We start from the raw sequence: 144179 nt of genomic DNA, 5'->3' as shown, positions 1-144179 counted from the left end.
ATCTGCTAGACTTTGACTTTTCAGACTCAATGGAGTAGCCAATTGAAGAAACCCTTGAGTAGAAGGAAGCCTATAATGCCATGGTTGAGGAGTTAAAGGTGGAAATGCAAAAGGAATTTGACTTCCCCCTTCCATTAGAGCTTCTAGTAGATGAAGAGAAAGTAAAACTTAAAGAGGTGGTATAGAAATTCTAGACACAAAAAGTATCCAATGTAATTGGAAAAAACCAAAATAGGAGAATCTTATGAAATATGAATGGAGTCTTTAGGCAATAAAGCAGGCATGAAATTTCGTGTTTCATTGGGCAAAGTTAATTCTGGTTGAAAATTTTATAAAACAAAATAACAGAGGTCAAAAGGGCTTTGCGGATTGATATTATTGTGTTTCATAAGTCATTGAATCGTTTCATTAAAAAAAACCTAATTGAATCATTTTCAATGCCTAAAAATAGCTCATTCAATCATTTTTTAATGCCTACAAAGAAAAAATGACAAATAGAAGTTTGTTGCCTAAGAAATGTATTGCTTTCTGAGAATGACTGGGTTTTGTTAGGAGTACACATACTCTTGCCTTGTAATGCACGAAGTTTGTGGTTGTGGAAGAGAAAAAAAAATGTGTAAAAGAAAAGTTTGCACAAACACCAACTTGAGTTTGTGTATTTATTTATCAATGGTCACCATGCTTTTACTTAGAAAGGTACCATGCACTTATTCAAAGAGGTATATTTAAAGTAAGAAAGAAGAGGCTAGAAATCCTCCTATTCACCCAAAAAATGGTGCCATAAAGATGCCATCACGTCTAGAAACATTAGCGACACGTGGCACAAGTTCCAAGGCAACAACGGTATACCCACCGTCGGGTACATGTGAAAAAAATTCCTCATTATAACTACCACACATGTGAGGAAAGATCCTTTTAAAACCAATTTTTGAACCAGAAATGTATTTTTTTGAATACTAAGCTCTTTTCCTACTTTGAATCACTAGCACCACACTCACAAGGTGACTTCATTACAGCTTAAAATTCTCCAACAGCGAGCACACAAGGTAAGATTTCATCAACCAGCATACAAGGTGCTAAAGTCTTTGCCTATAATTTATTTTGAAAAATCTTGGCTAGCTTAATAGTGATATCACTTCTCGAATTGTAACGAATTTTTCTTCAAAACTTTGTCCGAATCTATTTGAATTTTCTCCAAAAAAATTTGACATATGAAATGCGAAAAGGTATAGCTCTCTCTCTTACAGTGAATCCAATTCAAATTTCATACGTCATGTGAAGTTCAAAATTTCGGGCTATTAGTGGGATTCATGTAGGTTGCATTGGTTAATGGAGAATCAAGTTGACGAATGATAGGGAACCTATCATCTTTTTTTTTTTTTGGGGGGGGGGGGGGGGGAGGGGAGGGCTACTTCTTAAACCCCCTCCTCAACTCTTCCATCACCATCACCTAGATCACTATACAACTCGGAGTTGCCCAACTAAGTGGCCAACCACCTCTAATCAGCTATTCAAACTAGGTTGTCAAGGTTTTTGCCTTATAGGGGGTACTCTCTAATCCTTCTTCATCTTAATTCTCCATCAAATAGTACAACATACTAAATCAAACCATGATTTTGCTAACACCAATGTCATTTAAGTATCTCATGATGTGTAGCAACTATAGCATATATCAAGCTAACAATTGTGGATGCATAAGATCCTTGGCTATGTCAACATTTTGCTTGTTTGACTTGGGGCTATCCCAATTTTGAGGTTTTTTTTTGTTTCATCTGGAGGTTTTAGATGGCTAGAACTAAGGCTATTGCAAGAAAGTAGAAATTTGATCCTAGATGCCTTGCTTCAAAGATTCATTAGTCCTTTAAGCCTTCCAAACTTGCAAGGAAATCAAACCCAATGAGAAAGTTTTCACAGCATGTTAAATGCTTGAAGGAGACTAGAAGTGCAATGAAGGCTTTGGATAATGCAATTTCAAAACAACCCTTTCAAAGGCTTGTCATGGAAATTTGTGACAAGCACAGTCATGATAGTTTTAGATAGACAAGGGTAGCTCTCAATTGCATCTAGGAGGTGAAGAAGATTTTTTTATTGAGGTTTTTCAAGATTTCTATATTTGTGCTCCTCATGCACACAGGCTTATACTTATGTACAAAGACATGATAATTCTTAGGAGGTCGAGATACATGTTTTAAAACATCCTTGAACCAGTCCCCATCTTACTGATGTGAAGACTTTCAATATTTTAAATGTGCCTCCATATAGAAAAAAGAAAGTGATCCAATCGTCCTAAGGTTGAAGATATCACCCATGAAAACGAGACAAGACTACATGAGAATGAGAAAAAGGCCACAGAAGAGCAAGTAGACAAATGGAGGGAGCATAAAAGAAAGAAGGTAGAAGAAAAGGAAGCAAAATAGCTACCATCTTTTGAAGAAGAGATATCTATCTTCTTGAAAATGATGATCCTAAGGGCTTTAATGTTTGTTTCTTTTTACCTAATGATATTAACAAAAGATCTAATGTGATATTTTTTTTACTTTGATTGTGTTCAAATCCTCAAGAATAAAATTAGAGAAGTAAATGACTCTATTCTTCTTGCTAGAGTGAGATATGATATATCCTAATTTATTTTTACTCACTACATTTTTCTAGCAATAGTAGGGTTTCATATTTATGTTTTCTATCTTGATCTATCTATCTCATACTATACGAGGAGTGACCTTGATGCAAGTGCATTTGATCATTGGTTCAATCCAATTAACTTTGAAACTTTGGAGGTTCTTCTAATTTCATACAATGAAAAGTAAGTAATTTTATTTTGATACAAATGCTAGAAGATTGGTTAAATTTATTTATCTCAATGATGATAAATTTATAAAGGTAATGTGAAATATACTAAACTTTAAGATAGAGATTCATTGCAAAATAGTCCATTGATGATAATAATATAGTCAATTGTAAAAAATAATAATAAATTAAAAATATTTTATTATAAATGTATGACTTTCAAGGATTGCTATACATGTGAGCATGTTTGGTATATAAGAGTAAAGGTCATGAAGTATATAATGGTCAATTGTATACAGGAAAAGAAAACGGAAGAAAATTCCTACAAGTAGTTGATTATCACCTTGTAGAGGCCTGGTAAGTTCTTGGGGATGAGTCACCTTGGGCCTCGATGCCTTGTCTTCCTAGGGGTAGTAACTAGTAGAAAAAAAAAAGAAATAAGGAAGATTGGAGTGAAAATAAAAGTGAGCGGAAAAAAAAGATTAAGTGTCACCTCGCAAGAGCTTGGTAGGTTCTTGGGTATTGAGTCAAGACTTAAGTCCAATGCCCTATTCTTCTTGGGTCACTCTACGCTTAGCTCCCTCCTTTTTAGATGCCGGATACAACCAGCAAGAACAGACAGTAGTAGGGGCTTGGACAATGAAGGAGAGGAGGTGCATGTAATTGCAACAAATGAAGCTATGCCTTTAATACCTAAGGCAACCAAAGCATCAAAGAAAGGAAAAGGGACTCCTAGAAAGGATGTCCTCTCTTCTAAGAAAAGTTCTCAAAAAAAAAAGTAGCTTTGCCTCATTGCTTGTAAGCCTTTGTGTGTATAAGTCATGGAGATGACTGAAAAAAATTTGCTACAAAATTTGTACATGTATTTTGTATTGATAATAAAGAGATGTTTTTTTCAATATTTTTGCAATGTATATTATTCTCTCTTCTCATTGATATTTGTAAAAATATGTTATAAATGTTTATTGATTGGGAAGTGGAATAAGATATGCACCTAAGTGGATATAATATGATATAAAAACTTACTCATTTGTTATTAAGTTAGAACACAAATGAGCATGGTAGTTCAATATCTTCATTTTGTAAATCCATCCTCACTTGATATAGCGTACATGATGATCTAACCTTTACGATTTCAATAATGTCCTCATTGAACCAAACATCAACATCCACTATAGAATCTTTGCCAAAATTATCAAGATTTTGGTCTAAAGCAACCAAACTACCACCAACATAATCCCATCTACTATAATAAAAGCTAAGGATGAAATTTTGAGCAGCAACCATATATTTACAAGCTATAGAAACTTGATCTATCTTACATATAATTTTTCCTTCTATTCTAGTGTCCCATCCCTCATCAACAAATTGTATGACATGATCATATATTAGTCTCTTCACTAAAAGTATGGTCTAGTTGAGCTATTAGGTTTTAATGGTCTCTGTATCTCAGAAAATATTTTACATCTATAGCTCTCACTAGTAGCTATGGACTTAGCAAAGGCCACTCAAAGCTTTAAAAATTTAACAAAGAAATGGAAGATATTGATTCCCATTGGCTGCGTTGCATGGGGACAATATAAGAATGGTCATAAAAGAATATTCCATTCTCTGTTAGATCTATCTTTTTTCTACCTTTGACATTTATTCTCCAATTGAACCATGCATAACACCAATAATATCAACAATAGACTTGACGGTTGCCATTCCTCAAGATAAGAGGGGTAGACATTTATAAGACAAACAAACAAATGTTATAATGGAAAACATTAAATCGAGTTCAAGAAAATAAAGACTTTAAGAATCAAATTCTTGTAATTTGGTGTATGCATTGGAAGATTTGAAGTTTAGGTTCCAAATATTGCTCTCTATGCATAAACATATGTTGCACCAATTCCTCTTTTATGCTATTTGCATTTACTCCAAGCTTGAAATCTTGAATTCTACCCTTCCAAGCCAAAGATGAATGAGCTTTCATAGCTTTGTCTTTTTCTACGTTTTGCTTGCTACATGGTGATCCAATTACCTTTGCTAATGATAGTAGAAATCCATCTTCCATCTTTTTAGAATGAGTTGAATATTGATATGGATGTAATTTGGGAGCTTGGACACCTTGTTAAAGGTCATTTTCTATATCTATGAGAGAGAGAGAGAGAGAGAGAGAGAGAGAGAGAGAGAGAGAGAGAGAGAGAGAGAGAGAGAGAGAGAGAGAGAGAGAGAGAGAGAGAGAGAGAGAGAGAGAAGAGAGAGAGCACGTGAGGACTAGGTTACCACAAAGGAGGGAAAAACACGAGACGGATAAAAGAAAGGAGGGAAAAAATAAGTACCAAGCTTTTTACTAATTTTAATTTAGATTAAATCGATCATTATCATTGATAAATAAAAGTGACCAAGGGTATGTCATTAATGCAAATAATATCATAATCACAAATATAAGTGGCTAAAAATATATATTGATAATATAAATTTGTAATATTATTATATATATCTTTTTGTAAAATGATTCTTTATATTTTTAAATAGAAGTTTCGTTATACGGAGGCTTTGCTTCTATTGGTCTAGAGCACTCTCTTTATGTCCTAAAAGACATTTTCAAGACCTCAAAACTCCCTTAATGCAATGAAGGTAATAAAATACTCGACACCACCTAATGACTTGCAAGGCATGGAACCACATACATTCAAATCAAACAAGAACCACCCATGCATGTCATACCAGATTTTTTATGCATATTATGTGTCTTCTTGCCATATAATCAATTATCACACAACTCAAAACACTTATAGTCAAGGGTGAAAGATATTACAAATGAGTAAGCATATTCATTCCTTTCAAAGACATATATCCAAGGCAATGATGCCAAAGAGACACATGTGGAACTACATCCACTACTAAAACATGGTCAATTAGCCCAGATATAAGCAAGGGATAGAGAGTATTGGACTAAGCACCTTGTGCAATGATAAGATTCCTATGGGTAATGTTCCATGAGGAATCACCAAAAGAGATAACATAATCTACATCATCCAGGGTGCCAGCAGAGATAAAGCTCTTTTCGTGAGAGTCAGTACATGACGTACATCATGAAGTGTGAACATGCTACCTGAACCAAACTGTATCTAAACTTTACCAATACCAACTATCTATAATGCCAGGTCATTACCCAAATGGACAGATCTAGTCATACTATGATAGGAGTAAAATCACTCTCTATGAGGGGTCATATAAAAGAGAGCCCTTGAATCTACAACAAGCACTGAGTATATCCTAATAAGGCATTAATTAGCTATAAATTATTAAGAGAAGAAGCTGCAAGTATGAAATCATAATTAGAATTATTCTGCACAACATTAATCTCTTCAATCTCAATGCTGGACTTGCTAGAAATAATGTTGCGATCATCATTTTTGTCATGTACTTTACCCTTAGCCTTTTCCTTGAGCTTGTTATCGTACATTTTATGGCATTGTGGCCGAATACGACCTGCTTTCCCACAGTAATGACAAGTCAATGGGGGCTTATGGTCACGGGACTTATTGTGAGACTATTGACATGATTGAGAATGAGACTACTGATAGTCTCTTACATGACGATCATTATTGCTCCTACCATTATAACCTCTAATTATCAAAGCATGAGAGCTGTAGGAAGCATCAACATTCTTTATGTTACCTTCTTCATTCAAGAGTGCTTCCTCTAAATCCTACAACTTTAACCCTTCAGTAGGCATGTTTACACACATAGCAATACAAACTATATCCCATGATTCAAGTAGTGTAACTAAGAGGAATAAGGGAGGAAGATTATCCTTGAATTCAATCCCTTGCAAAGAGAAATGATTGAGAATACATGCGAAGGTCCACAAGTCACTTCAATCAATACATCTAAGAAGCAAGGCTCTGCTTGTCAATAGACATTGTGAATCTTATCCCATAATTCCCATGTGGACTGCCCAAAGACAACATTATAGAAAACCTACTTCGAGAGAGATAAAATGATCATGGACTTACATAGCTCATCCAGTTCAACCCATTTGCATTAATATAGTTGGACTTGATACTCTCATGTTTCAAAGGCTTAATTTGCATTTTCTACACTAAAACTTGTTAGATTTGGGCTTTCAATAGCTGTAGTTTGTGCCATCCAACTTGTCAATGTTAAAGACAGAAATGTCATGAGAACCACTAGCCATAATGGGACCAAGCGACTGCATAAAAGGGAAAAGTAGGTTGTTGTAATAACCTGTAAATCAACCCCAAAACCACTACTAAATCTAGTTGAAAACAAGAGGTACTACCAAAGTAATGAGTTATCCACAAACTGTAGGCAAGAAACTGTCAAATCCAAGTGATTGCCCTTAAATAGATTACATGCAACTGAAATGATGGATTGCTATAATAAATTGCAACAATATGAAACAATCAACTATAAACAACCAAGAAAAGAAAAGCCAAGAACAACCAACAAGAGATATAGAGGTCATGCACATGGAAGGTCTCAAGTAAATGAAGAGAACTACTAGATGAAAACCTATTGAGCAAGGCTCAATACATAACCCAAAAGCATAGAAATACCACGAACAACACTATGATAGACATAAGTGCTAAGTCCAAGACAAAATATCAAATCAGTCCACAATAGGGTAACTACATCCAATGAGTATTAAGAGAGCATGTATATGTCACAATGAGTCCCACTATCTCACTGTAATAAGCTCAAGCTCAACTGCATAACCAAATTCTTTGTGTAGTACATCCAAGTGTCAAGTAGCAGGTCCCACTAGAACAAAAGCCATGCTAGAGGAGCAAGCAAAGCTCAAAACCTCATGTGAGTGGCATCCATACATCCAAGCTCCGAGTAACAAACATCAAGACCATAAAACCTAATGTGGTCAGTAAAGCTCTTACTATAGGATCCAATAAGGTAAATGGCAACCAATGGCAAGTATCCAAGCTCCAAGATAGCTCAAGTGCTAGTCAAATGCAAAGCTCAATATCTGTCATAACACAACCAAGAATCTAGTATCCATATCACAATACATCTAACAAATGATCCAATGATAAGAGGCATGAAGTGTCAAATGAATGCTTGCTGTGAGAAATGATAGTCAAAGTCAATGATGGAGCTTCAATCTCAACCCAAGAGCATTCCAAAAAGCATAATCAAGTATGTGGCATCAACCATAGATATCAATGTAGCATACCGAGTAGTGGATAAGCATCAACAAGCAATAGGCATAAAGTTTCTCTAACAAAATAGAATTTAGCCCTTCTTAATATAATAGTGAAAAAATTTTGTAAAACTAAGAAAATGAGTTCTCAGATGAGTCCCAAAAGCATCCAAGACTGTCATAACATCTCTCAAGCATTGGGGTATCATATGAGCTGAGCACAATGCTAGTACTGAGGGTTAAAAGGTTGTTGATGGTTCTCGAAGTATCCCCCTAAAGGTCTCCAACAATTATAGAGAGGCATGAAGAGAGTTGAACATCAATGGTTACCTTGATGGGTTGAAACCATGGTTTCCATGAATCAAGAGATGAAGCTTTTCAAATCTAGACTAAAGTAAATTGAAAGGAAAGAGTTCCTCAATGCCGATGCAATGCCTTTGATACAAGTTGAAGGAAGTGAGCCTTGAAGTGGAAGCAAGAGTTATGGTGGAAGAAGAGAGAGAGAGAGAGAGAGAGAGAGAGAGAGAGAGAAGTGATGTGGGAACTCCAACAGTCACAATGTGTAACCGATATTCCCTTTATTCAAATGTCACTGAAAGAATAAAGAATGAAGTGATAGTGATGGGCACCCACCACTTGCAGGGCATACGTGTGTAGGTAACTAATACACGATGTGGGTATTATCAGTGTAATTGATACAAAAGCAACTAGGTACATGTGTCTTTACCCCCAACAAAGATCACAATCTTTATACCATTACATGTTTTTGTGAACTTCTTTTATGAGGAGGAAGTTCGGAAAACATCCTCAATGTTCATATATAAATCGGAGAAACACATGGACTTCTTAGGTCAAAGTTGGGATATAAAAGAAGTATGTGGGATTTTCTAAAGAACAATGGAAATCCATTATCTATTAATACATGATTGTATCACAACATTTTATTCTAACTTTCTATTACATGAGATGGCATTATGTGGATGGAAAGATTGTACTAATCGATCGAGACTTATAGAATGATACTAATAATCCTATGACAATGTTAGAGGTTTGGTTAGAGGATAAGCTCTTAATGACACTATGTGTAAGGGTAAACATCTCCTTATGCCAAGTGTGAATGAACCAGGCAAATGAGGACATAAGAATATATAATCTAAAACTGTGTTGCATTGTCTAGGATACACATTTCTTATTTAGCTAAGAATGCCAATCATGATGAAGCTTATATGTAGGTGTCCCAAAGAAAAGAGAAAAATATATGGGGATATTATCAAGAAATAAGTTTTTCTCTTGCCACAACCTATTTGATAGGAATACATATGCAATGGTTATAAAGAACAAATTGTAATACAACAATAATTCAAATTCTATTACCAATTATTGCAATTTGATTACAAGATTGTGTTTTATATACAATAGGGAAATTTTTTATTTGTATACAAAACTGTGGCATATTTACAATCTTTGCATTCTCTCTATATCTAAGCTCTCAAAACCATCAACTGTGTCCTCTACCTCATCATTCAGCTCCACATTACTCAAAAATATGATATCTGGATAGGGTTCTACCCTTTTGACTTCTTTGGGCATTGGGCAAGGTGAGGAAGGTGCAAAGATAGGTAGTATCAAAATATTTATATACACCACACAACTAATCACGTTTTCAACCATCTTTGTGTTGGGGGTAAAAGTGCATGTAGGCTATGCTTTCTTGTATTTAGTACACACACCATGACTGCACACTTGTACACTGTAGATGGCAGGTGCCCATCAATGTCACTTTATTCTTTATCCTTTCAGTGACTATTGAATAATAAGGGAAGGCCAGTCATACATTTTGACCATTGGAGTTCCCACATGATGTGTGTCTCTCTCTTGCTTCATCCGCCACCATAGCTCTTGCTTCCACATGGGCTCTACCTTTCAACTAGTATTAGAGTGGGTATTCAAGGAGCTTCTTCATCATTTACCTTAGATCGGATTCAAAGCTTTAGCTTGAGGTGTCATGGCAACCATTGTTTCTTCCTCCTAGGGTATGCATTGAGTCATCTCTTCTCATGGTTTGTTCCAGCTTGCTTGTCGGGGAGCTTCCCAAGCCTAGTTGAGCCTTGTTAAGTACTTTTATTGAGCTGAGAAGCACCGATTTTATCCATTTTGAGTGGATATAGAGTATGCTACATGAGTCATGGAGGATAGCTATGATAGCTTGATATCACTTTCATATTTTGGCCATAACTTTTGTATACGATTTCAAATTTAGGTATTCTATAGCTAGAAATGAAGAGCACAATAAGAGCTATAGATTTGAGCACTAATAAAATTGATATTGCATAGTTTTTAGTCTTTTTTGAAAACATAGAACATAATAGTCTTGGTTTGGACTGTTAGCACTTGATTGGATTATGCTCTATTGATACTTATGGGAAATGTTTACAATGCCGAAATGATACATTGATGCTTTAGAAAGGTTTTTGGATTGACTAGAGCTTGATTAGCTTAGACATTGAAGTGTTTATTGTTGTGACAACAATTTGGATAGCAAGCATAAAACAATGAGCTTCATGCCTTGAATGCCTATTATGCTTACACGATATTTCGAGTATGCCACATGTCTATGATGATATATCTAGCATTGATGTATGACCTAAGATATGGTTATGACATGCTTTGGCACTTGGATTTGACCTACATTTGATGTACTTGGGCTTTAGTCAATTGCTTTGAGATTCCATGTCTACTCACTTAGGGGTATTAAAGCTTCATTGGACACTCATGCTCTTGGATGTATTTGCGATACACTTGGGCTTCCTAGATGCTTTGATATATATATTTTGAGCTTTTCTTGCTCACTTTGCATTTTGGATTCACTTCTAGTACAAGACGCTTGTACTTACTTGGAAGAGCTTGGTTATTTGAGATAGTGGGACTCTTGGTTCATGTATATACTCTCTTGTATATTATTGGATACAATTACCTCTACTTGTGGACTGATTTGATTCTGTATGCTTTGGACACCACCATTTACCTCTATTAGTAGTTTGTCAATGATGTATATGCTTATGGGATGTATGGTTTATTGAAACTTTGAGTTCATGATAATTTTGGTACCAAGGATCTATTGTTAGTTGTTGCTAGTTCCATTATTTGTATCCCGGTTTCTACTTGGATACCCCTCATAGTGACAACTTTCTTTCTTGGTTATTTATCCATAGTTGTTGTCTTTCTTTCATCATTGTTATAATTATAGTTTTCAACATTATCTTGGAGAGTAGACGGTATACTTTGGCAGTCTATTGCTTGTAGTCTCGGTAGACAACTCTATACTTTGGTATTCCCTCTTGTTTTGGCTGAGTTTTGGGAATTGATTCATAATCATTTACAATAGTCCAATCTCTTGGATTTTGCATTGGTATACTATCATTAACAGTTGGTTCTTCAAATGATAGTGCTAAATTCAATATTGAAAAGCTTGATAGCACAAACTTCACCTTTCGAAGACTCAGATATGGTAGGTACGAGCTCAAAAGAAGTAGGACAGGTCAATGAAGACCAAGAGTTTAAAGGTAAAAAATTTAAGGAAGCTGATTTTAAATGTCACCATAAATGTGATAGGACCTAATTAGAAAACTAAAGCTATCAAGGGAAGCGGAGTTGGGACCAAGAAACTGGGAGGCTTCTCACATGGTTTTTTCGTCATTCGACCTTTAGGTATTGTTAGGTTAGAACCCAAATTCATGCCGTTTTAGGAGACCGGAATGGGATTATGCCTACCCTACAGGCAAAGAGGTTAAGCGGTGCATCCCTCTCGTTTTCCATTCTCTTTGAACCAAGTGCAGTATGGATCTACTTCGGATTGGGTATGACGTATGGTAGGATGTCCAGAATCCGATGCTAGGATGCTCAGGAAACCTTGTCTACTAGGAACCCAAATTTCAGGTCGATCCTAGTAGGTTCCGCCGTGGACGTTCCATTATGAGGCGAACTTGAAAAACCCTAGGCAACAAACCCCATGACATTCCATGGGAGTGCCGAGTGTGGCGTCCTTAGACTCGTCTCTCCATGGACAGCTAAAAGTGTCCCTGGACAGCCAATAGGCGAGCACATTACAGTTGGTTCAGAGCCAAAACTTCGTAATGATATGGGATTGATTTATGTATGGTTCGTAGGCATATCTTAAACAGAATAACCTAAATGGTATGGCTTGATTGTCAGGCACCTTCTGCACCCACAAATGCTGACATGCAAGAGAAGAAATTCCTTCTCAAGCAAATTAAGGCACCCAAATTTGATGGAGAAGGGATAGACATCGCAGTAGAGTCGAAGATATGGATTGAGTTTATGGATGATTATTTCTCTGCTTCAGGAACCACTTTCTCCAATCAAGCGATGATAGGCAAACTTAAGTTAATTGGCTAGGCTCGGATATGATGGAAGTAATGGTGCAAAGATCAAGGTGTTTCTGAAGCCATTGTCACTTCGGCTCAGCTGAAAGATGCTGTATGCAGACGATACCTTCCGTCAACTTACCAGACTTTGAGGATGAATGAATTCTTCAAGCTCAAGCAGCTGGAATTAGCCTTGGAAGCCTACCACTCAAAGTTTGTAACCCTACTAAAATACACACCACCTATGGATATTGCACAACAAGTATCCAAGTTTTGCCATGGCCTGAACACTCCTCTGAACCACCATCTTGAAGCAATGGTCCAACAGACTTTCAAGATGCGTTACTTTGAGCAAAGCCAATCATCTAAGAACTTGGATCGGGCAATTGTGACAAAGATAGTTCTCGAGATTAGGACAAGAGATGCCACACGTGTGGAGAGATAGGGCACATTCAAAGATGTCCCTACCGTCAATGCTTTCATTGCAATGAGCTAGGACACATTCAAGTAGACTACCCTAACTTAAGCCCAGAAGATATTGAACCTCCAAGAAAACGAAGCTACACAAGTCCAGTCTTTAGATATATAGGAAAATTATATGAAGAAAAATACCTAAAACCCACTAAATCCCTTTAGGATGATTAGAAACCCTAGATATCTTTCTAAAATGTAATATATTCAGTATTTAGAATACCCCAATAAATCCTATTGTTATACATGTATTTAATTTGCATAATATGAGTTGCACTGGTTTGAAGCCAAGTACTTGTCTGACTAGAGTAGCGTAGCAAAAGCGTGGTAGGTCCATAACCCACAGGTTCCCAAATGATACCCCCAATTTCTCTCGAGGTAAGGACATCTCGATTTCTCTAAGGGGAGGAGAATGTAATATTTCCACACAATTAAAAGTTAGTTGGTTAGTTTAAAAGTTAGTTAGTCAATTAATAAGTTAGTAAGATTACTAACTAAAGACTAACTAAAGTAAAAACTAACTAACATCAATAACTAACTATTTTTAAATTAAAAATATATTTAAAAGAAAAATCGAGAGTTGTAATCCGACATTTTTCTCGGATTGACAAGGACCATAGCCACCCTCCTTTACGGAAGTTACAATGTGAACAAGAGTTATGAGTCATATTAATCACTAGTATTAATGTGTATAGTATGGATGGTCGAAAAATATTAGATTTTTGGATAAAAACTAGCATATTTTAGATATTTTAGATATTATCCTAAAAAGATATGGAGATTTCTAGAACTAAATGTCATAAACAAAAAAGGCAAGTGATGTCTTAGTTAGTTTTTGAGATTTTATAAAAAGAAAAAAAAGAGAGAGATTGGTGAAATCATACGCGCCGTGATCGCAGTTTGCAAGTGTAGCAGATAGCAGTTCGAATAGGGAGAAAAAGAAGGAGTCATCTTAAAGATTTCTCACCAAGTATCTTGGCATTTTACCGCCCTTTTGGAGCCAATGGAATCATTAGATTTATGATTTGAGCATCAGATCATTGATTTTTTTCAAGAGCCCCTCCACCAAGACCTCTTTTTCTTAGCCACAACCCCTCTTCTCTAATTTGCTATAAATATGAGGTATGGGACGCACAAGGAAGGACAAGGAGACCTCAAGAGGCTGCAAGAGAGAGGTAGAAGGATACACCTCCAAGCGAGAAGGAGTTTGAGAGAGAGAGAGAGAGAGAGAGAGAGAGAGAGAGGAGTTACCTCGAGAGGCTGCAAGGGAGAGAGTTAGCTTAATTTTCCCCTATCTCAGTCTTCGACTGAGCCACCTTCTCTCATGCTCTTCCATCTCAAAATCCATTCCTCCTTACCTCTCGAACCTAATTACAGACGATGGCTCCCAAGCGAAGAATGTCGCATACGGATGGCCATTCTACAACCATTAACGAAGCTTCGAGCAACGAAGGCATCACTGGCAATCCAATTGCGGTACCGGTCATAAGTAATGTATTTTCAAATTGATAGATGCTTGCTTTGATTCTCGTATGAGATATGTTAGGCCCATACTATGATGCACGAGTATAGGTCATCGAAAATGATAAATTTCATCTCACATATTCGAAAGATGGAGCTTGCAAAGTGCATATATCAAGGGAAGTTGATTGCACCTAGTTGCATATGGCTTATTCTTTGATAGAGCAATTACAATGAAGAATCAGTCAAGGATTATGAATGGCATAATCATAAAAAGAATGGCATTAAAATTTTTACATACAAGTATTAAGTAAATTTTACATAGAATCGCTCTTTGATCCCAAGGGGGAGAGTGAATATGCAATGGAATTGTTATCGTGTCTATTCTTGTATTGTTTGGAAAAAATACAATTGGTTTTTGTTGGTTGATCGAACAACTCCCTAAATGCTTGTACATTCAACTAATTGTTGGATTGTGGTTTGGATGATTACTCCTAGTGCTTGTGATTGATGGTAAATTCATGGCAAGGGTCTGTGATGACAAATTGCCATGGGGAATAAAGGAATGCTTCTTGGAAGATGATATTAGGTTGATTGCCTTGATTGTGCTTGATTCTTAATTGGATTAATTAAGGAAGGATATTTTGTGTGGGTGGATCATCTCCAAGATCACGCCCCGTTTCAACCCGAGAGGGCACTACTCGATTCACGGGCCAAAGGTCGAGTGGTGAAAAGTCAACCACGGAAGTTCTGTCTCACTCCTAGGTCTCTTGGGGTCAGTGGAGCTCTGGACACCCCTTTCCTAGTCCGAAACAGAGTTGTAAACTTCTGTGAGCCCAACATCTAGGGTGTTGAAAGACCATATTCTAGATACTAGATGGAAATTATGGTGCCATGTGATTTGGACCGAGTACTTCTGTTGGACAAAATGGATACGTAATTCTCATGTATGGGTAGGAGACAAAGATTAGCTGGAAAATAAGTTAAGGAACTTGTCTGTCAAAAGGATTGCTTGCTTTGTATTCGTGTTTGTGCTATAAATTACACAAACGAATCATGTTTCCTAAAAGGCTTATTAAGGAAGCTGATTTTAAATGTCACCATAAATGTGATAGTACCACTATTATAAGATCTGAGATACACGCTCGACTTTCTTATATACTTAAAGATATATGGTAAATATTATGTTGGCATAGAGAGAGAACATATGAGAGAAAAGAAAGATGTAGAGAGAGAGAGAGAGAGAGAGAGAGAGAGAGAGAGAGAGATAGATAGATAGATAGAGAGAGATTGACAACACACTAGGGACTGGAAGATGGGCCAATCCCCCCTCCCCCTTTGTGGAGTTATATTATTGACAAGGAGCAAGCTCCTCTCTTATACATAAACCAGCTCTTACTTGTAGATCTTGGAAACAAGATTACGGTTTCTTGCACAGTATACAACCGGCTGACACTTGCACAACTTGAAAGTTGGCATCTTTTAATCCTGCTTGAGTCTCCTTCTCTCCTACAAAATATGTGTACGGCCCTCCTCTTGGAGCTTGATTTCAGCAAACCTTCTGTAGCACTTGCACCTTCTCTTCTCCTCTTGGAACTTGATTTCAGCAGAGCTTCTGTAGCACTTTCACCTTCTCTTCTCCTCTTGAATCTTGATTCTAGCAAAGCTTCCACAACACTTGATTTCAACAGGACTTCTGCAACACTTGCACCTTCTCTTCTTCTCTTGGATGCATGCAAAGTGATGCTTCCTTCACCCTCTCTCACACCCAAGGAGAGCCTCCTCTTTTATAGGCTTTTAAGAGCTTCTCTTCTTGGAGAGAGACTTGAGTTGATCTTCATGCAAGATGTGGCTAATTCATGACCTACTCTGCACCACCAATTTCGAGATATCTCTTTGTGTGTTGCTCGAAATGAAAAAAGTCCAACATGAAAGTTGTAGATCTCGTTGTTTCATGACTCTTAACTTGTACCTTGAGGAGATTTCATTAGATTTCCTTGGGCCTCAACCTTGAGATTGACTTCCACACAAAAGCTTGTGTCATTTTAGACCTTAGAAAGAGAAAATCACTTCTCTCCTCACTTTCCAGAGGATCACGTCTCTTGTCTTTCTTAGTGAGAGAATCACCTCTCTCGTCTTTCTTAATGAAAGACCTTAAAACCCTGACTTGTAAAGGAGAGGATGACTCCAAATGAATGCAATGCTCATTATACACAAGTAAATGTTCCCAGGTGTCCCCGGATGCACACATAAATACATATACATAATGCTAATGCACTTTCTCTTCTTAGAACTCAATCCATCTTCATTTATGTGTAACTTATTGGTTCTTATGTAGACTCTTACACTTGGCAGACACTTCTTTCCCCCTTCATAACTTGTACTGCTTGTACCAGATATTCCTGTCATAGTGCTCTGATCACCCCATTAAGTGATGCACTAGGAATACTGGTCTCTAAATGGTCTCATGGCCATGCTAGATCATCATCCACACTTAAAGAAAAGTGATCCATTGATGTAATAGAGAATGTGTAATAAGCAATCAATTTAGTGACATCTAGTTCAAAGGAGTCAAAAGAGGTAAATACAAGGAATGATGATAATATTATACCTAACTGCAATCCTTTGTTAATAATGGATACAACACCTCGCAAATTACAAAGAAGAGTACGAATCTTGATCATGACAGAAACACTATTAAATCAACCCAAAGCTTCTTGTTGAAGATTGAACCTCAATCCTTTACCGATATTACAACAAAAAAGAAAGTAAACAACATCTACCCATAAGGCTCAACCACCCCTAAAACCCCAAAATCTGGGCAGCAGAGTTTTCAGGGAGAAATAAATAAGACCATGAATACATCCATTAAATGTGATGTTCTACCAATGTATTGTCCGCCTCTACAACTCTATGTGGAGCTCTCTAGAGAACACCAAGAAAACATGGAAAATATTACAAGAGAGTCTATGTTGTATCATCAACAAGCAACATCTTCACCATTTCATATTGCCAAACAAGAGATACAACAGAACAACATGAACATCTCTATGTAGCATCATAAAATGAATATTTCATAGATTTATCTTCAACATATCTTCATTATTATCAAAGATCTACTCAATTTTTAATGAAATCAATCAGATAGACTTCATTCATCATGATTCATTATTCTTATCTCTTAATCTCTCACAAATACATAGTTTCAACCTCTAAATTGGCTATCTTTCCCTCTCAATCACTCTACATCATAGCCACTTGCAATATAATAGAATACTAATCAATAATCCTCTCTTGATCGTGGAGTTTCCCTCCAAACGATAAACCTAATCTGAAGAGACACCAGAGGTACTAGAGTGTCCTTTAAGAGCTCACTAGTATTACTATCACTTCAGTCTTTACTTCAAGCCTTCAACAACTACTTCTTCACTTCCTTTGAGCTATCTTGAGCTTGTATTTTTCTTTCCAAAGAAAATAAAACATCCCCAAGCTAAAAATTCATCCCATAGAACACTCACATAAACAAATAGAAGACATACATAAGATCAACAAATCATAAAACCTCATAACTCAAACCAAAACCATCCATGCTCATCACAAAAATCATTTAAAGCATGCTCAATAATTCATAATCTCAACCTGTCAAATAGAAAGAAAACAGACTCAAAACACAGACACAATCTAGGCAAAATAGAACCAATGAGACGTATCACAAAACGTAACTTAATATTATAACCCAATTAAAAATCATCATGATCTTCTCAAAAGCATTCAATCCATCCCAAAATACTTGAAAGCACCTATTCAAACCCATCAATTCCATCATAAAGTCAACCATTCAGCACCCAAAAAATAGCTAAATATCAATCATTTTCAACCCTCAACATAGCCCCACACTTAAATAGAAAGCATCCTCGCAATCTTGAAAAAAGAAAAATACAACACCCAAAAAGCTAATCATCATTCCTACAACTGATTTTGAGTCAAAGTCTTGAACAACACTTCAACAATCCACGACCCATTCTAAAAAATTTCAGTTATCAAACAGTGTTGACAAAAGGGAAACATTTTAACCATTAATCAATCCTTAAAAGTTGTTAACCAATCGAGGTGGAATAGGAAGGAAAGATGTGGTAGGAGGAAGGTAAATAAGTGATAAAGATTGCAGTGATTGATAGGTGAAATCATAGAAAGAAGGAAGGGTCAAGAATGGACACTCGGGCAATTAGACAAAATCAGATAAGAAATGAGTTAAGGAATAGGTTGGGAAAGTGAAGAGGATAGGAGTAGATGGTATGGAAAGAGGAGGAGTAGGTGAAAAAGCACAATCCACAATGAAAGGACAACAAGTAAATATGGGAATTTAGGAATCTGTTAGAGGTTGGAAAAGAAGAGGGGTAATTATGTGAGGTTTGTAATTTAAGTATGGAAAGGTAAGCATCAAGCTAATGGGCCAACTCTTGATAATACATCAAAGAGGGAATTGCACGACCTAAAACAGATCAACAATTGTTCAAAGAAGGATGTGTCAAAGGGAGACTGTTGGGAAATATAGGTTAGGAGATCACCTTTAGTTGATTAATATTCTAGAGATAGGTAGATGCTTGTAATTGGCATTAATTAAAAGCAATAAAGTCTACCACTACATGCCAAGAAACCTTTGGACAACTGGCCACTTTGAAGGAATATACCTAAAAAACCTCATCATTTTTAACTCCAAATGTCTGACATACAGAGCAGCTTGAAAAACCACATCCCCCGCATACTAGGAAAGGTCGTCATCATCAAGAATCAAAAGGTCACCTCTTATATACATGTAGGACATCAACATTGTATCAAGTGTCACTAAATATTTAAACACCATCCTGACAACCTCTGTAAGGAGATCATAGGACCAAGCTCTAGACCATCCATCCTCTGGAGGAGACAAATCCATCATGAATAGCTTCATATAAAATGCTAACTTCTGATGCTAATAATGGACAAAGAAAGAATGATCTAGCAAAGACATATTCATTATATTCACAATAGTTCTATCTTAGATTGTAATCTCTCTAGCTTAACTTGAAACAAAGGGCACATTGTTGCAGTATGCTAAAGAGAAACCAAGTTTATAGTTGTCAAAGAGGTCATTAGAGGAAGCACATGAATCTGTAGAATAGAACGGGAATGCACCAACTCTTCTTGTAAGTCCTTAAGCTTTGTATTCTAATTAACCATTATGGAGTGGGTAGACTATAACTCTTCTATTTGGGCATCAATCAAACTTGAAGTTTTTGACTTTTTGAGACAAACAATCCATCTCCCTAATGACAACAATCAACTAAGCCTTCCCCTCATTATATTGTGTCTATAAGGATGAGATCTCAACCTTTCGTGCTTCCAACAACTTAGTGAACTGCTCCATCTGCTTAAACAAATCAAAAAGAGTTTCTTTGGTGGAGTTAAGCTATGTGGTATCTTGATGTTACTCATCCTTAGACTTGTACATGTCCCTATAAAATGAAGAGGAAACTATTGGACACACGTAGTAAAGCTGCTAACTCTACAAAACTCTGAATATCCTTTCAAAGGGATGGCATCTCTTGACACATTGGGGGTGAAGGGAAGGAACTAAAATCTCCAAATTACCATCTCAATATGCCAAGTATAAGTTAGGGGATGTAAGGCATGCAAGAAGAGAGATTCCTAAAGTAGCAGGGACTAATATAGTAGGGACAGAAGCTAGAACAATGTCAACAATGTACTTTAGACGCTTGCATTGAAGCACTAACAAGGGTAGAGAATTAGCATCTTCTTCAATTGGATCTTCTTTAATAGAAATAAGATCCTTGATAGTGGCAAAAGGAACCACATGATCCTTTGCTATGGGTAGTGGTAGTTCCCTGGAAGGAGGAGTATGTAAAGAATGCATACAGGTAGAACCCATAAGTTGCATAGGTCATATGACCCTGGGTGACTTTGAGAAAATGCTAGCCCATTTTGGCACACAAGTAGGAGCTCCAATCAACAATGATGCCCTTAAGAACTAGCCTAGAAGCACTAAATAACTCCTTGCAAAAACAATAGGTAGAAGTCTTCGTTGTGGTATGAAATGATCTTGCAAAAATTGGCATAGGAGCTTCCAAAAAGGGTCTAAGATCATCACCACAGAGACCCCTGAAGTAGTAATGACTTGATTAACAACGGATTCTTGGTTTATTTGTGCAACATCTTCACAATCTCTTTAGAAGATAACAAGTGGCGGTTAGTTAGAAAGGCATTGCTATGATAAGGAAGAGCAAGGGGCTTCCCTAGACACTTAAAGGACAGAATGACCAAGGAATCCCTAATCGGACCTATGCACTTGTTGTAGGAGGATAGGAAAGTATCTCACAGGGCAAGATCTAGTGAAACTGGTGGCCAAAGGAATCCCTAATAAGACCTATGCACTTGCTCTAGGAGGATAGGAAAGGATCTCATAGGGCAAGATCTAGTGAAACTGGTGGCAAGGATCTAGCCATGAAATCATATAAGCTGGTCTTACAGATAAGGTTCGACTCCACTAAGTAGGAGTAGTCCTTTGACACTAGGGTGATATACTGGTGGATAGGCTAAGGTGCCATTCAGATGATAACAATACACACATGCCACCAAACAAACAAACAAAGAACATGCTTACAAAAAAGGAAACAATCCACACATACGATTTCCATAGCAAACAACACACATACATTATAAACCATTAACCACCCTAGGCAAATCACATCCTAACAAAAATTCAATGTGACCTCTACACAAATGCGACTGAAAGCTTCATGTTGTGCAAATAAACAAGCACCCTGAACCCCATAGTCATGCAGCAATCTATGGGCAAAAAAGAACCCTTGTGAAGCACTAAAAAGAAAGTTTGTCAATTAAAGATCTTGTAATAATGTTTTCATATTTCCCACACTTAGGACCTTAACATATCAGGTTAGGACGATCAACCGAGACCTACACACTGACACACTACCTAATCCCCTTGTGTCCCCATACTTATAACATGATGTACATACATACACACAAGACTAGGGTTAAAAATATTTGGCCCATTCAATAGTTGGTCGTCGTTGAAAGTCATTGGCAGCACACTAGATGTCAAAGTCGATTATTGTTGCTCAAGGGATCGATGTTAAACTACAAGAGGCAGCACAACTCGTCACATGTGTCAGCATCACAAGAACCATGTAACAACACCCATGGAGGTATCAGTATGAATGAAGAGCACCAAGTAACCATCGATAAAGTATGTAGCTCTCAATCTCACCAAGCACTCAAATTGAGAATAATAGAGCAATCATTCTCCCCATGTGCTCACTCACTCAAAGAGGGATGATAAGAATCCATATCTCACCTAATTTAGAATTCAACAAAATTGAGTCACAGAGAGTATATACCACCATACACAATGGTGCATTTGTATATCTCACCCTGATTGGCATAGAGGCGAGAAGAAAGGCCATAGAGCCTTGTAATATAATATGCAAAATAGAGTGACATGTCTTATTGTGGGTACAAAGGCGTGTCCTGTGTTATAAAGGAAAACGAAAACATTCTTGATTGCCAATTATCAAAACCTCAAACCTCACCTCTCAGTTTGTTGAAATAAAAGTCAATGTCACACTTAGCCCTCCCTTGTCTCACCTCTGTTGATAGACATAGGAGAGAAACCCAATTCTTGAAATCCATTGGTGTAACACTAATATGCGAAGGTTATATACCTTGTACATAGTTTATGGTGCATTTGTGTGTCCCACCTTGTGTTGCCATATAGTGCAACAAGGAAGGACATTGCCATAAAGTGCAACAAGGAAGGCCAAGAAGCCTCATTGTGCTATGTATAGAACAGATCATGCTTTGTACATTAAGAGGCCCAGCTTATGCATGCAACACTCCATTCCACACATCTCACCTCTCATCAAAGTTGAAGAAAAAATATTGGTCACTCACTCCACCCTCTTGTGCTCTGTTGATGAATAAAAAGGACAACCCATACTCACATCCCCATCCTATTAGGATGCAAGCTCACATCACTCAACATTGTCAGCAAAGAGTTAATAATACGATAGAGTGTGTGCTAATGAAGAGTTGTATCCACAAAGGTAGCCAATAGATCATGAACTTGGATGGGATGATCTTTTGTTTACTATAAGAGTCGGACGTTTTCTAGAGTCGCATGAACATAGCGCACGAAGGAAGGTAGCTTCAAAACTGTATATTGGAGAGATCATAATAAACTTCAACTGATATAACTATATAGCATCATCACGTTTTCCATAACCAACTTCCCAACCCAATGGTATTTGCCATTTTTTCTTAGGACAAGAATTGTTATGAGAGAGATGAAACTTCTTCATATCTCATTTAACAATTTAGTTTTTTCTTCTCTTCTATATTCTTCATTATGTATCTAAAATGAAATCAAGAATATCGTTCACATTGTGCCTATGCCATGCAAAGTGCAACAGCAGTTCACCATGGACTTCACCATCGTGCATTGAGCTTCCACACTCAATAAACATGGAACAATGTCTGCACTCTGGACTTCAAGCCCATGGAATTTTAAAGCTCTAGCATGGAATTGACAAGCTCTAGACTCTCACATACATTGTAGGCATGATCCCCACCCTTTGATAACCTCGCACACGAGAGAGAGAGAGAGAGAGAGAGAGAGAGAGAGAGAGAGAGAGTGTGTGTGTGTGTGTGTGTGTATAAAAATACAAAGTTAACAAAGATGATGAGTATGATCATGATAGTGACTATGTGTGCCCTCAAAACACAGAGAAAGAAAGATGTCACTCTTACTAGGGATGTAAGTGTGCATGGGTGGGACTAATTTTTGGACACCAAGATGTAAATATCCGAGATGGTGCTAGGGCACACACACACAAGGCACGTGCATGTTTTGCAAGGGATTAGGGATCAAAAGAGCAACGGGTCCCCATCCCCACCACAATTTTAGGTAACAGATATTAACCATAAAATATTAAAGATCAAATAGAATATAGATTAATGAATGTTTTGTGGGATATTTAAAAATAATATTGCATATTAGATATTAAATAAACTTTTTCTAGCTATTTTATTTTTATGAGTTAAATGACGTTTTAATTACTTTTTTCAGTAACATTACTTATGATAGTAAAAACAAAAGTTTAACATTTTGTTATTATTAATTAACAATTTAATTAAAACCAAAATCTTAATATTAAAAATATCATTCAAATATTATTACTAAAATTGATTACTAATTTTAATGTCCTAAACATTTTATTAATGAATTATCACTTAGCAATTGAATTTACGGTCAAAACATAGGTTATGCAACTATTAGTATTAAAAGGAATTTAAGACCTTACTCTCCAAACTTTATTTAAAAAGTTTAACGGGAAAAATGTCAAAGGATTTGATAATCTCTCTCTCTCCCCCGTGGCAAGCGCGCTCTGCCTCTCACAGCTCTCTCTGCACATTGCTCCTGAATCCACTCTCTCCTGAATTGCTCCAGCGCGCCCTCCGAAACCTGGACCTCAACACGTTCCTTCTGCAACCTCCGCTTTCGGTGAGACGCTTGCAAAGGAGATCGTTCAATTTGCTCCTCAAGGCCAGCCAAACCGAGATGCATTGCATGCACGGGAGATTGAGGAGTTCATTCGTCAATAGAGAATCCAAATCTAAGTGGGACCCGCCACGTGGCAATTCTCCAACGTTTGGAGTCCCACGCTTGTGATTAACTCGCACGATCCGGTCTTTTATCTTAATTATCAAAAAGGTTTGTGCGATGGTGGTTAAAAAAGAGCCAAGGAAACCTTAAAACGCATATCGTAAGACTACCTACCACTGACGTTGGACTCTTAAGAAGGTAGATCAATACAATTTTTTTGTCTGATTCTATGTATCCGCTATCAGGGCCAGCAGGCGACGCGACGCCGGCAGGCCGAAAATTTGAAGGCTTATATGGAGAGGACCAAGCAAACAGCTGGACAAAGCACGGGATATCACTGCTCCAGGACATCGTCTTCTCACCTCGTCTCAAAACATGAGACCAACAGTAGCTGCTATGGATGCGGATGCCAGTGCGTGTTAGAAAAATCTCGTGAGCCTAGTAATCAAATCCCATGCTCCATACCATACCATACCCTTTGCTTTTTAGGCCTGGAAACCAACACTCTCACATGGACTCAATGTTTTCTTCTCACTGGGTACGTGCTAACGACTGATCTTCACCTCCCTTTCATGCGCGCGCGCACCAATATGGGAAGGTGGTCCCCCTCAGCTGGCAGACTCTGGCCCTCATCCTTCTTTTTTCCCCAGCTCGAGGGCAACTGTGGATCAAAGGGCAGAATTAGGTGCATGATGCATAGAGATGTAAGCATAGTGTGCCATTCATCTCTTTCATGCAAAGGGCTCTCTCATGAGGATGCAGTCTGGCCGAGCAAAAGGCGCAAGGTGATCACTGCATTTGTGTCACACATCTTGGCTTACGGTGCTAACAGATTGTTCTGCTTTGGCTGTGCTAACTGTTTGCTCTGCCATGGCTGTGCCCACAGTTTGTTCCACCTTGTCTGTATCGAGACTTTGAGGGGCTTCTTTCTTCCCCTTTTGCTGCTGCTGCTGCTTCTGTTGCTGTTGCTGTTGCTGACCATCTGCTGGTTTGGTTCGAGCCACTCGCCTTCGTTTTGGTACCCCAGATTGAGTACTGCTGGCACCTTGTGGTTGCTTTGCAGCAGCTCGTGGGTCACGTTTAACTTCAGCATTGACACTGCTTGTCTCATCTTTTGAGCTGCTGACATCCGGTATGGCTTGACCTGAGTTGTTGAGCTGTGGAGGTGACGATTGAGGAGCTTCGCTTAGACCATCCTTGCCTTCAGGATCCTTCCGTGTCTGTTGCCCTCCCACCAGCAAGGCACGATGACTTAACCTCAGCTGGCCTTTGGAATTTATCTGCGACAAGCAGGCAATCAATGAGCATGAGAAGAGAGATTGGTGTCTTTTAAGCCCATTTAAATCTATTTCCATGTGCACCTCGATCAACTTCACATCGATACGATCCCCAACTTTCAAAACCTGTAAAAGACGATGGGTCTTTAAAGGGCAACCACCAATTTCACCAAAACGCTTCCAAGTTTTTACCAGAGATGCTTACCTCTTCAACAGATTGTAGTCTCTGGGTGCTCAGTTCACTTATATGGACAAGTCCCTGTCCAAAATCGGAAACAAGCTCAGATGCCAGGAACTGTAAATAAAATAGGATGAAGTGACACTGCATGCAAAATGCAAGTCTGTATCCTACCATACAATGCATATTCCAAAACCTTATGACCTATAACCGATAGTTTATGTTATATAAAATAGCTCTTATTTTAAAGGCCATTATCTGAGAACAAATGAATGCTCCTTGGCTGAATTGAGAGACTCCCTTGCTGCCTCTCATCAAGATACATAAACCATCTAGGTACCGTATCATTCATGGGTATCTAAGGACAAAACATGAAATCAAACTGTACCATACGGAAGGTAGGGGAGAACAAGCAAAAAGAGAGGAAGGGAGGTTACATATCCGATGAAGAAATCAAATTTAAGACCTATAACTAATAGTTCGAGTGTGTTTGAGTTCATTATTGGAACACTTTCAAAATCAATGGCTGAATCCCCCCTTGCTACCTTGTTGCAACATATATAACCCATTTGGCTGCAGTCAAGTTCAGAGCTATCTGAGAGCAAACATGATGTGAAACTGTTCCACATAAAAGAAGGAAGAGAACAGGCAAAAAAAGCAGAACAAACGGTGAATATGCATGCGGCATGCTTGACATGATCAAAATTGCACCATGCAAGAAGGTGCACTAAATCCAGTTTAGATGTATCCGAGAACAAGAATGACATGAAACTGTACCACATCAAAGGAAGGGGAGAATGAGCAAAAATAGAGCAAGGAAGGGTAAATATGTATGCAGCATCCTTGATATGATCAAAACTGCAACATGCAAGTAATGTCCATATATTTTCAACAGCGTACCTCGCGCCCTGGAGCTATTTCCACGAAACAGCCGAATGCAAGTACTGATTTTACAATACAATCTCTGTTCAAGAATGTGTACTTACATTGTCAGTATAGACTCATAAAACCAAAATCAGACAGTTAATGTTACAGTCCAGTAGCCAGATAATCTTAGTAAACAAAGGAAACATTTGTTTGTTTTTCAGACTATGTCATGTGTGTATCATAGTTCAACACCCAGTTCTGAATATTTTTGTGCAATGCTGCTAGCTATACTCAACCCATTGTTCCGTAATATTCGATGATCCTCATAGACCTTGGTTTTTGTGAATACAGTTGAATTTCAACAAAATAACTGCCTCAAACATTAGCCAGTACAAGAACATAAATCAGCATGCCTGTAAACTGCGCCAACAACAGGATCCATTGTTAGCCCTAGAATTTTCGATTTTGCGCTCTGCAAACTTTGAGCAGATTTGCCAACAATCCGAACCTGTATCAACATTTGTCACTATAGAAACATCACCAAGACCACAAAAAACTTGAGCTTATAAATATGAATAACATACAGATCCATCATCTTCCAAATCGATGGCATCAACACCAGACTGTTCGATCAAAGCTCTGACTGTTCTTCCACCACTTCCTATGACACTATTCACTTTCTCTGGTTCAATCTTTTCAAGATACATCAATAAACATTTAGAACATGTAGATGACATGCTGTATGCATCATAGCACAAAGGAAAAATGACTAAGCGGCAAGATAATCAGCAACATTGTAAGTATCACCTGCATGAACTCTATCAAAGGAGCATGCTTGGAAATAGTTCTTGCTGGGGGTGGGTCGCACTTTGTCATTTCACCTGCCAAAATGCATGAAAATGGTTCATCAGTTGTACCTTTTAGTGTTTTCATAATAGAGAAATTGTACGCCATGTTTTTTATTTTAAAATAAGCAGAAAATAAAAAATGCTCTCTCTCTCTCTCTCTCTCAGCCGAAGTGGGAAATCCCCTTTCCACTGCTGCATCAGGAGGACAACCCTGCCGGGTCTCTCTCTCTCTCTCTCTCTCTCTCTCTCTCTCTCTTTTCGTAAAAGGTAATTGTATTAATTACGAAAAAAAGGCTCTCTCTCTCTCTCTCTGAGGTTGCTGAAATTAAAGAATGATGTACAAGAGGCTGTCTAGCCAGCCTGCGAAAGCCATATTCACTGCTCAGAAAAACAAAACCACAAAAAAGTGAAAAATGTGGGAACAAGAAAGAGAAAACTTGTTGAACCATTTGAACAGTAAGAATATAATTGTAACAGGGGATGGCCATTTTCTAGCTTCCTGTCCCAGTCCCATCCCATTCCCATACTGTCCCAGTCCTGTCCCCATGTTAGAGCCCCCTCTCATGGTAACAAGTGATGGCAATTCCTGCCCCCATCCCCAAAACCTGTTCCATGTTACTATGAAGAATATCCTGCACCATTGCACACAAGTAGTGATCAAAGTCGTGCTCTCTTACCATGGAGGAGCCACATCACCAATGACGACCCCTGCTGATATCATAGAAGCTACCTACTACAACAATAAGTTTCTAATGCAACCAATATGACCATGAATTCTAGAGGCACGGTTGAAAAAATTTGCAATTCTAGTATGCCAGATGTATCGAAGTCCAATCCACTGCAACAAATGAAACAATCGAGAATGCGGTGGCTGCAATGTGTCAATATGGGGAAATCTTCCAAAGACCATGTGCAATCAGTAATTCTTTTGAATGGCACTCATCCCCTTGCACAAATGACTTTTCTGTTGGCCTTTATAAGGTTCACTCTCTTTTTGAATAGACAATGTGTTCTCTTAGCATGGGTATCTTAGAGCAACTTAGGTATGATCATTGAGGCCGTTGTGTTCAAATTCACTGTGCTTACTCTATGCCCTAAAGTATGTGTTGCACGATACTTGAGTTCCAATGCTACCAATAAAGAACTATGAGCAAAGAAATGAAGAGCTTGCTACTTTGGACAGTGGCATCACTACTCTGGTTGTCGCCTTCTCTGCAGTACTTTAATCCAGAGCTGCCCTATTTTTTTAGCTTGCAGGCCAGCAGTACTGCATGTTAGTAGAGGATGTCTACAGCAAAATGGAGACAAAATCTCTTCAAGCTATCAACTAAGGAGTTGTTATCCACTCAAAGATGCACCTGCCCATCACTTCCATGGAGTCATTAGACCTGGTAAACATTAGGTAATGCTGTGTTTTTTGAACAAGTACTGATTTTTACTGTTGACCACTTGTCAATTGAGAGGTCATACCTTCCAAACCAAAGATCCAATCAAGGAGATAGATAGCTCAGCCAGTCAATGCTACATCTGTAAATGCAATTTTGAAGCAGCCCATACTCCTCGTCCCCAACAACATTCTCTGAGGTATCATAGTCCATTTCAGCCTATTAAATGGACAACTTTAAAAGGTGTCGGTGAAATGCTCTCTCCATTGTGAGCTAGAGGCTGGATAGTCACACCTGGTGCTACTGTCATTTCAGCACCATCACTGGAGCCCTCTCTCTGCAACACTTCTTGATCCATTGATGTACTACGATTACAGCAGCAATAATGCTCCCTGTGCAGCACAGGTTTGCTGCCCGAAACAATTAAATGATCCACTCCAGAATTAGAGTTATCTCAACAAGCTTAGCATCCAATAACAGTGATGGTGTGGGAGGGGTTTTGGGGACAGGGACTTGAATTGCCATCCCTTGTCACCATGAGAGGGGGCTCTAATGTGGGGACGAGACTAGAATGGTATGGGGACGGGTTGGCTGGTCTCATCCCGAGTGGAGGAGAGATGGATGAACCTCTCAGTCCTGAGAGCCTCCCTCCTTCATAACAGGGTTCAGGAGGGGGATACATATGTTTGAGATGATCTCACTCTTCATGTGGTCCATAACACATGGATGCTTGCCAATTTTCCAGTCAGTGCCTATCTTGGCCATGGCAAGCTTACTATAGCATTTAGGGGATGGGAATTAGGGGACGGGAAGAGCTAAAGGAGACTTAGACTCTACATACATTGCCTGTGGACTGCCACAAGGCTCACCACAAGTGGATACAAGGATCTTCAATGGGGTTAGTCCTTTCTCATTGTTGGCCAACACTCAGGCATGATCTCTATATCAAACTTCTTGCAAGCACGGTGGACTGAGGGGCATTGCTACATAGGGGAGTTGATTGCTAGCACTATTGTTTAGTTCATTTGGACAGCAAGGTGCAATTACACCATTGATCTACAGGGCATCTCTACTGCAGTCACTCTCTAGTATCTGAATAAAGATTATCTACAAACTCCGTAAGAGATGGGAGAGACTGCAGGTGACTCCAAGGTTACTCAGATTGTATCAGGAGGACACGAGATGCTTTTATTCACATGCAGGACTCTGGCACCTTCTTCACTTTGAATCAAATATGGTTCGGCATGACAATCCAGCCGACCAATTCTATTTATGTTGAACTTGGTTGTCCTTCATCAGATTTATTTTATACAATGTGGCAAGTGAAGTCAAAGGAGGTCCAGAAATACTAGGATTGGTAGAGTGAATCTATTTTGGGCCTTCACTTTGTACATAGTGTATAGAAGGCACATAATATGAGTCAAATATTCACCTTGTCTCTCATCTTTGGAGCTCCATCTTAATTCATTTTTAATCAACTTAACCATGTACTAATGATCATAGTCTCATGCACTTAGTTATTTACAATTAGTTTATGATTAGCCTACCTTTTCCAACACTAAGAGCCTCTAAAACATTGGAGGCCTTGTAACAATTGGTGTTTAGGTGGGAGAATGAGAATATTTGAATCTACAAAGTGGGGAGTAAAATAATCAATGGTGTCTTTTCAGTAACTTGTACACAGTAGCCACCAAATAGGGATGAGGAACTTTGTTGTCAAAGGCCCAATAGCAACTCAAAGCTACAACCAAAATACAATACGAAAGCGGGGCCAGACGACAGAAAGATGAAATATACCAATAATATGGGACCTTCCATGTTTTGCTTGTACAAGAGCCTTTTGTAGAATTTCAATGCCCACTCCTTCAATCTGTGGCATTTAGCAACAGAAAACATGTCACATTCCCCAAAACTAAAACAATCAATATGTAGTACACCTCCAAGCAATAGGTTAATTGATTAGCATATTCAAAAGAGTAGTTGTTATCAGACCTTGATGTCCATCTGGAAAGCAGTAATTCCTGTCTCGCTTCCTGCAATCTGGAATAGACATATATGTACTCAATTACATAAAACTTTAGTAATGTTATATGTACAATTTAATGTGAAAATACTCTAAACAGAACCTTACTCTAGGACAATGTTAAGCCAATACGAAACGATTAAGGACCTGAACCTGCACACCTTACTATCCAGTGAAAAACATGTTTATTTCAGTCACAGAACCAAACATTGCTGTAAAGCAGAGAGAATCTCAAACTATCATAACTAAGTCATTTGCTTCATAAAAAGTAGCAGACTTCCCAAGTTCCAGAAAACAAGGAAAAGAGAGCCAAGATTATCAACACCTATAGCAGCCCTGGTAATGCTGGAGCAACCAGAATCTTCCACTCTGATGGAGCATATTGCAACTATATTGTGATACAAAAATGATAGTAGGATTGTCACGTCCCAAAAAACACACATGAATAAAGTAGAACACAACCACCATACAACCAGTAACCAAGCCAAAGATGAAAAGTTTATGAGAAGGTCTACAAACAGCGTTTGACCCTCATCTCTGATCTCAGGCTTTCCACCCTCATACTTACCACTAGTGATACTTCATAGGGACAGGTGATGTCATGGGCATTCCAGCAGGGGATGTGACAAAAATTCCATCTCCAAGACGTCCATGATTTGGCATACGTCTGTGCATGGGCTGACAAAGCCTGGCATAGGGTGTTGCTATACATTTCTGCTTAGAAAATTAGCATGTGCAGTAGTAACTCATACCACAGTAATTCCTTGTAAAGATAGCCTTTGAATGGCTAATAGAAAGGTTTTCTTTTTTCTTTTTTCGTTTTATTTATTGGAGGCCCAGGACTCGTCCAGGTCCTCTCAAGATCCAGTCTCACAATGTCCATCCTACTCACTTGGTTCAACTCAAGCTGGTCAACTTAGGCCAACAGAGCTCCAAGCGGACCCTGGGGCATAGTCAAATGGGGAGGTCTCTCTCAATCCTCGTACCATGTAAACTCAACCAAGAGCACATCACAGTGTACCACAAGTGTGTGTACATGCAGGGTGGGTGAATGAGAAAACGCCTCCTTTGCAAGGTGCAAGAAGGGTGCCTAATACTGAGTCTCTCTGTGCCTAGATATCGTGCGAAACTCATCCAGGTACTCTCAAGATCCAGTCTCACAATGTCCATCCTAATCACTTGATTCAACTCAAGCTGGTCAACTAAGGCCAACAGAGCTCCAAACGGACCCTGGGGCATAGTCAAATGGGGGGTCTCTCTCAATCCTCATACCATGTAAACTCAACCAAGTGCACATCACAGCATACCACAAGTGTGTATCAAAAGCCATGGCTTTGCGCACTGCTGAGATCGAACATGGACGCACTCTCTCTCAGGTGCACCAACTGCGGTGAAGCCTAGTGCCAACCTTGCCCAGCATGGAGATTGCTGGACCTTTGAAAGTCGCACCCAAGTATACATACATACAAGCAACCTCTCAGAGGTCACTGCCAAGCATAAACAGTTGCTCTAATCGAGTTGACGATGCATGCGTAGTATCAAATACCATGAAATTGGCCTATCCCGTGTTCACGAAAAGGTCTCTGTTTGTGCAGACGGTATATAAAGCATCTAAATGCTGTTATAAATCCTTGAAGGAAAATTTGACATGAGCACAACATCGTCAACATCTAACAAGATAGGTACAACATACTCTAGTGAAGCTTACACCAAGACCCCCCCCCCAATATGTCTGTGTGGTCTCTAATCTTGTGGATGCAAAGACCAAACAGTGTAGACAATGGTGAGCACCCTTGCTTCAAAATGTTAGTCCTTACCACTCTATCTGTCGGGGGGCGCTCTGGGATTTTCTTCTTTTTTTTCTTCTCTCTCTCTCTCTCTAAGGGGGAGAGAGAATCTTCAGTTGGTTGGCAGTTAAAGTAAGCTATGTGGAGTAAAATTTTAAACCTTGAAATTTGTGTACACGAGAATATCAGACCTTGAAATCCATGTCACCCAAAGCATCCTCTGCACCAATAATATCACTCAAAATTACAGGCTCTCCATCTCCACCACACTCTTGAGAGTTCAAGATCAACCCCATGGCCACACCAGCAATAGTTGTCTTTAGAGGAACACCCGCATCTAACATTGCCAAGCATCCCCCACAAACGGATGCCATGCTGGATAAATCAGAAACCAAAACATAAGAAGACACAAAAAGTCATTGGTATAACTTCAAGTTTCTTGTTTAAACAGTAAAATGCCGAACCTGGAGGATCCATTACTTTCAGTGATTGTACTTTCCAAACGAATTGTGTAAGGAAAGGAATCCTCTGAAGGAAGAGCACGTTCAAGAGCCTTCTCTGCAAGCATTCCATGGCCAATTTCTCTACGACTAGGTGCTCCTATACGACCAGCCTCGCCCACTGAAGATGGTGGAAAACTGTACTGCAGTACACAATAACATCAGACTTAATTTATAATCAGGAAGTTCCATATGAAAATGGATAATATTGTGATACTTAATTTATAATCAGGATGTGCCAAAAGCAAGAACCAACAGGATAATTTTTTATTGTTCTTGATATCTCAATTTCTGAGTCATCCTAAGACCTTAAAAATGATAACAAAAGAGATTCCATAAAGAGCAACTAGCAGGCACTCCACCTGAAAGTAGAAGCGTTTGGTGTCTGAATCTGTAAGATTATCAAGTCTTTGACCCATATCATCACCCCCCAAAGTTGTTACTGCCAAGACCTACAAATTAGCATAGGTATCTTCAATTCTCTCTCTCTCTCTCTCTCTCTCTCTCTCTCTCTCTCTCTCTCTCTCTCTCTCTCTCTCTCTCTCTCTCTCGTAAATCTCTCTCTCTCTCTCTCTCTTTTCGTAATAGGTGATTGTATTAATTACGAAAAAAGTACAAGATTACATGATTATAAGAGCAGGATGGCTCTAGGCCATTGTGCATAAAATCTGAGACATCACAATCAAAGCACAAAGGAAGTAGAGAGGCTAGAAGAGAACAGAAGAAACTGTAGTGTGGCAAGAGAGCAAATCCTGTCTAGGGAGAATATCTGCTAGCTCAATCAAGTCGAGCTGCAGAAGTCCTTTCAAGTGGAGCATATGACTCTGCACTCCCGATGAAACATCAAAGATGAATGCATTCCTCATGGTCCATATTGCCAACAACCGCAAAAGCATAAGAAGTGATAGAGCACTTTCATATCAGCCTACACAGGATCCACAAACTTGAGATGTGTCTTTTGGAAGCATCGATAGCCCAACCACTCGCAACCACATCGCTGATAGTAGTGGCCAAACCTACTGCGCCATGGGCAAGTATCGTAACTCTCTCTCTCTCTCTCTCTCTCCATCCAAGGGTAATTGTATTAATTACCAAAAAGACAGAATGTAAGCAAACTATATTACTGACATTACAAATTGGACTATACGACCAACAATGGGACTAAAGAAACCACAACATTCCAAGAAAGCAAGTCATCTGTGTGTGTGTGTGTGTGTCTCTCTCTCTCTCTCTCTCTCTCTCTCTCTCTCTCTCTCTCTCTCTCTCTCACATCTACCCTATCCCCAGACATGCCCCTGTCAAAAGATGACGTACCAGCGAGAAAATAGGGTTTGCAGGGAGGAACACGGAGTGAACTCGGCAAACATGGAGAAGAAAAGAGAAGAGAGAAGAAACTCTAATGAATGGAATGATGAAGTTCTAAATCATCGAGTGAATGTGATACAAGGGAACAAGGGTGTCGTAGCACAAGGAAGATAATGAAGACAGCCACAATCCACAAACCGCAATGTCCTCCTAAAGGGGTGTGAGGGTAGTGGAGAGGCTGGAGAGAAGAGGTGACAAACTGAATGAATCAGCCGTAAGGAATAAATGAGAGAGTGGTCTACAAATAGGCACAGTCAGTTTAGGATGGCACCTCTTTTTGGGGCTGCAAACCCTAAACGAAAAATGCAAAAACGCAAGCTACGGATCAAGGGTTTCTCAACACCCAAAAAGGGGAAGAAGAGAAGAGTGAGGTGGAGATGGAATGCTACATGCTGAAAAATGCTCATGCAACAGGTGCCACTTGGACAGTGTCCCTCCTGGGAAAATTGTTCACTTGCCCAAGCGCCCTTTTACAAAGATGATGAAAACATGCAATGCATAGGAGAAATGTCGGACTTTGTGTGGTGCCGAGAACCATGAGGATATGCTCGTACTCTGAAATGTCTAAGGATGAAGGAAGTGCCGCCGGTCGTGCCGAAGAAGGTATCTGGGGTGGTGAAGAACTCCAAGAGATGGCCTCTCGAACCTAAGTAGGCAAGGGTGAAGGGTGGGGCTCAAACTGAGCAATGACTGGGCAACAATCGTTGCTTCTCAATGGAGCAAACCGGGAAGCCGAAGAAGAGAAAGAAGTTGAGCAGCCATTCTCTCTCGAAGGAGCAGACTCATGAGGAGACGATATCAAACAATCATTGCCTCTCAATGGAGCGGACTGCAGAACCGTGGGCCCTGGTAGCCATTGTACCCAAAAATAGGTGGAAGAAGACTGCCGTTGGCATTGCGACAATCTCCAGGAGGTCCTAGCACCAATCGATCCTCCATGTACTTGAAAGGACTTAGTGCACATCGGATGCGTCTTATTGCCTTAAGCATAGTACTTTGATAGCCGATGCAGAACGATCTCTGTGGCCCAAAAAGGAGAGGTGGCACAAGGAGTGCCTGGTGGAAGACGCATATACTCTGGGGGAAGGTGGGGAGCAAAGGTCGAAGTTGGCAAGCATCGGTAGTGTGTCCGGTGATGCCACAGTAGAAGCACCTAGTAGTCTGGTCATCTGTTGGTAAAGAAGCCATGGTACTAGTGTGCCTTGCTGAAAGAAGAAAGAGGTCAACCACGAACCATGAATTGCAATGTCCACCTCAAGGGCTAGGAGGGCAATGGAAGGGCTAGAAGTGAGCTACCAACGGGAGGATGTAATCAGCACTAAGAGGTTGCAACCAATAGAAAAACGAGAGAAAGACTTAAAACGCAAGAAAAACCAGCAGTAGCAATTAGCATGCTAAAATCAGCTCTGAACAGTGTGTGATAGGATGGAAACAGATGCCTGACTGTTGGAAACAGCAATGGCCAGCTTGGACCACGATGTCTTCCGCATCCGGAGTGTGGGCAGCAAGCTGTAATACCTGAAATCTGCAAAAACGAGATTGTTTTCTGAATGGAGGGTGATCAACAACAATCGCTCTGCTATAAACAGCAACAAACTGCGGGTGGAAGGCTGGAAACAGGCGCCAGACTATAGATGACAGCAAGGGACAGCTGAGACTGCAATGTCCTCTGTGAAAGGGGTGTGGGTAGCAAGCTGAAAACACCCAAAACCTGCAAAAACGAGATTTTGATACAGCTAAAGAAGAAGAGAAGTGGGTGCCAAACCCGCCACCGGTCTTTGCCATCATTGGAGTGGAGGATCTTTGCCACTATTTGACCAGATCCATATCTGATACCATGTCAAAAAATGACATACCAGCGAGACAGTAGGGTTTGCGGGGAGCAACGCGGATTGAACTTGGCAAACATGGAGAAGAGAAGAGAAGAGAGAAGAAACTCTGATGAATGGAATAATGAAGTTCTAAATCATGGAGTGAATGTGATACAAGGGAACAAGGGTACCGTAGCACAAGGAAGATGATGAAGACAACCATGAACCACGAACCGCAATGTCCTCCTGAAGGGGTGTGAGGGTAGTGGAGAGGTTGGAGAGAAGTCAGTCTAGGATGGCACCCCTTTTTGGGGCTGCAAACCCTAAACACAAAACACAAAAAAAGCAAAAAACGCAAACTGCGGGTGAAGGGTGAAGGGTTTCTCAACAGCCAGCCCCTCTTTGCCCCACCTCACAACCTACCTCTATTCATCTGCCATGCTTTCCAACCCATACCTACATACCCAACCAGCCATGTCCGCCACTTCAGCCACAATAGGGTGAAGTAGTCCCCTACTACTTGAGAGCAAGTGGTAATCAAACCAAGCTTCTCCAAGCAAATGGCCTTACCTCCATCAAAATCAACCACCGGACCTTCCCTATGGAAACAATACCTATTCAATATGATCCACCAACTACCACAAAAAGGCAAACCACTAAAGAAGGAGCTGACAAAAACAAAGAAGAAAGTTCAAGCATTGGAAGAATATGTCAACTAGCAAAATAAAAATCAAGATGAAATCATCCATTAGGTACAGCAATATGCACCATAGAAAGAGATTCCACTAAAAAAACTCATAACATAGAGTGAAGCAAAACAGCAGCAAGAACGGATCACCAAGGAAATCAAAGTAGGGGACTTGGATGAAGGATGGAATAAGGTCCAGGTCTTGGAGGATGAAGGGATACAAAAAGATATCTTTACTTTAGAACACAAAATAATACAAAGAGAGGTGTATAGGGTCATTCCCTTCATCGATATTGGATTTCCCTCAATCACAATCAAAGGAAAGCATTTGGTATTATAATACACAACAATACAAGAAAAGATAGAGATACTAAAGCAAACCAATTGCTTGCAAGGAATTAAGATATGGATGGCAAATAAGCTCACACCCACCCAACTCAAGAACAAGGAACAAGAATTGGCTAAAGTACACAAAGCTTCAAGAAAAGGAAAATGGACAATATACAAATAGAGGTAGAGCCATTTTTGCAAAAATGGGTAGTCTACAAACAAGGTACATTGCTAAGCTCTTCCTCGGAAAGGGTGGTAAAGCTAGTTTAACAACAATTACAGTGAGCATAAAATTCACATAAACAAAAAATGCACGCTTCACCACTTTCATCATGGACAATGGACAGCCTATTGGCCACAAAACTAGCGCCCCTTGCAGTATCTCTTTAGTTTTTTTTACAAATGGATGGAGTAAAATTGAGATTCTCTAATGTCCTCTACTAATCCAAGTGCCTCTTGCTCTCAAACTGACCAACAATCCTTCAACTAATTTGCCCCTTGGTTTACTTGGGGATTGGCCTTCACCCTGCTCCTTGAAAGATAGATTAAGCCCCAAATCTAATATGGGCAAGCTGGCCTATTAAATCTGCTTGAAATTCTTTAATTTCAACTATTGGAATTTAAGTCCTAGGCCCTCAATTTTGAGCATGCATTTCGAGGTACCTATCACACCCTAATTTCTGTTGTAAATTTAGGTTTCCAACATAGATTTTCCAAAAGCTCCACCTTTGATGACAACTAGATTTTGCTAAGATAACTTGAGTGATGGCTATAGGATGAGAGAGAATACTGTAAAGAGAGATTTCAAAATCTCATTGCGAGATGTTGAAGAACTATTGCTGCCCTGCTCGAACAACCATCGAAGTTGTCGTCTACAACTTAGGACCACCAAAAAGGCTGTTGTCGCCTCTTATATGCCTTACACAAAAGGACCTTGGGCTACTATCACCTACACCTGGAGGGCTCCAAACCGTTGTCACTTGCTCAAGGTTGTCGAGTACGAAAGGTACGATACGGTACGGTACAATAAAATACGGTACTACTTGATACCTTAAGATTCTATAAGATACGGCATGCTATTAGTATGAAATAAAAAATTGCCTTGGTTATTTTGGACTACAAATGATAGAGCACATGTTTAAGGCTAAAACAGCAATGTCGCTTAAGTTAATAAGATGAATACACAAAGATTACGAGACAAAACCTAATACGCGCAACATACGCAATACGCTACAAGTAGACAAATCGGAACGTATACATGATGCATCATACATCATACAAAAAAGCAAAGTGTGGGGTGGATGCACAAAGAGGCTCTTCATTCTTGTGTGTGTGTGTGTGTGTGTGTGTGTGTGTGTGTGAGAGAGAGAGAGGCTTGGTAGTTTGGGGGGCTAGGGGGAAGAGAAACACACACACACACACACAGGCTTGGAATTGCATATTCATCTTTTAAGTTAGGAGAGAGCGTGAGAGAGACTTGAAATTATGATAATAAACATAAGGCTTGGAAGTTGGAAGATATTGTAGGGTCCAATCTTCATGGGCAAAAAGATGCCTATTTTTTTGTACGAATTGATATGGATACATACCGTAAGGTACAATACAAACCGTATGAAATAAACCACTCCGTACATAGTACAAATGCAACTATGCACCCGCCGTAAGACTGGACCCTGGTGGCTGCAAATCACATCAATCGTATCTCATTGTCCTCTAACAGCCGCCTCCTCTCTCACAATGACTAAAATAGACTTCCACCAGCCCCCAAAAACGTTTTTCCCACTTGCATGGGCAAGTTTTGCCAAGTGGCAACCTTCTAATCCCATGTTTAAGTATTATCCGGCTTATTAAATTAATTTTCAAAATATTAATTCTAAAAATTAATTTAATATTTATTTTAGCGCTAAGAAAATTAATTTCACTAGCCAATAATTAAATTGGCTAGGCCAATTTGTCTCCCAAGTATCCTTAAGTAAATATTGACCCTTAGATTGGCACTAGTTAATTGATTAGTACCATTCAAAACCTATCAAAAATAACTTATTACAACTTTTGCCTTTGGCATTAACTAATATTTTGGGATTCTAGGCCCCAAACTATGAAAAAATTAACTTGTACTTCACACGTGCAAGTCACATTAGCACAATTAATTAATTTTATCCAAATGCTAAGCAAAGCAATAGAATTTCACACGCTCGTGACACCATCTTGGTGGTGTAATCAACAAAAACCAAGTTGCCAAGTCTCTTTAGGAATAGGTCCCTCATTTATATGCATATTTTACCTCCATCTTGGATGGATAGGCATGGCAATGCACTTCCTAATTCAGATAAACCTATCAAATGGTGGAAATAAAGTCTTAATATACTTTGAAGAAATCAATTTCCTTTGAAGCAAAGGCTATTTCCTTTGGAGTTGTATGATAGGAGAGCTATTGCGGGTAAGAATGCTACATTGTCACCCCAATGTTTAGATGCTTGCATATTTAGACCATTTCCCACATCCTTCGGGACTGCCTCCTCCTGTAGGGGCAGACTCTCTTGTTAACAAATTCTAAAATTTGGACAAAAAACTAGAACTTAAGGAGCAGCTCTTTTTATGGAGATGTATTTTGAAATGTTGCCCTTTAGCATTCTATGCTTGCTATCAGAAGAATTGCTCTTGATATTTGTTGTAGATGCGACTTATATGGACTACCCCTTTAGTTATATGCTAAGGAAAAATATTAGATGACTCCTGTACAGATAGATCTGCACACACACAAACATTACATAATTTGATATAACTGAATCGCAAGGAGCACCATCTTGTGCTGAATGCTGTGATGTTAAAAGCCACAATGATAAAAGAGTTCTTAAAGAATCACACATAATATGGATAACATCAGGTGGCCCATAGTCAGACCGGTCACCATGTAAAGACATGTCAAGCCAAGACCATAAAAGCACAGCCAAGGCATTGAGCAACTACACTTAAAACACTGATGCTAGGTTGCAAGTGAATGAAAAAGCAAATGTGCACCTGCACCTAGACAATCCATTTCAACACCTCTTGGTGCCCATGAAAGAATAAAACTTGGCTAATGTGAGAATTTAAACAGACAACCAAACAAATGTGCATACAGGCTTGTCACTTAAAAATACAACGTTATCACCATTCCCTCCAATCACCCTTGCTGGTGATAAACAGAGCAAAAACAATCTTCTCAGTATGGAACTTGTATCAGAACAACAATCAAGAAGTTATTACAAGCATTCTCAACTTTTCATTTTTACCAACCATGTGAGTGAATATAATAAAGACCAAACATGCAAGGGCTCTATGGAACCAACCAACCTGAGTTTCTCCACGAGTGAAAAGGGCACTTCCATGTGCTCGAGGCAACAACCCACATTCACACTGGATAGGACGAATGTCTGATAAGCCACGCCCATCGCTTCTCCTCTTATTCTGCATGGAGTTGCTTTGCCAAGATATATTAATTCGCAAAAACATTCTAAAATTTTTCTGCTTCCACCTAGTTTACAGTGAAAAAACTGGCTACTAGATGCAAATACTATACGCATTGGAACAGGCCCTCCAAAAAGAACCTAACCCTTAACTTGAGTCACTCAAACTAGATTGTAAATTCCCTTTCAGACAGCCTGAATATTCACCATTTCCAGAAACCATTCAGTTATTAATCTATTCAACCATAGATTCCTCAGGATACACCCCCAGCGCTGCTCCCTCTTTATTTCCCCAAAATCTGGACGACTCTTTGAAATTGTTGGGGGAATAAGGAGCGAATGGAAATTTGGTCAAATGCTTGCTTTCAAACAAAGCTGAGGAAAAGCTATATTGATTTCTGAAGAAGACAAAAATGAAGTATTTGTTGTGCATCAGCACACACCTCCAGGAAGTCTATGGCAAACTGGACAGCAAATTTATCCTAAATATATGCAACAGCTACAAACAGAAATCTTGCTTAGTTGCAAAAGGCTCCTCATAAAGTTGATTACTTCCACAAATAAAATTTGGACAATATCCAAGTACATGTATAACCGGTAATGTTTTCTAAGCTGAATCCAGAGCCACAAAAGGTCCTCTCCATGTTTTCATTCTTTGAAACCTTATATGCAACCATGGAAGAATTAAAGTGTCACACAAATAAATTTCCGGCAAATTACTCATCAACATGTGAATGCTAAAATAAGGCACAATGACAACCATCTTTTAATGTGAGCTCAGGCATTAAAGGTCAAAAAGAAATCCAATATAACAAATAAGGTAAAGGCAACAAATTAATGCAAGGAAACTTGCTTGATTCACAAGATGCAAATTGTTGCAAGAATGAACACTTTCAAACTTCATGAGCAGGAGGCATCATTTCATTTGAATGGGTATAAAAATATTTGCAATCATGATCAAGCAGCTTCACATACATATGACAAAAAGAAAGTTGCAAGCATAGGCATATACTGACCTGTACAATCAGTCTACGCAAAAACTTGGAAGTAACCTGCTTAAATCCTTTCTTCACTTCTATAGGACTGAAGAGCTGTCATTCAGGTTTACAAAGAAAGCTGACTATGACCATTACTAGATAGATATGTCAAACAAAATTGAGCAGATGGAAGTAAAAGAAAGGAAAATACTTCCTATTGTAACAATTCATAACAGATATTGCCCAACCTCACTTGTTGCTGTCCGTAATATGGGTTTAACATGAAGATCCCCTTCATCAACTTCTCCATCTTCCAAACCAACCTCTTCTTCCTGAAAATCAACCACCTCTTGTTCTTCCGGATGGACTTGCTTAGGACGATTATTATCGCCCATTGTCAGTAAAGCCATGACTTTGCTTTCCACACTACTGATTGCAGATTTCCGTGATCCCTTCAGCGGGACCTGTAGAGCCTCCATAAGCTCTATTCCCACAAGGTCCTGAAGGGTATAGAAACACATCAACTGAGTGGCCATAGCAGATGATATACACACAAGCAAAATCATGAACTCAAGTAGTTGCATTTCACAAATTTAGTGTGTCACATTCTAAGGATGATTTGGCAGTCACAATGAAGGGACACATGACTATGTGCAACTAGTTGAATATTGACTTGTTATAACTAAATATGTACAAATGAAGTGATATATATCATTTAGATAAGCAATGATGGGACTAGCAAAATCATAACACCAGAATGCTTGTAGTAAATCTCACCATAAACTGAGCGATTTCTACTTGGACAAGTACCATCATAACATCATAATCCTTGTGATAAATGTCAACCTTCTCATAATCTTCATGCCCATTCTAACAGTAGGAGTTCTCCATGCCTCCCTATCCCATGGATGATTCCTTTAAGTATCATTGTCCCGATATTCATATTGCTTGAGTCATCTTGTCCATAATCATATGCATCCTTCAAGTGACCCCACATTGGACTAGCATCCACAGTGTGTCATCCATGATATAATACTCACAGCAATTGTTCCCCTCTCGTATAAAGCATATTGGGCCTCAGCACATAAGAAGGCTTGTACTTTCATTGAAGAGACCGGGTGTGTGTTGCCCATATTCATGCATGTATGCATCATAATCCATCTCCTATGGATGCAAAGTATGACTCAAGCAATGGCTAAGATCTAGGCATATACTTTGGGACTCTCAATTCAACCAATGGCTGAGCATAAAACTTACTGTGTGCACTCATTTTATGAGCTCATACCTTTCAAAATAAGATCACAATCATAGAGCTCATCGTTTGGATCATAGTAGCACCTACACATATGCATATCCATAAAGGCTTGAATCCATGAGTTCTCATATATGTCAAATCATCCCAGGTTCATGCAAGCATTTATACCTTCATGAACTCTCCCACAAGAGCACTGTGTAGCCTTGTGCAACCTGAAGCATGACAGGGGTTTCTCTCAGAGCAAAAAATACAACCCCAAATCCTTTAGTTCATTTGTACATATCTATAAAGACTTGATTCCATGAGTTCTCATATATGTCAAATCATCCCGGGTTCATGCATTTATGCCTTCATGAACTCTCCCACAAGAGCACTGTGTAGCCTTGTGCAACCTGAACCATGACAGGCGCTTCTCTCATAGCAAAAAATACAGCCCCAAATCCTTAGATCCTTTGTACCCAACTCTTGATTCATATAACTGGCTTTTCAAATGTGGGCACTTTGCTCCGGAATCCATCCTCCATTGACCATATTTTAAGCATGAAATGAACTGATTTATCCTGTGGAGGTTGTGGACTGCTTTGCTTAACCTTACACGTGATTAGAGAAATAGGAGAGGATAACAGTGATACCTAGTGCTTCATATAACTGGCTTTTCAAATGTGGGCACTTTGCTCTAGAATCCATCCTCCATTGACCATATTTTCAGCATGGAATGAACTGATTTATCCTGTGGAGGTTGTGGACTGCTTTGCTTAACCTTACACATGATTACAGAAATAGGAGAAGATAACAGTGATACCTAGTGCTTGTAAAAAACAAAGCTTCCAAACAGAAGACTGATCGATGAGAGAGAAAATGTGTAGATGGGAAGTTTCAAGCTTCAATCCAGCAAGGGTGAGCATAAAGCTTCATCTATGTATGAAGCCAAGTCATGAAGGTCTTATCTTGCCAAGCTTTCAGGGAGGTTCCCAAAACAGGGCGCAAGTTTAAGCTTCAAGTGTCAAGCAAATTCTCTTCCCTCATCAATCACACACCATTATTTAGATTGGTGCGGCCAACAGTGGAAGACGAACTAAGTGTAAAGCATAAACACCAACAAAAAAATTTCCTCTGCAAACAAACATCTAGGAGTGCCATTTAACAAGTACAAATTCTCATAAAAGAATATGCAAGGCTAGAAGACCTCGTTGTAAACAGCATGCAAGAGTGCTCTTTAAAAAATTAAAAACCCCATTAAAGGATATGGAAGGCTAAAACGGGTAGACCACTCACTTCAATAGACTTTTCAATAATAGGCAAAGGAAGATCAATCTGTCCTGCCTTCTTTGGTTTGCCAACTTTATCCACAAATGCTTGTATTGTATGACACACTTTAGAAACAGCTGCCTGAAAATTCCACAAGAAACCGTGGATGCCAGATCATGATAAATTCACAATGAGATGCACCAGATCAGATATTCATAAAAGAAAACAATAAGCTAACTGTATATGTTGCTTGTGAGTAGATGAAGAACATGATGGCATGGCAAAGTTGTGCACAATAGAAGTAGAAACCAAGAAAGTATAAAGGATTGTACGAGCCAGCTCACAAAGCTTCAAATGCTCTCTCTCTCTCTCTCTCTCTCTCTCTCTCTCTCTCTCTCCTCTAAGGGTAATTCAGTTAATTACAAAAACACAAATTCAGAGGTACAATAAGGCTACAAGAACAAACAGTCCATACGATTGATAAGGGACAAGACAAAGTTCATGGATTTGGAGCATGTAGACAATATGGCCCTCTATGTTAAGGATGATGAGGTGATGCTTGAAAGAGTGAGAGTGGTACTTCAGGGTTTTTGCATGGCAGCAGGTGCAAAAATCAATTGGCAAAAGTTGGGTGGTTTTCTTACAGACTTAGATTCTAGCACGGAGTGGTGCATCCACTTGGGTTTCTTGAATATCGCGTGGGGTTGACATCATAGTAGCTCAATACTTCGTGCTTATGCCTAACTCCATCCAACAAAGCAGACCTACTGGGAGCGCAGCCTGCCTCTCCCTAGTGATCAAAGCCCTAGGGGTTAACCAGGTTCTATTAGCAACAATCTCATACATTGCCTCTTACCAATTTTTCTCTTTGTCATGCACGGCTGAGCTATGCTACCTAATTCAAAACTTCATGTGGTCTAGCTTGGATGGATCCAAGAATTCCCATGCTATGGTGGCTTGGGAGACCATCACTGATAATCGTTGCAAGGGGGGTTTGGAGATCATTGATCCAGAGCACAAGAGTCAGGCCCTATCGACCAAGCTCCTGATCTTGTTAGAATTTACCAATTCTATGGGTGGTGCCCAATGTTTTAGTCTTTAGTTCTTTTTCAGTTCTTAGTGTGAACACAACTAAAGTTATTATTTGTGTCACCACTCTTAGAGTAGAGTCAGAGCTTTCATTCTCATTCTTTCAATTCAGCAGTACACTCTACTCTTTTGCTTCAGCACACTCATTGTCTCTCTTTTCTCTCCTCCATAGCTGGCTGTCATTTTCCAATATTTAGTATCAGAGCAAGGTTCAACGAGCAAATTCAGTTTAGCCACCCTCAACTGGTGCCGCCCCGCCTATGGTTCTATTGCTATCAGCCATCTCTCTGCCTGAGGAAAAGAAGGACGAGATGATGTTGTTTTCAGTCTGCACGCAATCCTATGCGCAATCCCGTATGCAGCCCGCACACAACCCGAGGAGCTATTTCTTTGGAGGAGCTGCTGCTATTTTCAGCTCTGCCCCTTATTTTCTCGCCTCTGTCTGCCATATTCTCAGCCCTGCCTGCGATTTTCTACAAACCCTAAAAAATGCAAAAACCGTAATTTTCAGATATGGAGTTTTTTCTGAAATTTCTGCAATTTCCCATCCATTTTGGCCATCTCTTTCCGAATCTTAGCTCATGCCGCCCAAAATTTGGGGCTTTTGTCAAATTTCACTCCCACAATTCAAATTGACATCCAGTTTAAAGAAATTTCACAATTTCTTTGACATTCCTGCCAAAAATTTTGGGTCTTTTGTCCGATTTGCAGCCCCATGTGTGAATCTTCATTGGAACACTACATTGCACAATTGCATCAACATTTGTGCAAGAAATTTGGGGCTTTTGTCCTAGAGGCTCTGACACGCATCAAGTGGTAGAATCCAGCTGCTGTTTGTCATTGGCACACACCCCAAGGTGACATTACTGCACAAATTCAAGCTGTAAGGTACAAATTTATTCAATTTCCTAGAAATTTTAGGAAGAAAATTGAGGCTTTTGCCCGACACGCATTCCAAGGCAGTAAACAAGCGGTACAATAGCATTTAATTGCTGTTACAATCAAATTGAGCATAAAATTTTAGAAAAATTCAGTAAATTTTGGTAAGAATCAACATTGAATTGCTGTAATTTGTACTTTACAGGGCACACATTACAAGGCAAGTGTGGTACAGCAGTGCATTTTTCTTGGCTGAGTGTTGATTTGGATCAAATTGGCACACTTTGGTATTTGTGTGATAGTTTGGTACTTGTTGCATAATCCTAAGGGGGTTTTGGGTACTCTGAGGAGTACAATCTATACTTCAGCAAAGAAGTATTTGGCTGCAGTCAGGGGACTAATGATCAGAGCAACATCATTGGTGTCCTCACTCAAGAGGACCAACTTGATGCATCAAACTACCCATTGTGGAGTTTTATGGTCAGTATAGCGAAGGACTTGTGGAACTATGTTACAAGTGATTTGCAACAACCAAGAAGTCTTGCACGTCAAACACCTCACCGTAATGCTAGAGGACAGGCTGATGGTGCTACTATCCCTCCTACCAAGAATCAGAGGAGATGGGACTCAAAAGATGCATGTGCACTTTCTTTGATTGCCTTGTCAATGAAAAGATCGATCAATCCACACATCTGGTTTTGTAAGACCAGAAATCAGCATGGGATATACTTGAGCATATGTTCGCAGCACGTAACGAGGCTGGAATCTCTTATCTCCGTAGAGACTTGGCCAATGTGAACATGGATGAGGATGATAGCATGACAAAGCACCTTACTCACATACACGATTTGCACAAGAAGCTACTCAATGTGGATGAAATCATTCAAGATGCTGAATTGATACCGGGGGGAGCAACAACCCCTTACATTTGTGGAGTTGGAAAGCCTCTTGTTGCAAGAGGAACAAACTCGAAAGAATGTTGCATTCCATTCAGGAGATGTGGCTATGCTTTTCCAAGTTCAAAGGCAAAGGAAAAGTCCAGCAAAATGCAAAAAATCAACAAAAGGGTGATGTTAGATAACCATCAAATAAGGCTGTCCAAGACATAGAAAAATCTAAAAAGAAGTGGAAATGTCATTATTGCAAGAATCAAGTCATTATATTGATGAATGCCATAAGAGATTCGCCAAAGAGAAGAAACGTGACTCCGGTTTGGCTGTCCAAGAGACATCAGCCAGCAAAATCTGCTGATGGTAATGCTTCAGCCAACTTTTTGGAGGAGGACTATGCATTTCTAGCTTGCAATTATGATTCTTCAATGGTTGATTCGAGATTTAATGCTGCTGAAACGCAGCAAACATGGTATTTTGACAGTCAAGCTTCAAAGCACATCACTTCTAGGAAGTGTTTGTTTTCCTCTTACATTCAATCCCTGTTGGGAAGCATGTTACATGTGCGAACAGCAGCAATTATGATGTTTGTGGCATTGGGACAATCACTATTACTCCTGCAAATGGTTCTAACTTCATGCTTCTAGATGTCTTATTTGTGCCTAGCATTACAAAGAACTTCTTGTTTATCTTTGCTTTTAACAAGCATGGCTTTCACGTCATTTTTAAGGATGACAAATGCATTATCAGAGACACAGAGATGGATTACGTACTCAGGCTTTCTAGGACCTTGTATAGCAGTTTGTTTTTGTTGAATACCTATGATGCACAATCTCATGATGCTCTGGCAATCACTACTCTATCACCTGCTATGTAGAAGGTGGACCTATGACATGCCCGCTATGAACATATGGTGTCATATGGTAGATATATTGCCTCTAGGGGAAACTCCACCTCCTCATACATGCAAGGGATGTATTTTGGGCAAGATGCACACATATTTGCCTTCAAAAAGAATGGTGCAATGCGTGCTGTCCGGAAATTGCAACTTATTCACTTTGATGTTTGTGGTCCCATGAGGACACATGCACTTAGTCTCTTTACTTTGTTACATTTATTAATGACTACTCTCGGTATACATGGGTGTATGGGCTGAAAACAAAATCTAATCTATTTATGCATTTTAAACATCTTGTTGCAAAGCTGGAGACTAAAATTGGCTTGACAGTGCAAACACTTCACATAGATAGAGGGGGGGAGTACATGTCTCATGCTTTTGAGATGTATTTGCTTGATCATGGCATTACGCATCAAGCCATTGTTAGAATGACTCCTCAATAGAATGGTGTTGCTGAAAGGGAGAATGCTCAAAAGCAACGGGATACCTCATAAATTTTGGTTAGAAGGCCTTCAGTGTGCAAATCATCCATTGAATCATACACCTACTAAGGCACTAAAGATTATCACCTCGCTTGAAGCTTGGCATGGCAAGAAATCCAAGGTTGACTATTTCAGGTGCTTGGTTGTATAGCCTATGCACATGTTCCAAAAGACCTTCGTGGGAAGTTGGATGACAAGGCAATAAAATGCATATTTAGCGGCTACAATTCGGAAAGCAAGGGCTATCCCTTGTATGACCCACACACAAATAAAGTTTTTGTTACTAGGGATGTCATATTTGCTGAAAATGTTGCATTTTCACATGACCAGTTTCAAATGCCAGCCACCCATGACATTGGTGATGTCTTTGAGGATCTCTTGCTGCTTTCTTTGGAGAGACCGTGCCTCCTGCAAATGGCCAGACAAACATAATACAGGAAGAAGTTGCTGCACCATATGTGTCTAAACAGCAAGGTATTGATGATGGTTTGCCACATGCACTGAAAGATGATATACAGCATGAAAGGGCTGCTGTAAATGCAACAAAAACAGTCCCAAGATGGCTGTTACAAACTCTCTAGGAGAGTAAAATGGATGCTCCTTTAGCTCAACACACTCGAAGGGCTGCTAGACACAGTACATGATGCAAGGGAAGCACATCTGGCTGACTTTACAAAAGTAGATAATTGTGATGAGCATATGCTTATGAGCTAACTATTGGATGATAGTGATCCTACTTCCTTGGACGAAGCTCAACAAGATGAACATTCGATACAAGCCATCCACGATGAGTTAGACTCTATTGTCGCTAACTCTACATGGAATCTTGTGGATTTACCACTTGGCAAGAAGGCCATTGGCACAAAATGGATTTTTAAACTCAAACGCAAGAATGATGGTACCATTGACAAGTACAAAGCACGGTTGCTAGCAAAAGGCTATGCACAAAAGAAGGGCATAGATTATGAAAAGACTTTTGCTCCTATATCCCGTATGAGTATAGTGAGATGTGTAATTGCTATGGCTGCAACTTATGGTTGGAAGGTACATCGGTTGCACATTAAGACAGCATTCTTGAATGGGGATTTGCATGAGGATGTTTATGCGTCACAACCTCCAGGGTTTGTGGTTAAGGGGAAAGAGCACATGGTATGCAAACTAAACAAAGCTCTTTATGGTCTCAAATAGGCTCCTCGTGCATGGTACTCTAAAATTGATGCATATTTGGCCAACAAAGGGTTCAAAAACAATCCAACTACTCCCACTCTATACATTAAGAATGAAGCATCCCCCCCTAGACTGTCTTGAGAGGCTTCTATGTATAGTTATTTTCTAATTTTTGGACAACTCTAGCTAGACTATTGAGCACATGTGCTTTTTTGTAGAATTCTTCTAAGAAAGATGATTAGCCACCCTTTTTTATAAAAAACAAAACCAATTAACCACATGTATAAAGACTAGCATTGCCTTTAGCAACTAGTATCAAAATAGTAGAAAATCCATTATAGGACTCAAGCAATCCCTTACGCACAATGCAAACAAGCTTGACCATATGGCACAATCTTATCAATGTTAACAAGCTTCTCCTACAAATCCTCAAATCCTTAACTCGAGTAATATGGATGTCAATCAACTTCTAGCATCTTTTCTAAATCCAATTGTTTTCTCTACCATGCCAAAAGAAGCTCGTTTTTAATTTGACAAAAACATGCAAGTGTATCCCAAGCACTCTTTGCAATCTTGAATGACCAAAAACATTGTATGATGCCCATTTTATGGACAAGGCAATAAGCGCAAGTGCCTAAGCATTTCTACAATCTTTACATAGTTGTGCTGCAATGGGAGCAATAATTGTTAGATTTATTTATCCCCATGTGTAAACACACATTATCGTGTGTCAAAGTGCATGTTTGGGTGTAAATACCTTTTACCCCACTCAACATTCAATAAGGGTCAAAGGTGTAGGTGGATACCTCAACCTATATATTCAAGCCCTATCACTTGTATTTTTATCAACATCTATCACATCAACCTATTCAGCTTGTTGTGTACTTACAAGAACTCTCTTTTTTTTTGTGAAGATAATTGAATTCAGTAGTAGATATTTACATCAGACCATCAGGTTAGCGTTCTCTCTATATCTCTTACTTTCTGTTGCATCAGGTTGTTGTAAGGTAGTAGGGAGGAAAGATAAGCTTCAATTCGTGTGATTGGACGCATTTCCATGCTATAGGTGAGTTGGTTGGATTGTTAACTCCTTGTTGTTTGAACTTGGAGCTTGCTAGAGGCTGGGAGGGAGGATAGCGAGCATTGTGCCAGATTTTTATCAAGTTTGTGCCTATTTTCACAGCCACGATCGGGACCGTTTGATTCCTAGAATAATAATCAGACCATCCAATTTTTAAAATCGGACATAATCAAATTGTTTGAATAGACAAACTTTGGCTAGTCCAACATCGGAAAGCCTTGCTTGTCCAATTTAGATGATGCTCTAGAATCGGACAGCCCTAAATCGGATTTCCAATTTTGGAAATTGAACCATAAATTTGCAAATTGGACATGAAAATCGAACCTTAGTTTTTTGGCAAATTCCAACCTTCCTAGACCCTGTAGGGACCAAGCCCTACCTATAGGACATCCTAGTAGATCCCTAGGTGAGTGAATAGGGCAATGGAGACGATTGACTCGAGAGCTTAGAATTGACAGTCCAGGAGCGACTGTGGTCACTAACCACATCACAATAGAGGCCTGAATTGACAACTTGAACTTGTTATCTTTCACACAACACATCAATCATGCAAAGGGGACCTAGAGCAAACCATTCTGAGTGGTTTCCACTTGTACAAGAGAGCTAATACTAGTTGAAATCAATCAAAGGGAGTGTGATCTGCATTGATTGTGATTGAATTCACACACTAAACCCTAAACCCTAAACCCTAAACCCTAAGCCTGATTTGTATAACAGAGAATATGCTAACGGGGCCTAAGTAAGGAACAAACCCGCTAATAATAGAAAACCTTGAGAAGCAGGATACAGACCATCAGACCATCAGGTCATCAAAGAAACTCACACACACACACACACACACACTCACTCTCTCTCTCTCTCTCTCTCTCTCTCTCTCTCTCTCTCTCTCTCTCTCTCTCTCTCTCTCTCTCTCTCTCTCTCTACATTCTATTACATCGGACCATCACGTCCTCAAAGAAAGTAACGAAAGACTATTAAGACTTTATCACAAAGAGAAAATCACATTACTGGTGTAGAGCGAACAATAGGCGCCAGGGGGCAGCAATGTCAAGAAGAACCAGGTCAACTGATATCATAGAAGAAATCTGCCATAGCACTAAACCTCGAATATGGGCCACATGACCATGGATGCCCAAGACCGAATCAAAAATAAAGGCACTCCGAGTATGCCAAATATGCCACAAGGCAATCCATCTAAGGAACTGAAACAAGCAGGAATAATCAGAAAACAAAGAAGGCAAGGAGGGCAACTTTCCCATAATCCATGATCGAGCTATTATCCATAGCTGAGTCATCGAGAGCCACATGCAAGAAATAAAACACCAGATCTGTCGTGCAACTGGACAAGAGGCAAAAAGATGAAGCAATGTTTCATCACATGTAGTGCGGAATACACAACGACCAGCAGAGATCTTCCAAGCATGCAGCACCTCTCCAGTTGAAAGACCACCAATCAACAATCTCCACAATACGACTTTCCCCTAATAGGGAACCTTAGACTTCCAAAGCTGAAGGAATCTTTCCCGCCACTTCTTTTTGCCATCCCTAATATGCCATAATTTATTCACCTTTGTAGTGACCCATCTCTGGGCCTCCACCATCTGACGGTATATCTGGTTAGCAGACCTCTTCTCGAAATCATCCGAAATCACAAACTTCCAGTCACACCATGGACACAATGGATATAGCACTAGTAAAGGAGAGAACCTCTGAAGTTTGACCTGTATGATGACTAGATGTTACAATATCCACGTTGTACCCAAAAGTGTTGACGAATACGCCGAAAAGAGTAAAGACAAGACTGCCCAGGAATAACACCATCAAAAATTCTGCAACCCCAAACAAGACATCCGATTAAACTTGAGTCTATGCAAATCTTTGTTCGACCAATCCAACAACCTGGAGGAGGCTAAGACCTCCCCTTGCAGTGAATTCGTCTCCTTGCGAATCTTAGGAGAATGCCAAACTGAAAAACATAAGATCTCCTGCCAGGATGCAATCAAATGAGAAAGGAGAAAAGACTAGGTAGTCTTATTTGGCCTCGAGGAGTTGAGCACATGCCACATGAAGGCATGAATAACCATATTACCATGAGAGATACCAGTGTTTTCAATGAAAAATTTTGCAATGTCCAACCAAGGATGACTCTGTGCACATAACGCTTGCCAAAGGACCAACCTTGAGGCTTTCATATGCAAATTAACATCCAACAAAGCTGCTCCCCCCATTCGTTTAGGCATAGTCACATGCTACCACCACGAAATCCAAACCTGATCCAACCAGTTCACCTTCTTTTTCCACAACATAAACCTAATAGGCTGAACTAGTTCCAAAAAGAATAATGTCATACTGATCATAATACTTTGAGCAACTTTCAATCTGACATGGAAAGGCCAGCCTTGAGATTTCCAGTACATAAACCTGTCATGAATCCGAGAGGCCATCCAATCCAATAAGGCCCAAGGTGCTACTTCCACACCAATAGGATATCCCAAGTGTCTGGTTATATTTCCCTTTGGGATCACAATTCCATGCCAGCCCAAGGCTTGCAGATCAATCTCCGTACAGGAGAGAAGTGTAGAGATTTCTACGTATTAATATGAAGATCAAATGCCAAAGCAAAAAGATTCCACGCCACCATTACCCGATTAACATTAGTGTGATCACCCTTAAGGAACATAAAAGAACCATCTTCCAAAGATTGACCCACAAGTTGAGTACCACTGGGAAAAGTCAAGCCAGCTATCTCGCCTTGATCAGCCAACTTATCCAATAATGAGAGTATCGGGTGAGTAACCAAAGCAAACAGCAAAGGGCTGAGAGGACAGCCTTGCCTAAGAGATCAAGATAAGGCAATTTTTTCCGTGATCCCTCCATTAAGAGCAATATGAGCCACAACTCCCTGACCAATAGTGTCAACAAGAAACCATGCGAGACCCAAATCCCATTGTAGACAATAATTGCCGCAAAAAAGGCCAGCTAACATGATCAAATGCCTTCTAAATATCGAGCTGAAGCATAACTACTTGCTGTCCTGAAGCTTTAGCATAGTCAATTCCCAATTGAACATTCAAGATGTTATGCATGATATTCCAACCTTTAATGAAACCATATTGACATGGATGAACCAGGTGTGGAAAAACTTTTTGCAATCTGTTGGCAACGATTTTGGAGAAGATTTTATATAACAAACCCATAACGGAAATAGATCTCCATTGTTTCAAAGAGGTTGGGGAGGGAAACTTGGGCAAGTAAGAACTCTCTCTCTCTCTCTCTCTCTCTCTCTCTCTCTCTCTCTCTCTCTCTCTCTCAATCATGGAGTTTCACCCTCCATAGCCTGCTAGCCACACATGAGCTCCATAACTAACAATGGTATCAGAGCAGTCTCCAATGCTGCCATGTTCAGATGTGCCACCAAAGAAGAGAGAGAGAAGAATCAGAAGAACTAATCGCTACCCCTTGTGCATCTGCTGCCAGTTTGCCTACAGGTCATGCCACGTACCTGCCTGTCCATTGCCTGTCACTCCAACGCCACGTTTGAAGGGTCGCCACCTGACTGTGCGCACGTCAGATTCAGGAACACGCATCCAGTCTGCATCAAGTCCCTGTCGGTTTGTGCTGTCCTGGCCATCAAGTTGGATCGTGGCTGGTCTGCCTGCAGCACCCTAGTCCAGAGGTATCAGTCTGTCCCAACATGTGCCACGTCAACAAGCGGCCGTCAGCTCCCAATCTGAGGACCCACCTGTCTGCCCGTTGACTGCCGAGCAGAGATAAGGTTCTGATTAAAACCTTATTAATTAAAGTTTAAAAATTTTACTTTGAGGGGCAGTTCATGCACAATTTGGGGGTTTTCAGCTATGAGAAAAATTTCTTCAAATTTCATGAAAAAAATTTCATCAAAATTTCTCGTCATCCACCCAATAAAATTGGGGCTTTTCAAATATGAGCCTGCTTTCTCCAAATTTCTTCATTAAATTTTGACCCTTTTTCAATTTGAGCTCCCTCCATGGCATCTACCATCAGGATGTCGAGATATGACATCACAATTGAAAAATTCTAGAGCGTTGGATCCTCCATATGGAAGACAAAGATCCAACTCATACTTATGCGAGAGGGCACATGGAGAGTCATCTCCACTAACGAGTTGAAGCACATTCGCGGCAATGCACAATCCTTCAGAGACTCTTAAGCAGCATCTCGATCATTTAATCTTCTCTATCAACAATTGACCACTCTCAATGGCCATCTAGATGATGATAAAAAGCCTGTACTTCTTAATAGCTTGATGAAAGAAGCACAATTCCATGAAACCATGACAACTCTCAAGGTGGCTCAAGAGATGAAATATGAAGAAATGGTCACCATCCTTTTGGATGACAAAAGGCGCAATAAAGATGCTGATATAGCACCAGCAACCTTCTGCACCAAGAAACAACCACCAAAGTGCCGATATTGCAAGCATGTTGGTCACACTTTTGACCAATGCTACAAGAAGAAAGATAAGCAGCAAGACAAGCAACACGCTCAATATGTCACTCCTAATACCTTATCAAATAGTGACCTTGATGAGCCACCTACTATATCTGACAAGACCCTTAATGTTACTATTCAATCATTGTCTCTTGGCAATTATGAACTCTATCAATATGCGTTTCCAATTAGATCATAAATAAATAAATAATGTGTTTTGGAATTAGACACTGACCATGCCAATGCATTTCTTAAGACCTTTCCGAACACATCCATTTATTGTGTGGGATACTCTGCCTAGATTTTTATCCAAAAAGATTTGTACTTTCCATTTATGATTGCACTAGGAGTTACATTTCAAGGGGAATTGCAACCACTACTCATGTGACCTCTAAGTTGATCCTGAAGGCTATATGCATGTATTTGACCTTTGGTCATGTGCCCAATGCCTTTGAGCCACATTGGCTTTTGATCAACCTCTAAGCCATGCATACGCACCTTTGAGAACCATGTCTTACTTCGCGTCCCTCGGCTTCTCCATAGACCATGTCATCCTCACGTTGTATCTCTCATTTATGTATCTCCTTTTCCAAAATCATTGTGCAGAATTAGGCACTACCTCTTCAAGGTAACACCTTCCCTTTTCCTTTTTCATATGCTTCGAGTCACGGATTCAACCACCCATGACCCAAAGGGGGGTAGGTTGGATTTATTTATCCCCATGTGTAAACACATATTATTATGTATCAAAGTATTTATCCCTGTGTATGAACACATATTATTGTGTATTTTATGTATCTCCTTTTCCAAAATCATTGTGCAGAATTAGGCACTACCTCTTCAAGGTAACACCTTCCCTTTTCCTTTTTCATATGCTTCAAGTCACAGATTCAACCACCCATGACCCAAAGGGGGGTAGGTTAGATTTATTTATCCCCATGTGTAGACACATATTATTATGTATCAAAGTATTTATCCCTGTGTATGAACACATATTATTGTGTATCAAAGTGCGTATTTAGGTGTGAACATCTTTTGCATCACTAAGCATTAAATAAGGATCAAAGGTGTAGGTGGAAGCCCTATCTCTTGTACTTTCATCAACATTTATCACATTATTGTATCTCTCTCTCTCTCTCTCTCTCTCTCTCTCTCTCTCTCTCTCTCCGTAAAAGGTAATTGTATTAATTACGAAAAAAGTACAAGTTTACATGATTACAAGATACACGATGTTTCTACGCCATCGTATGCAAAAACTCGCTCTCTCTCTACAAGAAGTAAACAACAAAAAAAGTTACAAAAATTCATGGCAAAGAGGCAGCGGAAATTGCCATATGCCAAGGAAGTAAGTCCTCCCGAGGGAGCAAGTCGGAGAGCCGAATAAGATCTATCTGCTAGAGTAAGAGACCTTTAAGCTTGGCTATATGCCCCTGAACATTAGAGGCGGAATCAAAAATAAAAGCATTCCGAATGGTGCAGTTATGCCAACAGCCCCAATATCTAAGAAAGTGAAACAAGATCTTCATATGTGGCCGTGTCGCTATGGGGTATTTGGGCTGCCCAAAAACCCAATCAAAGGGGCGTAGCGAGAGACCAGCCACCGCGTGCCAAACTCTTTTTTTTCGTAAAAGGTAATTGTATTAATTACGAAAAAAAGTACAAGATGACTTGATTACAAGATACATGACGACCATCTAAGCCATCATGTGAAAAGGTTCTAAGTACTACAAGTTACAATGCTATGGCAAGGATGCAGATGAAATTGCCATATGCCAGGGACGTAAGTCCTCCCTAGAGAGCAAATCAAAATGCTGGAGAAGATCCAACTGCCAATACAAGAGGCCCTTAAGCCTCGCAATATGCCGCTGAACATTATAGGCGGAGTCAAAAAGAAAAGCATTCCTAATGGTCCAGTTATGCCAACAGCCCCAATATCGAAGAAAATGATACATGAGCTTCATATGTGGCTGTGCAGGAGTGGGGTATTTGGGCTGCCCGAAAACCCAATCAAAGGGGCGCAGGGTGAATCCAACCACTCCTTGCCAAACAGCCGACAAAAATAACCAGACTTTCTTTGCGATGGGGCAAGAAATAAATCGGTGGCGGGCTGATTCCACAGCAGTGGTGCAAAAGAAACATTTGCCATTGGAGATTCGTCGCTTGGAAAGAGCCGACACAAGCGGAAGACCACCAATCATCACTCTCCAAAGAAAGACTTTACATTTGAAGGGTGTCTTGTTCAACCAGCCCTCCATCACTGTTGCCCTCCACCATGACCGGGATTTACGTAATCCCCATAAAGCATTCGCTTTGGTAACTAGCCATTGATGATCTTTAATCAAAATATGATAAACTTGGTTAGCAGAAGCTTTGCTTAAAGTCAGCCGGCCTTGTAGGTCCCAATCCTGCCAGGGATGATCTGAAGCAAGGGCAGGAAAAGGTTGTCTGCTCTAGAGCATCCGCAAAAGCTGTTCCCATAAAGGCCTATATCCCCGAGGGATCCTGAAAAGTCTCCTAGCTGTACGAAAAGATATAAGCACATTGCGACTGGCAAGGGTGGCATCCGCAACTGAAGACACGCCCAAACGGGCCATCCGGTTGAATTGTGGTCTAAGCTCATGTTTACCTTCCCACGCAAGTAAACGCGAGACTGCCAGCAATTCCAATTGAAAAGAGTTAGTAGCCGAGCGATCCTCCGCGGGATGCCATTGAGCCTTCTGGAGGACCCGTTTCCAGGAACATACCAAATGAGTAAGCAGCGACGAAGAAGAACTGGAGAACCGCGAATCAGCATTAAGAACATGCCACCAAGAACTCCTGATTTGGGTATTGCCATGTAGAAGTCCATGGCTCTCAAGGAAATAACGGGCTATATCGACCCATGGATGATGATCCGAGTACATGGCGCGGAAAAGAGACCAACGGAGTGCCTGCATGTGAGTTTGGGCATCCAAAATAGCTCTGCAACCCATGTGTTTGGGGGTGCATGCATGCGACCAAGAGATCTAGGAAATACCTGCATGCAATGAGTCCTTTTTCCATAGCATGAAGCGAATAGACTGAGTAAGAGCATTCAGAGTCGTAGTAGTCCAGGGCAACAATGGCAAGAAATATGTGAGCATTGGCAACATAATTGTCTGGGCCACTTTGAGGCGAATATGGAAGGGCCAGGCTTGAGATTTCCAATACATAAACTTAGCCACCATTTTCTGGGAAATCCACTGCAGAAGTTGCTTTGGTGGAACGTCAACACCCAAAGGGTACCCAAGGTGCTTGACAATGGAGCCACGAGGAACAACCAGACCCTGCCAGTCCAAGGACTGCAAGTCCGACTCCGTGCAGCTGAGAATGGCTGATTTGAGCGCATTGATACGAAGGCCGGACGCCTAACCAAAGATGCCCCAAACATCCAATGCTCGTCGAAGGTTGTCCTTGTCCGCACGCAAAATCATAAAAGTATCATCCGCCAGGGATTGGCTAATGAAGTGCTGTCCTGTAGGAAGCGACAGACCGGCCAACTGAGAAGAGGCTGCCATATGGGATAACATGGAAATAACTGGATGTGTCGCAAGGGCAAAGAATAGAGGGCTCAAAGAGCATCCTTGTTTGACAGAGCAGGCAAGTACAAATGGCTCCGTAGCACCTCCGTTCAGCATGACTCGCGAAGACGCTGCAGCGCTGATGGTGTAGATTAGACGCGACATCCGGGGACCAAAGCCCATAGCAGACATAAGTTCAGCCACGAAAGACCAATCCAGATAGTCAAAAGCCTTTTCCAGGTCCAGTTGAATCAGTACTACCTCCTGATTAGAATGCCTTGCATAATCAATAGCCAGTTGAGCATTCAATACATTGTGCAGAATATTTCGGCCCTTAATGAAACCATACTGTAGAGGGTGCACAATGGCCAGGAGATGCTTATGAAGCCGATTCGCCATTACTTTGGAAAAGATTTTGTACATTGAACCCATCAAAGAAATGGGGCGCCACTGTGTCAACTTAGATGGCGAAGGAACTTTGGGAAGCAGTTTAATAAGGCCTTCTTTCCATGAGGAAGGCATAATCCCCATTTGCCACACCTGCTGAAACAACGCCTGCAATGGCTTCGCCAGTTGGGTAGCAAAAGCTTCAAAGAACTCATTGGTGAGACCATCCCAACCCGGACTTTTATCCTTGGGCAAGTGTAACAAGACGTCCATAACCTCTGCCTCACAAATATCGGACTCCATAGTAGCTTGCATGTCCTACGGAAGCTGATTGCGGACCAGGTCATAAAAACCCGAACGGCCTGAGTGATTTGGTCTGAAGGGGGAGAAGTGGAGCCGAGAAGATCACGGAAATAATTCCTGCACATATGCACAATAGTCTGCGGATCCAGGATAAGGTGGCCTTCTGCATCCTCGAGTCTGGTCATATTCTCCCGAGCAGGAGAGGCATGGAGAGCTCGAAAGAACTTATGGGTCTGACATGCACTATCTTGCAGAGTCTCTGTCAGATGTTGCAGTTTGGCCTGCTGATATGATTTCAAGTGGAATTCTTTAATAAGATCAGCCACTCGCATGGCCAGTGCGAGCAGAAATGCATCATCCGGAGTGTCCACCAGCAGAGAACGGACCAAAGCCAGCATATCCTCAGCTGCCTTGCGACGCTGCCGACAAAGAGAGGCATGATAGATCCCATACTGCCAAGCAACCCGCTGCACATTAGAGAGCAATCTTTCAAATGACGCAGTGCCCTGACAAGAGGAGTCCAAGAGGAATCTGTCAATCAATTGCTGCATATAGCCCTGAAAGATTGCATGCTTCAGGTAAGACGAATTGAAACGCAAAGGAAGTCTCTCCAAAAATTGCTTGAAAGGTGCAACAGGTTGTGCAAGCAGCTCAAGCTGCAGAGGGAAATGGTCCGACAAGGCATATTGCTGCAGTACTTTTATTTCGAGCAGCTCGGGAAGAAAATCATCATTCTGCATGATATATATACGGTCCAATCGCGACCATGTTGTTGCATACTGGGCAGAATGGAAAGTAAACCCTGTAGAAGACGGGTGTAGCCAGGACCAGAGATCTTGCTTAAGAACAGCAAGAGCCAACGCATGCCACATACGACTTTCCGGCGCGTCCATCACCGAATGCTCCGATGTGGACTGGGAAGAATCAACACACATATTGAAGTCCCCCATGAAGAAGCCCCATCTGCCAAGTGACAAGGAGGTCTGCAAAGTCTACCAAAGCGCCCGACGAGATAAGGAATCATTCGGAGCATAGAGGCCAAGTAGCCATAAGATTTCCCCTTCGAATAAAATTTCAATCACCAAAAAACGGCCATGAACATCATTTTTAATAAGAACCGGCTGATATTTGTTATGGACAATCATGAGCACACCCGAATAATGCATGGCCTGTGTCCCTGCATAAAACAATCGAAAGCCATGGCAATCCACCACTTTTCCCGCTTCACCGTGACTCTTGTGCTCAACAGCGCACAGGACATCCCACTGATTTTCATGCAATACAGTCCACATGGCATGTTGCTTGTATCGAGAACAAATTCCTCACACATTCCACGTGGCTATTTTCATGTGTATTCAAAACAAAATCAGGTACGAGGCACAGCTTGCCTCGATTTGACTTTGTCAGCGAGAATGTCCGGGACGCCCTCGTCCAAGAAATCCGCCAACACTGCAAAAGAGTTCCGAGGACCAGATTTGGAAGTAGACGGCATATCTGCTGGCTTGGGGGTGGAACGGGAATAACGACGGTCCCACGGGGTAATGACATTACCTCTGGTATCAAATGCCAGCTTAGCAGGGGGACCCTTTGGACGATCCGAATACATTTTTCTGGCGGGCTGACGAAGGGGGGCAGAGGAAACCCAATTAGTGGCACTGGAATCCAGACCCGAAACCTCTTGTTTACCTTTGGCCAGAGCTTGAGGCTGATGGGTAGCATCCAGCAACGAGGCATCACACACCATATCTTCCATGGGCGGCGCAGCATGGCCAACATCAGAAGTGTGTTGCTGTTCCGGGCATTCGGCCATAAAATGCCCCAATTGTCCACAAGAAAAGCAATGGCCTGCAAAATTGCCCCATTTCAAACGAAAGTGTAACGGGTGCATGCCAGAGCAATTAAGGCGTAACCAGGCAGGCCTTTTTCTTGCCGTGTCCCATAGCATACACAAGCGGTTGCGATTCACAGCCTTGAGACTGGGAGGGACCAGAACAGTGCCCACAGCGGCCATAGCATCCTTCAATAGTGGCCAATAAATAGCCGGACAATTTTCCACCTCTACCCACACAGGGCATTCGCGTTGCAGCAGACGCTGAAAATCTGCCATTGGACGCCATGGAACCACATGAACCAACCGGCGTTCAAAAAACAAAGGCAGTTTAGACAGGAGAGCAGCGCGGTGCGTCTCCGATTTCAACAGGACCTCAAAAAAACCCCGGGAGCCAACAAAAATCTCTTCAACACATTCCCCTTGTAGCAGATTGTGCAACCATTGGCGAATACGGGAAAGCAACGGGATTCGACCAGTGAAGAAGAGTATCACAGCGCGATCATAAAATACCGAAAAGGAGTGTAGGATAGTTTTTAGGTCCACGATGGCGTCCAGAACATCGTCAGGTGCAGATTCAGAAAAGACTTCCTGATTATGTTGAACATAATCTCCAAGCAAAGTGTTTGCAAATTCCAGCAAATGCTCACAGTCCACTTCCTGAGAGTCCACAGGATCCGAAGCAACCTGAGCATAGGACCGATCCTGAGAAACACCTATCTCTTCCGAAGTATGCTTGGTACGTTTACCCGCAGGCTAGATGTCGGGACCAGGGGGCATCTCTTCGTTGCACGGAACCATATCCTCAGGTTCCTCAGCATCAGAATCTGGGCCAAGTGCTGCCACTGTTTGATCTATGAAATCCAAATCCAAACCAGCCATCGTATATGATGATTTTGAACTCGAAGGAGGACTGGCCCTCTCTCTTGCCGGCTCTCTTGCTCTCCCTCTTTTCTGTACAGAGGCGCTGCCCAGGGGTGTACTCTGCAAGGACAGCGAATGAAAACGGAGCTTTACCTGTCACCGTGCAGGGGCAGAAGGGCGAACAAAGGCCTGGCGGTCTCCACGGCAGGACGGGACAGGCTGGGGTGCCGGGCAGGGATCCGTCAGCAGCATCCGGGGTCAGGGCGTCAGTGGCAGGCGACTGTGGACAGGGTGTCAGGGACAAGGCAGCTGGCCGTGGACAGGGCGCCAGGAGCAGTACGCGCTGGCGGCTCCAGGAGTAGGGCGTCTGCTCCTGACGGTGCCAGGAGCAGGGCGGCAGAAAGGGGGCGCTAGGGATTCCGCTGCAGGAGGCGACCGGCTGCCCTAGACGAGCAGGAGAGGCTCTGGCAGCTGCGACAGGCGTGGGCACGCGAGACTGACGGGCGCAGCAACGGCACGTGCTGACGAGGGTCGCGGCCGTCAGTAAGCAAAGTAGGAGGAAGGTCCAGGCGACGGCAGGTTGCGGACGTCAGGGCCGACACCCTCCACGCAGGTCCGGGGGAAGATCGCCCGCAGCGCACAGGTGGTTCGTCGTCAGGTCACGGGGGAAGCAGATCCGCCATCGCGTCGTCCGATCCTCTCTCTCTCTCTCTCTCTCTCTCTCTCTCTCTCTCTCTCTCTCTCTCTCTCTCTCTCTCTCTCTCTCTCTCTCTCTCTCTCTCTCTCTCTCTCTCTCTCTCTCTCTGTGGCCTCTTTATCCGTCATCGGCACCATCCGCGTGCCAAACTCTCTCTCTCTCTCATGGAGCTTCATCCTCCATAGCCTATTGGTCACATATGAGCTCCATACCTAACAATAGCAAATTTTGTGGATGAAATTGATCTAACAACCAATAAGCTTCAAGAAGTAGATACATTATTGTTGCCTCCTAGATCTGCAACGATCCCCATAAGACTATTTTATAGCCTATTAGCCACCAAGGACATGCTTCATCATATACACCCACATGGGAAGGTCCCGTTCAGCTTGTTATCCACAAAGAGCATCCAAACAAATCATTATTGTTTCCCATTATTATCCCAACTATCTATGCACAAGTACCAAATCTAAACATTCTTTCAATATTGTTCGGTGTACTTACACATAAAAACGTCAAGAGAAAAAGAGCAACAAAGAAAAAAGGTATCCTGACGAGCAATCAAGCAAAACCAAGTTTGAAAGAGCGGGCAAGAACATGTATTGGCAAGGGCACAAGAACTGAGATTAAGGCCAAGAATAGGATTGAAAATTTAAAAAGATGCAAGTGTCAAATTTTGCCTGGCAAAACAACGTGGCATGAGATGAGACAAATGAAAATGGCATCAAGAAAGAGCATTGGGGAGAGAAGGATGCTATTAAAGAGAGCAAACGCTTTTGCTACAACCAAAGAGACATTCATAACAACAATAATTTCCATCATTTCAATTCTTTTGCTGCATACTACTGATTTTTATTATTCTTCTCTTCTTTGCCATTCCTCTCAACACACAAGAAACTACATGCATAGAAGAAGAGGTTGCATAGAAGAGGAGTAATAGCAAGAACAGAGAGCACTTGAGTGAATGACTCGCAATGCACCTGGCAAAAAGGCTCCAATCCCACAAATAAGATATTTCACTTTGCTATCAATTGTCGAAATAGAGGTAGAGCTAGAGAAAAAGGTGGGCAAAAAAAAGAATGAGGGTGAGAGACTACAAACACACCGTGTATGCAAGTGTACCTTCACTAACAGACGAGTGAAAAGAAAAGTACAAATCCTAAGGTATAGAACCTACACCCAAAGTGGATGTTCACACCGAGAAAAGAAAGACCAACAAGTGCCTCGTGATAAGGTTTGTTCACACCAAAGCAGTTTAAAGAAATACGATATCTTTGCAGCATAGTTGTCAAGTACAAAAGGTATGACATGGTACGGTATGATAAAATATGGTACTAAATGGTACCTTATGAATTTATAAGCTACGGTACGATATTAGTGCGAAAAACATTAAGATGATTTTTTTAAATAACAAAAACCATAAATCATTAAACGATAGAATACATGTTTAAAGTGGAAATAGCCATTTCATTACAAAATAAGATGAATACATGAGGGTGACCATCGCAGTCGCATGGGCTGCGCAAAACATGAGATACAACTATAGTCTAGTGTATCATAGTGCTATCATGCATGTGGATACAATGATAGTAGATATAGAAAAGAGAAAGACCTATGAATCTATGATGAGGCATCACTATCATCATCATCATCAACATCATCAGAACCATTTGAGTGCTCATCAAGAGACTCTGAAGATGACTCCTCGGCATCGAATGATAAGACACACTCATACTCATCTTCACTGATGAGGTTACCATCATCATCAAATGATGGCTCCCTAGGTGGCGGCTGTGTAGGCAAGGGGGGGATGTTATCATAAGGCACAATATGTAAGCTACTAAAGCCCTGCCCTACATATGTCTGCAAGCCACTTCTCGATATTGGAGAACGTCGAATGACCATGCCCATGCTACCACCTACTCGAACTCCTCACACACGAGCACGCTGACTATGAGTGTCACGAGTATCTTCTGCTATAATCTCTCTACTATAGAGCTCTACAAAAATCCTCTCCTCCACCTCCTCATGTATACTTGGAAGAGTGTCTGAATGTATCAACATTCACCTACACAATGCAGTGATGCACATAAGATTGTAAATCCTAAAGTCTAAATTGTAAAGTATAAACTTCAAAGTTCAAAGTTTCATCATAGCCCTCATCATGCGTAAATTAATGCGGCAATAAACTAGCCGCTCTAGCTATTGTGTGCTAAGTCAATTGCGAATCTTTGTGTAATTGAGATAATAGGCACTCTAGTTTCTCTCACATACACCTGAAGAGCAATCCTGGGCAAGGACCCTCATGGCTGAGTACTAAAGGGTCTCCAATGCCTATCTAAAGTTTTGCCACCAAAATAAAGGCTTCACAAGTGACCCTCTCCTCTAACAAGTGGAAGAAGCAAAAGCTACATGCCCTCTCTGATCTATGCCTAGCATCCTAGCTCCTCCAGCAATGCATTGTGGTCATCCACAAGGACCACACGAGTCAAATAAGCAAGCTGGTCCGAACAGAACTCTCTATCATTCAAGACTGCCGGTGACTTGTAGGCCAAATGTACCAATGCGACAAAACCATGGATGGGCTTATACATCCATGTACATCTCCTCTCTGTTATCTCTAAAACATGTGCACGCTATGTCTCTGTGATCGTTGTACAAGCACATGCTTCCATCAATGCTGCTCTAAAGAAGTGAACGAGAAGGCCCATGGTGGACCCCTCGCAATCACTCTTACGTAACACCCTATAGAAGGGAGTCACAACAATGACAATGGCACGGACTTTTTGTCAAAACTATTCATTAAGACACAAGCGTTGCATGGCTTTGGCCTCCTCTGTCTCATGCTCATCCCACTCATTCCATAGAGTGGACACCACTATCTGGCGCGACCACACCTCATAAAGGCACTCCAACAATAACCACATGTAAGTAAAGCACGTTGAAGAAGGCTTCTTCAACTCCAAAGTGCTATGCTCACGATACATCGCAAGCACCTTTATCTTTACCGTGAAAAAGGTGACAATTAATGTAGCTTTGCGGACCACCCTCTTCACTCACTTGAGCTTCCCAAAGTCCCCCATCAGCAAGTCTAAACAATGACTTGCACATTGAGTCCATACAATCATGGGAAACTCGGCCTCAAGCAAACGGCCCATGCGCCAACATTTCGATGCATTGTCGGTAACACTTGCACCACATTGAATGGGCCCACCTACAACCACAATTTACAATTTACAATTTACAAGCAAGTATACTAACAAGACTTGGAGGTTAGAGAGAGAAAGAGAGAGTTGAGCCTTTCAAGTTTCAACTTTCAAGATTCAAGAATGAAGAGAGATGGGGGTTGGGGCCCAAGGGAAAAGAGAGAATCAAGATAGATATTAGAGAGAAATTAGAATAGGGAGATAGACAAATATGCATAAATCGATTATCATAATGAAAGAAAGTGAAACAAATTTAAAAGGCAATGTATACCTTAATGATAGCTTGTCGAATGTGGCGGTAGATGAATGTGCCCATCGTTTTTCTCCCCCTCTTGCCGATATCTACGGCCTGCAAAAAGTAAGTGCCGAGTGGACATGAGACGAGTATGTTAATGATGCCCCGTTTCTTACGATCACTCCATTTGTCGGTGAGAATGAAGCAACCATATTTTATCCATGCGGTCCGAATAGGATCAAGGGCTCTATCAATCCTCTCTTTCTCTTCATCAAACTTTTTCATCCTCATGTCGTTGTATGTGACACCGGTGCATCCTTCACATGGACCCACATTGGCAATGGCTTTTAACATCTTTCATTGCTCTTGCTTTAGGACATTGAATGTTAGATTGCACTCAATCACCGTGCGTGCAATTTCAATGTCCACAAGTCGTTGCCTTTCTCTAAGAAAAGGTAACCAATCCACACACATGACCACGAGCTTGAGAGAGAGAGGATTGTCTCTCTGGCGCAGCATGAGCCTCCACTCTTTGTCTTTTACCGGAGCCGAATGCAGATGTGGAGCCCTCACCACCAATGGTAGAGACCTTTCCCGCATCGGTTGAAGATATGCCCAGATTCGATGCTTCCTCATTAGTAGGCATAGGAGTTGGTGCCGATAAGCCACTTCCACCTCCTCTTGTGGATCCCCCTCTCATCTTGGCAAGAATCTCCTCCATGATGTTTTGAGGGATCTGCTTGCATGGAGCAACTTGCCCCCCGTCTTGAAAATATGTTGGAAAAAGGCAAGTTGCACCACTTATATAGCGCTTCGCGCATTACTTGCACGTCCAATCGTGGGAGTTGGATTTCTTTGTGTCCCTCTCCACATGGATCACGTGCAAATTTAAGGCCTCATGCTTCTCACGAGTCATGGTGCTAATGACGAATAAAGAGGAGAGAGAGAGAGAGAGAGAGAGGGAGAGGGAGGGGGAGGGGGAGAGAGAGAAAGAAAGAAAGAAAGAAAGAAAGAAAGAAAGAAAGTTATATTAACGCCTACAACAAGCCAAGTTGGCCTATGAGACCAAAATGTTGCATACAAAATGTCTGGGAGATTTCAAAAGTCCTAGTGAAGCTAACGTTTATGCTATGTTGAACTAAATTGAGTAGGTACAAAATGATATCTAGACTAGATACAATCTAGAGGTACTCCCCGTGCAGTGTGAAACTGCTCCTAGGGTATTCATCCTAGGATGTCCCGCATGGGTCGGTCTAACATGAAGAGGCTAAAGCGGCGGGGCAAGACCCTTCGATGGCGGCGTAGTATCCCTTGTATCTTCGACATGTGTCTTCTGCGGGGGCGGGGGCCGACGGGGCGTGGGCGCCGGGCTTTACCTCTCGCTGTGGCTATTTCTAAGGTGGTCCCCGGGGGTCAGGAGGCCGGTTGGGCTGGTGGGGGCTCAGTGGAGGGGAGGGTAGCTGGTATTTGGTAGAATTCGTTGAGTGTGCGTTGGTTGGTGGCTCCTCGCCTTTGCTCCGTGGTTTGTAGGAGGTGGTCTTTGTGGCGTCGTATTTCCAGTAGAAAGAGCCCCAAGCATCTCTAGTCTTTAAATTCCATCACCTTGGAGAGTGGTCCGAATCCTTCGCTAAATAGGCAGTGGAAGCGTCCCCGGGTTTCGTAGCACACTGGGCATCTACAGATATAGTGTTCCTCTGTCTCTGGCTCGAGATGGCAGAGCTGACAGATTCGGTCTTTTGGGGGGAGGGGGTTGGCCCCGTATCTGCCCGTTTCGACCCGTAGTTGGTGTGAGGACGTGCGGATCTATCCGATGGCACTTCTGACCCCGTGAGACAGGTGTGTGTCCATGTAGCTTGGGCGGGTGATGAAGCCATCCGGAGAGATGTGCAAGAAGTGTTCTCGGTAGAAAGCCTTCTTGGTTCCTACTTCCGACGTGGGGGTCACCCATATCCTGGCTATGTCTGTCTGGATGATATCCATTCTGGTGATGCGATTCACCTCCTCTCGGCTGAGCTCCAGGTGTGGGCAATCTAGGCTGTATTGTAGTGGGGGGAGGTGGTCCATGTGCAGACCATGGAGCCGTAGCTAGGTCTCTGTTCGGGCATACCAGCACTCAGTGTCCCCTTGTGTTGCTAGCTGTTTGGATGACTTCAGGGCGAGTTTGGGGTACCGGTGCCGGGGCAGGTCCCATATTCGGCGCAAGAAAGTCACGGTCTGGAAGAGGGCCTCAGCCACGAGGAGCGGTGCCCCCAGCTCTGCGTGGATGATCTCATGTGGTACGAAGGGCTTGCTTCAAATCATCCCTGAGATCATAAGTATTAAGGGTCTCTCCATCTGCTCCCATCCCTCATAGGTGGCCTCCTCCTTAGGCAGTGGCTGATCCTGTGGGGCCCTCCGCGAGTGGTAGAGACTCGACCCCCATATGGGAGCCCCGTACAGGAGGGCTGGTGTGACCAAGGTGTCAAAAATCCAGAGCTTTGTCCGGGGTTCCTGGAACTGTATGCGGGCACATTGGTTCTCCATTGACCCGAGGGCTGCATAGCCTCGGGTTAGTCTATCTTCTGCGGCTTTTCTCAGGGTAAATCTCAGTCCAGAGAATGTAATCCCCAGATAGATGTATCTTTGGACCACGTCCACGGTCTCTCCGCCATATGTGAAGGGGGGTACCGACCGTCAGAGCCACTGGGTTGACGTGTTGAACATCATGACCTTGGTTTTCCCCAGGTTCACAGTTAGGTCTTTGTCTTGGCAGAAGGCCTGTAGTGCGTCTAGTTGGCGTTGTAGCCCTTCGGGTGTGTTGGAGATGAGGACTATGTCATCCGCATATAATAAGATGGGTATCAGTGTCCCTCCCAGGCTCGATCCCTCCTCGCCCAATCTATCCATGTACTCTGAGATCTCATCAATATAGAGGCCAAATAGGGTGGGTGAGAGTGGGCATCCCTGCTTGACTCCGATGGTGCTAGTTATCTCCTTTGACAGCCCTCCTGGTGCCGGAACTCGGCCCGTTCCCGATTCGTATAGTGCCAGTATCCCCCATTGCATTTCGGTTGGTAGCTCCAGTTCCTGTAGTCTCTGCATGAGCCTCGCTCATGGGATTGTGTCAAAGGCCTTGCGGAAGTCTACGAAGCAGCAGTACACCCGTCTTCCATGTGCTCTGCCCTCCTCTATGATGGCTCTCAGTGTGAGGATATGGTCAAGGGTACAGAACCCCCTCCTAAACCCTGCTTGTCCTACCGCCCGATGTTGGTGTTGCTCTGCCCACTTGCTCAGCTCGTGGTCCAATATGGATCCATAGAGCTTGGCTAGTACATGGCCAACCATGACTGTTCGGTAGTTCGTAGGAACCATGGGGTCTCCGGCCTTCAGAATAGGTATTATGGTGTTGGCTGACCAGCTGGCAGGGAAGCCTTCGCATAGGGCTCTGTTGAACGTGTGTGCTAGGAGAGGTGCCAGTATGTCTCTAGCATGGGTCAAATGCTCTACTACCAAGCCTTCGTGGTCTTGGGCACGGCCATTTTGGAGTCTATCAATGGCATCCCGAACCCGCCTTGTGCTGAAGAATGTGGATGATTCGGATCTGCTCCCTGGGGGCCGGGGCTGCTGGGGCTGCTTGGGTACTTGGTATAGTGAGGTTGCATATGCGTGCCAAGTGTCCGGGGAGGTGATGGGCGTCTGGGCTCGGGGTTCCTGAAACGCCTTCCATGCCTCTTTGCTGTCCTGTCCTAAGAATAGCTAGTAGAATTCGTGTTCCACTTTGGAGAGGTAGGCTCGTTTCTTCCGTCGCACTAGACGACGGAAGATCAAGCGTGCCTGTTTATGCGTGTGTACTCCCCGTGCTTCGTCCTGTTGAAGACGAAGCCGGGTTTCCCTGCACTCTGCGTCGTACCAACTATTCTGTGGGACATTCTTGTTCGGAGGGGTGGAGTGGGGGGATGTGTGGGGGAAGTATTCGGTAGCCGAGGTGTGTAGTGTGTATGCTAACTGTGTTGTGACCTCCTCCAGGGGTGCGTGGGGGTCCATTTCCTGCAGGCTCCAATAGAGATGGTCGGAGTATGTGCTCGCAATTAGCCTAGTAAAGTGGTACCTAGGGAATCTTGTTGGGGGGGGGGGGGGGGGGGGAGGGGAGGGGGGAGGTTTAGGTCATATCTGCAGGTTATGTCAAATTGCAGGTAGGCATGGTCGACAACCACTGCGAGTGGGCGAGGTGATATTTTAAAGGACTGGATGTCAGGGATAAGTGATAGAGGGCCGAGGATATAGTCCGATGTGCTTGCTCCCAGTTTCTGTGTGGGTGCTCAAAGTGCCCCCCGTCCGATGCAATTGGCCGCGTGCTTGTGTGGGAAGCATGTGAGGGCATCCGACCCGGGCCATCTGTCGAGACCGTTGAGGATGGCTAGTCTGTGTGCCCCCCTAACGCCAGTAGGTGTTCACCATATTCAGTGCATTCAGCTGTGTCCTGTGATGCCTGGTTGAGTCCTATCTCCTCCGGTGCAATCTCTTTGTACATGTGGTCTTCGCTCTCGAAGAAGGGGGTCTGCCTCTGTGCTGTGCATGCATTGAAGTCTCCGGCCAACATGACATCCCCCAAGCTGGAGTAGTGCATGATATCTTCGTACAGTGGTAGGTATGGTGACTCGCCCTTCAATGGTGCGTATGGGGAGTGTGCTGGTGGGAAATAGCACACCACCATGTATATGTCTTGGGGGCGATCTGTGTGTATCTGGATCCACATGAACCGAGCTTCCTCATCTTTCCACATGACTTGCACCATGGGCTGTAACTCCTCCCTGTACAACACAGCCACCCCTCCGGACCCTCGGGTCCCTCCTTTTGTTCGGGCTCTAGGGCGGCATGCCGTCTCCCATCTATATCCCCTCACTTCTGGTAAGTAGGTGCCTGGGCTTTGGTGGGTTTCTGTGTAGAGGACGATGTCCTTGCCGGTGAAGGTCTCCTGGAATAATCCTGCATCTGCTTTCATAGCTCCGTTGCAGTTCCACACTGCAAACCTCAGGTGGGTCTCATAGGCCGCGCCCCGTCATTGGCGTTTATCTCTGATGATGACACGACCATCTCTGTATACTGCCCATTTTCCCGCTTTGCGAGCCTCCAGGATCTGTGGCATGCATTCTTTACAGTGTGCCACCTGTGCGGGTGTGAGGTCATCCTCCAGGTAGACTTTTTCCCCTTTTAGAGCTGTCCTTTTAGAGAGGAAGGCTCGTCTCGATTCTAAGTTGGCAAATTTGAGGATAAGAGGCCTTCCCTTGGTGAGGTCTTTCCCTACGCGCCATGTATTCTCCACTATTTGAGGGTCCTCTACTCCCAGCTTTTCACATATCTGCTTGGCGTCTACCAGGGGGCTATCCCCTTCCTTCCATCCAACCACCCGGATGTGGAGCACTCTAAGCTTTCTCCTTTTCTCCTCCTCCAATGCTGCATTCACAAACTCCTCCATCTTTGTTGGTGACTTCTTGGCTACCTCAATCCATTTGGAGTTCTCGGCCTACTTCGGCTTGTGCTTGTTTCACTATATTCGCCCATGTGTTGAGCTCCTTTGTTACTTGTGTCTTCAGCTCGTTGATCTCGGTTTGCACCTTGGTGGGCGTTGTTTCGGTGATTTCTCCTTCCTCCTTCTTGAGTAGGTCCAACTGGTTTCTATATTCATCGAGCTCGTGCCTCAGTTCTTCGATCACCCTGTTTCTCTCCTGGAGGGACGTTTCAATGTCCATCTTCCAGGAGGTGAAGTGTGATGTGATCTCGGCATAGATTTCATTCTTCCATTCTTGTACTTTCGTGCTTATTTCCTCCTTGATTTGGTTTGCCGTTTCCGCACACATTGCTGCCATGATCTCCTTGATGTTGCTGATGTCTTGGTCATGCGCCTTGCATACATCTCGGAGGGCCTCCATGCCTTTCCTTGTGTGGTAGTCTGTCACCTTGTCAATGCTACTCCAAATCGCTGAGTTTTTCTCATTTTTCTCCCCTCTTGTGCGGTTGCCTGGTGACGAGGATGTCTTGCTCGAGCCAATCCCTTCCTCAAGGGATGTGTGCATCTGGCCACATTGTGGAGGCGGATGCGTGATGGGCGGTGGTGGGAGGTGGAGGAAAAGTCGGGTATTGACAGGGCTAGTGGCGGTGGTGTGATATGGGTACCGAGTCCGGGGCGTGAGGGAGGCCTGTAGCAGGGCGGGGGAGAGGGGGGGTGGCTGCTACGAAGAGAGAAGGGGGGACGGCGACTGCTCGGACAAGGAGCGTGGACACGTGGAGTGGCATCCGATTGTGCGGGGACACGGACGAGGGACGTTCGAGGCCGTGTCCGGGTCGGACGAGGGCGGGGACTTGGACGAGGGACATCCGTTTGTTGGGGACTCGGACAAGGGGTTTAGTCCACGTGGCAGTGTCTGAGTCGGACGAGAGGGAGTCCGATTTTGAGTGGACTCGGACGAGGAGTGTCGCGGATTCGGACGGGAGGTTTGGGGTACGGACAAGCGGTTGGTCCGAGTGGCGTGATGGCAGAAGCAGGAGCCGTGGTGGGAGCAAGTGACGAATAGACCGGACGGTTGGGGTAGTGATGGGCGACAGTGACGGGTCAGTGGCGGGGACAGGTAGTGACGGGCGACGGGTCAGAGACGAGCGAAGAGAGTGCGCTTAACTGCCGCCTGACGCCTGACGACTGCCCGCGCGACGATTGAGAGAGGGTAGTGACGGGCGACGGGTCAGAGACGGGCGAAGACGGTGCGCTTGACTGCCACCTGACGCCTGACGCCTGCCGCCTGATGAGAGAGAGAGAGAGAGAGGCACAACTCACAGAGCTGATCTGCCCCTGTACAGCGAGCGCGAGAGAGTGCGCGAGAGAGAGAGAGAGAGAGAGAGAGAGAGAGAGAGAGAGAGAGGGGGGGGGGGGAGGGAGGGGGGAGAGAGAGAGAGATGCTTGACTCTCGACTCTAGAAACTTGAAAGAGAGGAAGAGGCTCAAGGGTTGGGGTAAAGTTGAAAGAGCAAGAGTGAGAGAGAGGGGATGGGAGGTGAGAATAGCAAATGCTTTGACAGGGTGAGGGATAGAGGGGATGGGAGATGAGATTTGAGAATGGCTAATGCTTTGATAGGGTGCGGGAAAGAGGGGATGGGAGATGAGAATGACAAATCACAAGTCTATTCAAGATCCAAGAGAGGAAGATAAGAATGGTAAATGCTTGCTGAATTGGTGTGGAAGCATGGAGGAGAGGAGCACCTTTTGTAGATGAGAGAAGGGTCAAAGTTCAAAGAGTCAAAGAGGGATCAACAATCAAAGAGGCATGCCAGCTTGATGGAATCCAAGGAGGGCTAGGAGGGGAGTGCATAGCTGGAAAAGGGGGTGAGATGAGGTACCCAAGGCTTCGTACCCCCCAAAAAAGTGCCATGCAGGCAGGCCGAACGTGCCGGATTAAAGGCAACAGAACGCGCGACTCGGGAGTATGTGCAAACGCGGTGGCCAGAAGCAGCCCATTTAATCGTATGGTACCGTAAGGATCATACAGTGAGAATAGTATCATACGATGTACGGAGACAACTATGCTTTGCAGAAATAACCATGCAATCATGGGGAGACCCTTATACAGAACTGATCCCTTATTCCAAAATGTCTTTAAGCATGATATAATCTAATGAGAATAGGTGCTATATGGATCATGGGGAAATCCAGAAAGCGACTTTTTGTGAGAAGGTGTAGTGAAGTGAACACAAAGCGAAAAGAGAAGAAGGAGACTAAAAGAAATGCAGGAGAAAGAAGGAACACATTTGACCAAAGTAAGAATGATACAAGGCTGTGACAGTCAGCCCAAACAAATAGCTTGAAACATCACTATGAGGTGTTAGATGGAGGCAGGGGGATGAGACAAGAATGAGGAGAGGGGCTGAATGAATGAGAATGAGTAGAGCAAGAGGGCAAGCTATAAATAGCCAAACTAATGCCACAACTAGCACACTAATTGTCCAGACCCAGCATATGGGCCCCCTAGTTTAGCCCGCCAATTGACAAAATGTCCAGAGTCCCAAAATGAAACGCATTGGTGTGAGTCACAGGATGCCAAGCACCCACATGTCTAGACTTGGTAAAGAGATGCCAATCTGGTCCAAACTTACGGTAGGTCAAGGAACAGGAACCATCATGAAATCCGATAATCAATGGAATCAAGAATGCACTTGAATTGCACATAACCCTAGAGAGTAGTGCATCTCTTATGGTAGGTGGAAAAGGAGGGCAAGACAGACATGCACGAGGGGTTCCATAATGGCCAATCATAGACTAGTGACCATGGAAGATGGTACAAGGATAGAATGATATGATGATGATTGGAAAGGAACCTGGCCAACCATCTGTCAATCCATATCCCAATCACTGTGTCGACCTCGAGGTCTTCATGACAATCCTCAGTCACGGCTGTGTGTCTGCTCGATCTCGGTCATCATTACGATGGTCCTCGCAGTCCTGATCCAGCTGATGCCCCCAATCGTACTGGTTTGCCATTTGCATCCTTCAAGAATCCTACCAAAACACAAAAACGCTGCTCCTCCCTGTTCAGGGTCCATGTGGCTGCTGTTCTGCAACTCTGGCATACAGCAGATCAGAGCAAGAGTGTCCAAGCCTGAAGCAAGTCAAAATGCAGCTTTCCACGGAGAAAAATCTGCAAAACATGAAATGCAGCTAGCTAGGACAGAAAACGCAAGCTGTAGACAACTTGAAACTCGTCAACCAGCCTGAAGCAGAGCCACCTAGCTGAACAGTGAAAACACAAATATCGAGGGCCTCCAAAACTGGAAAACACGGTCATCTGGCTGCTCAACAGCTCAACTAGTACTGTAGAACTGCTGCCTACTTGGTTAAGGTGCCCACACTCAAAATGCAGCTGTTATGGCTGAAAAACAGGCCACCCCACATACTAAAACACAAAAAATACAGATTGGCAACATGGAAGGAAGATGCCCAGCTTGCTGTTGCACAAAGAGATGCTCATCTTCAGTCAGCTCCGGTTCCCACCAAGGTGAATGATACCATGTCCCTTTCTAGACCCCTAAACAAAAGTCTACAGTAGATTGGAGTATCGCTCTCTATTCTATATTTTCTTTTCCTAAGATATAGCCCTCCTTGTTGGGTCAACCCAACTGCTCATATGGATTGGTGAACCTCTTAACTTGAAACATTTGGACTTTCTGTTTACCCACCAACATAACCTGATACAACGGATTAATACCGCCTAGTCAAATCATCACCTTGTGCCACTTCATATGCAGCATTGAATTGGAAAAAAGAAGACTATCCATCCAAATGGTTAAAGGACAGACAAAGTTGCTTAAAGCAAGGAAGGATTGCTGCTTTAACACATCAAATCCATTCAACATGATACATCACGAAGGCCTGGCCCCATAATAGCCTGTCCCTGGTTTGCATGAAACCACTCCATTGGCATTAACATGATCTTGTTGAAACAATTGGTTGGCATTAAAATAGCTAACCTCACTTATCTATACCTCAACAGTCCTGATGATACCTCAAATTTCCCTGTTGGAAACTAAATTCTTTCTTTCGAAGGAGAGCCTCCTCCATAGCTGACTGCTTTTATTGCCACTCAACCTGCTTAAAAGGCACTTTTTTATATGTAGTAAATCCAGTAATCAATCATCTTGATGGCCCACTTGTGGGATAGCATGTGTCTCCCAAATATTTACGATCCTCCACACATAGAGTAAGCAGAAATAAGAGAACCAGCAAGTGAATGCCCTCACTGGAATGGGGAAAAGGGTCGAGAGTAGGCATCAGAAGATGCATTCTATGATGAGGATAGATGGGACAAAAACACCCCAGAGGAAAAGATTGATCAAAGACTACAGGGGTGATCTCTTTAAGTGGATAAAGCTGGCTGCGGTGATTTTGTCATCTTGGGAAATAAGAGCCATTTAGAACCATGCCTTCATTCTAGATATTACTCAGTTTTGACGAGTCAAAGGATATACTCATCTATGAAAGCAGTATGCAACTGTTAGAAACTAACATTCCATCTGACAGGAAAACGACAGAAAGATGGCCATGCTACAGCCAACATCCACAATCATAAGTTTACATTCAACATAGCAGCCAGACTTTTAGTTGGGTTCCATACCTGGCCTGCTGTTATTGCCTCAAGCAACTCTTCCTCCGTCAAAAAATCGCATGACCCCTGTCCATACAGGAGATCATAAACTGAAAAACAACCCATAACCAAAACTGTGGGATATTTTTCATAAAAGCTATGGGATATATCTGCTCACTTCAATCATTGTTACAGCATCCACAGAACCAGCCACTATCATATCCAATCTTGACAACTCCATTTCTTGTACGGTTGGGTTCACAATAAACTTCCCGTCAACCATACCTACACGCACTGCACCTATCATCTTTGATGTTGGTATATCAGAGAGGGCTCTACAAAATAAAATGTAAAATATATCAATGATGATGGAACAGCAAACTAATGAAAACATTGAGCAAAACAAAAGCAATCTGTTTCAGTAGCACTGAGAAACAACTTTGAGGGAATTGTTTTCATTATGTGCCTGGGGTATATTATAATTATGTCCATGCAATTCCATTTATCCATACAGGTGTATATTAAAGCCTTCCAATTGGAGTAATTTTTATGTGGCCTGTTTATTCTTTCCAGGTAACCATACATCCCATCAACCAGGAGAGCAGGGCAAAGGTGCAAGGCAAATTTGCAGCAATATGGGAAAGTGACCAGCAAACAAAACTGCATGGCTAGGCAATTATCTCGTTGGATCTCCAATCCACTCCTTTGTAGACCAACTTACTGCTGGGCCATGTAGAATTGAAGAATATTCCGCCATGATTCTCTCTAAATCTCTTTCAAGCTGTGTGCATTGTTAAGGTGTAATCCATCTTCCACTTTTTGTGCCTTTGCACCTCATATTCTACCCTTCAAACATTATTGCAGCCTCTTGCATTTCTCTACAAGCAATTATGATCTGGACTCCAAACATAACTACTTGATACCATTAAGCCACCTAAATTTTGCCATGAATTTTGCCATATTTTTCTGGCATTGTTCTGGTCCCAAAAAATTTTAATTTATTTGTACCTCATTTTTCCTCTTCAGTGCCAGCCATCCAAACATCCATCACCATTATTGTTACTTTCTATACTCGTCGGTTACTGCCCTGCATCCATTGCTACCACTCAGCTGGTATTTGCACTCTCCATGTCATAGCCACCATTCTAGCTGTTGCCATAATCCTTGAGAGCTGCACTTTCATAACAGCCCGCTACTTGCCATCCACAACTCCATGCAGCTGCTAGTTCATTCAGCAATCCTCACTGCTGCTGGTCATTACTGTTGGCTGCATGGCTAGCTGTGCTAGACTAATCACTCATTACCTGAAGGACTGCTGCATTTTCAGCTTCTGTTGCTGCATTTCAGAGCAGGCAACCTTCTCCTCATCATCCAGTGTCCATCTTGGTATTTGCTGCACTTAACTTCCATTTCAGAGGACGACACTCTCCACATACTCCCACCAAGAGAAAGTAGCTGCTGGATAGCCCTCCCCTCCTTCAGCATCCATTGTATGCACCTTGCACTCAATTTGCTCATTGAGTTTCCAGAATTCATTAATTCTCCTCTTCGTCATTTGCATTCTTGTCTCAGTTCATCGCCTCAATCATGTTCATATACTCTTAAGTTTTCTTTACAAAATCTAATGCATCCCCGCATGGTATCAAAGCCAATGCTCTTCTAAATAGTATCATGAGCTATTGTCAGCAATAGGTTTGCATGAACCACACAAATTTGCCTATGATGTGTCAATCACCTTCATCTTAGGAGCCTGCTTGGATGCATGCAAAGAAGGTGGCTCAAGTCCACTCCTCCGCATATTCCTTCATATAATTCACCATTCACTACCATCAGCTTACCCAAAGGCACACTAGAGAGGAGCATGTGAGCCATAGCAACCAGCTGGTGAGGATGGCCACCTCTCAAATGGGGACAAACCACTTTTGGGACAGCTGCCATTCCAATGCTTTCATCACTGCGGGCAAGTTGATTTCATCTTTTGAAATATATGAGCCAAAAGCCCCTCTTTTGTTCCTTCAATTATGTTGGAAATGGTTCTTACTCTGGAGATCTGCTTGAATGCATGCAAAGAAGGTGGCTCAAGTCCACTCCTCCACATATTCCTTCATATAATTCACCATTCGCTACCATCAGCTTACCCAAAGGCACACTAGAGAGGAGCATGTGAGCCATAGCAACCAGCTGGTGAGGATGGCCACCTCTCAAATGGGGACAAACCACTTTTGGGACAGCTGCCATTCCAATGCTTTCATCACTGCGGGCAAGTTGATTTCATCTTTTGAAATATATGAGCCAAAATCCCCTCTTTTGTTCCTTCAATTATGTTGGAAATGGTTCTTACTCTGGAGACCCGCCCAATACCAATATGTACCACCAATAGAGGAGGCTCTAGAAGTAAAAGAACTCCAACAAGCATGACTATAACTTCTCAAAGTTTACCCTGTAGTTTATGTAAGCATCATTTTGGTGCTTTTCATTCTCAACTCCCGTATATCCTCCCCTCATCAAGCTCTAATAGGCACCCTTTCTCATGCCTTTACCAATCTAGGCTTGGATCCTACTTCAGCATCTTCTTGTCTAAGTCCTATTCTATCCCCCCTAATGCTCTAGATTTAGGTTCTTCCACTAGACTCCTCTTCCCCTTCAGTTGGCTTGAATCCTTCTTTGTAGACCGCAGCCCTTCTGTAGCTTTCTCTACCTATCTTTAGGTGATTATTGCTTTGCATCCTGATGCTCCATTGCCCAAAATACCGCATGCACACTATGCTCCATTGCAAAAAATGCCACATGCACCTCCCCTCTACCCTGCAAGTGAGTGCCCCTTCACTTCTGGGTGCTAATGCACTGGACATCCCCTTCATGCATTCTATACGTCAACCCTCAATAATCATATCTTTTGGCATTTCTCTGACTCTTAAAACACTCCCAAAAAGAGTTAAATCAAGTACTACAAAAGTAGGGATATTCAGTAAGGCAACTCCCTTTCAAAGTTAAATAAAAGCAATTCATTTTTCATGGGCAACTTCAACCCTCTCTCTCACTTCATGGCCAACTCTCCGTCATCACTCTACTGCCCTAAATCCTACTGCCAAGATTCTCTCTTGTCAATCCAGCATCATCCAAGAGCAATCACGTGCATCTCAGCCTGCTTTTCATGCTGCATTTGCATTTTTAGCGCCTGTCCCCTGCTGTGTCTGGATCACTAGCTGCTCCTTCTACATCTAGAAGAGGCCACCAGGTTGCAACTTGCTAGCATCAGCCCTATGTCATCCTCTATCCTCTCAAGAACTACTATGTGGGCCAGTCCTCCTTGTCTAAGCTGCTGCCATAGTAGTCTACATCAGATTTCAGCATCAAGATTAGTGCCTTTCTGCACTGGGGATCCTCTAAGACATCTCCCTCTTCCACTTCCATAGGAAACAATGGACTGTTGGTCAGCCTCTTCTCCTGAAGCATGTTAGAATTAAGACAATTCTAAGCAGCACCCAATGTATTTTGTGTGGTGGGGACACTTATTAAAGCATCAATGTAGGGTGTGTACACCTAGTGTCGTAGAAGCTTAAAGTAGTGACACTAGGCTCTAGAGTAAATAAACCTAACTCTAGTTAGTTGGTGGAAGGCTGGTTAGGTCAACCCTTGACCTGAACCGGAGTTGTACTTTCAGTCGATCTTTCAGTTTAGCAAGTACACACTACTCTCTTGCTTCAGCTCACACTATCAGTCTCTCGTCTCTCTCTCCTCCATAGCTGGTGCCATTTCTCACATTTGGTATCAGAGCAGCTTCTGCACATGGGTTCCGTCAGCCAATGCCACTCCGCCCAAGATCCTACTGCAACTGACTTCCATTTGTGCAAGGAAGAGAAGAGGAGCTCTGAGCTTCTGCTGCTCCCGCCATCTCCACTGCCCTCAGCCAGCAGCACCCTTATTGCCAGCCACCTCCAGACTGCCTGCATGCTGCCTAGCAGCGCCGCTTGTCCCTGCCAGCTCTGCCCGCCAGACACCAGCTGTCAGCTGCCTGCACCACTTGCTGCCTAGCAATGCCGCCTACCATAGCTGACACCACCTCTTGCTGCCTCCGCCTGTACTATCTGTAGCAGCAGCGCTGCTCTCTGCCACCTGCACCCACCTGTCATGCCATCCGCCTGCGCTGCGCTGCCACCCTTGCTGAGAAGGTGGACTGGTTTTAGTTTGCACCTCCCCGTCATCACGAGCATTCTAACTGCTGTTCCCATCCTTGATAGCTGTGCTCTTACACCAGCCTGCTGCCTGCCATCTCCGACTCTATCCAGCCACTGCATTTCGGTTCATACAGCCATCTTCACTGCTGCCTGTCACCATTGCTAGCTGCATGTCTGTGAGCATTAAGAGGCTGTTCATGACCTGAAACCTGAAAGACTGCTGTGTTTTTGGCTCCTGCAGCTGCATTTCAGACCATGCAATGTTGTCCTCACTATCCAGCATCAAGCTTAGTGGTTTGCTTCACTTGGAATCCATTCCAAAGGTCGACTCTCTCAGCTTGCTCCCACACATAGTAGCCAAGAGTTTCAGAAACAGGAAGGTAGGAAATGAACTTCAAACAAGTTTCCTATAGTATTAATTTTTAGGAAATGTCTAAAAAAAGTTTCTTGCCTACATAGTAAAAAGTATGAGTGATAGAATACATATACATGAATACTTAAAGAAATAATCCTACCTATCCATTATCTATATGACCAATGATCAAATTGTACACTAAAAGAATGAAAACAATATCAAACCTTCAAGAAATTAGATTGACCATTTGTAAGTCACATTTCCGTTTATAACTATTAACATCCTTATCAATGATTGTCAGCATAATATTTAAAAGAAAACATTAAACACCATTTTTAAGCAAGGATTAAGTAGCAAACATGAATAAAATCAAAGAAATAACAAAGTGTCAAAGCCAAAGCCTCATGAACCTTGTCAAATATTCAATACAAAAATGGATTATGGAAACTACTAAAAGCCAATCCTAAGTCCTAGAGAATGTATCATGAGTCATGACTCATCTTGAATGTCCTCCTCACTATCCTCAATCTCCTCATCCTCCTCCTCGTCACTCTCGTTGCTAGAGTTGGAGCTCTCAAGTAGATCCTCATCAATAGCTACAACAACACTTCTGCCAATTGCATTACGAGTATGAGTTGTTTCTTATAGCTCGAAGAGGCATCATAAGCTCCTCATAAGTGCAAATTGTTCACGGACTATCTGGAAGGGCTTTAGCCTATCACAATTCATGAATCCCAAGGTTTTAGATAGAAGGCATGATTGCAAGGGGAAAAATGCCACTTCCAAGAGCTCTCACAAGGGAAAAAGGGGCTTTCATGATAGGGTATACTTTTGTGGGCAAAAAGGTGACTTTCCAACCACTGAATTTTTTTAAAATATATAAGAAATGCCTCAAAAAGGTAAGAAACGTTTCTTACCCATTTTGTACATTTCTTACCTTAGAAATGCGCTTCCGTGCAACTATGCTCCCATAAGAGACAGTGACTATTGGACAGTCCTCCACTTCTTGAGCATTTGTGGCATCATGAATACTCAGTTTGTTCGTTGAGTTTCTAGCATCATACCTTCACTTCTTCTTCGATTGGGTTCTTTTGTGAGTTCTTGAGTTCGTCGTGTTCGTGCACTTTCCATCTTTTCTCTACAAATCCAATTACTCACTAGACATAAGGACCCTAAAGGTATCTCCAAATAGAGAGGCAAAGAGGCACTTATACCCACTGGTGGCTGAAGATTTATCAGCATTTTTTCTTATTTGATGGTGTGCTCTCAATTTCCATTTGTTGGTGTTACATATCTCACCACTTAAAGGAGGCAATCATGGCCAGAAGAGACATTTGACATCTTAGGAGAGTCCCTTAACATCTCTACTTGTGCATTTGTCATAGGGACATAAAATTTTGAGATGCTTTAATCTTGTCGATAACATTTGATAAAGTTATTAATCAAATGTGCAAGGTTCTTTAGCACATGTGATGCACATGGTAGTTATTTTTATGGTAACAAGCCAAGGATCTTGAGGGTGCAGTGGGTATCAAAGGTAAAAGTTGTGATACGTTATGCTAGCTAGGCTTTGGGGGTTAGTTATACATGTCAATTTTGACCCTAGGACAGTTGGTTGGCCAATAATGTCAGTGATGACACTAGGGACTAGCATTAATCAATTAATTGATGCCAGTCTAAGGATCAACAAAGGTTGGGGACCACCTCCAGGTTGCAAATGGCCTAGCCAATTTAATTATGGATGGGCACACTTAATTTTAGGCCGGTCAAAAGAGCTGAAATTAGTTTTTAGGATCATTTAATTCTAAAAATTAATTAAATGACTCAATAATGCTGAAAATTTGGTTTAGAAGACTGCCACTTACCGAAAATGCCCATGCAAACCAAGAAAACGTTTTTGGGGGCCGGGTCTCAACCATTTAGTCAGTTCCCAGCATGCGAGAGACAAAGAGGGAGCTGTTGGTCCATTTTCTTATCAAAAGACAACAATTTGCTGCAGAAGACTGTCAATTAGGGCCTCAACAAAAGCAAGGGACAATAGGGAGACACTTTCTAGGGACTAGGAACAGCATTGCTGATTAGGTGACAACATTTTGGGGCTGCTTAGCAATAGGTGACTGCATTAGATGCAAACTAGAGCAAGCAACAAGCAAATGGTAGGGTTTTCTCGCAAAGAAAATTAGATTTCTCTCTCATCTTGGCTCTCTCACCTTCTCCAGCCCATTCTCAAGAGATCTCAGCATTTCTCAACTATTTTAAGGAGATCTCAGCCAAATTTTGTAAATAGCAAAGGGATCTCTGATGTAAACCCCAAATTTTTGCAAAAATTAGGATTTTCCAACCACCTTGGGACCCATGCCAACAAGATAAGGCATCGTACACTGAAATCAGCACCTAAACTTCATGGAATTGACAAGGATTTCAGATACCATGCCATCCATTGTGAATTGGGGTAACATTCCGCCAATTGGTGGTTCCATTTGTGCAAGTCTTGGGTGAACATCAAGGGACAATTGACCCAAATTACTTGCTGATTGTTTGTAAAGCAAGAGGCTTTTGGATCAGCAAAGGAGATTGAGAAATCTCAACTTGCACTCAATCCATTAGCAATTAAAGTTAAAGAAAAACGGAAAGGGGCACCTATTTTGGGGCCCCAATCAAGTGTCTATTGTCCAAGATTGTTAAGGTAATGTGTGAATTTCACTTTATACTTAGTTATTAATTGTTGTAATTAAGTGCTTAATCAAGTTTTACCACCCTATCCGAAGAGGAAGACTCGTTCCATGGCCGGGATACCACTCAATCCCTTGATTTGGTGGACCCGTGACACCTAATTGTAAGCCAAAGCTTTGTGCTAGTGCTGATTTTTGCTCTCAGCTAAGAAATTACAGCAATATGTCTTCATACAGTGAGATAGGATCAAATAGTGATGATGCATCTCATTCTGAAAATGCACATAATGAAGGCGAAAATGCAAGGCCTGATCTTGGACAAGGCACGCAACATGGACAGCAAGCTGATAATATTCGTTTAGACAAAGTGTGGATCCTTCTAGGCCTTTGGAAGCTGATGATCAACAAGAGAAGAGGAATTTGAGGACCACTTTAAAGATTAGCTAAGGACAATAGCTGAAATGTTTATGCAATTGGCAAATGATCCTCAATTCATGCACTTTTGGTACCCCTTAAAAGAGGGCAACAAAGGCAAGAAGAGCAAATTGTCTTCAAGAGCTTCGAGACGGCAAGATGCACCGAAGGAAGAGCCAATACAGCAACATGATGTTCCAAATGTGGGTGGTGGACATAAGCAAATGATGCCAATGGGGCAATTGATGCAAATGCAAGGCCAACTTGAAAGTGCCAATCCAATGTTTTTTTAGAAAATAGGGCATGCATGCAATTATGGGGCAAGTAGGTTACTTTGGTGGTGACACTAGTTTCCATGCTATGGTAGGTCAAGGCTTATTATATCCGGCAACCAATGTGTGGCGTGCAAGGCCCAATGTTATCCGGGTACGGCTAGTAGAATGCATAACCCTACATATAGCAATATTGGCATGATGCTGGGGCACAAAGTGGCAAGTTTGGCAATGCATATATGCAGCTCATTGTGTTTGGGATTCATGGTATTAATGTTGGTCATGCAAATGCTTCGTATAGTGCCGGTCATGAGAAAAAAAATGCAATTGTAATGCGTGCAATGTACGGGAAAATGTATCTTGGTATAGCTTACAATAGTATGCAAATTCCCATGGATAGTCACATTTTAATGGTCCAAACTATACAAAAAGATTGCTTCCTAATACATTTGGATCTCCTATAATGTCACATGCACATGAGTGGCTTCTCAACTAGATCATATTGGTTAAGTTGGAATTGCAGCAATATGAAAGTACAAAGCATGGCAATGCTTAAGAGGAAGAAAGACCTTCAACCTAGAGGAGGTTTTGAGGCAAGTAAGAGGTAAAGTTTCCATATGCTTCTTGGTGAAACTTTAGCATTGTTTCACCAATAGATGCAAAGTGGATGGAAAAGGATGACTTAGCAAACCATCCTCACTTGTTGCAACTTCACCTAGATGCCTTTCAGTTAGACCTGACTTCAACTCAATCAGGTTCAATAGAGCAAGGGTCCAAATTATTGCCTAATGCTCAAGGGGAAAGTAGCACTTCCACTCCTCCAGTTGTGGACAGCTCTTGTATGTAGTGGATCTAAGATGTATTAAGCATGTGTCCAAGGTATTGTGTTGCCAGTATGTCTATCATGAGATCACTACTCAATGTACTAGTCACTGTGAGATGTATACAGATGAGTATGGTTGTTACCACGGCTCTGAGACTATACTTCTGCATCAGCTTGGGATCAATTCATGATCAATTGGGCATGAGCTTTTACCTCAATTTTGAAATCAAATTCTAATCAGTTTCAGCTCAGTTTTTTATTAGTTTGAGAACCATTTATAGTCGCTTTTGGAATCGGTTTTGCATCAACTTTTGCATCAATTGCCGATCAGTTTTTGCAATAGTTTGTGATCAATTTGGGGTCACATTTGCAGCAATTTGTGATCAGTTCTCAGATCAACAAATGATCAGTTTATGATCAAATTATGCTTAACTTTCAATGGTTTTCAGCTTGTTTCATGGACAGCAGTATGTTAGTAAATGCCATTGACCCATGGTTTATGCTGAGAATGTGCTTTGCTATAGTTGTGAAGTTAGAACAATTGAGAAACATAAGTTATGACTGCATCCAATGGATTTCTAGCAACAGTTCTCGACTTATTTTCAGTTTTAAGTTATGTATATATCGGCTAGAAATTTTCAACAAGGTTTGGGGCATGTGGCATGGTTGGACAACAATGGCCCATGTTGTGATTGTGATGCCTTATGGAAATTCAATGGAATAGCTTTCCCTTTGGCACATTGCAAAGCAATCGAGGATGATTGCAAGGATTTCAATGGGGACGTTTGTCAAGGGGGCAAGAAATTTAGAGATGCTTTAATCTTACTGATAACATTTGATTACGTCATTAACCAAATGTGCAAGGTTGTTTGGCACATGTTATGCACATGGAAATTTTTTCATGGTAATAAGCCAAGAACCTCGAGGGTGCAATGAGTGTAAAAGGCAAAAGTTGTAATAAGTTATGCCAGTTGAGGGGTCAGTTATAGGTGTTAATTTTGACCCTAGGACAATTGTTTTGGCCAATAAATGTCCATGGTGACAGTAGGAACTAGTATTAATTGATTAGTTAATGGCAATCTAAGGGTCAACAAAGGTTGGGGACCACTTCAGGTTGCAAAGCCTAGCCAATTTAATTATGGATGGGCACATTTAATTTTGGGCAGGATCAAAAGAGCTGAAATTAATTTTCAAGATCATTCATTTTTTTAATATTAATTAAATGACTGGATAATGCTGAAATTTTAGTTTAGAAGGCTACCACTTGGCAAAAATACCCATGCAAACCGAGAAAACGTTTTTGGGGGTTCAACCTCAACCATTCAATTAGTTTGCAACCTAGGGGGAGAGAGAGAGAGAGAGGGAGAGAGGGAGGAAGCTGATGTCCATTTTCTCATCAAAGGACAACAATTTGCTACAGAAGACAACCATCTGGGAGCCACAACAAGCAAGGGACAGCAGGGAGACAACTTCTAAGGATTAGCAACAGCATTGCCGATCAAATGATAACATTTTGGAGGTGCTTGTCAGTAGGTATCTACATGAAATGCAGGCTGGACCAGGCAGTAATTAGATTTTAGGGTTTTCTCGCGAAGAAAATCAAATTTCTCTCTCATCTTGGCTTTCTCTCACCTTCTCCAACCCATTCTCATAAGATCTTAGCATTTCTCGGCCATTTTGAGATCTCAACCAAAGTCCGTGAACAGCAAAGGGATCTCTATTGCTGTAAACCCTAAATTTTTGCGAAAATTAGGGTTTAGCAACCACCTTGGGACCGTGCCAACAAGAGAAGGCATCGTACACTAAAATCAGCACCTAAATTTCATGGAATCGGCAAGGCTTTCAGATACCAAGTCATCCATTGTGAATTGAGGCAACATTTGACCAATTGGTGGTTCCACTTGTACAAGTCTTCAGGCAATATCAAGGGGCAATTGAGCCAAATCACTTGTTGATTGTTTATACAGCAAGAGGCTTTTGGATCAACAAAGGAGATTGTAGAATCTCAACTTTACTCAATCCATCAACGATTAAAGTTAAAAAAACCAAAAGAGGCAACAGTTTTGGGTCCAACTAGGTGTCTATTGTGCAAGATTGTTAAGGTAACATGTGCATTTCAGTTTATACTTAGTTATTGATTGCTGTAATTAAGTGCTTGATCAAGTTTTACGACCCTATCCAAAGAGGAAGGCTGGTTTCAATGTCACTAGAGTTTGAGGAACATTGACAAGGTTGAAGTTTGGGTTTTGGTCACTTTGACAGCATTCCTTGCATATCTATGTAGGGGCCCACCAAAGACTCGATGGCATTAAAGTACCTAGGTTTAGAGCTTAATTTGATAGGCACCTTGAGTTAGTTAGGCAATCAGTTGTGATCATGATGCTTGGCTTACCTACTCTTTCGGGTCCTCATTAAATGACCTTCTATGATCACCTATTTATGGATGCCTTTGTATCTCTCATTTCTATTTGCTAATACAAGTCATCTTGGGACATATAATTTTCCATAATTAAAGAAAATAAAGCACATGATATCTTAAAAAGTTAAAATTGTTTAAATTCCAATGCAACTTTATGCACAACTTTTTCTTTGTTATACATTTGCAAGCTAGAGGCAACGCACATAATCTTGATCTATATGGTTCAAAGTTGTGCCAACAGCCACACCAAGATGGATATACTAGAATCAAAATTTTTGACCCATTGACAAATAAACTTGATAACAAAATCTTACAAGACTGTTGCACTCGCTACGTGTATATAACCATCAAGTATAATGTAAAGGTGATCAACGTTGTTCTTTCCTCCTCTCTTTTCCTGTATCTCTACGTTATTGATTGCCTACAGGACAAGGTGATCAATGTTGTTCTCTCTTCCTCTCTTTTCCTGTATCTCTATGTTATTGATTGCCTATAGGACCTCTTTCTGTTCCAATGTTCAGCTTATCGAGGGATGAGGATTAAAACGATTATACAAATAGAACTACAAGGATTGCAGGTGTAAGGTCTTATTAGAGTCCCTTTAGGGATTATGGGATAGTTTTGAACCTTAAAATGCAAGGAACTTTGTTGGCCTTGCTGTGCAAAAAAGGAAAGGTCCATCTACTAGCACCATCGGATGTACCAAACTACGCCTTTTTCCTTCAGTCCTCTCACTCAGGGGATTGGACAACAACACAGATAGAGGAGGAGGTGAAGAGATAGGTGGCGGACCACATCTCCCGGTGGATGGGAGGACTAGCACTGTTTGCATAGTAGTAGCCACATTGCATGATGGACATTAACTGGTGGGCTGGTGCCGAGGTCCCACACTTGAGCATTATCTTTCGAGCCCCTCCACAATGGAGAGCTCTGGTGGATGTGATTGAGTGGCCCTTGGCACAGATGGCCCATTTCTACCAGTGTACAGAGTCACAACTCTCAGCATGCCAGCACACTGGTGTTCAGAAACTTTTCATCCGAGCATAAGAGATTTGACAATTGAGTCCAGGTGAAAAAAACAGGGTAGTCACTGGTGCAACAAAATGATCCTCTCTTGTAAGAAGTATAACTCTACATTATGCTGAACTCCTAGAGAATTTGGTTATCACAGTCAATCAGCACACACTCAATGACCTTAATCCTCACATTGGATTTCTTGCAAACTTAGAAGAAGATTGAGTTAGACATCAGAACCAAGTATAGCATAGTTGTCAGGCATGTGATGCAAATACCTGGTGGAGCAGCAAAGGACACATCTAATGCCACAACTTCCGGCCATATGTTTTGACTGGCACTTGTTGAAGGGCAAAATGGGAGAAGCTCAACAAAGACTCTAAGAAGATGAGGGAGCATCCTGCATATTTGGCACCCTAATTGTTCTTTCTCCAAGGAGGAGAGGTCCTATGACTTGGCAGACTAGACCATCAAGTGGCTTTTCCACCCTCCCCATTTGTTGCATGAGTTAGCTACACATAACAGCTTGGGAGAACCACATTTTCTCTCATACGTACCTTTCCAAGAAACATTGCAGCTTGGTGTGTGTTTAACATAAATTGAAGGATCTGTATTGTTGAAGGATACATAATTAATTCCATCCATATCTAGAAGTCATTAACCTACTCTGTATGCACCACTGCTTGTCGGACTTTCCATTTCTTGTGTACTCATTTTCTCAATCTATGATTCAACAGTTTCGATGAGCTCTGATGCTCCTTGATTAGTTGCTAAATGCCCCAAGCATTATTCACGATCATTCATCTAGCTTTTGGCTCATTACACTTCCTCCTACACATGTGATTCATGTGTTTCTTCAAACCTAAGTCTTGAACATGCTTGTGGATTAATCACACCAAACAAACAGAAAAACAACATAACCCGCTGGAAGTAAGGTTTCAGAAGGACTGTATCATTTCAGAGCTGCCATGGTACAAAAGGAAGAGGCATTTAAGCTTTTGTAAACATTGAAGAAAACAAGATAGAAGGAAAATTATCAATTCTTCATCCTCAATCTGCACATATCTTCTCACAAGAACCATATGACCATCCTAGCAACTTACAAGGCTGCACCAGCTGCTGTAATAGCTAAGGGCTCTGGAGGATGCACACAATCATAACTGAAGACCTACAAAGAATCCAAAAGCTGTAATGTTGGAACCTTGAGCATGAACACCCTCATATGAAAAAGTACATTATTCACAGTTACAAAACAAAAAAAAAAAAATCAAACTTTCTACTGGCAGATATCATGACAGGATCTCATCATAAAACAATATGTCACACTCCATTAAGTCACTAGGTGCAAGCTTGCACAAGATATTACAAACTAGAATCATTGGCACAAGCAGAAGCAAAAGCAACCAAACTTACAGTGTGGACAAAATGCAAAGAATTTGCTGAACTTTGTTCATCTGCTGACCTCTAGGAGATCAAAATATTACGAGCATAATGCATAAAATTGTGCACACTCAATTCCGTATAAAAGTTTTCCTTTTCAAAAGTCTCTCTACATCAATTGACTTTAACAAACACTTTACAGGGATAAGACCCAACTTGCACACAAGGATCCGTTGCAACTTGAATGCTGAGATGACATTGAATATTCCTTTACCATGAACTTAACCATTTTTCAAGAAAATGTGCAACCTAGAAAAAGTCTATCAACTCTGGTCATTTTGAAGGCACTAAAGATAAGTCCAGTGTTCTTGTTTCTTCAACCTGGTCTCTAATACCTGAAATAGATATAGTTCAACTAATACTGTAGTCTGTGTATAAACAAGCTTTCCAGAGAGTTAATCATTAAACGTGGATATGCATCTGAAGCCTGAATACTTAGTATGCCTTTATGTCCACAGGTAAATTTCAGAGCCACTAGAAGCTCCTGTGACTGCAGATAGGCTGTCAGCAAAGCAATACATCCTACCATGACAAGTGAAAGAAAATTAAATTTTTTTAAAATAATTAAACAGAGCCAGATACTACCATGTTGAACATAATTTTCTGCGCCAAATAATCAAAGGAAGCCAATTAGCTTTCCAATAAAATAATTTGTGTCTCATAATTGAAACTGTTTAAACTCATTAATCATCAAACATGCATATGCATCTGGAGCCCGCATACTTAGTATGACTTTTGTCCCCACAAGTCAAATTAAGATCCACTGTAAGCTCCTGTGAGACTGCAGATAAGCTGTCAGTTGACCAATATATCCTACCATCACAAGTGGAAGAAATCCGAATTTATCTCAACAATTGAATGGAGCTAATTATTCCCATGTGCCAAAATAATTTACTACACCAAACCATCAAAGCCAATTAGCTTACCCAAGAAAGAATTTGCGTCTCATGATTGAAACCCTTGGCAATAATTGGGCGTAAAGGCCGATCTATCAACCTACAAATTAGAATCTGCAAATTAACAACAAAAAAGGAGCATACTTGTTTTAGAGTTCAAATCCCACATGAAGAACAGCAAAATCAATCTTATATATCTGCTTTGTGTTCCCTGATTGGCCATAATGCCAATCTATCTTCCTACAAACAAGAATCTGCAAATTGTAAAAAACAGAAATAAAATAATGTTTGCTGGCGTTGCTCAATCATATCAAACACCAAAAGATGAGTACTCCCAAGCTGACCTTCTAATGGACCACTACCTCAAAGGAGGGGTTCCCCCTCCAAAGAAATAAGGATTGTTCTAGGTTCCATCTTTCAAATTGCATGCGAGTGCATGGATGTGTGCATGCATGCATGTGCATGTGTGTGCAGACTTGAGAGAGAGGAAAAGGCTAGAGAGAGAGAGAGAGGAGAGGATGGTGGAATGGTGGTGGAATGGTGGACGCGATCCCCTGTCAGTATTCGTGCTTCCTCTGACCAGCGGGCGTGTGAACTTGCTTTAGCCCTGCTCAAGCCCTGCCTCAGCTCGCCTGCAATCTCTCGTCGACTTGCACTGCAAACAGTCCGGCTCTGTGACCTGACGTCCGGCAGCGCCCTGCTCTACGTCCGTGTAATAGGGTCCGTTTCAGCCTTCAGCGAGCCCTGCCCCTGCACGCCTGTATTCTGTCATTGGTGAATACTCCTGCTCTATGACCTGTGGTTCGTGTGGCGCCCTGATTTGCTCTGGGGGCACAGACGCTGCATAGGGAGAAGGGACAGCTCTCCCCTTGGACAGCCCTCACATACCTAGGCAGCAAGAGACCTGCTGTCTGGGCAGTCTTCAGCGCACTCTCTGAGCGCCCTTATACAGGCAGGTAACAGCAGCACCATATTCAGACAGAAACAACGGATCTGTGCCTGGGCTGAAGATTTCTGACGAGCAGAGCTTGCAGACCGGACATTCTTCTATTGCACGTGCAATCTCCCTTGTGCACCGATAAAGAAAGCAGACCTGCCCCTGTACACAGAGAGAGAGAGAGAGAGAGAGAGAGATAGCAAACCTGCAGGAATCTAATGGTATCGATATGGCCTTTCTTGATCAGCAGATCGGGCAAGGGAATGACAAAGACTTGGCTGACTCAGATGGTGATTCGTTGGCAGATGAACCCGGGCCGTTGCTGGATAGTGAAGAGATGGGCAAACGTCGTAGGATGTCAGTTGAAGAACCAGCCTTCGGCCCGAATTTGCCTCAGCCTGAGGTTCATGTTTCGTGTCCGCAACCTAATGGGTCTTTACAGTTCATGCTGGCCACTACCAATCATCTTATGTCGGATTATGTCCACAGTAATGAGGATAAAGCTAACACATTAACGGAAGGGGATCAAGTAGTAGCAGTCATGGGAACCGACCTGGTAGCTGCTTTCCATGAGAGGGCAGCCATATTTTATTTTACTGGAAGGACTCCTTTGATCACCAGAATTCGTGCTTGGCTGCAATCTATGCTTATCAGTTTTGAACAATGCCCAAATGATGCTTCAAGGCGTATGCAAGTTCCCCTAGTTGAAGAGATTTATGATGGCCCGAAGGGGTTCTTTGAGGTTCTATTTCGTTTTGCAGAAGTACAGGCTCTTGTTATGCAATGCATTCCTTTGTTTCTGGATGAGCAGCTAGTTCATGTGGTCCCTTGGAGGCCCATGGCTGAATTTCAGGACATGCTGAGACAGGCTTGCCCAAATTGGGGAAGACGTGGTGGATTTTCCTGCGCATCTTCGGAGACTCCTCCCTATGGTACTAAGAACCCTTGGTGAGGTTTTGGTGGAACCTCAGCTGGCTTCCCGCAATAGGAACAGGGCATGTATGCTGTGGGATATAGGCAAACCTCGCCCGACAAAAAGTCATTTTGAAGTTCTGGGCTTACAAACGTCGGTGTATGAGTTGAAATGGGGTACTTTTCCAGGACACTGTTTCAGATGCTGCCAGTTGAGCCATTTTGTTTCGGAATGCGACAAAAATATGGAGGTAGTGCAAGGCCCTATGGATCAAGATATGGAAATGCAAGACCACCACCCTCAACACATGTTTCAGCAAATAGTACCTGATCCAAAGCACCTTCCCCAACAAGGTCGTGAGGAAGGCAAGACCCCCACGAGGGTGGGAGCGTCCTTCAATTGTGGTAGGGCGGAATTTGTCTCCTCGGGAGGATTCTTGGGTCACTGTGGTTTGTCGTAATGCTAGGCAAGATTCTCAATTGAGTCCTGCCCATCCTTCGTTGCCCCCAATCACTCAGACCTTCCAACACAAAGGTAGGGGTTTTTATATGAAACCTCAATCTTTGTGTACCCCAGCAGTGGAAGATGGAAGGACTTCTAATTCAACCTTGCGATTCGATGCTCGTGGAAGGCTTGTGCCTCCTCGGGATGTTTTCCGCTCCCAACAACTGCAGTTTCCTTCTCGAGCTTCGATTGCGGGTCTGCAAAGAGCAGATCTTGTAGATGTTATATGTACTAAAATGGAGAGATTCCAAGCTGCCAAGGCTATTGATGTAAAAGGGAAAGGGAAAGCGATGGTTCAGTAGTTTTTCTTATTTTCTAATTAATCATGAAACTTGCTTTGTGGAATGTAAAAGGTATTTCTTCAAGCAGCAAGCAGTATCGGTTGTGGAAAGTTGTGCTTGCCGAAAATTGGGATGTTTTTTGTGCTGTGGAGCACAAACAACATTCTTTGGCTGGATCCTCTTATGTGTATAAGGATTATATGGTCTTTTTTAGTGGTCACGCTCCATATAAATCGGGAGTTATATTGGTTGTCGAATCCTCCCTGCAACCAGCATTGGTTTCTCAAGATACCCGCGGTCAATTTCTGATCCTGGAAATCTGTTATGAGGGGGAGGTTCTATGGATTGAGGGCGTGTATGCTCCTTCTAATGCAAGGGATCGTCGTCAACTTTGGGATGACCTACACTGCCTTGCCTTGGCTCGTCAAGGCTTTGTTATGGGTGACTTTAATGCTTGTATTTAGGCAGATCAGGTGACCTCTCCACATTCAATTATGGATGGTCCTAAGCGACAGGCTTGGGATGCTCTTGCAGCGGCATCTTTGAAAAAGGACATGTGGTCTTGGATGTATCCATCACAAGCCGGATATACTTATCGCTCTTTTCAGTATCCAAATACTTGGGCCAGACTGGATAGTATCTACATCTGCCAAAGTGACTCCTTTCTCCCTGCAGTCATTGATATGCAGGTGGAAAGACAACATGTTCTATCAAATCATTACCCTTTGGTCCTGGAAATGAGCCACAGACATGTTCATGCATTCAAGGCTCTCCTTGCCCATTTGCCTCTTTGGTTTAATCAATCTTTTTTGCAGCAAAATCAGTTTTTGGAAGATGTTCAGCACCTAATAGCTTCTTTTAGCTTGAAGGTTCTATCTAGAGAGATGGAAGCATGGGCGGTTTTTAGGGATAATACGCAAGCCTTATCCCGACAATATGGTATTCAGCATGCTTTCTTGTCTCGAGCTGAATTGCAACATGCTCAAGCTTTATTAGCTCATTCCTTGGCTTTGTGTCAAACTAGGGATTCCAATGATGACTTGCTCACTTGCATTGAATGGCTGAAAGGCTGGGTCCAATCTTTTCAGAAAGAGGAGTATGCAAAATACAAACTGCTAGCCAGAGCCGAAGCTTTAAATGATAACAACAGTCAAACTCATCAATTTTTTGCTCGTTTGCATCAAAAATATGCCTGGGAAAATATTGTGCGCTTAAAGGATGGGCACGGTGATATGGTGACTGATCCTGCCTCCATTATTCGGATGACTGTTGACTTTTATAAGGCCTTGTTAGATCCGCAAGAGATCCTTTTAGATGTTGTTCTCTCTGCTCGAATATACATTTGTGACTTGGTTAGTAATCAAGTCAAACCAGAATGGGTGAATTCAATGGAGGTCAATATTTCTCAAGAGGAAGTGGAAGAAGTGTTGTCTCACTTGCCTAGAAGGAAAAGTCCAAGCTAGGATGGGCTTCCTAATGAGCTGTTTTCAGCCAATGTGCAACTGCTTAAGGGCCCATTAACTCAATTGTGTTAGCAGGTGTGGAACTCGGGTATGATACCTTTAGATTGGAAGATTGCAGTCATTAGGTTGTTGCCCAAAATTCCCTCTCCGACCTCTTTGAAACAATGGAGACCATTTTCAGTTATGGGATCATTATATAAAATCTTCTCCAAGATTATTGCCAACATATTGCAAAAAGTATTTCCGCACCTCATTCATCCACGTCAATACGGTTTCATTAAAGGTCGGAATATAATGCATAACATTTTGAATGTCTAGCTAGGAATCGATTATGCCAAAGCTTCTAGCCAACAAGTTGTTATGCTCCAACTGGATATTGATAAGGCATTTGATCATGTTAGTTGGTCATATTAATGTCTACAATGGGTTTTGGCCCCCGTATGATTTCTCTAGTTGATACCATCAGTCAAGGTGATGTGGCCCATATTGCTCTTAATGGAGAGATTACGGAGGAAATCGCCTTATCTCGGTCTCTTCGGCAAGGCTGTCCACTCAGCCCCTTACTGTTTGCTTTGGTAACTCACCCGATGCTCTCATTATTGGATAAGTTGACAGCTTAAGGTGAGATAGTTGGGTTATCTCTTCCTGGCGGTGATCAACTGGTGGGCCAATCTTTGGCAGATGATTCTTTTATATTCCTCAAGGCAGATCCTATTAATGTCAATCGGGCAATGGTGGCCTGGAACCTTTTTGTTTTGGCATCGAGTCTTCACATTAATACTCAGAAATCCACCCTTCTCTCTTGTACGGAGAATGATCTGCAGGCCTTGGGATGGAATGGAATGGTGATCCCGAGAGGCAATATAACTAGACACCTAGGATATCCTATTGGTGTGGAGGTTGCTCCCCGTGCTTTGTTGGATTGGATGGCATCCCGAATTCATGACAGGTTCATGTACTGGAAATCTCAGAGTTGGCCTCTTTATGTTAGGCTAAAAGTGGCTCAATGCATTATGATCAGTATGATTTCGTTCCTTCTGCCATTGCTGCCTTGGACTAAGAAGTTCCTTTTGGATTTGGTCCAACCTATCATATTTATGCCGTGGAAAAAGAAAGGCAATCGTTTAGGGCAGGTATGGATCTCCTGGCAGCATGTCACCACTCCGAAAAGGATGGGGGGTGCAGCTTTGTCGGATGTTAATTTGCATATGGCCGCTTTGAGGCTATCCCTTTTGCAGAGTCTATGTATTCAGTTTCATCCTTGGTCACATATTGCCAAATTCTTCATAGAAAAGACTGGCATCTCTCATGGAAACACGGTTATTCATGCTTCCTAGTGGCATACGCTTAATTCTACGAGGCCCTTAAAGGTCTCCCAGTCTTTTCTCCTTTCTCATTTAATTGCTTCCTGGCAGGAGATGCTTCGTTTTGCTGTCTAGCATCCTCCGAATATTCGTAAGGAGAAAAATTCGTTGCAAGGAGAAATATTGGCTTCTTCAAGGTTGTTGGATTGGCCACACAAAAATTTGCAGCGAGATAAGTTAATCGGATGGCTAGGTTAGGGTTGAAGACAGTCTGTGATGGGATTATTCCTGGGCAACCCCGCCTTTATTCTTTTAGGCGTATTCGTCAATACTTTAGAGTGCCTCCTGGATACAGGGACATTTGGTTGTCAATGCATGATTGTCTTCAGAGGTTCTCTCCTTTGGCTGCGTTACATCCATTGCATCCATGGCGTGACTGGAAGTTTGTGCTTCATGATGACTTTCAGAAAAGGTTAGCAAATCAGATATATCATCAGATGGTGGAAGCTAAAAGATGGGTCACGGGGAAGGTTAATAAGTTCTGGCATCTTAGGGATAGCAAAAAGAAGTGGCAAGACAGATTTATCCAACTTTGGAAGTCTAAGGTTCCGTATCAAGGTAAAGTGTTCGTGTGGAGGCTGCTCATTGGGGATCTTCCAACGAGAGAAGTGCTCTGTGCCCGAAAGATCTCTGCAGAGCGCTGTGTTTTTTATACTACATGCAATGAGACATTGCTTCACCTCTTTGTCTCTTGCCCTGTTGCGCGACAAATCTGGAATTTCATTTCCCGTGTGTGGTTCTCAGTGACCCAACACCGCATACCAATTCGTTCCTAGATTATGGAAAATATGTTTTCTATGCCATCTTTGTCTTCAGATTGTTCATACCTATTCCATTTTCTTAGATGGACAGCCATGTGGCACATATGGCGTACTCGCAATGCCTTTATTTTTGATTCGGCATCGAGCATCCATGGGCATGTGGCCCGTGTGCATGGATTGGTGTTATGGCAAATCACTTCTATGATGTCAACTGACTTGGTCCTTCCGGGCATTGTTGCTCCCTAGCTTGCAATTGTTCGCTCTACTCTAGCTATTCTTTCTGTCTGATTTATAAGAATTGGTCATGTAATAGGTTGTTCATAGAGCCTGCTCGCATCTTGTAAATTTCTACAGAGACAGTGTGAGAGAGATTGAGTATCCTGACCTGATGGTCTAATGTAATAGAATGTAACAGATACAGAGAGAATGTTGACATGATGGTCTCATGTAAATATTTACTACTAATTTAATTCAATTATCTTCACAAAAAAAAAGAGAGAAGAGGCTTGAGAGAAAAAGAGGGTGTGAGAAGCTTCAGAGAGAGAGAGAGGCTTGGGGGAGAAATAATAAAGAAAGAATAATAAAAAAAGAAAGGAGAGAAAAAAAAAATTTGTAGGCTTGAAGAAGAGTGGCCAAAAAGTGCCTATTTTTTCGTGCTAAATCGTATGGATATGTACCGTACCGTACCGTACGGAGACAACCCTAGTGCATGTGTCTGCATGTGTTTCATGCATGTGTGTCATTCTAAGCAGGGATTTGAACTCATTCTTGTTGTGTACTTCTTGGTGGGCATACTCTCCAAGCCCTTGGAAAACCACCACCTAAACCCATACTAGGCGTTTATGTGGAAGCTGATTTCCAGAATATGGATAAAGTATATGGCTTCCTCCTCCAAAAGAATGGTGTAAGTGGAGTTGACAATATTTGGGCCAAGCACAGGAAAGGCAATTACAGTTACTCCCTTGGATGAACCTTGAACTTTTGCCTTAGTAAGATAATTTTCTAATCATGTATATCACCGCAGTAATATGGAAGCATATACAATTGCAATAGCTGCCAACGGCTAATCCGGATTACAGTCTCACTCCGAGGAAACACACATAAATTTCCATGTGCTTCAAATCCTTGAATTTTCCTTGTTTTTGTTAGCGATTGTCATCCCCTGGACAGGCATTTTCCTCAGTTAGGCTGTGTACATATGTATTTTTCCAGCCAGACAGTCATTTGAGAGTGTTTTAGGTCTGCGGAGCAGATTTACCATCTGTCAATGCCACGTCAGCAGTGCCACATCAGCAGCCAGATATGCAGATGCAGTTGGACTGCCACATGGCAATCCAGTCAGACAGTTTGCAGTACTGCAGCCGACCTGACAGTTTTTTTCATATTTCAGCAGGCTATAAATAGCCTGACACCAGCACACTCCCTTAAACTTGCAGTTGCAGAATTCAGGTCAAAGATCGGGCAGATTGCAGCAGACTTTGAGGAATCCAGCAGGGAGACATTGTCGAGGTTGAGATATGCAGACATACGGACTGCACCCGTGTGCATATCTGCATTCCTTTGTATTCAGCATACTTCATACAGCAAAACTCCTTGTTCTCTCTCTCTCTTTTTTTTTCATGAAGATAATTGATTCTTCTCTCTCTCTCTCTCTCTCTCTCTCTCTCTCTCTCTCTCTCTGTGTATTCACCCTACTCTCTCAGTCTTGGTCCCACGCTTCCACATCGCTGCACTCTGACATGGTATCAAAGCAGTGAAGACGGACTGAGTGAGTGAAGAACCCATCTGAAGAGGAGATTTCAGAGCAACACAAGGCTGTGTTTCCAGCATTCAAGGGCAAGCGGGAGGGCTGCGCATCGGAACAAGGCTGAAGCGAGCGTGGGCATGCGGGAAAGGAGCAAAGTTGGTGAAGTTGCTGCTGTTTATTGCTGTTCCAAGAGAGAAAGGCTGAGTTTTTGGCCTTCAAGTGCAGATTTTACATTTTCATAGCCTTCGGCGGGTGAAGGACGATTGGGATGAGCGAACCATAGCCCTAGCCGTCTGTCTTTTCATAGTTAGAGGGGGCTGTTTTTTGTGTTTTGTGCAAGCATTGAAAGGTGAAGATGTCTTTTGAGGCCGAGACAAAGTTTCAAGCGATTATGGACTGGAAGGTGCCCGTCCTACCTACCCTTCCATCATATCAAAAGCTCAATGGAAAGAACTACCGCATCTGGCGGGTTATGATGCTTGCCATTCCTGAGTCCTATGATTTGGTGAAGCTTGTTTACGAAGGCTATCCACCATCCTTCTTTGCGAGACGAGTCCAGACTCTCTTTCAATGATAAGATGGAGTTGGCAAAGGCTCAGCTGAGCACATTGAGATAAACTCAATGCTCACATTCGCTCGTTTTTTTTTCTCTCATTTACTACAGTTGTTCTCTCTCATATTGAGCATTTGACGGTGGCCCAAGAGATATGGCTAGAGTTGGATCACATGTACAATCGGATGACCGTCATGAAGCAAGTTTCTTTGGAAGTGCAGATGCAGACCATGAGTATCAACAAGTCCTCTTCCATGCGGGAGTATATTAACAAGCTGAGGCAGCTTCAGATGCAAGTTTAAAATGCAGGGAATGTGTGTTAGAGATCATAGCCCGCACAGTCAGTCGGACTGTGCAGTCCGACTGCCACGTGGCAGTCCGACTGTCTACAGCCCAGTCGGCTGCATTTAATGCAGCCGACTTGTTTCCAGGCTGCGCCCTGTTTCTGGCGCCCCAGTTCATGGCAGATTTCAACTATTTAATAGTCGACACTTTCAGCAGTCTACACACTTCTTCTCTTACGCAGATTACAGACCGGTGACGCACAGTCTCTGTCTGTTCACAGATTTCAGACAGCAGACAGTGCAGACTGCAGCAGACTTCAAGGTGGACAGCAGGTCGCATCGTCGAGGTGGAGACACGCAGTCCAACGCACTGCGCCCGTGTATATCTTTGTATTCAGCATTCTTTATACAGCAGATCTTCGTTGTCCACTGTCTCTTTCTCTCCCTTCTCTCTCTGCGTTCTCTCTCTCTCAGTCCTACGCTTCCGCACCGCTGCACTCTGACATGGTATTAGAGCAGTATTTGAGGGCTGACTGAGCGCAGAATCAACCTGAAGAGGAGTTTCCATCGCGACACAAATTTGCGTTTTTTTTGCGTTTAAGGGCAGACATGAGGGCTGCGCCTTGGAACGAGGCTGAAACGAGTGTGGGCGCACAGGAAAGGAGTACAGGTGGTGGATTTGCTGCTGTTTACTGCTGTTTGACGTGGAGGAAGTTTGAGTTTTCAGCCTAAAAGTGTAGGTTTTGCTTTTTCATCGCCTCCGGCGGGTGAAGAAGCTTCAGGACGCGGAAGAGCCTTAGCAGGCTGAGTTTACCCAATCAGAGGGGGCTGCTTTTGCGTTTGAGAAGGCATTGCAGGTGAAGATGTCTACAGAGATGGACTTGGAGTTCCAGGCGATTATGGACCGGAAGGTGCCTGTCTTACCGGCTCTTCCTACAGATCAGAAGCTCGACGGCGACAACTACCGCATTTGGCGCGTCATGATGTTGGCCATCCTTGAGTCCTATGATTTGGCGGAGTTGGTACAGGAGGAGATTGACCGGCCCTCAGTAAGAGATGATTCCAAACTCTCTTCCGATGCTCGTGCGGAGTTAGCCAGGGCCCAGTCTCATTGGGACAAACTGAATGCCAGGATTCAATCCTTTCTCTTTCTATCATGCACTACAGCCGTGATCGCTCACATCGAGCACTTGACGGTGGCTCGTGAGATATGGCTGGAGCTTGATCAAATGTACAATCGGATGACCCTGATGAAGAGGGTTTCTTTGGAGGTACAAATGCGGACCTTGTCCGTAAATAAGTCTTCTTCGCTACGGGAGCACATTAACAAGCTAAGGCAGCTACAGATCCAGGTTCAGAATGCGGGGAAGCCGATTTCCTCCGAAGACATAGCGATCACACTATTCTCCCAGTTGCCGCCACGATTCGGTACATTTTACTCTGCCCTTATTACTTCGGGGCGAGAGTCTACTCTTCGCTGGGAAGAGTTGGTTCCTATGGTCTTGGACCAAGAGGAACAGTTAAAGGGACAGAATGCTTCCAAGTCGGAGGCGCTAACAGGTCAAGCCTCTCAGAAGAAGGGGAAGGACCAAAAGAAGAAAAAGGGGGATAACAAGTCCAAGAAGGACAAGGAGAAGGACAAGGACAAAGACTCCACATGTCATATTTGTGGAAAGACTGGCCATTGGAAGAAGGATTGCCCTGACAAAGACTCGAAGGACACCAAGAAGAAGGACACCAAGGATTCTGGAGCGGTGGCTGCACCCTCATCAGCTGCATTTCTTCATCTAGCTGTCATTGAGGAAGCTTCACCGAATGCTTCTGATGCTGCGATGACAGCTCCCCAAGCTCGAGAGTGGATTGTTGATAGTGGTGCCTCATGGCACATGACTCCTTCATCAGATGGTGTTGCCCAGCTGCGACCCTCACGTGGGCAGGTTCTCGTTGGAGACAGCTCTTCAGTTTCTGTTGCAGGTCGGGGTAAGATGCAGCTTATTCCGGATGGACGAGGTGGCACCCATACCTCAGAGGTTTTGCATGTACCAGGATTAGGGTACCATCTCCTTTCAGTTCATAAGATTTGCTCCCTTGGTCTTTTGGTGGAGTTTAACAGTTCTACTGTGCGAGTCCTTGATGGTGGATCGAGGAAGGTTCTCTCATCCGGATATGAGGAGAACGGCATTTACAAACTGAAGTCTTCCACTGCCCTCTCTACTCTTCTTCTTACCTCACAGTCACAGTCTGAGTTATGGCATGCCAGGTTTGGTCACCTGAACTATGACTATCTTTGGAAGGCGTCACGTGGACAGCTTGTTCGAGGGTTGCCGGATATCGTGGTGAGCCAGCAGCCATGTGTCTCCTGCATACGGGGGAAGCAGCATAGAGATGCCATTCCCCACACAGCTTCGCGGCGGTCTACTTCACCGATGGAGCTAGTATCTACGGATCTATGTGGCCCTATGAGGAATGAGTCCTTGCGTGGGAGCTCCTACTTCATGCTGATCGTGGATGACTATAGCAGGATGACATGGGCCTACTTTTTGGCATTAAAGTCAGAAGCTTTCTCGCACTTCAAGGATTGGCTTCTGTTTGAGGAGAATCGATCAGGCCGGAAGTTGAAGACCTTGCGATCCGACAAGGGAGGTGAATTTGTGTCTAATGAGTTTGCTCGGTTTTGTGCAGATAGAGGAATTCACCAGGAGTTTGCCAATACCAATACTCCTCAAGAAAATGGTATTCTTGAACGGAAGAACCGCAGTGTGATCGAGATGGCGTGCACCATGATGGAGCACCGACAGACCCCTCAGGTTCTGTGGGCCGAGGCTGTGGCTACTGCAGTCCACATCCTTAATCGATCCCCTACTTCGGCCGTGGAAGGGATGACTCCATTTGAGGCTTATTTTGGGGCGAAGCCAGATGTTTCTTACTTTCGAGTCTTTGACTGTGATGCCTATGTTCACATTCCCAAGGCTCACCGTGATAAATTTGAAGCGGCTTCCCGAAAACAGGTATTTGTTGGCTACAGCTCCCAGTCCCAAGGCTACTGACTATATGATCCCGTCAAGCGGGATATGTACACTAGCCGTGATGTGCGGTTTGTGGAGGTTCCGGCTACTTCAACGGGTGAGGAGCATCCCGTTCTTGGAGATCCAGGGGAGAGTTGGGCTTCTTCTACAGTTCCACTGGAGCCCGTGCCTTTTAATTATGATTCTGTTTCTAACACAGAGTCTACTGTTCCACCGGACACCTCTGAGGAGTTACCACCGGTGGATATTCCAGAGTCTTCTGCTGATGGAGAACGACGAGGGGAGGTTCGGCCTCCTCCTCGCTGGGCCCGTGACACACTCCGTGATTCAGGGATCGAGGGGGGTCCTGAGGAGTGGGGACCGCAGGATGGTCCGCGGCGGTCACGGAGGCACCAGGCGCATTCTTCGAAGCTTGTTTGCTCCAACTATTGTTTGATGTCCCGTGTTATGCAGGATCGAGAGCCCACCTCCGTGAAGGAGGCTTTACAGTCCGCCCCATGGAAGAAAGCTATGGAAGCTGAGTTGGAGGCTATTGAGCAGAATGGCACTTGGTCACTTGTGCCACGCCCCCCGAAGAAGAAGGTGATTGGAGTCAAGTGGGTCTTCAAGACCAAATATCTCAATGATGGTACTTTGGATAAGCACAAGGCTCGCCTTGTTACTAAGGGTTTTGCACAGCGCCCAGGGATTGACTGTCATGACACCTTTGCCCCCACAGCTCGTATGGCAACCATTAGAACTGTTCTTGCTTTGGCTGGCCATAGGAGATGGCCTGTTTATCAGTTGGATGTGAAGTCGGCCTTCCTGAATGGTGATTTGAAGGAGGAGATCTATGTGGAGCAGCCTCCTGGCTTTGGTTCTTCAGATGGGAAAGTCTACAGGCTGAAGAAGGCCCTGTATGGTCTCAAGCAGGCCCCGCGAGCTTGGAACGAGAAGATTGATTCGTTCCTCCAGTCTCAGTTGGGATATCGGCGGTCCAAGGCCGATCTGCAGCTGTATGTTCACACTTCCGAGGATGGTTGTGCGTTGTTTGTATTATATGTTGATGATTTGATTGTCACAGGTGATGATGCACAGCAGGTCCAGGAGACAAAGTCAGCTTTACATCGGACGTTCGAGATGACGGATTTGGGGCTACTCCATTTCTTTTTAGGCCATGAGATTTATCAGTCTCCGAGGGGGATCTTTATCTCCCAATAGAGATATGTACAGGAGCTCTTGGTGTCTTTTGAGATGGAAGACTGTCGGGCCCTCTCTACTCCTATGGATCCGAACTGGAAGGCCACTTCCCATTCAGCTTCTCCTTTGGCGGATGCGTCCCGCTATCGACAGTTGATTGGGTCCTTGATTTGGCTTCTCAACACCAGGGTTGATCTATGTTTTGCTGTTGGGCTCTTGGCAGGGTTCATGAGTGAACCCAAGACGGTGCATTGGCAGGCTGCTCAGAGGATACTTCGGTATCTGAGGGGGACGTCTGATTTGGGGATTCATTACCCCGCAGGGACAGATGGGTCAGATCTTGTACTTGCAGGTTGGAGCGACTCGGATTGGGCCGGTGACGTGGACCACAGGCGGTCTACTACAGGTTACTATTTTACTTTGGGTGCAGGTGTTATTTCATGGAGTAGCAAGAAGCAGCCCACGGTAGCCCTTTCGTCTACTGAGGCGGAGTATCAGGCCGCGTCTTCCACCACCTGCGATGTTGTGTGGATTCGGAGATTGTTGGAGGAGCTTGGGTGCCCCCAGACTCGTCCTACATTGCTGCGATGTGACAATGAGAGTTGCATTGCCTTGGCAAGGAACCCTGTTTTTCATGCCTGGACGAAGCACATTGAGATTCAGTACCACTTCATCCGAGAAAAGCTTCTGGATGAGACCATCACTGTGGAGTATTGCAAGACGGAGGACAATCTTGCGGATTTGTTTACGAAGGCGCTTCCTCAAGCTCTACTTCGGCAACATTCCAGATCCCTCAAGCTTCTGCCGTGTCCAGGCTCTAAGAGGGGGTGTTAGAGATCATAGCCTGCACAGTCAGTCAGACTGTGCAGTCGGACTGCCACGTGGCAGTCCAACTGTCTACAGCCCAGTCGGCTGCATTTAATGCAGCCGACTTGTTTCCAGGCTGCGCCCTGTTTCTGGCGCCCCAGTTCGTGGCAGATTTTGACTATTTAATAGTCGACACTTTCAGCAGTCTACACACTTCTTCTCTGACGCAGATTACAGACCGGTGACGCGCAGTCGCTGTCTCTGTTCACAGATTTCAGACAGCAGACAGTGCAGACTGCAGCAGACTTCGAGGTGGACAGCAGGTCGCATCGTCGAGGTGGAGACACGCAGTCCAGCGCACTGCGCCCGTGTATATCTTTGTATTCAGCATTCTTTATACAGCAAATCTTCATTGTCCACTGTCTCTTTCTCTCCCTTCTCTCTCTACGTTCTCTCTCTCTCAGTCCTACGCTTCCGCACCGCTGCACTCTGACAATGTGATCACTTCTGTAGACATGGCGATAACCCTCCCTTCACAGTTACCGCTCGCTTCAGTGATTTTTATTCTGCCTTGATTGATTCGGGGCAGTGTAAGACTCTTCGGTGGGAAGAGTTGGTTCCTATGGTCTTGGACCAAGAGGAGCAATTGAAAGGAACCAATGCTTCGAAATCTGAGCCTTGGTTGGTCAATCCTCTCAAAAAAAGAGAAAGGACCAAAAAGAGAAGAAGGAGGACAAACCTAGGAAGGACAAAGATAAGGAGTCTACTTGTCACGTTTGTTGCAAAACACGTCATTGGAAGAAGGACTTCCCCAACAAGGACAAAAAGGAGAAGGAGAAGAAGGAGAAATCTTCAAAGGATTCCGGAGCGATGGCTGCTCCCTCATCAGCTGCTTTCCTCCATTTGAAGGTGGTTGAGGATTCGCCTTGACGGCCTCTGATGCTGCATTGACGGCCCCATACACTCGGGAGTGGATTGTTGACAATGGTACCTCCCTGCACATTACTCCTCCTTCAACAAGTGTGGCTCATCTGCAGCCTTCACATGGCCAAATTCTCATTGGTGACAATTCGTCTATTCCTATACACAGACGGGGCAACATGCATCTTATTCCAGGTGGACAAGGTGGTGCCCATACTTGTACACAAGTCTCTACCTTTGTTCCTTCGTCTCTCTCTTTTTCTTCACTACCTTTGCAACAAGCTGGTAAATAACAAGTTGAAGCAAGAGTGCCATATGTTGATCATGGCAAATCTCCCCATTGAAGATCCACTCATGTGTGTGTGATTATAGGAAGAAGTCCAGTATGTCTTCTTCTTCCCTTCGTTTTCATTATGCTTCTCATAGTCAAAATGAGTTTGGTGGATCATCTTCCTTGCATTCAATATCTTTACCTTCATTTCAATTTGCATCACCTAATCAGTATCAATTTAATGTATCATCACAATTTTCAAACCCACCCATCCCACCTACTTCTTTCGTTGCATCACCATTACCTTTCGTCGGGATCTTATGGAAACATTCATGTTCCAGTGCCTCCACCATCAGCACAATATGGACACACTCACCCTATTTCCGCCTACCAAACACCTCTTCCTACTTATCCCCCTCCCTCCTACCCTTATCCTTCTTGCACTTCTTATCCGACACCTCATAGTTCATCTTCCTCATGAGCCAAGCATGCTTTCTTTAAAAATACTCATTTCAACTAGTCTAATTACACCACTTCGTTGAATTTGATAAGGTGTGTGCTTGACTCTCACAATTTATAAAATCTTCTATAGGGGTTGAAACCCTAATCCAATCCCACATTTGTTCCATATGAGGTTATCCATTCATGGAAAGCTAGGAATGCCTCCATTGTAGTCGAGTTGATGCAAGGACTTCTCTTTGAGTTTCCCTCCCACTTACATCACTTTGACCTACCATCCGAGCAATGGGCACACTTGGCTGACCAATATGTGGCTCGAGGAGGAGCAAGGTAGAAGTCACCACCATGACAGTATCTGCCTTAGGAGGAGAAGTCAACCATGCTGGTAGAAAATCAAATCTCCTAGGAAGATGAAACCATGGAAGAAACACAGCACATCCAATATCTCCATCCCAAGAATGACTGGTGCAAACCTACATGTTAGGCCTACACTAAAATACAAAACCTTGCAAGAAATATCAAGATCTGGAAAACAAATATTAGTAGCGAGATACTCCAAAGCAAAAAGCAAAAAAGTAAAGCTAAATGAAAGTATGTATGAGTGAATGCAACGGAAGATTGAAGAAGGAGAAACTAAAGATGGGGTCACCATCGTGTATGTCCATCAACAGGTCTCTACCAAGGAAACACCTAACAAGGAGGAGAAATGGTCTTAGATGAAGGTGCAAAGAATGACCTAGCAATGGATGCAAAGAGTGCAATGGGTGGGGAGCTAGAAGACCAATCAACTAATCCTTCAAGAGTTCTGAAAGATAGGGACTACTAAGGTTGTCCACTTGCAAAATGTCCAATAGCCATTAGGGTAGATGGAGCAGATGGGACAGCAACGCGAGGCGTAGCCCCACAGACTATCCAACAAGAGTAGAGGCAATCACATCAGCCTGCTAAGGTTTCTTAGGAGGAAGGACCTTGGGCCTTGGTAAGACACTCCTCATCCACATGACTCAATATCTAACAATGTGTGCAAAATATATTTCCCTTAGAGAGTTGTTACCAAATGGGTTTTATTTCTTTGGTTTTATCAGAGAAAGGGATGTCACCCTTTTTTGGCTTGCCTTCACATCTTGTGGGTTCTTGCTACCTCCGGTTTTTCCTTGCAAAGAAGAGAAAACCAAATCCCTCTCTAAATAAGAGTATGTGGAGGACTTCTTGTGGACTTGATCGTGCAGCCTTGTGTAACACAAAAACTGGCACTCAAACTCATAGAAGGTCGGCAATCAAGGCAACGAGATAATGTGTTGAATGAAATGGAAATATTTTTCAAGCAACTTGTTCAAAAAAAACGTAACCTAATCGTCATCTAACTTCAGAGAGCCACTATGGCAAATTCAACGAGTAATCGTTGCTATTCAGCCAACTTGACTGTCAGATCATCCCCTTTCTTAATCACAACTCTTGAAGCTCAAAATTGAGATAGATACATAAGTGCAATCTCACGCCACGTAGGGTTCAAGGAGAGGGCTCCAACGCTCAAATGCTGGGAAAAACGTTGTGACTGAGAATGGAACTCGAGAAGTAACCCCTGAATTAACTCAACATTGGTTGTGGCATTGCAAGCTCTCCATTGATGAATGTGATTAGGGTGGGCTAATGGCATAGGCTCTAGACCAACAACAAGGTCTGTAAATCTTAACCAAGTGGTGAAATTCAACCCGTTAAACGAGTCTATCCATGAAGGCATTCTTGGCCGTAGAATCAGAAGTGGTAGTGTTGTAGGAGGAAAAAGTGTTAGAGCTAGACATTCCCTAGATAGGCAAGAGCAACAGGCACAGTAGGTATAGTAGGCAACAAGTGCAGCAGGAGTACCACATGGCAATTGACATGTCAGACGAGGGCAGCTAGTCGGACAGATTTGCTATTAAATCAGCTGCATTTAATGCAACCAACCTAGTATTTATGGCATTTTCTTGCTGGCCTATTTACTGGCCTCGGTTTTTGCAGTCTTCTTCAGTTGTGCTCCCAGTTTTCAAGCTACAGACCGGGGAAGCTGCCCTCAGGGCTGACAGAGATTGAGATCTTCAAGGTGGAGACATACGAAGACATTCTCTTTGCACCCATGTATATTTCTGCATCCTTATACAGCATTCTTCACTACAGATTTTCTGCATCTCTCTCTCTCTCTCTCTCTCTCTCTCTCTCTCTCTCTCTCTCTCTCTCTCTCATTCACTTCCACATTGCTTCACTCTGACATGGTATCAAAGCATTGAAGACCCATCTGAAGAGGAGAAAGGAGAAGATTTGCTAAAGCTGCTGCTGTTTTTTTGCTGTTAGAGAAGGAAGAAGGCTGCGTTTTCGGCCTTCAAGGGCAGATTTTACCTTTTCATCGCCTCCGGCGGGTGAAGAAGGATCAGGACGAGTGAACCATAGTCCTAGCCGGCTATCTTTTCATAGTCAAAGGGGGCTGTTTTTTGTGTTTTGTGCACGCATTGAAGGTGAAGATGTCTTTTGAGGCTGAGACAAAGTTTTAGGCAATTATGGACCAAAAGGTGCCCGTCCTACCAGCTCTTCCTTCATATCAAAAGCTCAATGGCAAGACCTATCGCATCTAGCGAGTCATGATGCTTGCCATTCTGGAGTCCTATGATTTGGCGGAGCTTGTTACGAAGGCTATCCACCATCCTTCTTCGCAAGACGAGTCCAGACTCTCTTCCATTGATAAGGTGGAGTTGGCAAAGGCTCAGACACATTGGGATAAACTCAATGCTCACATCCGCTCGTTTTTCTCTCTCATGTACTACCGGTGTTCTCTCTCATATTGAGCATTTGACAATGGCCCGAGAGATATGGCTAGAGCTTGATCACATGTACAATCATATGACTGTCATGAAGCGAGTTTCTTTGGAAATGCAGATGAGGACCATTAGTGTCAACAAGTCATCTTCCATGCGGGAGCATATTAACAAGCTAAGGTAGCTTCACATGCAGGTACAAAATGCAGGGAAGTTGATCACTTCTGAAGACATGGCAATAACTCTTCTTTCATAGTTACTACCCCGTTTTGGTGATTTTTATTCCGCCTCGATTACTTCAGGGCGGTCTGAGACTCTTCAATGGGAAGAGCTAGTTCTTAGACCAAGAGGAGCAATTGAAAGGGACCAATGCTTCTAAATCTAAGGCTTTGGTTGGCCAATCCTCTGAGAAGAAGACGAAGGACCAAAAGAAGGAGGAGGACAAATCCAAAAAGAACAAAGAAAAGGAGTCCACTTGTCACATCTGTGGCAAGACACATCACAGGAGGAAGGATTGCCCCGACAAGGAGAAGAAGGAGAAATCTTCAAAGGATTCCAAAACAACGGCTGCTCCCTCATCAGATGCTTTCCTCCGCTTGGAGGTGGTTAAGGATTCAACCTTGACGGCTTCTAATGTTGCATTAACAACCCCATACACTCAAGAGTGGATTGTTAACAGTGGTGTCTCACTGCACATGACTCCTTCAACAGGTGTTGCTCATTTGCGAGCCTTCGCATGGCCAGATTCTCATTGGTGATAGTTCGTCTATTCCTATACAGGGAAAGGGAGACATGCATCTTATTCCAAATAGGCAAGGTGGTGCTGATACATTTGAGGTGCTTTATGTGCCAGCATTGGGCTACCATCTACTTTTGGTGCAGAGGATTTGTGCCCTTAGCCTTTTGCTCAAATTTGATGTGGAATCTTTTTGGATTCTATATTGTGGATCAAGACAGGTTTTTTCTTCAGGATACAAGAAGAAAGGGGTCTATGAGTTGCGGTCTTCTTCTTCCATCTTACCTCACAAACTCACTCCAAGCTTTGGCGAGCTCGGTTTAGCCACCTCAATTATGATTACCTTTGGAAGGCATCAAAGGGACAACTTGTTCAAGGTTTGCCGGATATTGTGGTGAGCCAACAGCCGTGTGTATCTTGCATCCGTGGAAAGTACACTCGTGATGTTGTTCCCAACAAGGCTTCAAGGTAGTCTTCAGCACCCTTGGAGCTTGTTTCTACCAAAATTTGTGGGTTTCTTTCAAAGTTCAATGCAAATTTTCTTCTTCCATTCTCTTCTTTCATTGCAATCTTTCTCTTCCCTTCTCTCTCCGTATTCGTGTTTCCTCTTCCATTGCACACTTTGAAAATTACCTCATGCTAAGTTTAGGGAATAGACTCTTTTTATCCTTCATTTTCTTCAATCTAGCCTTCTCAAAACATACCAATATCCAGTGCTTCACTTGATCTTTTAAAGAGAAATTTTCACTTTAGCATACAATTCATCAATACTCTTGACATATTTGTCAACCTCAAACATCTTATTTTTTGTGTGTCAAAATGGGTAGAACCTTCTTTCCCCCTTTCACAATCTCAAACAAGGCCCTACAATGTAGCTATGTGCTGTATTGTTACAAGCATACTCTACAAGTGGCAAAATTTGTTTCCTGATCTACTTGTTTTGCTTCACTTGATCTTTTGAAGAGCTAATTTCACTTTGGCATACACTTCATCTATACTCTCAACATATCTATCGGCCTCAAACATCTTATCTTCTGTGTGCCAATGGGACTTTTTCCCCCCTTCCAAAATCTTAAACAAGGTCTTATTGGTGAAACTATACACTACGGTATTACAAGCAACCTCTACAAGTGGTAAAAATTGTTCCCATTTGGCTTTATGCTTAGATATACAACATTTCAAAAGATCTAAGACAAAAGCATTTGCCTCTTCAAACTGCCCAACTACTTGTGGATAAAACAAAAGTTGAGAACTTTAGAGTGGTATCCATGTCACCATGCAATAATCTCTATCCTTACAAAATTATACATGCCATGATATTTAAAGATGTTCAACATGAACAATCTTGCCATATGATCTGTATTTGTCTTATTTCTCCAAGAACAATGATGGCAAAAAGGGATGAAACCCCATTCTGTTGTAAGCCAAATCTCAAATTGAACGATGCACAATTGAAAGTGCTATCTTGAGATACCTACACTTGGAATGGAAAACCAAGTTAGCCAGCAAAATACTCAACATCCCCGAGAATTAAAAAGTCAATTCACATCTATAAAAGTAACGTCACTAGAAAGTATAACTTGCAACTCCAAATAGTCAAGAAGTTGTGCCGTATTTTCGCACAAAGTGCTAGTACTTTTGCAATAACCAAGCCCTAAGGAGGCTACAAAAAGTGCTTGCTTTGACCGAACTCTTAGACATTGGTGGAAAGATGCAACACTGAATGTTGGCCAATCAACAAGTTGAGCACAAGGGAATGTCACATGCATCCGCTATCACTTGGGTAAAGGTGACATGACACATAAGAAAAGTGCTACAAAAGTTTAATGCTAGTTAGGCAACTCATAAATAACTACAAATTGTGTTGCGTATTGGCTAGGCTACAATGACTTGCCATGCAGCCAAAGAGCAACTGATCAAAGTCATAATTATAGCCATTCATACAATGGGAGATGGGAGCTGAATATTATAAGTGTGGTTAGAGTAGAGGCATGACAAGATGTCATACAACTCAGAATAACACTTTTGTAAGTACAATAATCCAAATTCTTGGTAGTATTGACTATTGGAGGGAGGTTAGCCAGCCAAACTCCACCCAAAAGTGTTCTACATTTCACATATGCAAACCTTTATAAATAGTCAAATTGGTGTCTAATACGAGATGTGGCTACTTAGTTTTGTCTAAACAAATGATTGCTTGTGCTTTAGAAAGTGGTTGTGTAAGTAGATTTGGCTGGTTATTTGTGTTACTACACTTGCATGGTTATTTATCATATGATGAGTTGTGAATGTTTTCATGTTTTAATCATGCCTTTTGAAATTTGCACATTGTGATGGATGTGACTTCATCATTCTCTTGGGACTCAAACTAAGACTCTAATAAGCCTCTCTATGCTGCATTTTCAAAACGACAAGATAGTTCCCATAGTTGTTTCTTCACTTTGACCACGATACTTTGCTCTATAGTTGAAGGCATAACTATGTTTTTCACGTTTTATTTCCTACGTGACCTCCCTAACGTTTGTTTACAAAGTGTTTTGCCATCCCACTTATGCACAAGTTTGGTCGAATGTAAGCATTGCCTTAATTGATTTTTAACCTCCTACCCATGTCTGCACTTTAAACTTTCTTTAATGACATTTTGCATGTCTGATTGAAAAATCATCGTACTGTGTTTTGGCGTACCCTTTGTCTCAACTCTCAATCAAGTGTTTTCAGTTTAGCTTCAAGGCTATGCTCAATGATCCTATTAACTTATGATTTCTCATTAGATTCTTGACTTCTATAAGAGAGCTGTAATAAAATAGCAATCGACTGAAAACACTCTTACCTCGTGATCTTTTGCCCTTCCTTCACGCTTGAAGAAACCTCCACTGTTCACAGGTGAAAAACAATATCACCATGCTACCTCATCGTGCTCAAAAGGATCAAGACACTGACATGACATTTACAGTTTGCATTTCGATGAAAGCAAAAAGAGAGGCACAAAGTGCTGCACTTCACTTCCTTGGGCTCATACACTGCTAGTAACATTGAGCAAGAGTGAAAAAGAGAAAGGTTCAAGTAAGGGACCTCGTTCTGCCAGCAGCTGAGAATCTTTCTTGGTAATATACAGACAGTGGAATAAAATCCGAAGGTTCACTGACATCATCAGCAGCACATGCAGTGGCGTACAAAATCTACAACAACAGAAAGATAAATATGTGAAGCAGAGAACACATGCAAAGTGTGAACTTAAAAGCCAGAAGAGTACCGTCTCTCCATCGGTAATGGTGACAGACCCACTGGCTTGTCTCCCAATGCGTCCAGTTTCCAATATTATCTGCAAAGTTTACAAAGATGTGAGCAAAGGTTCGAGCTACGGCACTCTTTTGCATGAGTCGTTGCCTTCTTCCAAAGCTTCTGAAGCTCGAGAGTATGCTTTGCTTCCGAGTCAACCATCTAAAGAAAGTTCTCTCCCCTTTCCTTAAAGATTATTCGCGTTTTTTGTAGCTCAAATGGAGGTGGCAAGGCCAATTAACCTGTCTGTTGCCAAAAGGCACGGAAACGGAGGCCGGTTGCAGCAGAGGGCGAGGTCGAATGCAGTCATCGTCCAGCTGTTGCAGCTGCGCCTCCTGGAGGCTGGCGGAAAGCTTGAGACCATGGCCATCTCCGATGAAGACGATATTTTTTCTGTAGATTTTCCGATTGTGGTGGTCGTTGATGATGCTGCCGCAATGGGAGGAGGGCCATAAGCGTATACGGGAGGACGATAAAAATGAAGACGATAGGAAAGGAAGCGGAGGCGAAGGAGACGAGGGGCGCCACAGGCCTTCCTGGCATCTCGCGCTTGCCAACATCCTGCTCTCTCTCTTCTATCTCAGCCTATGAGATTGAGCAGAGGGGCATGCAGCTCGCGGGGTGTGCCAGCCGGGGAAGCTCTTCAATCCGCCACAAGAGCCTTTAAGTTATCTGCTTACAAGCCTACTACTGCACTCTTAGGCTTGGATTGAAAATGCGACAGAATCTAGTGATAAAACACCAAGGGCCTTGGTGATTTGTGCAAAATATAAGCAATTGGGGATATAAAAAGATGTTGGAGTTGTATATGACAGCAAAGTACTAATAACCTTCGTTAGGATTGCCCCTTAAGGCATATTCGTCGTATCTTATCAAATCATAAAGGAAAACTTACCCCTAGAGAGAGAAAAGTACCCCTTGCTTTTTTTTCTTTTGATGTGGAGAAATTGATTCTGGTATCGCAAATATTTACAAGCATCACCTAGATAAGTTTTAAGTCGCTTAACAAAGTAACTTGACTAGTCCTTGCTTTAAGGGATACAAAGAGAAAAAGTAGTCTCTGCTTTTGAGAAATAAAGTAGGTAGTGCTAGGAGCTTTAAAAAAAGGCAGTGCTCTCACAGATGCCCAATGCACATTTTTGGACAACAGGAGTTATACCACAAGCATGTCATTTGATATGTGTGATGGACTTTTACTTGTATTCACATTAGATTCCATATGCAAGCAAAGGCTTGTTTGGTACACTCAGTTTACATGTGCATATAAAGTTTACATGCATGAAGCATGGCTCTAAACACATTTATTGAGTCAACTCGCATAAATAGCATGGATTCTAAACTCTAATTCTTAAATGAAAACAAAAAACCAATCTTTCTTGGACAAATAAAAGCATTTGTCAAAGCCTTCATGCCAATGTGGATCCCACCCTCTAATTCTTGAGCGAGACTGAATCAAGACAAACAAAGAGAGAGATGCAAAAGACCAACATGGCCTATGAGACCTAAGCAAGTAGTACAAAGGAAATTATCTCTCAACATAAAGCATGATCCAAGTATATCTATAATGAATTGCAATATATCTATAAAGCATGATCCAAGTATATCTATAATGAATTGCACTATAAAGTATTGTCTATAAAGTATGTAGAAGAAAACTAATCCTAAAAAAGACTTTGGTCCTACTCATCTCAATATCTCTCACATAAGCTATTATAATGCCTACTTCACCATGGGGAGGCTGAGGTTTCTCAACGAGCATCTCTTGTGATATGAAAGAGAGAGAGAGAGAGAGAGAGAGAGAGAGAGATAATCTATAAAAAGACTTAGATTAATTCCATTATGATGCTTACTTGTATTAATGCCCTTTTACTTTTTATGCATGTCATTTGTCTTTTATTATCTTGCCTTCAAGGATAAAAAGTCCTACCTTCTTTGAAAGGCTAATAAAAAATATTGCAATTACTAGATGAAAATAAGAAATCAATCTTCAATAGGCAATAAAAACTTGTGTCAAGCCAACCCTATGTGACCAACATGGACTCTACATTGTGATTTCAAGCATTTTTAGCTTGATAATGTCTATAATGTGAAGTTACAATTCCTGGATGGTAGGCAATACAAGTTAAAGTAAGAGTACACAATGCTCCTACGTGTTAAAGTAAGAGTACACAATGCTCCTACGTGTTATTATTATTGACTTGATTGCCTCAAAGAAGCAAGTTAGATGCTAGTGTGTGTTAATAAGTCGGCCTATGTTGTAGTGTAAGAGATCATCTTTTCATTTGTTGATGTAAAAAGGGTGTTAGATCTAAGAATATGATAGTGGAGCATGGACATATCTTGCATTGATCTATTTTAATAATTTGAAGATTATGTGCTTGCTCTTATTTTGTTTAGTATTGCAATGAGCTCCTAGTCATATCAGCACATCAATTCTGTCTATGCATGGCTTTAGACACAAATAGATGTTCTTGTAATTTATAAACAATTCACTTACATTAGGTTAGTCTAATGACTAAGCAAAAAAGATAAGTATCTTAATTACATCTCATTTGTGTACTTTTGAAAGCTTGCATGCAAGACTCAACACCATTTGACTCTATAGGCTACTTCATCCACCTTCAGTTCCACCCTAGATCTCTCAAAAATAGGCTTGAGTCTATCCTCCTAAATCAACTAGAGAGTTAGGATTTTTGACACTTTGGCACCTAGGTTTTTTTAGGGTACCTTACGTATTCATCTCATCGAGGATACAAAATCTAAGCTTCTTCCTATTGTCACCTTGCCAATTCAATTTCACAATGATACCTTGGTGCAAATCTACCGCTTAGCATCCATCCCAAAACATGTGCTTCACAATTTCTTTGTCAATGCAACTACATTTCCCATTAGATAGACCCCTCTTTTTAAGCTTTTCACTTATGAATGCGATGTCCTTGAGAGAAGATTGAGTGTCCACGACTTCCCCAAGGCATTTGTGATTGTTTATCCCCTGCCACTATTAATGAGACGGTGTTTTGCCCTCCTTTGCAGCTTCCTCTGTGCCTAGTGGTAATCATTTACTATTCACTGTTGAGATTCTTGCCTTGTTGTAGATTTACAAAGTGCATTCTGTTATTTTGTTGTGTGCAATGGTCGGGTTAATTGTATTTACAAATTAAATGCGTGTTATGGTGTATGTGAAGGAGGGAAAGAAATTGAACCTAGCGGTATATATGTGTCATCCTTAAGGTTTGATGGCATAGTTGAAAGTAGCGCAAATCCCACGTCTAGAAAATGTACAAGCAAGAAGACAAGAGGTCGACTAACAGAGAGTCGACCTCCTGGACAATTAAAAAATAAAAAACGATGGCCAATACCCATGCATATAGAAAAAAAATAGGAGTGTGTGGTTTTATTTATTAGTTTTGCTCATTCTTCCATTTTTTGATTTTTTAAAATTTAAGTGTGTGTGTTGATGTGGTTGCTTTTTGTTTTTGTATTTATGATTTTTAGGGTGTGGTTTTTCTTTCATTTTGTTTGTTTTGTAGACATCTTGCCCCAAGCTTTGCAGTATGTTAGTCTCCATGCCATGCTTCATCAAAACCAATCTTATTGCCTTGATGCTGAGATTTCATCCAATGTGCTTTCCTACAATCTTAAATATTGCCACATTGCAATCGCCTCTCTAGCATTGCTCATAGAAGACCCAAAGCATTTGTCAACCATTATTTCCATTAAATCCTAGTGGATTTCGTAAAGGCCCATCTTCTCCTCCCCTCATTAAAAAAGGAATATAATATTGTTGAGTGGAGGGGGGGGATTGTTTCCATGCTAGAACACCTTTCCATGCAATTTAAGGCATGTGCATCTCAAATCCCATTACATTTCATTCATGGTTCTCTAAGAGTTGAGTATGCTACTGATGATCCCAATGGTTGTGAGCTTTTTTATTATTCCCATGGTCTATATTTCTTCTTTTGCAACCTTCTATTTTTCATAAAGCATGTTATTCTTAATGTACAATATCTTGGGAGCAAAGAGCTTCTTGAGTCCAACATCTTAGCAAAAGTTTTACTCCAAGTAAAGCATTGCCCTCTTGCAATTTTGTAAATGGAAAACCACCAAAGTTCACTTTTAATGATTTTCATGCCCCGTGATGCACTAAAAATGTAAATTTAAGTAGATTCAAAAAAGATTAAATGGCCACAAATGTGTTAAATAAGTTAAAAGAAATCAAACAAAAGTCTATGCTCATGCAAGACTATGCACAAAAGTTCGAGAACTTGTTGAATAAATTGGATGTTGTGGATACACCTATCAGTGGAACTGTAGAGTTCCTATTTTGTGAATGTTCTAGATAAGACCATTGCAAGTGTAATTGCTATTATTTATTTGCAAGAAAATGCCACTATAGTATTCTAGCTAATGTTGTCTAGAGAGTACAGAAGAGACTTAAAGAGCAAGTCCAAAAAGAAGGCTAGCAGGGAGTCTTATGACTCCGAATTCAATTATTCTAATACAGATGACAAGAGTCACAATGAGGATTCTTCCTCAAAATCAAACTTTGACGGTGAATCTAGGGATTTAGATGATGAAAGAGAAGGCAAAGAATAAATAAAAAGAAGTCCAAGAAGGACAAAGAGTTCTCTAGGGATTGAAGGAAAAGTAAATACAAAGAGGGGAAGATAGCCTTGGAGAAGAGGCTAGAAAACAAGATCAAGAAGTAGTTAATGGATACATGAGTAATGAATGATTAGTGGAATGTCAAGTCTTGCACCATTTGTCAAAAAATTGGGCATGAAGCCAAAGAATGTTGGTATAATCCAGCAATGAGAAATGCAAGGATGCAATCAACACTGATAGCAACACCTATAAGTCAAATAATTCATGAGATGGCACTAGAGAGGGGATTTAGAGGATTTGGTGAGAAGGGTTGGCCATAAAAATAATGGGGCAATGACTAGCTAAGACCATGGAATAATGTTTATCAAAGGTTAAGAGGACCGTGCTACTACTATAAATGACAAGGGCACATGTTGGGGCCAACTTGTGAATTATGAGTATGCCATAAGGATGAAAGAGTAATGCACATTGCAAATCAACAAGAAATGCGACAGCATCTCAAGGACAACAACCATTGGCACCCACAACAAATGGTCTTAGTCAAAATCCTCGAGGACATTACAATGAGACATGCCATAAACTAGTACTTGAAGAAAAGGACTATGGAAGCTTTGATAACAAAGGTGTCATATGAAGAGGAGACACTTGTAGGGCAAGAAGTGTTGGAAAAACATGTGGGGTGTGATTGCTCCAATTGCATCTTAATAGAAGATTGTCCAAAGCACATTGAAGTTTTAGCGACGTTAAGAAGATAACAAATTGGGATGTGTAGGAGAAGGACAAAGAAGCAGCTACAAAAGAGTGCAAAGACAACAAACAAATTAGCAATGAAAGCCCATTGTAGGAAATTTAGGAAACTCGAGAATTCGACAAAGAATAGCAAGGACTACAAGAGAGTTTACAGTAGCAAAGTGATCACGATGAAGGATCGATTTCCATAAGTAGTAAGAAGGCTCTCATAAATTGTTTGTAGCCTTAACTAAGTCTTATTTGCAACTAGCTTTAGAGTAAATCATTGATCTTATTCCAGGCTTCAAAGATAAGTTGTTGGTGAAAATGATGTCAAGTCAAGAAAGAGTTTGGAAATAGTATGTGGAGAAAGCAGAAGGTACATCAAAATGTCGAGTTGTGATTCCTGCCTACCAAGAGGTAGTTGATTACAAAGTCCTAACCATTTAGATGAAGTATTCAAGAACCAAATTTGATGATGTGTTGCTTGATGGAGGTTTGGGGTCAATATTATTCTCAAAGAGCTGTATTTGATTCATAAATTACAAGTTTTAGTACCTGCATCATTTGAAGTTAAAATGGCAAACCAAAAGAGACTTCAACTTCTAGGTATTTTGTGGAACCAGTTGATTAGAGTTGTAGGTCTAAAGTTCAAAGTCAAATTTTTAGTACTTACGATGGAGGGATTAGGAGATTATTAAATGTTGTTTGGTTAGACCATGGTTCTAGTTGTCAAAATTCAAACAAGATTGGGGAGGATATACATATATTATTCCTCGTAAGAGGTAAAACTCTGCATGGGGCTAATCAAGTTCTTCTCAAAATTGAGTTCAGAGCTTTGGTGGCTCAAACCATAAATGTGGCACCTGAGATGGATGATGATGAAGAGTGGGCGTCTTTGCATGCTAATCTCACTATTTTCCCTATGTTTGAAGTTGATGTGGAGCAGATCTTAGCAAAAATACAGTGTATTACCCACAACTCAAATCTAGGAAATTACAATTTTGTTGCAAGACACCGCAACTTTGTTGCAAGAAACTACAAAGTGGCTATAGTAAAGTGGTAACTTGATGTAGGAAAGTAGTGGTTTGGAGTAAATAACTAGTAATTTCATACAAGAAAGTTTCAAGATATTGATGAAGAAGTTATAAAAGTGAAAGATAAACAACAAACATAGACTGAAGAGGTTTTAGAGAAATCCAGTCAATAGTTAATATTGATGTAGAACTAAAATTTGAGCATACCATGAGCAAATTAGCAAGAGTTTTGGAGGATGATGTGTAAGAGATAAATTTGGATATTGTAGTTGGGTCTAAGTCAATCAAAATAAGTAATTTTGTAGAAGAGGAGTTCAAGAAACTGTTAGTACAACTTTGCCAGGAATTCCAATATATATTCACATGGAATAAATAGATATGAAAGGATTTGATGCTAAAGTGTGCCAATATCACGTCAATTTGAAAGTGAATGTCAAATGAACAATGCAAAAGAGGTGCAAAAAAAATCCCAATTATGCAAAGAAAGTGAAAGAAGAAATTGATAAGCTCTTGAGAATTGGATTTGTTAAGCCAGTCAATCAAGTAACATGGTTGTCACTAATAGTGGTCATAGCGAACAAGGATGGAAATATTCATGTTTGTGTAGATTACAAAAAGTTAAATGCTGCTACTATAATGGATCCTTCCCCACTCCCATTCAGGGTGTCTTTGTTAGATGATGTTATAGGTCATTAGATTTATAGCTTTTTTTATGGTTTCTTAGGGTATAACCAAATTAGAATACACTCAGTTGACATGGATAAGATGCCATTCATCACTAACTGGGGAGCTTTTGTAAGCACAATTATGAACTTTGGACTAAAAAATGGTCCACCAAAATTCCAAGGGAGCAACTCGCCATTTGATTCATACCTTACCACATTCACGAGGGTGTTCATTGATGATTTTTGTGGTTTTGCAAAGAAAGAGGATCATTTGTAACATCTCCAATTATGTTTTAAAAGATGCAAAAAGTTTGGGATGTCATTAAATCCATTTAAATTGGTATTTTCTACAAAAAGGGGAGTCTTATTGGAACACATGAATCTTGAAGAGGAGATGGCAATTGACCTAAAAAAATTTCAATCTGTTTAGAAGGCTTTAATACAACATTGTAGGAGATCACGAGGTTCATAGGTCAAATAAAGTGGCACAACTGGTATTTTAGATACTTAGCACATATTTGTACTCCTCTTAATTTGCTTACAAGAAAATATGTTCAATTTGTATGGAGAGATGACCAAGAAAATGCATTCAATGTATTGAAGAAAATGCTTACTGTGGCACCAATTCGACATCCTCACAATGGGATCTACCATTTCAAGTGTTTGTGGATGCATAGGAGAGCAACTGCAATTGATAAAAACTATACTATTAATTACAAAGAGGGAAGCTCTTGGAATGATCTTTGCATTGCAAAAGTTTCATCATTATTTGTTAGGAAATCCAACAGCGTTGTACTTGATTAATAGGCTACAAGTGATAGGAAGATTAGCACGATGCATCAACTCTAGGAATTTGATTATAAGATTGCACATACTCTTGGCTAGGAACATGCAATTGTAGATTTCCAAAGTAGACTTGACTCTCCATATCTTTGTCAACGACCAAACTTCTCGATAGTGATTCCTTTGGAATACATGGACATCAATTTGACTCTTATTATGATCAGATTATCAACTTTTTGCTTGACGGTGTTATGTTAGCATATATTTCTAGAGAGCAAATGAGAAGATCTACAAAGTAGAAAATTTAAGGTTATTATGGAAGTACTTTATAAAATAGGAATTGAGCAAGTTTTGAGACCTTACATTTTTGTAGCATAGCTTCATACTCATCAACTTGCCTTTGGAGAGCATCAATTTCACTCTCATGAACTTCATCTTTTGCATTTCCAAAACTGATATATCCTTTTATTTCTTTCCTCTTTGAGCTACTATTGCAAAATCTGTAAGACATCACCACAAGGATATAGGGGCATAGCGACGGGTGGTTGCGATGCATATTAGTAGCGTCACTATTTATGTCGCAAATAGTAATGGTAATCAAAGAAAAAAAAATCGGGCGAAACCTAAGTGCGGCATTTTGCCGTAAAGAGTGAAAGAGAGAGCAAAAGAGATCGTGTGTTTAGGAGGGAGAGGGAGAGGAAGAGAGAATGAGAGAGAATGAGAGCTTCTCATCGCTGCCGCCATTCGTGAAGAAGAGGAGGAAGTGCACGAAGGAAGAAGAGGGGCCGTCGCGAAGAGGAGACGAAGAATCTATCCTTGGGCCTTTGCAGTGAGTACATTGCCCCCTCTTGGTTTGTTCTTGTTCTTTCTTATTTTTTTTGTTTGTTTTTGTTGAGAATGAGGTGCATTGAGGGTGAAAGAGAGGAAATGAGGGAGGGAGAAGAAGAAAGGAAAAGGACGAGAGCATGAGAGAGAGAGAGAGAGAGAGAGAGAGAGAGAGAGAGAGAGAGAGAGAGAAAGCATGAAAGATAACAAAGAATGTAAGAAAGAGGGGGGGAGGGAGAGAGGAAAACAAGTGAGAAAACACGAGGGGTGGAGAGAAACAAAGAGAGGGTTTGTCGCAAAGAGGAGAGGAATAATCCATCATCCTCTTGGTTTGTTCTTGTTCATTCTTCTTCTTTTTTTTTTAAGTACGAGGTGCATTGAGGGAGAAAGAGAGGAAATGAGAGAGGGAGAAGAAGAAAGGAAAACAAAAAGAGAACGAGAAAGAGAGGGAAGAGAGGTTTGTATGGTTTAGGGATATAGATTTATCTATTAGTTAGTTAGTTTAGTTAGATACTTTGCTTTAAATTGTTTAGAGTACTGATCAATAATTGTGTGTGTGTGTATGTGATGTGAGGTTTGTAAAGTTTAAATTATTATCTATTTAAATAATTGATTAGTAAGTTGTTAGTAGGTTTGTTTACAATTAGTAAGTTTAGATTTATAGATTTCTAGCTGATTTAGAGAGAGATAGATGAGATGAGAATGAGTGAGAAAACACAAGGGGTAATAGATTTATAGATATATCTATTAGTTAGTTAGTTTAGTTAGATACTTTGCTTTAAATTGTTTAGATTACTGATCAATGATTAAGAGAGAGAGAGAGAGAGAGAGAGAGAGAGAAAGAGAGAGAGAAAGAGGGATGGAGAGAGGAGAATGAGTGAGAAAACACGAGGGGTGGGAGAGAAACAAAGAGAGGGTTTGTCTCGAAAAGGAGACAAACAATCCATCCTCATCTTAGTTTGTTATTGTTCATCTTTTTTTTTTCTTGAGAATGAGATGCATTGAGGGAGAAACAAAGGAAATGAGAGAGAGAGAGAGAGAGAGAGAGAGAGAGAGAGAGAGAGAGAGAGAGAGAGAGAGAGAGAGAGAGAGTAAACACGAAAGATAACAAAAAAATGGGGAAAGAGAGAGAGAGAGGGAGGGAGGGAGAGAGGAGAATGAGTGAGAAACATGAGGGGATGGAGAGAAACAAAGAGAAGGGCAACAGAGAGAGAGAGAGAGAGAGAGAAGGGGGAGAGAACATAAAATGAGAGTGCAAAGAAAGGGGGAGAAAACCAAGACTTTAGTTGACGTTAATTTTGCTGAGTTACAAGAGAAGAAATCCATTCTCAAACAAATTAAGAAAGAAAAAGAGAATGAGAACAAAAACCAATTGTTTGTTCTAACGTAGACAAAATGGAAAATGATGATGGTCATGATGTTCAAGATTGCAAGGCATATCTTAATTAGTGTGTCCCATATCCTTGCTCTTAATGCAAGCTGGCAATCAAATGAAAGTGTTGCTTGTTTATAGAACACGTATGACGCTTCGGCGAGTTTCAATCATAGATCATTGATCATGCAATCTCAGACTTGGAGCAAACGGTATGAAAAATGTGTATCGATCATGTCTTATATTATATTCGCAAACTAATTGAATATCATCTACAAAAACATTAGACGTGGTCGTAATATTTATACAAGGAGGTGATGTCTCATCCCAAGGAGGAATGTACCTATTGCGATGGATGGAGTGCCTAAGCCAACCAATTAGAAGGCATGATCCACTCTATACTGTCAATACCAGAGGAGACATGTAGCCTTTTAGACTTTCTTACAATCTTGGAGGTTGAGATGGAGGCAATGATTAATGTATTGATACCCATGGATGCTGAGGCATTTGATTCGCTAAGAGAGGAAGCATCCATACATTTATATGATGGTGTCGATTATCTCGCTTGAAGACGCTACTTGCACTTATAAGTGTGCAAGCAAAATACTGATGGAGCGATGTGAGTGTGACCAAGTTGTTCAAGTACCTTCTACATACGCTTGGTTGATTTCTTTCCGACACCGTTATATAAAACAATTGTGCTTTTTCAAGGTGTTTTATGATTTATTTTCAAGTTGCTAAAGTATCACATATTGCCACTTGAAAATACTATGCTCGAGTCTCGTGATGATACATGACATATTTTACGAAAGCTTGGCATGGACTACAATAGCATCCATACATGTATCAACGATTGCATGCAGTTTTGAGGAGAGTACGAGACTTTGGAGACATGTCCAAAGTGTGGTGCTCACAGGTATCGATAGGACTTGCAAACCATCCCTCAGAATTTTCTTAAACACTTTCCACTTATCCCTCGTATACGTTACATGTTTCTACATCGGGTATGGCGAGCTTGTCAATGTGGCATGTGCAAAATAGATCCATAGATGGAGTCCAACGAATATTAGCGGGTTCACATACATGGAGCCATATTGACTCTGCCTTCCTAGGCTTTGCATGAGAGCCAATGAATCTTTGACTCAGTCTTGCTATGGATGATGTGAACCCATTCAGTCTCGGCTCAACTTTTTATAGTGTGTGGCATGTAGTCATTGTTAACTACAACATCCCACCATGGCTTTCTACAAAGAAAGGACACCTGATCCTTAGCTTGCTTGTTTCTTGCCACTACAAAGTCAAGAATATGGGTATCTATCTCCATCCATTGGTTGATAAGCTTAAGATTTTATAAGAGGAGAGGGTTGTCGTGGAAGATATGAGCAAGCACAATGGTCGACGGTCCGCCAATATACGAGCCATTCTCATGTGGACCATACATGACTTTCCAGGATTCGGAGAGTACTCATGTAAGTAGGCTTCTGTTTTCGTTGGTCATATCTATCATAGCTCGTTCAAGTTTGTGTTCATTAAATAGAGGTGTTGGGATATGTTTGGTTATCTCACATTATCTATCATGCATGTCTATTGTATGGGCCACAGTTAGACTCCTGAAGGTCACGAACCATGAAGAAGATGGTATATCAAGGACAAACCTCTTTCTTGCCGGAGGGTCATGAACTGAGGGAAGGTTTTCTTGGACAACCTCCAGCACGAATGAATGCCCAAAGCTACTACGAGTTGAAAATGGTCTACATGGAGTCGCATTGAAACGGAATGCGACAGTTCTCGATTTTCTACGAGTTACCGTATTGAACCCACTTATAGATCAACCGCTTATTGGATCCCATGCATATTTTTTATGAGTTATCGTATTGGACCCACTTACAGATCAACCACTTGTTGAATCCCATGCATATTTTCAAGAATGTGGGCAGCTTACTATGGGACCACGTCACAAGAAAGAGAGACACTATAGGGGCATAAATGGATTTGAAGGAGGTAGGCGAGATGAAGGTGCTTTGGCCACAGTCAAGCGCTAATGGTCACTTGCAACTACCTCGCGCTCCTTGGGTTTTGTCCACTAAAGAAGAGTGCATTATAAAGCAAAGTTTTTCTAAAGACAATCAACTATCAGGGATAAAATCCCATGATTGGCATAAGATATGTCAAGTTTGTACTACGAATGGATTGTAAATGACCTGCATATTTTGCTATTTGGAGTGTAGTTGGTGTTTATAATGCTTCTTCATTTGTGGCAGTTTATACTACCGATCGCGATCGCAGGATGCCTCACTCTAGAAATAAGCGGGGCAATTTACAAGTTGTTAAATTCAGTGCAATGGATCTCAAAGAAGGAGATCAAGACATCCTCTATTGAATCCGCAAGGCGAGGAGCAGTGGAGATGGTTTGTCTCTTTGAGAAGTACATGCCCACCAGCATGCTCATGATACAAACCCACCTCTTGGTGCATATTGTAGATGAAGTGGAGATTACGGGACTTGTCCATACGCGATGGATGTTCTTCTTGGAGCACTTCATGAAAACCCTGAAAGGCCTTGTGTGACAACGAGCTTGGCCAGAAGGTAGCATAGCTAAAGGTTGGTTGGTGTCTGAGGCCTTAGTGTATATTTCACAGTGGCTACAAACGATGGATTTAGTCAATAGTATACTATGGTCGCTAAAGGACAAATGATAGATTGATCGGAGATGTGGTGGTTGGAAATGGGGTAGAAAAAAGGATAAATGCTGCAATGGAGGACAATGTGAATCGTTTTTATATGTTGCACCATGCATCCATGGAGACGTGGCTTGCTAGGTACGAGCAAGCCCGGAAAGATCGAAAAGAAGCGCAATCAGAATTTCGACGCAATACACGCCATTGACCGATTCAAAATCTCAAAGGCATGGAGGAGATGCCACAGTTTATGTCTATGCAATGGTTACATGGAGCTTTGATGGCAACCTCTCGCGAAGGGGTGGAGGTCTCTACTAAGGAGTAGGAATTCTCGAGGGGATTTAGTCCAAAGGTGACCACATGTTTTATAAGCTATCGTATCTAGAGTTTATATGTGATAACTAATCTAACTATTTCAATGTACAATACAAAATATACAGTACGGCGTGGTCGTGCGTGCGACATTTTCACGTCGAGCGTATCGTCAAAATGCGCTCCACAACGGATTGTGGTGTCATAGCAAAGTTCGAGTAAGAGAGCCGGTGGCAAGCCATGGATCCAAGCACCGTTATAGATGAGATGGAGTACTTTGGAAACTTGCAAAGTGTTATCACAATGGATTATCGTAGCTTCTCCATGATCATATTCGATGTGCAGTGATTCAAAGTGGTACTGGAAGGAGTGTGGAAAATCGTTCCGTCGACAAGGTCCATCTGGATTTCTCAAAATAGATTTCGAAAAAAGATGGATGGATCTGCATGACACATTTGTCTTGCTAGACCATTGTGAACATGTGCATGAACTATTTTTTTAAATTTTATTACTACATGGTATATGTCACAAATGTTGAATCTCTATTGTATGTAATTTTGAACATGTAATTTTTAATCCAAACACCCGACAACCTCGATGGTGGTATGTTGTGCCTTCAGCTCCCCGAAGTGCGAGAGTATATGATAAAAGCAATGTTCCTAGCGTAGATGAGGATAGTATGCAGATGGGCGGGTCGATATTGCAAGGGGTGGAGGTCGAAGATGGCTTGGAGCGTGTAGAGGAGGCAGAATCGGGTAACGATGATTGAAAGACAGGAGGCCAAGAATTCTTTGAGAACGAGGTGGACTCATCCTTTTGTGGTGACCTATCTATTGACCTTCCAGTCTATGCAGAGTTGTGCTAGGAGATTGATATGGGACCATATGCTACGTCATACTTGCAGTATCCACCTACACAATTCGTTGACTAATCACTTATAAGGGTACTCTAGAATATGCATTTTAAGTAACATCACTTTTTTCAGAGTTATATTACTGTGCTTTACCTGAATCTTTATATATTGACTATGCTAATATCACTTTTTGTTTGTGCAAGTGACCTTTGACGATATTTTGGAGAGCATGATGAGTTGAGGGATGAGCGACGAGGAGTCGCAATATATATTTGCACGTATGTCTACAAATAAGATGGCTCGATTCAAAGATATGGCAAACCAGGAGTTGTCTTGAACACCATCAGGCTGTTCCATTAGATCTACATTAGCACGCTCTAATGCATTGGTTTTCAGAAGATGAGATCGATACTCTAGACTTGGGCCGAACGGAGGGAGTGGTTCTAGGGGATGCTGTGGAGACGTGAATGTGGTAAGCCCATGGTCGGCCCAAGATGCAGGTGCTACTCCTTGCTCTCGTGCAGGTTTGAGAGAAAGTGGCTCAGGTGGTTGTTGTGGAGGCACCGATGCAGTGTCTTCGTCTTGTCATTCTAGTAGAGTTGCGTCACCCATAGGATTTGTCACACGTGTGGGGACGTCTACTCCAGTGACTCTAGTCGTCCATAGTGGAAACCCTATGGATGCTACTCTAAGAGATATCACCCCGTGGGTACACCAGATGCACAAGGATCTCCTGATTATGTGCAGGAGCACGGTCATAGGTGGGTGAGGAAACATATTAGACATACCCCAGAGGGGTATGGATACCTTATAGATGACAGGATAGAAGCCATGATCATGAATGACGAGGGAGGAGGGTGATGGCTCGTATGAGAGAGTTGTGCCAATAAGTTTTTTGGCACAATGTCTTGGACCATTGGAAGAACATACCCGAGGGGAACAAGGACTACATAGTAGCATCCTTACATGAGAAGTTTCTGTACCCATCGCAGCAAATAGGTTTTCCACTAATTGGATGATGGAGTGCATGTGTGTGTACATGTCACATAGATGATCGGACGCATGCAAAGCACTTAAGAGTGGCACGTCAAAGCCCAAGTGGCTAGACACAGATGACTGGCATAGACTTAGGGAGGAGGCTATAGATTCTCCAGGACGTTGGAGACAGCAACGCGAGGCAACGAGGGTACGATTGGAGGCAGGGGTGGTCCATCATCTTGGGAGTGGCGGCCACATGACTTATTTGGAGAACTTTGTAAGTTTTTCTTTTGTTATTTTCACTTATTTTTTTGTAATATCGCTTGTACTGACAATCATGTTTCCAAGAGTTGTATTTTGTTTTCTTTGCAGTACTCCATTACAAACCGCGATCCCACCGGCCTAGAGACTTGATATGCAGAGAGACACGGTTTCACTCCATTGATCGATTGATTGTATGCATGCGACGGTCTAGTAAGTCACTCATCTTTCTTATTCATAGTTACTATTTTTATTAAAATACATTATGTACAGTGGATTGATGTGTAGTTGTTTTTTTTTAATAGAGTCCATTCGATGCTCCTTTGCGTTAAGATGAGCTTTCAGATGGCGAGGATCTATAGCTCGCACTTGGATTCGTGGAGCGCACATCCTCTTCCTTTTTAGTCCTGTGATTTATGTAAGCATTTTCTATGCACTATATTATTATTGTCCTTTGTATCTTGCTATGATTCCATGAGCTTTCATTCAGCAATCTTGTATTTATTTTATGTATTAGTCTTGTGGGTTCAAGTACATTTAGCCTTCATTTTGACGACCATTGTACACTTTACACGTAATCCATTTGTAGAATGTAATACACCACCTAATGCGATCCCTACCACAATTTTTTTTCTCTGTGACCATCACTATTAGCGTCACAAATTTATTGCAACTATTGCTATTATAGTCGCAATGTGCGTCGCAAATAGCGATAACAATAGCAATGAATCTATGGAGATGCTAATACCGATGTGTTTAGCAATTTTTTGGTGAGCATTTTCGTCGCTTTGAATGCCGGTATGAGGCCTATATATTGTAGTGCATCAAGTTTAACTACCTATTTATTTGCAAAACTACAAGGAATCTGTGAAGACCTTTGGCCCATGTGTATGTTGCATCTAAACTACTAGGTATATGAGAAAAAGTTGATTCGTTTTTCTCTTCATGTATACCTGTCATATCATGCATTGGTTCATCTTTCTTAACCATGGTAGAATCCAACTTTGGCTTTGAGAAATTTCTCTACATTCCAAGAAGAACCACATCTTGCTTTTCATCATGCTTGGGTTCCACATTCAACCACTCTATAAAATCCAAATGCATAGAAGAATCCAAGTCCATATAATGAGCATTACGAGTACCAAGATTCATATCATAACAAGCTAGTTGTTTTGAGTGTCATCACCCACAAAATCCAAAGGTGCATCTTGGTGATGTCTCTCTTCATGACCATATGCATCAAGAATTAGACCATCAACTTGCTTGAGCTTCTTAGAAGCATTGTGCATCATATTCTTTGAGCCATCCCACAATGAGCTCTGTACATTTGGACACGCATGCAACAAATGAGCATAGAAAGTTGCCAACATTGGACCAATCCTACTTTTCTATTGCATTCTACGGATTGTAGGCACATATATCGCCTACATCAACCTATCATGCAAGTTTCTTGCCCAATTTAGAATGGCATTGTTTTTAGCATATCATAATATTCCATAAGTTTCACATGTGATAGAATCAATCTTTACGAAGAGAAAAAATCATTCCATAAACCACATTATGTGTTGTCTCCATAGTAGGTCTACACATTTGAGCATGTATTGATTGCATGTATCTGTAGGATTCCCAAATTTAGAGTGCAAGGCTTTGCCAATGCTCAATGTTATCATTGCATATAAGAAAAATATATAAAAAAGAAGGGAATTTGTAAACTTGAGTTTAGTAACGCCTTATTTTGCCTAAAATGGACAAGTAGTATTCACGATAAATTTCAGAATGAAATTCAATTAGTGGCTTAGCTTGATTGAGAGAAAAAAATGGTTGGGGGTAAAGATGCCTATGCTGCCTAATTGCCCATATATTTCTACATTGATAGTACTCGCACATCTGTACACTACAAGTGGCGGGTGCCCATCATTGTCACTTCATTCTTTATTCTTAAGGGAAGGTTGGTCACACATTGTGACTGTTGAAGTTTTCACATTCTCTCTCTCTCTCTCTCTCTCTCTCTCTCTCTCTCTCTCTCTCTCTCTCTCTCTCTCTCTCTCTCTCTCTCCCCCCTTCTGCAATAGCTCTTACTTCCAAACTTCCACTCACGTGCTTCCACTTCGAGCTTATTCCCTTCAATTGGTATCAGAGCTAACCATTTAAGCAGCTTCTTCATCCTTTGCTTCAGCTCGGATTCAAAGCTTCAACTCAATATTTTATGGCAGCCATCATTTCTTTCTCTCAAGGTATGCATCGAGTCTTTCCTTCTTCTAGGTTGCTTTGTGTTTATTGAGGAGCTTTCTAAGGCTTTGCTAAACCTTATAGAGTGCTTATTGAGCTAAGGAGTAGCCATTTTATCTATTTTGAGTGGATATAGAACATGCTATAGAAGTCGTGGACAACTATGGCAATTTGACAACACTATCGTATTTTGGCCATAACTTTTGCATCTAGTATTAGATTTAGCCATTCTATAGCTAGAAAAAAAGAGCGTGAGACCTACAAATGTGAGCACTTATAGAGTTGATTATGTATAGTTTTCTATTCTCTATTTCCCACAGAATAGAACCGTTCTAGTTTGGATAGTAAAAACAATAAATTCCATAATGCATGTTTGATGCTTTGAGGATGCTATTTTAGTGCTCGGATGATATAGTTATGCTTTTGGCCTAATTTGACTAGGCATTTGGCTCAATTTTCTTAGAGATTTCATTGCTATGATAACAAGGATGAATGTGTTTATCCAGGAAAAGCATATGTCTCTTGTTGTTTGATGATTTCGGGGCTTGCTATTGATGCTTGAATGTTAGTTTGACACTTGGGGTTGCTCAACACATGACTTGGAATGCTTTTGGGACTCAATTGAGCTTGCATTGGGTTAGTTTTAGCACACATTTCATTGTTGTTTATAGTGGACAACAAATAGGTGTTTGAGAAAGATTATGCTCATTATGATTTGGAGTTACTTGAGTACCACATATTGGATGTATCGACACTTTGGTTGTCGTGTATGCCTATAAATATATTTATGATGTGCTCCTAAGCTAAGATTAGAGCTTGGATGCTTTGACATTAGCTATCATTCCTATCATTGGATGCTACTTGGGTGCTATAGTTAGAGTCTTGTAGAGACTACTTAGGTTTAATGCTCATGAATGTATGCTCTATGGATCTTGGATGTGTAGTTGCCATTCACATGATGTTTTGAGCTTTGTTTCCTAATTTGGCATTCAACTTCTTTAGTAGGAGCTACTTGGCTTTCTATACTGACATCACTTGGATGTACTGTAGAGCATTTGGTTTATGTAGTTTTGAGGCTGTGGGACTCATTGTGACATGTACATGCTCTCTTGATATTTATTGGATCCAATTACCCTATCATGGACTGATTTGATCTCTTGGCTTGAACTCGATACGTATGTCTATCAAGGTGTTGTTAGTTGTATTTATATGCCTCTGGGTTATGTATTAAGCTTTGCTGAGTGGGTTATGCATCCAACCATTCTCTTCATTTACCCTTAAGACCTACCATGTGCATGATATCTATGCCTATTGCACGTATGGTTTCTGACACACTACAGTTATAATAATCTTCATTGCCCAGTTGTTCCTAGCTTCTTCCTTCTTGGTTACTCACAATTGGTTGTTGGCATATTATTGCATTTTATTACAACAACTGTTCATTTCATTTTTATACATTCTGTTTGAGAGCAATCACATGGACTTGATAGTCTTTTACTTAAAGTTGTAGATAGCTCATTAATTCGACATTATCTCTTGTCTTTTGCTTGCTTTAGTAGTGGTTTTAGGGTTGATTTGTACGGTATTATAGTAGCCCACCGTCTTGCCCTTCTATGTGCTTGCTTGGTCTCATTATGGCTAGTGGTTCTCACGATGTGCTATTTTCAATATTGGGAAACTAGATGGGACCAATTATAGCTATTAGAAGACCCAAATATGGTAGGTTTCAGTGTAGAAATTGCACATTAGACCACTTAAAAATGGAGGTGCCAAACCTGAGAACATTCCAGCTGGGGATTGGGATGAACTGGATAAGCTATGCAAATCTACCATAATTTTATCACTCTATAAGTAGGCTCACTACAATGTTGTAACTAGAAATTAGACCGTATATGAGCTTTGGATACAAATTAAGAACCTTTATGACAAGGGGAGTCTTGTATCTTAAACATATTGGTTGAAATAGTTAATAGACTTTCACATGAAGGAAATGGCATCTATATTTGCACACTTGAATGAGTTTCACTCTATTATCAACCATTTAGCTTTGCAGGAGATTGAGTTCAAGGATACTTTGCATTCTTTATTTCTGCTTGGTACTCTACCTAAGTTGTGGGATACTTTCCGTACGGTTCTCTATGGTAAGGATAGGCTAAAATTGTAGTATGTTGAGAGTACCCTCTTGATAGAAGAGGTGAACAGAAAGAATGTGGTGCGCAGATCGGTTGCAGATAGCTCACGTGGTGAATCCCGGAAGGTCCCCAAGAACAAAGTACTCTACTTTTTAGCACAAAAACCCATGTAAAAGCAAGCACGACATGAGGCAAGAGACAAATTGGGTTCAATCTCCCCCATGCCTTGTGTGAGCGCTTCACAAAGCATGTATTTAATGTATATTTCCAATCTTCATGCTCAAAAATAGCCCAATTACAAAAATATGACAAGCTTTTAGCTTTTGAGTTTGCTTTCTACCAAAAATAGAAAAATAAAGCTAATGGACGGTGCCCATAGAGTCTGGCACGCCCAATCTCAATGTCCAAATAGAAATAACATATCCAGGCGCATAAGCGCATACAAAATAATAATAAATAATCGATGTCTCTATAGACATAACAAAATATAGGCGTGGCGCCTATCAAAATATAGTCCAAAGTCGAAAACCCGCTAGACTCCAATGCTTTCCTCCGCCACTGCTGCTATCTCTACACATCAACTGAAGCATTCACAATCGTTAGTAAAATAACACAATTAAACCGACAAAAGTGAATACCTAGCAGTCTTCAGCTACATAAATAAATCAACTGGTTAGAAATAAATCCTAACCTTAATTTATTACGAGTGCGCACTCTAAACTCATAAACGTTTATTAATTTAATCTGCATTTTGCGGAATCACCCGCTATGGAATCACCCATGTACACACTAAATTAATGAAACGCCCGAAAAGGACAGGCGTCCCCATCAACTTCTCGCACAAAGAATCCTCTTTGCGTATGAGCCCCGGTCATCTGAGTTTACGGAATCCACCGTAAAACCTCACGGAATCCACCGTGGAATATGCCTCCTGGCATCAGAATGTGGATGCTTCCATACATCACATGCATTGATTATGAGAGACCAATAGGATGGAAATGACTGTGGTAGAGACTCTAATAGGTCTCAGTTTAGGACACGTGGACAATCTTGTAGTAAGCCTTGTGGTCATAAGTCCCCTCTTACTTGTCATGATTGTGGGAAAGTAGGTCATATTTGGCCATAGTGACATAAAATATGCAAAGACAAGCGCAAGGAAAAGGAAAAGGGTAAAGTGAAGGACAATAATGATTATCACAATATTGTGCCTAGCAAGTCTAGTGTGAAGGTTGAGGAGATTAATATGGTGCAGCCTTATTTATTTGATGATCTTATCTTGGCATCTTCTTCTTTGGATGCTTCATAGCTAACTAATGCTTTGTCACGATATACTTAGCGGTGTTTGATAGATTCAGGGGCTTCCTTTTATGTGACCCCTCATAGAGGGTGGTTTCACTCCTATCACAGTATGAATGGATCTGTCTGATTGGGTAATGACCTAACATTGAATATACTTGGTGTTGGTGATGAGTAGCTGTGTTTTAATTCGAGCAACATGTTCACTCTTCATGATGCATGTCATGTACTAGTTCTCATGAAGAGCCTTATATCTTCTATGCCCTTGGATGCTGCAGGTTATGTTGTCTCTTTTGGTGATTCCTCATGGAAGATTTCCTATGGGAATCTTGTTATTGCATGTGGTGCTAAGTCTAGTACCCTCTATCCTTTGCTTGTATTTGGGTCAATTGACCATGTTTTGGCTTGGCTGCAGTTTCACATGTATCTTTTCAGCATCATTACCTTGGGCACATGTCTTTGAAAAGAATGAAAATGCTTATCAGTTTATAGTATCTTTCACCCCTAGACTATAAGTGTTTGATCATCATCACTCCAGTCAGTTTTATCACAATAAAAGAGTACTTTGTCTCATGTTTCACAAACATTGACTTTTCTATTCTGAGCTTGTCCATTAGCAATACGATCCTTAATTGCATTATGTAGAGACTTCCACCGATTATATCTAATAGTTGAGCCGCCATTCCTAAAGTTTATCTTACCAAGTCTCCCATGAAAGCCTATGAATCTTCTAGCCTTCACTCCACCAATAGATGGCTTTTTGGAAACACAATTGCCATCATTAGAGTTTTGAATATCTAGTTTAATAACAACATTACCACCATGCAGTCTAATTGCATATAAGACTTTTTCAATCTTTGTTATAGCATCTGTTCTAGTTGATAATGACTTCAACCTCTATGCAAACCCTATATAAAGATGAACAAGCTTTTCAATTATCTTGCAAAGCGTATGAAGTATATAGATATGGGCATTCACAAAAGGAATATCTAGGATTGGCTTAAACTATGGATCCTTGCTGTGCCTAGAGGGAGATCTATTCCAATTTCTTGAGTTCAACTCTATGGATGGGGACATGCAATATAGACAAGAGATCTAGAGTTGTCTCCCTTTGACATATTGTACATACATTTGAGTGTCTTTAAGTCACTAGCTATGTGCCATTCAATCTTATAGTTCCCGAATCCTTCAATAAATAGCTCTTCTCATGCATATTTTCTCTTGATAAAATCAAGTATTGGTGTTTGATTAGAAAACCAATACAACATATCAAAATCCTCTGTTTTTACTTCGAATGCTCCTAGGCACCAAATATTGTGTTCAGATTGAATACTAAATGACATTGAGTGATTGGAATGACCTGATGAAAGTGCTCTATTCATTAAGGTAATAGAGACTCTCTCTAGTTTTGTGTATTTTAGAATCTCACTTTAATTAAGTTTAACCACAAATCTAGCCACTCCTTGTGCCTCTTCTAGTAACAAGTCATAGAATTTGATCATTAAACATTGTAGGGTAGGCAAGTCGAGGAAAATATTGCTAAATTCATTAAATACAACTTCCTTTTTCATGCCCTTGAAGCTATCCTCGATATGGAAAGGCTCACCCAAAAATGGGTTGCCTTGGTGAGGCTATCCACCACCACATAGATATTATTCCATCCCCTTTTGGTAGTAGGTAAACCAATAATGAAGTTCATGGTAATGTGCATCCACTTGCCCTTAGGAATAGGTAGTGGCTGCAACAAATCACCTGGCTTATGGGTGTTGTCTTTATTATGTTGACAAGGCATACACTTCATAACAAAGTCCTTTTAACATCTTTCCATAGTCATTTCCAATAAAAGCTTTTGATAATCTTATCATAGGTTTTAAAAACTCCAAAATATCTAGCTCATGATTTTTCATGTAAAAGAAATGTAGAAAGGAATAACAATATTTCCATTTAACCAAATTATGCCATTTTTAAAGCCGATAATGTGTGTTTTCCTCCATGAGACCTTACTCTAATTTCTAAAAAACGTGGCTAAGATCATCATCCAAAAGATAGGCTTCCTATAATTCTTCAATCCAATCACTATGTAGCTCAATCATAGCTAAAAATTTACATGCCCACATGTAGGAAAGAGAATCAACCTACTACATTGTCTTTGCCTCTCGTATGATGTCAAAATCATTATTTTTTAGAGTAGCTACCCATCTACATCGCTTAGGAGTGAGATTGGACTGAGTGCAAAGATGCTTTAGGACCATGTGATCACATTAAAATCTAAATTGATTGCCATATAAATAATGGTGCCACTTCTTTATCGCATGTAAGATAGCCAATATCTCTTGGTCATAGATATTCATAGCCATTTTATTATCTGTAAGCTTGTGACTTTCAAAGGCAACAATGCCATGCTCCTACAATAAAGTAGCCCTATGCCATAGTCACTAGTATCACAATGTATGGTAAACTCTTTCAAAAAATCCAGGGCATACTAGAATAGGAGCAAAAGTAAGGAGTTCCTTTAACTAATTGAAGCTACTATTTGGAAATGCATCCCAAAAGAAAGCTTCCTTCTTCAACCTGTTAGTCAAAGGACTTGCAATAGCCGTATAATGATTAATGAATATACGATAAAATGACAATATACCAAGAAACCCTCTAAGTGAAGTAGTGATAGTAGGTGTTGACCAATCTTTAACACATTGCACCTTCTAAGGGCCAGCATGTATCCCTTTTTCACTAACAATATGGGCCAAGTACTCCACCTCAGTCTCTGCATGAAAGAGCACTTCTTTCCCTTAGCAAAGAGTCTATGATACCTCAATACATCAAAAACCTTCCTTATATGTGATAAATGGTCTTGTAGAGTCTTGTTGTATATTAATATATCATCAAAGAAAACTAGGACAAATTGGAAGAGGAAAGGTTGCAAAATCTTGTTCATCAAACTCTGGAAGATAGCTGGAGCATTACTAAGTCCAAATGAAATCACTAGAAAATGGTATAGCCCATGATTAGTCCTAAAGGCAATATTAATTGCATCACCCTCTCACATATGGATCTGATGATACCTTGACCTCAAATCAATCTTTGTAAAAAATCTAGTCTCCCTTGAGCTCATCAAGCAAATCATTAATTCTAGGTCTTGGATACTGGTTCTTCATTGTGATCTTATTTAGATCCATGTAATTAATACATATTCTAAAGAATTCATCTTTCCTCTTCACTAATAAGACTAGAGATGCATAAGGTGAAGAACTAGGTTCAATGAAACCCATCTCTAAAAGCTCCTTGATTTGCTTGGCTACTTCTTCACGTTCACACTTAGACAATCTATAGGGTGGCTTATTGATTGGCTTTGAGTTTGGCTCAAAATCAATAGGGTGATCTACTGCTCTCTTAGGAGGTAATGAAGTAGGTACTTTAAAAAAATCCCTATACTCCTTAAGAAGAGCTTGCAAAGCTAGATGGTCTGCTGAATTTTTGGATTGATCTTCATTCTCTTTATTCAAGTGCAAGATAAAAATCCGTGAGCACCTCTTGTACTCCTTCTTGACTTGCTGAATGGTGATAAGCTGAAAATTAGATTTACTAGAGATTCCCTATAAATTAGATTTACTAGAGATTCCCTATAAATGGATTTACTAGAGATACCATAATCAATGCTCCCCATTTCCAAAGTAATCAAGTTTCCTTTTACTTCATAATTTTTAGCCAACTATAAAGAAACCTATGGGCATTTTTGAGTGTTGATTTCTTCTTCACCATTTGCTATTTTGACTCTTATAGACTATTGTAAATTAGTGGGGAAAGGAAATTCAATCTATCTACAATGGACTTATTCACAAAACTGTATGTACTACCACTATTTATCAGGATAAACACATATTTTCCATAAATATTACCCTTCATAAGAAGTATATTAGGGCTCTTAGAACTTGTCCAAGCATCTATGGAAATGGAACAATTAGTGGCAGCATGTGGCTCATCATGAATAATTTTATACATTATGATCACCCAAATGTAATGATGAGTTCTTTTCAAGGTGTTGATGATGAAGAAGAGAGCAATGAGCAAGCTGGACAACAAGAAGGGGATAACGAGCAAGATGATCAACAAGAAGATGAGCAATAAGAAGACATTAACCAAGAAGATGTACAAGAAGGGAGCAATGATCAGCAAGATGATCCTCTAGTAGAAGGCAATGTATATGAGGATCACTTGTTGTCAGCCTTATGGACCATTTGAGGAAGAATATGTGCATGCTCAAAATGAAGACTTTGAAATTCTTGATCATGCTTATGATGGATTAGTTGAGGATATACATTAGCTCACGCACAATCAGGGTTTACACGAACTAGAATATGAGTGGTATGCATATGATTATGGTTATGAGAAGACTTGGGTAACAAAATCATTGGTATGCTGATAATGAGGATGTACATGAGACTCATGATGGCTATAATCTGATGGCTGATGGATATGATATGGTGCAATTATGTGGATCTTTCTTCCTACCCACTTGACTCGAGTGGTCAAGATTACAAGTTTAATAATGGCTGTCCTCCTCTTGATAATTATTATGATGGTATACCTTTTGATCCAAGAGGTTATGGGCAGGGTTTTGCACCTTCATTATGGAAAAATCCATATTGGGGGTCCAAATGTTTATCTTTCAAAGGTTTATTTGGATGAAGACTAGTCATTTATCTCTTATTCTATTGTAGATCATTTGTAGACAACTCTCTATTTTGGCTCGATTTTAATTCTAATTTGATTGCAAAGGAGACACACTAAATGAGCTAAAAGTATGTTCAATGCACTTTCTTTTGACTCTAGCACACTTGATTTGGATGTGCCCATCAACAGATATCTCAATTTTACTACAACAGGGTCTGTAGTAGACAACAAGTTGTCTATTGTTTGCAGGTATCTTTTCTTGGAGTTATGGTGGTCTAGTTCTTAGTTTTATCATTTCAAAAGGATGTCATATGGTCTATTTGCTTTTCCACTTCTAATTCCATCCATTACTTTGTACATATTAGTGCTTTTCCTATTTTTGTAGCCACTTATAACGTGCTTATAATAGAGTAGTACTTTGATTCCCTTTACATTCAACCATTGTAAACAATCCACCAATGTTTTTGAGGACAAAAACTTCTTTTGAGTGGGGATGGAATGTAAGAGATGGAAAATAGGGTACATAGGGGTAGGTATATAAAAGGTGAAGGTACCAGTCATTTTGTATCTAGTTTTTGAATAGTACAAGTCTCCTTCATCTTCTCTCTTTCTTTCTCAGCTTTGATGGCTGCCTTATTTCTCTTTTTGTCTTTCTCTCTCCTTTTCAAGTATCTCTCTCCTCTTCACTCTCTTTCTCTCTCTTCTACACCTCTTCTCTCTCCTCCTCTCTCTCCAATCTCACAAGATATGTATTTAAGTAATAACAGAGTGTGTATTTACAACATCACAAGATATGTATTTAGTTAGTAATAAGATACATTAAAGCTAATGAGGAAAACTAAAAAGTAACTCACCATGAGGCCCTCCTTTGCCCTCTAGTGAACTAGGAAGTCATCACCATGAGGCTGAAGAAGATGCTCTTAAGTGGGGGAGGCCACCTTGGGTTGTCCTGAATAAAATTATTTATTAGTTTAGTAAGAGTGTCTAAGTCAAAAGTTTAAGTAGATAGTACACAAATATATGTAACAATATCAATTAACATGCTAGCTCCCAAAGGGCAGCTAGTTAAGTGCAACTCTTCCTCCAATATGATCTAGGAGAGGATGATATTCTAAATCTAAAGGATAGGTCATGCTCTATGAAAGAACAATGGAGTGAAGAGAGATGCCATCATGGTGAATAAGAATGTATTGCAATAGCATGTCATTGTTCAACATTGGTCTCATGAGTTGACTGCCATTGCTCTAGCAATGCCAACTTAATGTGCATACCATTTCTTTAGGAATTTACTTTGGGAGTTACACCTCTATGTGAGTTTATAACTTGAATTTTTGTGAGACTGAAGCCCAACTAGGGATTAGCATTAGGAATTCAGCATTCTTCTCAAACAATATTGTCAATAAGCTGATTGATATGCTTTTATTGACGATATGCTTGTGGTCTTCCCACATGGTTTTCTAATGGGAGACAACCTCAAGTATTTGGCCATTTGCAATTCCAAGATTGATTATTTCATAAGCTCTAGTGAGCATCTCAAATGTCTCTCTAATTGGGCAAAATAGTCAGTAGTCAATGGATTAGTTCTCTAAATCAATGTCATATTTCAAAGAGTATTGGGCTTTAGACCAATTGGTGGGTATAGCTTCACTATACTAATTTGAGGTTGGTTTCTACTTGGGGTCTTTCCTTCTTTTGGCTTGGGATCATCAAGTATTATGTGTTACATGTATTTGATTAGTTTTATGGCTTCTCCAGTTGTTGTTTTATGATAGGATCAATCCCATCTAGTTTTACAATCTCATTACTCCTACACTGCTATGCACACACTTGGGATCAGGAGCTCAGCAAGCATTATAGAGTCAAAGCCATAGGTCATTCTAAATGGTGTTTGAATTGTGGATATTTTATATGCTATTTTCTACACCTAGAATCCAACCACAATTTTAGTATCCTAGTTGGAAACTATCTTTGTCAAGATGCTTATCAGAGTTCTGTTTGTCAATTCAATTTGGCAATTTACTTGTGGGTAATAAGGAGCAAACTTCCTATGGATGACCATAAAGATAGAAAGAAAGCATTTTGCAATTTAATTTACAAAATGGCTCCCTTAGTCAATGATAATTTCAATGGGACACCAAAATCTTAATATAACTTGCTCCAAAAAGAAACTTGGCCATCATCCTAGCATTCTTTTTACATGTGGCTCTAGCCTTAGCCAATATAGTCATTTAATCTATATCACAACTATTATATATCACATTGAAAGTATTATATTGTGGTGTTGATTGAACTTACAAAGTCAATCTCCCATTTCTCGAAGGGTTGGTGGGCCAAAATAGTTGTTGGAAGCTCCATTTTTTCTTTCTTTACAGACATTTTGGTGTGTTGGCATTTTTCTTTATATTCATTCTATCTCAATCTATATAGTTAACCTAGAATTTATTAGTAAGGTCTAATCTTGAGAATGATGCATATTAGTCAAGATTTCTCTATTGGGTGCTCTAGTGGTTCGTGTTCAAGTATCTGCATGATATCATATTTTCAATAACGTGTTATATTGGCCTTAAAAGCTATGTCTCTTATTGCACCATGAACAAATGGAGTTAGGAAGGTTATAATCAATTCTTGTTGCTTTTTCTTCTCTTGTTACATTAGACTATATAATGTTGCTTGTTACATGGCACGATATGGTACTACTTTCCCTTTCTCATGAACCACATTGTAATCAAATTCGAGAGACAAAAGAAGCCAACTTGCTATGCAACCAGATGCACAAGGTTTGTTCACCAAGTACAACATGGATTAATGGTCTACAAGGAAAATGAAGGGAGTGGCAAGCACATAATGCTAGAATTTCTTGGCAACATATGCCATACATGGTACTTTCCCATCTGTTATGGAATAATTCATCTTGATTTTGTGGGTTTTTTTTGTGAAGCTCATCAAAGAGTCCATATTGTGCTTGCTAGGCTAGCAAAGTACTACTCCAATCATAATCTTTGATAGAAACATGCATGTGTAAGTCACTTTGGAGTCTTGGGGCTCATAGTACTAATGGAGCCTTTTTAGGGGCCTTATATGCTTTTGATACTCCTCCATTCATTCCTAGTTTACCAAGAGCTTATACAAAGGTCTTGTAATACTTATATAATTCAGTATACAAGGCATCTATAGTAGCTGGTGTGGTTGAGGAAACACTATATGCCTTTGGTGTTTTTGTGTGCTGGTAGCTCCAAGATAACTTGAATTTTGGCTATATCTATTGTGATATCATTCTTAGATACCTAATGGCCCAAAACGAGTCCATGTTTTACCAAAAAAGGCATTTCAATGGACTCAACAAAAGTTTTTCTTGCTTGCATCATTCAAAGATTGCTCTTGGTTTATTGAGATGCTTGATCCAGTTAGAGTTGACACAAAGGTCATACACAAACACCTCAAGATACTTGTGTAACATGTCCTTGAATATTATGCACATCAAGCATTGGAAGGTAATTGGTGTATTTTTCAGTTTGAAAGGCATGACTATATACACAAAGCACTCCCCAATCCATGGAAAAGGTTGTCTTGTGCCAAACATCTAGATGGACCTTCATTTGATTATAACCTAAAAACCCATCAAAGGAAGCTATATGCCTCCTTTCCTACCACTCACTTGATCATGTGCTTGGTTTACAACAATGGATAATGGTCTTTATCATAGCTACATTCACCTTCTTATAGTTGGTGCATTCTCAAATCTTACCATTCTTCTTCAGGATCGCTATTATGGATGATACAAAGTCCCTGTAGTATGCTCAATCTCATAGATGAACCCTGCCCCTTAAGAAGCTTGTTCAATTCTTCTTTAACAATATGTGCATATTTGGGGTTCTTGAAGGTCTCTACTTTGTGGGCGTGATAGCAGGGTGTATCAAGAGTGTGTGCATTGGCACATATGGAGGTACTTCCTTGAGGTCGGTATATGTTAAGTCTAGGAGTAACTCAAAAAATTTTCATATCGTGCTCTTTTGCAAGGTGATGGGCTATGTACACAAGCTTGGGGGTTTTCCCTTACTTGATGAGGTTCACCTCTTTTACCATCATAGGTCCTTTTATTGGCTTACCTTCCCCTTTCTACCAAGCATCACAATAACATGATCTTCCTTTTTGAATCAAGTGAATCCCTTAGGAAGGTCTTGGGGTTTCCATTTGTTACCATTGTTAGAGTCTTGATTTTTTCCAAGTATCCTTTAGTTTTTGTGTCCTCACATGTACTGATAGATTTTTTCTTCATTTGTCTAGCTTTTCTAGATTGAGGAATCTTAACATCTATGTTCGTTCTAGCATCCAACTCTAAACTTGTTGTATTTTTCTTTTGAGTAAATTTCTCATCATCAATGTCCTTGACTCTTTCTATCACAAGGATTTTAAGAGATGGGACTAGCTCTATGTTTATACCCTAATTGTTCATGATCCAAGAACTCTAACAATTCTAGTCATTCCAACTCAAATTTGATTCTTATTACTCAACATCAACTAGCCACCCTTTAGCCTCTTGCAATTTGGGTCTACTAGGATTTGCTCTATGGTCCTACAATCAAAATCATAGTCTCTAGATTCATCACCTTCTTCATCTACACTTTTAGCTTTGGATGAATTCTCATCTTCGCCATACTCATTGTCATCTGAGTTTTCTAGTTCCATTAAGGACATCATTAGGTTGTTTTTGTAATCAAATAGCACTTGGTTTAGCTTTTGAAAGAGATAGAATTCAAGGAGGATCAAAATAAAGAAAAGCCACACGTTTGATAGAATTAGAAAACAAACACATACTTTTCATAGAGCTTGTCTCTTAAATAGGCATATGAGTACATTGGATACATTGTATAGAGTTCTCTTTGATTTGCCACCTCATTTCCTTATCCATCCAACTCAACATCCTCATCTCTCCACACTCTAAAGTAAAGTTCATATTATGTTGCATACAAAGAAGGCACCACTCATATGCACAACCATATACAAATGTTTCAACACCCCCTTGGTGTCTTATTTGGCTACGACAAGATGGTCGGGTGGCTACATTAGTTACATTGATTTTCAATTGTCCCCTCTCACTAGTGCATCATTTGGTAGCTACTAGTGGGTGGTCAGGCTCTTTGACTTAAGTCTTTAAGTCTTCTTCTTCTTGTCTTCACAAAAAAGGTGCCCTTCTGCCTTTTTGTCTTGGTTGTTTTTCTTCATGAAGTTTGATTGTCTTTTGAACTTGCATGCATCTTCATGATGTCCAATCTTCTTACAATGATTACATTTAGGTAAGTGTTTCAACATGCATTAGGTGCTAATGAGTCCTTTCCTTACCACAATGGTAGCATTCCTCTATATCCTTCTTTGTAAAAGCATGTGATGTCCTTGCTTGTAGATAGGTCAACCTACCCTTTAAGTTCGTTCTCTTTCAAAAAAATTGAAGATATGCACTCTTTAAGGTTAAGTGATTCATAGCTAAGAAGTGAATCTTAAGATGTGTATTCCTTAGGTAGGCTTACAACTAGCATTTTTATTGCATCATTTTTGTGAATTTTAACTCACATACCTTCAAGTTGGTTGATTAAATAATCTTGATACACATTCTACAAGTGAATCCTTATATTCGTGATGTAGACTATGAAAATCCATTTTAAGTACATCTTCTAATTTTTCGCTTTTGCACGAAAAATTTTATTCAACTCCTCCCATGCTTTATTTGTTGTTTCTTTGATATAAATATGGTTGGAGCAAGATATAGAACAATTAAAGCAATGATTATTCATCCTTCTCTATCCACTCTTCAATTATTTGTGACGGTGCATTATCCCAAATTACCAATCATAGTTTTTTGTGCATGAGTAGAAACTACATTTGAGTTGCCCAAATGTGATACTTCTCCCACCCTTGAAATTTTCAATGCCAAATG

General features: G+C 41.4%; 1 protein-coding gene and 1 pseudogene across 2 annotated transcripts; both read right to left on the bottom strand.

Annotated features, from left to right (window-relative positions):
- Positions 1-23614: 23614 nt before the first annotated feature.
- LOC148027379 (putative polyribonucleotide nucleotidyltransferase 1, chloroplastic) lies at positions 23615-113567 on the bottom strand. Of its 2 annotated transcripts, none has more exons than XM_087691954.1 (24): positions 113064-113567; positions 112796-112864; positions 112615-112721; positions 112373-112415; positions 90578-90661; positions 89315-89379; positions 76243-76399; positions 76095-76151; positions 43972-44085; positions 41690-41941; positions 41481-41555; positions 40352-40465; positions 33184-33273; positions 32786-32964; positions 32513-32696; positions 30504-30551; positions 30309-30381; positions 27086-27159; positions 26863-26970; positions 26692-26786; positions 26312-26375; positions 25439-25492; positions 25318-25359; positions 23615-25236 (listed from the first exon to the last, which is right to left on the bottom strand). In XM_087691954.1, exons 1-24 carry the CDS (start codon positions 113379-113381, stop codon positions 24760-24762), a joined length of 2943 nt encoding a protein of 980 aa, XP_087548080.1. In that variant the 5' UTR covers positions 113382-113567; the 3' UTR covers positions 23615-24759. The 2 variants fall into 2 exon arrangements, with proteins under 2 accessions (XP_087548080.1, XP_087548081.1); XM_087691955.1 differs by having other exon boundaries at positions 90578-90647; positions 113064-113133.
- On the bottom strand, positions 68633-70940 carry LOC148027380 (uncharacterized; annotated as a pseudogene).
- Positions 113568-144179: the final 30612 nt, after the last annotated feature.

Source organism: Lygodium microphyllum, chromosome 13, assembly GCF_053477565.2.
Source record: "Lygodium microphyllum isolate KBCC chromosome 13, Lygodium_microphyllum_v1.1.10, whole genome shotgun sequence".
NCBI classification, from domain to species: Eukaryota; Viridiplantae; Streptophyta; class Polypodiopsida; order Schizaeales; family Lygodiaceae; genus Lygodium; species Lygodium microphyllum.
Note: the sequence above shows the minus strand (reverse complement) of the source record. Positions and strands in the feature narration are given on the sequence as shown.

Excerpts from the sequence above, each read along its gene's own strand:
- LOC148027379 (XM_087691954.1), bottom strand. The coding sequence starts at position 113,381 with ATGTTGGCAAGCGCGAGATGCCAGGAAGGCCTGTGGCGCCCCTCGTCT. Across the intron at positions 30,552-32,512 it reads TGGGTGACATGGATTTCAAG|ATTGCAGGAAGCGAGACAGG; the intron begins GTCTGATATTCT and ends TGTCTATTCCAG. Across the intron at positions 30,382-30,503 it reads CTTTCCAGATGGACATCAAG|ATTGAAGGAGTGGGCATTGA; the intron begins GTCTGATAACAA and ends TAAATGCCACAG.